General features: G+C 36.2%; 1 protein-coding gene across 7 annotated transcripts; it reads right to left on the bottom strand.

The window, feature by feature from the left end:
- Positions 1–440: 440 nt before the first annotated feature.
- On the bottom strand, positions 441–111,096 carry RBBP8 (RB binding protein 8, endonuclease). Of its 7 annotated transcripts, XM_053206271.1 has the most exons (21): positions 96,510–96,901; positions 92,764–92,848; positions 89,014–89,219; positions 74,119–74,161; positions 65,604–65,699; positions 54,841–54,953; positions 47,383–47,449; positions 35,909–36,084; positions 32,475–32,579; positions 28,193–28,290; positions 26,247–26,356; positions 23,828–24,716; positions 23,622–23,745; positions 19,267–19,355; positions 18,506–18,623; positions 15,547–15,690; positions 12,288–12,374; positions 11,393–11,462; positions 7,199–7,295; positions 3,619–3,760; positions 441–2,013 (listed from the first exon to the last, which is right to left on the bottom strand). In XM_053206271.1, the coding sequence occupies exons 3-21, from the start codon at positions 89,120–89,122 to the stop codon at positions 1,916–1,918; spliced, it is 2,775 nt and encodes a 924-aa protein (XP_053062246.1). In that variant the 5' UTR covers positions 89,123–89,219; positions 92,764–92,848; positions 96,510–96,901; the 3' UTR covers positions 441–1,915. The 7 variants fall into 7 exon arrangements, with proteins under 7 accessions (XP_053062246.1, XP_026924432.1, XP_053062245.1 ...); XM_027068631.2 differs by lacking the exons at positions 12,288–12,374; positions 96,510–96,901 and adding an exon at positions 110,882–111,096; XM_053206270.1 differs by lacking the exons at positions 92,764–92,848; positions 96,510–96,901 and adding an exon at positions 92,127–92,263.
- Positions 111,097–121,896: the final 10,800 nt, after the last annotated feature.

Raw genomic sequence — 121,896 nt, 5'->3', positions numbered from 1 at the left:
GCTCTTATTTTTCTTTAAGTTTATTTATTTTGAGAGACAGGGAGAAAGAGAGAATCCCAGGCAGGCTCTGCACTGTCAGTGCTGAGCCTGATGTGGGGCTCGAACTCACAAACCATGAGATCACAACCCGAGCTGAAACCAAGAGTTGGGCACTCAACTGACTAAGCCATTCAGGTGTCCCCTTTTATTTTCAAGTTTATTTATTGAAGTGGAAAACGTTTTAAAGAGGGACAAAAACAAATGACATATGCTTTCTTTTCCCTTCCTTCTGTCTAGAACATGGATGTGATGCTAGAGGTGGCATAACTATTTTATAGTGACAAGGATGAAAGTCACATACAAAGTATGAAAGCCACAAGAATCCAGATCCGTGAGGACATCATGGGGCTGCATTACCAGCCTTGGATTGCTGACCTCCAGACTTTTTAATGTGAGAAAAATAAAACCAGTCACTTGTTGTTTAATTTGTTTTTTGGGTCCATTTTTTTGCAGCTTAACGTTAAGCCGACACATAAATTCACAAGATTATTTGAGGATTAAAAGAGAAAAATCTATGTGAAGAGTATAACACAGCTTCTGGCATATAGCAAGTTACCAATGAATGGCTGCTATTATTTTGGAGAGATTGGTTCACTGCCAGCAGAGAACAAAAATCAAACATAGGATAAACCATTTGGGAAGGGAAGACAAGTGCTGAATAGAAGCTAGGACAGGGTTGTAAAAAAATTCACATCACATTCAGAGCCAAACCATGCACATAAGGGGTCTGACGTATAGTAGGTACTCAGTATATGTGATTTCTTTGGTGATCCTCTCTCTGAGAACACAAATTGATGTCACTTGTTCACATGAGAACCTTGACACATGAAGAAGATGAGATTAAGCAGAGATTTTTAGGAACTCTGAGTTTTATCTACACAGTTAGATTTTATTGAGGCATTCCATTCAGTGTCTCATGTACTCCTGCTTGAGCAATACTGTCAAGATATGGACTAGAGAGACACTCAAAAAAGACACTGATAAAATGCCACCAGTAACAGTGGATGACACAGATGTGGCCTGTCATTTTGATGACTCAGACACTAGGTCCTAGAGGAACAGAAATTTGCTGAATCGAGAGATCTGTTTTATTGCCAAATTGGAAGTTAATAATATTAGTCAACCCAGAGAAAAAAATACAACTGAACTAGAACACATGCGCAGAGAACTTGACACATTCAGCTTGAAAACTTTAGAAAAGTATGATGAAGAGACTGTGAAGACCTGGAATAGGATGATCAGATCAGAGGACTGTGTTAATTTATAATATATGAAAAAGGAAAAAAGGTTGATACTTGTGGTTGAGTCTCTAAAAGAATTCACAATGGAGTAGGAGCTCATTTTTAAGTCAAAAAAAGAAAGAAGCTGGAAAGTTAAAAGGACTACTAAAATTTAGCCTTTTTTTTTTTTTTTAAAGACTTAAATGTCAGATACTGGAATGACCTACAGAGGAGCAACTGATGAAGGGAAGGAAAATTTGTAATGATTAGCACAAAGCCACTGTTGAATGTAAGTATCAAGGGAAGGTTGAGTGAAAAGACCTAAAAGGCAACAAATCAGAGACTACAACTATCATATTTTCAAAACTGTAATTAGGTATTACCAAATAAAGTAAATAACTCTTAAGTTAGAGTGCAAAATGAAAACACCTTATCGTTTTAAAGATGCAAAAGCAAGAAAATATAACATAAGCGTATCCACATTTTAAATAGTTGTTTGTGTGGTGGGCAAATGCCATTTAAAAACACTTTCAATAGAAAAACGATTTATAAGTCAGTTTACAGAAGATCAAAAAAAAATTCAATGTTTAATCCCAACTTTGACTATAAATAACTAAAAAGAAACATTGTCCTCCATCCTGTTTTTGCTTCAACATCTATGTCTTCTGCTCTTTGCCTTTTGGAGAAAACATTGCATTGTAAGGTTGCCGTCTTTTGGGACGAGGACAAGGATCAAGATCTTCCTTAATGTAACCTTAAAAACAAACGACAAATTTAGAATACTGTATTTGCACCATGCTTCTCTTTCAGCATGTACTCACTAAAACTGTCTTATTTAATGCCTTCTAAGTTTACATGAGCCTGTGATTATTAGCTGTGTGATGTTAATGCATGATTTCACTACTCAGCATCAGTCTCCTCATTGATACTAACAATAACCGCAAACATTTATCAAACGTATTGTATACATTACCTCAGCTAATGCTCACATCCCTTTGAAGTAGCTTCCACTATACCTACTTCACAGATGAAGTAATGGAGACCCAAGGAAGTTAAAGAACTTGCTCAAGTTCACAAGGCTATGAGACGGGGAAGAGCTGAGACCTTGCCCAAGATTGATCTAACCCCCAGAACCAGAGTTCTTAAGTACTTTCCTAGTCTGCCTCCTACAGGTTGCAAATGGGAACAAATAGCTAAACAATCATAAAGAACAGTCTGCTATTATGATAATTCCAGGTGCTTATCAAAAAGACTTTCTGCAGCAGCTACTTCTTTAGATGATGTGCCTGTGCCCCAGTACTCTTGAACTACCTAATTCTCCTAGTGTCTTGAGTCATGCGGTATGCGCTCTGCTATACCCCCTTAGGCCATGGTAGGCACACAATAACAGGCTCTATACAGATTGTTTAATTCTATGTGAAGACCAGGCAGTGGCATCTGTCAAAAGGAACTTAACTTGGCTTGTTAATGGGGAAAGTGAAAATACGGTAATAGCTACAGGAGACTTGGCATCTTATGGAAAAACTATCTTACCACTAAATATCTGGGGCTTCAAAGCTGTATACATTCTCAAATCATATTAAATGTAAATGCTACACTTGAAGGAATTAGTTCCAACAGCTTCCAAACAAAGGTCCTTTTCACTCAGATGTGGTTTATAAAGACCCAGCATTCTGGATAAGTGAGGTTTTAAAATCTAAAATTCAGACTAGTCACTTTAAAAAGATTCTCTTTTCTTATAGGTAATTTTTAAAAATAACTTCGGACAATTCAAGTTGCCTGATTTAAAAAAAAATTTTTTTTAATGTTTATTCAGTTTTGAGAGACAGAGCACGAGTAGGGGAAGGATAGAGAGAGGGAGACACAGAATCTGAAGCAGGCTCCAGGCTCCAAGCTATCAGCACAGAGCCCAACACGGGGCTTGAACTCACGGAGCGCGATATTGTGACCTGAGCTAAAGTCGGACGTTTAACCGACTGAGCCACCCAGGCGCCCCAAGATTCTCTTTTTAACGATACCTTGCTGGCAACTTTTATAATGTTATTATTTTATTAAAAGTCATTTTGATGATAGGATAAAAGAGAAATTTACTTTCTGAAATTTGAATGATAAACCAGGATAAAGAATATACAACTATATTAAAGTGATTATACACAATCTCTGATTCCAGTGGCATTACTCAGAGTTAAAGTTAAGTTAAAGTTAAGCCTTTTATCTTAGGAATTTGTTTTTATGTTACAGAACTAGCCCCTGAGCAGAAGGTAAAGAAAACCATGGGAAAAAAGTCTAATGTTTAGACTTGGGTATATACACTATTTCAAAAAAACTAATTCCAAAATATTATAACCTGTATTCTCACCTCTTTCCATACATGTCTGAGTGGAAGGAAAACCAACTTCCCAGAAATTCTCTGGTGTGTTGGGTGGAATGTAGCGGAATCGGTGTCTTGAGCAGGAAGCCAGCTTCTTTTCTCTTTCTTCTGCTGGAATATCTGCATAATACTGATAATAAAAACTGGTAAGTTTTTCACTTAGAAATAATACATGGACTATTATGCTTATTGATTATAAACTAGAAGCTAAGAAAGCTGTCAAAGTATTCAGCATGCTAGGGAACAACACTCACTGAAGACAGTATTAGTAATTGATACTAATAGCACTAATGCTGGTCTGTGAAATGTTCGCTTCACAAATGAGAAAAGGAGCTTGGAGCTTGTATCACAATGTGAACCAATATGATGCTTTTTTCATCAATAAAGTCTTATAATACAAAACCAAAAACAAAACCCGCCAGCTTAACTTTACAGTGTGCTTCATGGCGTAGCCGATCTATATGGTGCAACGTCAACTTTGTTAGGCCAGCAACAAAACTGCACTTTGGCACTTTTCTCAGTTGTTATTTGGATATAACATGTATGTTTTGAAGTAATTTTCTTATTTAGGTTTTTACAAATACAAGTTCAGCTATGAATGCTGCAGTCTTCAGGACTTCCCCGCTTAAACTATATTTTTCAATTAGGATCAAAGACATAATTATTTCTTGCAACTGCAACCCAAACAACTTGAACTTCATGAAAACAAGGTTAAAACTTGTATGTAAAAAATGTACAGGCCTTTCAAAAACAAAGCAGTAGTGTAAAGTGTAATAGAACACAAAACAGGATCACACAATCCAGCCAATCCCACTTTGTATTTGAGAAACTGAAAACCAAATTGGTAATTCTACTGGTGATATCATCTGTTGAAAGTGGCAGACTCAGGACTAGAACTTAAGACTGAAGTAAAGATTGTAAATACATTTTTCTTTTACACAAATTAAAGGCTTCTGAGTACTTCTGAAACAACTATTTTGGGGACTACCTTTTTCATCTTTCTCCCTGACAAGCCTTTGTTACCTGAGCTTGGACACTGGGGTGGGATGACCTCAGAGAATCACGGTTATCAATCAATTTATAGAAACATTGCCACCAAATTACAAACATACACAAAAGCACCAGTAGGCTGGTGTAGCTATAACACAGCAAGCAACTGGGAGGGTGGTGACCAAAATCAGAGAGGAAGTGGGGTGCCAGAGTTTGCTGTCCTTGATAAGAATGCTGGATCTTATCTAGTTCTTTGTGAGGTGGGAAAACATTTAAGCATTTCAGGTAGAGAAATGACAAGTTTTAACTTTTATTCTAAAAAGATCACTAGGGAAAAAAAAAAAAGACCATTCAATGTTGTGTTAAAAGTACACTGGGAAGACAGAAATTAAGGAGATGCCTGTCCTATCCAAGCCACCCTGTGCTGATGCTCTCAGGCCCAGCCCTGTCCTGCCCCGACACCCTACATTCCTGATTCTCTCTCCCCTCTGGCACACAGGCCAGGAACTGAAGCACTTAGTGCTGACATAAAAAAGACCTTTAATCCCAGGCAATTTCCCCACTGGGGGCAATAAAATCATTAACATCTCAAAAATACCTTGCTTTAAAAGAAAGAAACATTGTGAAGAGACAAGAATAAAAAAGAAAAATGGGGACAGAAGTATATGGGAATTCTCTGTACTTTCTGCTCAAGTTTGCTGTGAATCTAACACTGCTTTCTAAAAACTGTTGACTAGTAAAAACAAAACAACACAAGGAAAAAGCACTTAGAAGTTATTTCAATAGTCCAGGCGAGATGAAATGGTGCCTTCGTCCATGGGGTTAGCGGTGGTGACAGTAAGTGGGTGGAAATGGAATACACTTTGAAGGTAGAATTGATAGGATTTGCTGATAGATCTGTTACTGAGAAATGCAAGAAAAGAACAGAGGGTAACTATAAGAGCTTTGGTTTAAGCAGCTAGAAGAATGGACATACAAGAGACTCAAGTGAGGTTTGGGAATCAGAGGTGGAAACGGTTTGCTTTCGGCAGGCTGAAACTTGACATGATTCTAATACCTCCACATGTGTATTACATATTCCACAGGTGGAAGACACACTGGGACACATTTAGGAACCGTATGCATATAGATAGTATTTAAATACACAGGACTGGTAATTTGACTCCTGGTCATGAGAGAGTAACAGGGAACAGACTTATCTCCTATCTTAAACAAGAAAAAAATTGGAATTAAATGTATGAGACAATAGTTTTTAGAGACTGAATAACAGCACAAGCAATGATTCCTGAAAGAAGGAAAGCAAATTAAGTGTTTCTAACACAAGAGCTTTTTTTCTAACTGGTAGTGTAAGAGTCGTGGTTATAACTAAAAATTGGGGATTTGCATAGTACAGACCATGTTCTTTAGTTAAGAAATCATGATATGTTCAGTTTGTGTTATGAAAACCCATGATATAGATTTTGCTTGCATTGCCAAACTGCCTTCCAAAATAGCGATCTCAATTTACACTCCCACTGGTAGTTAGAGCCTATTTCTCACCAAATGCTTACCTGCACTACAAGCTATCCATATATAACTTTAATCTGCTTGGTTATCAAATTTTCTAGCCCACAGCTGTTAAAAAGAAAATTTAAAGGGGGAACTAAATCGCTAGAGGCAGGCATCTAATACCTAACAGATAGCAAGGGAAGAAATTAAAGAAGCATGTTTCAAGAAAACACAGAACCTGCCTGAGAGATATCTGGTGACAGGAGGATTGGTACCACCTACTTCAATGGTCCAAGACAGACAATGTATAAGAGGAAAACATACTTGTGCTATAAGGATGAAATAGAGCCTGTTCATCACAATTTGTTTAAGAAGGAATATTTGGGGAAAAAGTTAAGAGCTTATGGCCATACCACTTATTGAGAAAAAAACATGAATATATCTCATTTCCTGAGAGTGCTGGGGTAAGTAATAAATGTTAAAGTTTCCTGCTAAAATACCAAGGGGCGCCTGAGTGGCTCAGTCAGTTGGGTGTCTGAGTTTGGCTCAGGTCATGATCTCACGGTTCGTGAGTTTGAGTCCTGCGTCGGGATCTGTGCTGACAGCTGGAGCCTGCTTCGGATTCTGTGTCTCCTTCTCTCTCTCTGCCCCTCCCCCACTAGTGCTCTGTTTCTCAAGTATAAATAAATGTAAAAAAAAATTTTTTTAAATAAAATATCAGAAATATCCCCAAATAGTTTATATGTAAGAGCCTTTGCTGTAACATAACACCAGGAGAAAAAATTAAAACAAATACAGATAAACACAGGAAAGAAAAATGGCACACATGTCTTAAGCTGGTAAAAAGAACTAGGGCTTAGGCTCCAGATTCACTTGATGAAAACTTTAGAGATGCTGAGGGCTTTCATTTTCATCTATTTATATCTTTCAGGTCACAACGAGTATGCTCTTTAATTATTTATCCTGCTATTCCTGGCTCAAACTAGGTTTCTAGATTTTTATCTATGATTTTTAAATCATGCATTTATAATCTTAAAGCCATAGTAAAGAAAAAAAAAAACCCGCCAGACAGTCTTTACTTAGTACTTACAATTTCGCATTCCTTACATGTGTGTCCAAGCAATTTTCTTCTCTCTTCTTTTTTCCGAACTACCTCAATATGAGGAAAATTTTGTAAGCTAGTCTCTCTGGGAGAAAAATGAATTAAATTTAAAAATTAATCCATTTGTTACTACAAAGATCTTTGGTTTAGATTTTTAATTGACAAAGGTGAAGGCCCAGAGGAGAAATAATCCCAAAACATTCACTCATTTTATTTGAAATGTTTATTCAGTATGTTAGAAAATGATTTTTTCATGCATTCTTCATTAAATACTTATTAGGTGCCTACTACTTGTCAGGTATTTTTATGTATATTGTTCTCTAACTGAAAAAATAGAACTATTACTTCCTATTTTTGCCTGAAAATTTGTCTGATTGGCTGAAAATAATACATAAAATAACTTAATTTAAAAAGGAATATTGTATTATTAAAGTCAGGAACTGGTATTCTATAACATAACCAAGAAAGAATAACTACCTCTGTTAACTCAGTTTTCTTAAAGAACCTGTATTTCTGGGCTAACCTACTCCCCTCAAAAAAAAGATTCATCTGTTTACATGTCATCTGTCATTTTCTCCAAAAATTTATTTTGCTGCCTACATTCACCCTGGATTCTTCAAAATGTTAGGAACAATTATTTGTCCTTGTCCTTAAATGGATCAGATCCTATTGAGAACTACTGGAAACCTAGGAAAGGTCAAAGCCACTGAGGTATTAATGAGGTATGGAGTGCTCTGGGAAGAAAAAGCACATTTTTTTTTAGCACAGAACTTTTTAATATACTTGTATCCTGCTTTAAGTTTTAAAGCCCAATACAGAAAAGTCCAAACTTCTAAAATAGGTAAATGATGCCTCAAGTGATGGTACATGTATTTGTTTATATTAAAGGCATCCCCAGTGAGCTTAAACAGTCTGACTCACAAAAACTAATTTCTAAAATGACTTGTTGGTAACATACCCACTTTGAGGTATTTTGATCCTAAGCCCCTCTACTTGGCAAGCACTTTCCGTCAAAAGAAAGCTTTAATCCCTCTATGTCAAAGTATGAGGTTATCGGTCCTTTGGGTCCTTAAACCCAAGAACTCTCAACCTTAGAGCAATCTGTAAATGAAAAGGACAGATAAAAATTGCTTTCTTTCAAACAGCTTATGGAATTTTAAAAGCTTATGTAGAGTACTTTCTGGCCATATCAGATCCTCTCCTCTGAGTATTGTCTATTCTGCTTCTATAGTGTGTTATAATGTTGCAGGGAATCTACTAGTAGACTGCATCTGTAGCAGACCTTAAAGCATCACCTAAAAGATTACTAAGCTTCTTGTCCCTCATGCAACACAACCCATCTTCCCAGGGTTTGCTAGTATTGTCTGTGGGGAAAGAAACAATGCTGACTCTGAGACTTTCACCGTACCCATGCATCACACCCACCTCCTGCATTTCCAGCTATCTAATGGTTTCAGCATAAATAAAACTACTCATATTTATTTGAAATGACAGTTCTTCCTTTGCAATCCTACTTCAAGGAGTCTATCCCAAAGACACACAAAATTATGAAAAGAGAATGTACAATGTTATTCAATGCAGCATTCTGTTAGCATAACTGTAAACACCCCAAATACCCATTACTAAGGAATCAACTATGGTACCATCAATAAAGTACTATTATACTAAAAAAAGTAACTAAAAAAAGAAATGAAGAATATCACTATATGCTATTTCTATTTATTCATTTTAATGTTTTATTTTTGAGAGACAGAGCATCAGCGGGAAGGGGCAGAGGGAGGGAGACAGAATCCGAAGCAGGCTCCAGGTTCCGAGATGTCAGCACAGAGCCTGATGCGGGGCTTGAATTCAAGAACCATGAGATCATGACCTGAGCCGAAGTTGGGCGCTTAACCGACTGAGCCACCCAGGTGCCCCCACTATATGCTATTATGAGTGATTTCTAGGATACATACTTAAATGAAAAAAGCAAAAGCAGAATAGAGAAAAGTATATATAGCATTCTACCATTTGTCTAAGGGGAAAGAGAATGATAATATATTTCTGTATAGATATTTACTTTTATTTTTTAAAATGGATTGAAAACCATAATTTTTAACAAATGGGATAGGGAGCTAACAGGTAAAGGGGACAATGTTAGAAGCTAGACTTATCTGAATATACCTTGTCTGATACTGCGTACACAGTTTACATAACTTAAAAAAAGAATTAAAAATAAAAAGAAAAATAATTCCTAAAAAATTCAAAAGCAAAATAAAACAAACCTAGACAATGAGTTGGTGGTATACCTACACAAAAAATAATTATTCCAAATGGCTTTAAAATATGGTGACTGGACATTTATAATAGACATATTTTTTTCATTTTTAGAATTTATATTGTATGAAACAATGGCAGATAACACGATACAGCTTAAGAACAAAAAAACCCACAAAGACATGTTAAGCCATTTTCATAAATCATATTATCGATGATTATTTATATTATTCTGAGACTGCTCTAAATATTAAAGAATAAAGTTAAAGAAGAAATTATGTTGGTAGCACTGAAAAGCGAAATTTTCAGGAAAGGGAAAGTAGATACAGATGTAAGAAGAGATTACATAAAAATCCTGTAGTTCTGAACCTGAAATGGAGCTATTGGTGTGAAAAAGTATAGTTATCTTAAAAAAACAAAATGAAACAAAAACCTTATTCCTAATTCTGTCCACCACCTAAAAGATCTACAAACAATGACTAACTGCAGCAATGAGCAACACTAGTGGTTAGACTAAATTTGTTTTTCACTAAAAGAAACCAGGGCTCCTGAAAAAATGGCAGATTCCAGGGTTCTCTAGAAAGAGAGCCTAGAACATGATATATCATACCAGAAGCAAGCAAGCTAGGAAAGACTGGGGTAGTGCTCATTCAAAGAGACTGGGGCCAAGATGTGGCAATACAATCTGAGTATAAATAAGTGTAAGAGACTGAAACACATGAAATATTTAAATCCATGAGTTCATAATGACACCACAAATAAAAACTCCCTAGTCATATTTGGGATGCTAGGGTACTATTTCTTTGGAGAACTGGTAAATAAAGGAAAAGAATTCAGCATTTAGCAATAAAACGACAGCTCTTATCTGTTAGAGTCTTACAGGCATCAATAAAAACTTATCTTAGCCTGTCAGATCTCTAAAATTCTCAACAGAAATCAAAATACAGGGGCGCCTGGCTGGCTCAGTCAGAGGAGCATGCAACTCTTGATCTTGGGGTCATGAGTTTGATCGAGCCCCATATTAGGTATAGAGATTACTCACAAAAAACAAACAAACAAACAAACAAACAAACAAACAAAACTTAAGAAAAAATGTATGGGGTGCCTGGGTGGCTCAGTCGGTTGAGCATCCAGCTCTTGATTTTGGCTCGGTCATAGTCTCACGGTTCAGGAGTTCAAGCCCCATGTTGGGTTATGCGCTGGCAGCGCAGATCCTGCCTGGGATTCTCTCTCTCCTTCTCTCTCTGCTCCTCCCCTGCTTGTGCTTGCTCTTGCTCTCAAAATAAATAAATAAACATTAAAAAACACCATTAAAAAATGAAAGTACAAAATATACTTTGCTTATTGAGGGATTCAATCTGCCAACATCATAACTTGAAGAAAAAAAGGCATAAAAATTCTTTTGAATTGAATTATTATGCCTAAATTCACTTCTAGAATGAATGGTACATGATTAAAAATTACAGAATTTGCCATCTTTGAATGAAAGTCACAAAGTAGCATTATGGTTCAAAATCAAGATGCTTAGTTTTTCTTTTATGGTTTAAAAATCCCCATGAAATAATTTTCAAGCACAACGTAAGGCCTGTCACCTAAAGTCCTATACTAAATAATAGTCATATAATTTAACAAATTCCTGGAGTTCAAATAAAGTCCACAATAAAACAGAATAAGAATTAAAATATTTGTTATAAAAAAGAGAGAAAATAACTATTACCATTTGTCAAAAAAATAGTGATATGAAATTTCTTTATTTGTAGTATTTGTCATTTTTATGCTTAAGTCCTTCTTTTTTATGACCATAAAATGAATAAAATGCGCTCTATTTTAACCAAACTAAGAACTTAACAGTTCAGAGGTACGCTGACCAAGATAGTACTGTTGTACTTCCCGTCACATTGCTGGTATTAATCAGGACCAACTTACCTTTCATCATCTTTAAAATATGGCTCCACAAATGCTTTCTGTTTGACTTTATCTTGCTTATCACCATGAGCTGTAAACAAACACACATAAAGGGAAAGAATCAAGCATTTAATTATAACACAAACTGAATGCAGAACTGAGAAACAGCTTTTTTGGAACAAAAATAACCTATATGAAAACTTCCATTCTAATTGAATTTCCTTCTCTAGGCTCCTGGGCAATTTGTTTAAATTTGTGTAACTAATTTTTTGTTTCTTTTTCATCTGCATAATGATGAGGTGCTGACTATCTTGTTTACCTCAGAATTACTACAGATAAAAACTCGCACCTATAAAACTATTTTAGACTTAAAAACTATATATACAAGTACCTGTACACACGTGTAGATTGTATATAAAAGTATTTTAGACTTCAAAAGAACTACTTTGATGCTCATTTTCATTTGGTGCCAAACACAATAACAAGGCAGCTTTTCATATGTTTCACTTATTAGTGCTGCTGATTTTTTTTTTTTTTTAAATAAGCTCTTTGCCCAACACGGGGCTCAAACTCATGACCCTGAGATCAAAAGCTGCATGTTCCACCAACTGAGCCAATCAGACGCCCTAGTCCTGATTTTTATAATGTGTCTTTGAGGTAGATTAAGTAGGAGACAGAGGTTAAAGAATTTTATCAGAAAATTGGAGATAAGAACTAAAGTTCATGGACCTGAATCCCAAGTTGTCTGGACCCAAACAGCCAAACTGCTATGGTCTATTCAAATAGTCCAAATTTACCAAGCATTGTTCTAAGTTCTGGACATGCAATGTCCAACAAGAGAAACCAGGTCTCTTGTCCTCATGGAGTTTATACCACAGTGCGGGAAACAGACATTAAGTAGACAGTTAAGGCTTACCTGAGGAAGGACATGGAAAGTAGTAACTGATGAATAAAAAGAAGTCAGCCACAAGAAGCAGGAGTGGAGAATATTCTAGGTAAAGGTCTTGAGATGGGAAAAAGTATGGGATGTTATAAGAACTAATAAAAGGCCAGTGTGGTTGAGATTTAGCAAAGAAAGGTAAGTGTTAGGAAAGATGAGATTGAAGAGGTGGGCAAGTACCAGATCATGATGGGCCCTGGAGGCCAAAAGGAGTTTGAATTTTGTTGTGAATGCAATAGAGTGCACTGAAGACTTTTGAAAAGAATCTACTTTATTACAGGCAACACACTGATTTTAAGTATACTAGGATTAATTCTGACAAACATACACCCCAGTGCAACTACCACCTAAATCAAGGCGTACATAGAACTTCCATCCCCCCTGGAAGTTTCCTCCTATTCCTTTGCTTCTCAAGCACAAGAATGTTCTCTGATGTTTCTCCTCCCCCACTATGGAGGGATGATTTGTACCACCACAGCTTAGTTATAACTGTTTTAGAACTCTGTATTAATGGAATTACATAGTATGTATTCTTGTCCATCTTTTGGACTTTTTTAGCTCAACAGGTTTGGGCAATTCATTGTTGAGTCTAGGACCCTCCTTTTTGTTGACAGATAGTATTCCATTATATGAGTTTACCACAATTCATAATCATCTATTGATGGACATCTGGGTTGTCTCCAGTTTCGAGCTACTACAAATAGCACTGCTATGAACATTTCTGAACACAATCTTTTGTTTTTTTTTTTTTGTTTGTTTTTGTTTTTTTTTTGAGTGTTTTTTATTTTTGGGACAGAGAGAGACAGAGCATGAATGGGGGAGGGGCAGAGAGAGAGGGAGACACAGAATCGGAAACAGGCTCCAGGCTCTGAGCCATCAGCCCAGAGCCTGACGCGGGGCTTGAACTCACGGACCGCGAGATCGTGACCTGGCTGAAGTCGGACGCTTAACCGACTGCACCACCCAGGCACCCCTGAACACAATCTTTTGTGAATGTGTTTTCATTTTTCTTGTCTATATACCTGGCAGTGGAATTGCTGGGTCATAGGGCGAGTGTATACATAACTTTATAAGAAACTGACAAACCTCAATAAAGCTGTTAAAAAAAATCTTGCTGAACTCTTTTGCACAGTACAATTTTATATCCCCACCAGCAAAGTATGAGAGTTCCAATTGTTCTTCACTTCTGCTAATGCTGGATATTATCAGACTTTAAAACCGTTTCAGTGGATGTGCAGTGGTATCTCAGTCCCTCATGTCCAATAATGTTGAGGACAAATACATGTGCTTACTGGACATCCAAATATCCTTTCAGTGAAGGTTTTTAAAAGTGAGAAGATAATGCAATCCAATTTACATTTAAAATAAATAGAGTTTTGTCAACTCTGAATTCTTTATGATACAGAGATGCTATGGGCTTCCTTCCTGTGGGGCATTCTGCAGTGATCCAAAGATTCTGATTCCTCTCATTTCAAGTGATCCTGTGGCGGTCACTTTGTGTTTTGTAAAACAAATGAACTTTCAATCTGTGAAAGAAAGACCTTTTAAGGTTGCGAACCCCAGAGGTCAGAGCTTGAAATGCTTCTTTTTTTCTTCTTTTTTCTAAAATGTTTGCTTATTTTTGAGAGACTGAATGAGACGGGGGTTGGTGGTGGTGCCTGTACAGAGGATCTGAAGTGGACTCTGAGCTGACAGCAGAGAGCCTGATGCAGGGCTCAAACTCACATGAACCATGAGATCATGACCTGAGCGAAAGGGATGCTTAAGGGACTGAGCCACCCAGGCGCCCCTAGGCTGTATTTTTTTAAAACTGATGGAACCACAAAGAAAACATCATCAAGACAGACTACATAGCAGAAGGTGTTCTCATTTATAACCTTTGCACTAGACTAAAAGTTCTTTTTTACTTACAACAAGAAAATGAGACATTTAGCAAGAATTTTAACTCTCAATTCAGATTATCTGCTTAAGAGTTTCACTTATTCTTCTTTTGATTACTATCCTACATTATAAACTGTTTCTGATGAAAAGAATTTCTTCAATTTTTTTTTTAAGAGAGAGAGCGAGAGCATGAATGGGGCAGGGGCAGAGGGAGAGAGAATCTTAAGCAGGGGCAGTGCTTATTAGCATGGAGCCCAACGCGGGGCTCTATTTCATGACCTGAAATCATGACCTGAGCTGAATTCAGGAATCAGATACTCAACCGACTAAACCACCCAGGCATCCCTAATAAGAAGAGTTTTAAGGGGCACCTGGGTGGCTCAGTCAGTTAAGCATCTGACTTCGGCTCAGGTCATGATCTCGTGGTCTGTGAGTTTGAGCCCCGCATCAGGCTCTGTGCTGACAGCTCAGAGCCTGGAGCCTGCTTCAGATTGTGTTTCCCTCCCTCTCTCTCCCTCCCTCCCTCTCTCTCTCTCTCTGCCCCTCCCCCACTCATGCTCTGTCTCTCTCTCTCTCAAAAATAAATAAACATTAAAAAAAAAAGAATTCTAAAAAGACACTGATACATGTAGCTACATTATTTTGTCTGGGAAGGTAAAGCATTCAAACAAAGTTAGTCTGAATTTTCCGCAAAACTTTCTCCTCCCACTCTATTACAATGATTAACTTATTACTTAATAAAGAACCTTTTCAAAACTTTTACAAACATTATGCGTAAGTTATATAAAGAAATTCATAGTATTCAATCAATTTCTTAGTTTTGATGAATACTTTATGGTCATATGTTAACATAAGGGGAAACTGAATGAAAGGTACAGGGAATCCTCTGAAGTATTTTTTCTAACACTTTTATTGGTCTGCAACTATCTCAAAAGAAAACTATCTAAAAGAAACTTATACAAGAAATAGGAAATTTTAGGGCCACCTGGATGGCTCAATCAGTTAAGCATCCAACTTCAGCTTAGGTCATGATCTCGTGGTTTGAGCCCCGCATTGGGCTCTGTGTTAACAGCTCAGAACCTGGAGCCTGCTTCAGATTCTGTGTCTCCCTCTCTCTCTGCCCCTCCCCTGCTTGTGTTCTTTCTCTCTCTCTCTCAAAAAATAAACATTAAAAAAAAAGAAATATAAAATTTTAATTGTTAATTTAATTGTTAATTTTAATTGTTAATACATACCTCATACATACATACATACATACCTACCTACCTACCTACCTACCTCATCAAGCTTGGTGACTTAATTTACTGAACTTAGTATAATTGAGAAGCCATAATTAGAAAGAAAATAGCCTTACTGTTTGGTTTCTTTGTGGTAGTCGACAATTCCTCTTCTTCAGCTGCTGCCTGGGGAAAGCTATCTGCCAAACAGGATTCATATTCTTCATGTGTTGTCCGATCAAACATATCTTCCAAGCTATCATTCATTTTTCTTTCTCCATCTATGTAAAAGAGCTCTGGCTTAGGGCAACAAGCAAGCTTTTTGCTTTCCACGTAGACCAATATGAAACTTATAGTAACTGCCATAAGATAAACTGGTCTCCAATGTACACGAGGCAACAATAAATCCCCAAGCCTAGGTAGTTACTGTATTTACAAAGACTTTATGTTAGGGCTTTAAATGTCCTTTGCTCATACGCAGAGAATGCTTTTTGTTGTTGTCATTACAAACATTAAAAAACTTTTTCTATTAGTCCATGTATAATTCATACTGCACTAAAATGAGTACTATCAAAAAACTGTGAGGAACAGAAAATGCATCAGAATGATGAAAAATATGAAGCTTAATAAATAAGATATGTATAAATAGTGGACATTCAAATCTATACAACCTTGCTCATCTGCTTAATTTTATGCCACCATTAACACTTGGTAATTAATAAAAGTATTAATAAAAGGAACAAGTTCCTTATTTGATATGCTAAGTGCTCAATTCATCTTCAGAGTACTAACTACATTTCTCACTATATAATCACATTTTGAAAAACAGCAGTTTACTAAAAAACAGAAATAGATCCAGTTGGCCAACAAACATGATAGAGCAGAAGCCTGCCAAGATTACTCTCTATAAAATAACTACAACTTCCCTAATCCATGGTGCTGCAGCACCCTTACCCTGTTTTATCTTTCTCCACAACTTATCATCTATCATACCCCACATTTGATTGTTTCCCCTTAAATTAGAAGGCATGTTCCATGAAGTAGGTACTTTTGTTCTGTTTATTCATTATTTCCAGTTTCTGAAACACTTCCCTTTATAGAACTGCAGCTCTGTATTTACTGAATGAGTAAACAATTTTTTTTTTACATTGAGGATCAAATTTGTAAGTAATATGCAACTTCTACGTGCCAGGCAGTGTGCTAGGTATCCCAAGTATTCTGTATATACTGCTAGTAAATCACAATGTTAAGTCACTACTTTATGGTTTTTTTTTAACGTTTAAAAATCTTGGTAAGTAATCTCCACATCCATCGTGTGGCTGAAACTCACAACCCTGAGATTAAAAGTCACATGTTCTACCGACTGAGCCAGCCAGGCACCCCCCTAGTTTATGTTGGTGGTCTGACTTTTTTTTTTTTTAAGTAGGGCTCCATGTACAACATGGGGCTTGAACTCACAACCCTAAGAGTGAAAGTCGCATGCTCTACTGACTGAACCATACCTGTTGGTCTGATTTCTGACTTGAAATACTTGAAAACATAGATTATAGATTATATCCTCATTAATTTTCCTGGACCACAGAAACTATGAAAGCTAAGAATATGACTGTTGTGTTTTAATCCCTATGTTATCAGAGTGATTTATTATACAGCAATAGTATGCACAATATCTATGTAGCCAAAACTATCTCCACTCATTAGTTCAAATTCTAAACTTACTTCCATATGATTCTTGCTTCAAACATATTTGGGAAACTATCATATTCTTTGAAGTGACCCGATACATTTGAAGCCACAGTAGTCATATTTTAGTTTTGCCTTTTTTCTTTTTTTTTTCAATAATATTAGGAGCTGGTACCAGAACAAAGTAATCTTAAAAGCAAAGTACCTTCTGAAGAAGAAAGTTACCTTAGTGTCGTTCACTATAAAAGGACAATAAATCACCGTTAAAGGATTTTTTCTGTTTATAGGTACTGTCCTCTCAATGTAGGCAGCTAGCTATTTGGTCATGTAGTTACTTATTCCTAAAGAACAAAGAATTAAGGCACAGACTACTACAATTTTTTCTCAATTACTGCAGTTAGGGCAGCAAGAGATAAAGTGTTTCAAAAAAAAAAGCAAGGACAAGACTGGCTTCAGCCCTGGGCAGGTAGACTAAAGAATATTCAGAAGAAGATAGGGAATGTACATATAGTCTGAATGTCCTCAGTTTCTAACAGCTGATCACTGGAGAATGTCCTTGCTTTTGGCACTGCATCCCCCGTGGCAGGTCCTAACCCCTTAATACATAAGGGTGTAAGTGACACTATTCCTGGTCTAGTTGCTCTCATGCCATACACATCTGTAGTTAGGAGTGTTGCTAAGGTGGTGCCAACCAAAATCCTTCCATTGTTCCCACCTCTTTTGGAAAATCAAGGCTCTAGATGAAGACTTAAGTTCTTACAAAAGGCTGTAGACCCCTAATTTGGCCAAATCCCCTTTTCTGTAGAAGCAAAATATGGCAGAGTAGCTCAGTATATACACCATTATTCTTAGTTAACTGCTAATTTGCAAATCTATACAAATACTTCTCGGTAGACTCTCCCCTTTTTACCCTATAAATTACTCTGGAAATTCATATTTCTGAAACAGGACTCTCAAGATTCCCTTTTACAAAATAGATCTAATTACCAGAGATCAGCAAATTTTTTCTTAAAGGGTGAGACAGGAAATATTTTAGGCCTGAGGGCCCAATAAGGTCTGCAGCTACTACTCTACTCTGCTATGGTACCATGCAAGCAGCCATAGGCAATACATAAACAAAATAACTGAGGCTGTGTTCCAATAAATCTTTATTTATAAAACAGGCAGCTGACTATGGTTTGCTGAACCTTGGAAACAATTTAAATTTTTTCCGGAAAAAAAAATGTTTTGGCTAAAGATTTTTTTCCCTTGAAATACTGAAAGTGAGCTTTACTAAGAAAAATCTAATATTATTAAAAGATGAAAAAAACCTGGTTTATGATGAAGAGGTCACTTGTGGTCATCAATGTAATGGTATGACTATAAACTTCCCTCCACATTTTTATTAAATTAAAAAAAAAAATCAAATCTTACTTGGACTTTTCTCTCCCTTTTGTTCTTGCTTCTTCATTTTTAGAAGCACCGTTTCACTAACCAATGTGCAGTCCGTGTCCACTGTCTCTCCTCCTGCTAATCGTGACTGACTGCCATCCTAAATATTTAAAAATTCAAAAATTTTAACAATTATCCTGCATGGCCTTATATTTATGTTTTTAAAATTTTGGTATAATATACACACCATGAAATTGACCATTTTAACCATATTTTAAGTGTATACTTCAGCATTAAGTTATATTTATTTTTACCCTTTAGGAATATACATAGATTTATACATATATGCCTGTGAAGTATTTTAGCTTCAACGTACAAGCATCTTCTCTCAAGCCTATGAAAAGAAAGCCTACTGCCAAGGGAAGGGAGAGGTACGCTCCACTGAACTCCCTGAGCCTCTCCTCCCTTCCTCTCCAGCCTGCCTCACAGTAACGAACATCAGCGTACACAAAGAACAATTTATACTGCAGCAGCAGTGAAATACTTCAGGAATATGCTACCAAGTGAAAAAGAATTTCTTTAACTACACAGAACCTAAATACAAGCCAAAAGAGTTATTATCAAAAGCATCATAAAGTTAGAAGAAAAAGTATTTTTCTTTCTTAGTTTTCTGAATGAGTAAATGCAGGTTTTAAGCAGTATGTAATCGATTATGTTACAGTCACAAAGTGAGTTAGGAGAGGAAGGTAACTAACAACTTACTAGAATAACCACATGTGCTTTGGTTTTATTTTCTAACTTACCTTTGTATCTATTACAGTAATATCCATTTTATATTGAGAAAGGTCTGCTCCTGGATCTATGCTCCACTGGTTATTTTCAAAGGATACATCTTCAATAAGGAGAAAAAAATAGAATTAAAAATGGATTTTAAAATTTCTTAAACCATTATGGGATCCACAAATGGGAGAAAGGATTTGAAAATCATATATCTGCTAAATAGACTATCTAGGACATAGAGAATATAAAGAAGTCTTACAACTCAATAATAAGAAAAATACTCCAATTGAAAATGAGCAAAGGATCTGAACAGACAATCCCTTCAAAGAAGATATACAAATGGCCAAAAAGCACACAATAAGATGTTCTACAGCATTAGCCAGCAGGGAAAGGCAAATCATAACCACTATGAGACACTACTTCACATGCAGTAGGATGGCTAGAGTAAAAAACAGATAATAACAAGCATTGGTGAGAATGTGGAGAGTGGGAACCTCATGTGCTAGTAGCCACTTTGGAAAGCAGATGGTTCCTCAAAAGGTTAAACAGAGTTAGCATATGGCCCAACAATTCTTCTCCTATGTAACTCAAGAAAAATGAAAAGATACATCTACATAAAACTGTAAGTCAACAGCTATGCTCATAGCAGCATTATTTGTAATAATGAAAAAAATGAAAGTAAAATTAAGTCACAAAAGATCATATATTATATGATTCCATTTATATGAAAACTCCAGAGTAGGCAAATCTATAGAGACAGAGGGTAGATTAGTGGTTGCCTAGGATTGGGGAAGAGGGGAGGAATGCAGAATGATTGGTAATGGGTATTGTTCTTTATTTAGAAAAAATTTTTAACTTAAGTATAATTAACATACACTGTTACATTAGTTTCAGCTGTGCAATATGATTCCGCAACTCTATACACTTCTCAGTGCTCGTAAGATAAGCATACTCTTAATCCCCTTCATCTATTTCACTCATTCCCCACCCCTCTCCTCCCCTCTGGCTACCATCAGTTTGATCTCTGTGTTTAAGAGTCTTTTGGTTTTGCCTCTTCTGTTTGTTTTACTTCTTAAATTCTACATATAAGAAATCATATGGTATTTGTCTTTCTCTGACTTATTTCACTTAGCATTATACCAAGTCCATCCATGTTGTTGCAAACAGCGAGATCTCGTTCTTTTTTATGGCTGAATAATATTCTACTGTACATACATAACCACATCTTTTTTATCTATTATTTATGGATACTTGGATTGCTTTCATATCGGCTATGGTAAATAATAATATAATAAACATAGTGGTGCATAGATCTTTTAGAATTAGTATTTTTATTCTTTTAAGTAAATAAATTTTTAAGTAAATAAATACCCAGTAGTGGAAATATTGGATCATATGGTAATTCTATTTTTAATTTTTTGAGGAACCTCCATACCATTTTCCAAAGTAGCTGTACCTGTGGAGAAAAGGGAACCCTCTTGCACTGTTGGCGGGAATGCAAACTGGTGAAGCTGCTCTGGAAAACAGCGTGGAGGTTCCTCAAAAAATTAAAAATAGATCTACCCTATGACCCAGCAATAGCACTGTTAGGAATTTACCCAAGGGATACAGGAGTGCTGATGCATAGGGGCACTTGTACCCCAATGTTTATAGCAGCACTTTCAACAATAGCCAAATTATGGAAAGAGCCTACATGTCCATCAACTGATGAATGGATAAAGAAGATGTGGTTTATATATACAATGGAATACTACTTGGCAATGAGAAAGAATGAAATATGGTCTTTTGTAGCAATGTGGATGGAACTGGAGAGTGTTATGCTAAGTGAAATAAGTCAGGCAGAAAAAAGACAGATACCATATGTTTTCACTCATATGTGGATCCTGAGAAACTTAACAGAAGACCATGGGGGAGGGGAAGGGGGGAAAAAGGATACAGAGAGGGAGGGAGGCAAACCATAAGAGACTCTTAAATACTGAGAACAAACTGAGGGTTGATGGGGGTGGGGGAGAGGGGAAAGTGGGTGATGGGCATTGAGGAGGGCACCTGTTGGGATGAGCACTGGGTATGGTATGGAAACCAATTTGACAATAAATTGTGTGTGTGTGTGTGTGTATACATATACACATATGTATACACACACACACACACACACACACACACACACATATATATGTACATATATATATAAAGAAATTCGCTAGAAAAAGTAATCTTTTGGGGCGCCTGGGTGGCTCAGTCGGTTAAGCGGCTGACTTCGCGCAGGTCATGATCTCGCGGTCCGTGAGTTCGAGCCCCGTGTCAGGCTCTGTGCTGACAGCTCAGAGCCTGGAGCCTGTTTCAGATTCTGTGTCTCCCTCTCTCTGACCCTCCCCCGTTCATGCTCTGTCTCTCTCTGTCTCAAAAATAAATAAACGTTAAAAAAAAAATTTTTTTTTTTAAAAGAAAAAGTAATCTTTTACCTTGAGCTCTTGTTTTCCTTCTGAAAAGTATGTGTAGTTAATTTTTGTGAAAGGCCCTTTCCATTTTATTTTACAAATAAAAGATGTGCTAATTAAAAAAAAAAAACAAAAAAATGAAACAAAGTAGCTGTACCAATTTGCATTCCTACCAATAGTGCAGGAGGGTTCCTTTTGCTCCATGTCTTTGCCAGTACTTGTTATTTCTTACGTTTTTTATTTTAGCCATTCCAACAGGTATAAAGTGATATCTCATTGTGGTTTTAATTTGCATTTCCCTGATGGTTAGTGATACTGAACATCTTTTCATGTGTCTGTTGGTGATCCATATGCCTTCTTGAAAAAGCTGTCTACTCAGGTCCTCTGCCCCTCACCTTTTATTTGAGAGAGAGAGAGAGAGAGAGAGAGAGAGAGAGAGAGAGACAATCTCAAGCAGGCTCCACACTTGGTGCAGAGCCTGATGTGGGGCTCGATCCCCCGACCCTGCGATCATGACCTGAGCTGAAATCAAGAGTTGGATGCTCAACCGAGTGAGCCACCCTGGCACCCCTCTCTGCCCATTTTTAAACTGAATTATTTGCTTTTTTTGGCGTTGAGCTGTGTGAGTTCTTCACACATTTTGCATATTAACTTAATGGGTAGTGTTCTTTCTGAGGTGATGAAAATGTTCTAAACTTAGACTACAATGACAGCTGCACAACTCTGTGAGGATACACAATAAATGAACTGTACACTTGAATGAGTGATTTTTGTATCAAAAATTGTTTTAAAAGTTAAAACTGTAACACTGTGTAGTTTTCAATGCATGTGGGCATACATGATAACTATATAAAGCACAGCCACGGAACACAAAGTGGCAAAATTAACTTTAAGTAGATTGAGAAAGATTACACAGGTATACTATAATCCCTAGAGCAACCATGAACAAAAAACCCAAAATCAAAAATGTAAAAGAAAATCAGAAGTGAGAGTGAAAACAGGTTTTTCATACAGAAACTGAAACTTTCTGAAAAAACAAAGCGTTTTAGTTGGAAGAACAACTAAAGAATGTGCTTCAAGAAAAAAAGAAAATAAACCCAGAATGAAGGAAACACTTTGCAAAGAAGAATAAAAGAAAAAATACTGCATGTGAAGTACAGAAAAATTTCGTAGCCAAAAAACAAAAAAAGACTCCCTTAAAAACACAGCAAAATTATGAAAAAATTAACATACATATTAATTAAAAGCAAAGAAAAGATTTTCTAACAAGAAGCTTAAAAAAACCCCACATTAATAGATATATACATATGGACAGGCTACCTATGGAGTGAGGAACAAAGTTTGGATGATGAAAATTCTACTTTATGTATTTTAAAATTCCATATAGTTTAAAATTCTTAAAGCTTTTGTAAAGAAAATAAGAAATAACATGGAAGAAGTAAATCCACGATAAAGTAAATCCACTTTATCGCATATAAAAGTAGGTATTAAAGACAATTACTCAATTCATTTTTTCAAAAAGCATGAGAGCAGGAAAATCATATGTAAAATGAAACCAATGAGAATCATCCCATAAACACAAATATGCAGGAAGAAATAACATTTTCTCCCAAACAATTCAATATATCCAAAGAATGTATATACTATAACACTCAAAGTCATTACAAAAGAATGGAAATACTTCATTTTTTTTAGTGTTTTTAAATTTATTTTTGAGACAGAGAGAGACAGAGCAGGAGCAGGGGAGGGGCACAGAGAGAGGGAGACACAGAATCTGAAGCAGGCTCCAGGCTCTGAGCTGTCAGCACAGAGCCCGATGCAGGGCTCAAACTCACAAACTGCGAGATCATGACCTGAGCCAAAGTCGGACACTTAACCGACTGAGCCACCCAGATGCCCCAATACTTTTTTTTTGAAAATACTATTTATAGTATACATACCTTGACTGTTTTGTACAGACTTTGTTTTAGCAACTCTACATGGATTTAACTGAAGAACAGATGTAAGTTCACATGCTCCATGGACTGACCTGCCTATTTTTACTGGCTCATGAGAATCAGCTCCCTAAAACAGGAAGAATTATTAGCATCTAGATAAAATCACAAACAACTCTTTTAATAAAAATACTTGAACATTTGACACTAACCTTCACATCATCAAAAAGATTGTCTGTCTCTAAACTTTCACACGGACGTAGAGGGATTTTAAAGATGGGATTTTCTTCCTTGATTTGTAATGGTGTTTTATTATCTGGAGATGATTTATCCAAGGACTGGAGGGCGCATGCCTGTAAACAGGGCTCCTCTGGGGAATCTCTGGTTAATATACAGCTCCCACTTAAGGTCTTTCGGCTTGAGGAAGAGCCCTTGGGAATGGGCTTCAGGGCCTCATAGAGAGTCACTTGCCTAAATCTGACTTTAGAGGTCTCACTTCCTTGGCTTTTCTCCTGACGCTGAATAGCTGAAAATCGATCAGACAGATCCAGAGGTTTATCCATCACATAGTCTCCATTCACGGAAGAATGACTATCCAGTAAAAAAGGAAAAGCATTTTCTTTATCAAAAGAGGCCTGAGGGTAGCTTCCTTCATCTTCACTTTCTTCCTCAATTTTCTTCCTTTTGGATGTTCTGCCTCCCAGTGATTTCAATGGCACTGCATGTTTATCAGTGACAGCATCTTTAATGTGATCAAAACTATCCTGTTCACTTTTGGGTTCATTTATATTTTTATTTATAAGCATCTGTTTATTTGAAGATGACAGGCTAATGATCTTGTTCACTTCAGACCCAAGATTATGCTGTGTGAAAAGGGCACTATCTTCAGATTTTGAAGTTGTTTTTCCTAGTCTAGAATTAGAAGTGTTGTTGAAGGGTGCTGTTTTCAAAAGGTTTTTTTTCCCAGTCTCTAAGAGAGAAGGGGACAAACTTGTATTCAAACCTAAACTGCGTTTCACATTAGAGGTAGCTCCAAATACAGGAGATGATACCCGAGTAGTTAACTCTTCCTGAGGAGTCTTTGAATTAGAATCTGAAAACCTGAAAAAATAAAGAGTGGTAAAAAGAAATAGGGTAAAAGTTAAAAGACAAGCATATGAGAAAATTTACACTAATATAGAATATTAGTAGTGAGGTCTTAGCCATGTATTAGACTCAAATAATTTATTAACCAACATTTGAAATAGGGTAGAGTTGTCAGCTTCTCTTCATTTGGCTGACAAAAAGCTGAGGAAAATTATACAGTAAATTTATCTCAATACCTTGATATTCCTCTCCATAAATATTTTTCCTAGTAATTTAAGCAATTTCACTATATACGAAAATCATAGCTTAATAAATTCAGTGGGGACCTAAATTCTTTTGTTGTTATGAAATCTTATAATAAGTAACTTCAAAAAATAAAAATCTTATACTACAGAATTGAACATAACTTAAGACCCAGCCTGCTTCTAGCAGAGGAGACAGTTATGGTAGTAGAAAGAGTATTAGGTTTCAGTTAGAAGATGTGGCATGGGTAAGAGCTCTGGCTCTAGTTATTAACAGCTATGTAGTATTAAATAAGACGTTTAACCTCTGGGGAGCTGTGTTTTTGTTGACTAAAAATGGGAGTAATCAAAAACCTACTTTCATGAGTTACTTTGATGACAAATTAAATGTGATATATGTATCTAAAACCGAAAGCACCTGTTTTTAAAGTTGTCTTTCCTTCTTTCTTCTTACTCTCTCTATATTTATTTAGGCGTGCCTGGGTGGCTTAGTCAGTTAAGCATCCAACTCGATTTCAGCTCATTACCTTGTGGTTTGGGGGTTCAAGCCCTCCATCAGGCTTGGTGCTGATAGTGTGGAGCCTGCTTAGGATTCTTTCTCTCTCCCTCTCTCTTTACCCGCTTGCTCTCTCTTCCTCACTCTCTCAAAAATAAATAAATGAGAGAGAGAGAGAATGAGAGGAAGGGGCAGAGAGAGAGTGGGGGAGAGAGAGCAGCTCCACACTGTCAGCAGGCTCCACACTGTCAGCATGGAGCCAGATGAGGGGCTTGAACTCACGAACCATGAGATCATGACCTGAGCCTAAATCAAGAGTCCGGTGCTCAACCAACTGACCTATGCAGCCCCTGTGCCCCACTGCTGAAAGCACTTTTAAAAAAGCAAAATACTACACAAATATAGACAAGATTAGTTAGTGGATGTTCTGAAATTAGTAAATATGAGACACAACACAATCTTGAAAATTCACCTAAGTTTATAAATGCATTTTATATAACATCCATATATAACATTTTTTTGGAAATACAAACACAGAAGGGATGACTGGGTCTTTATAGAGGCAGAGTAACAAGGCTGGACTCTGAACTACTGCTTGACAGAAGTATAAAAAGACCCCCAAAATAATATTCCTCTCTCTACAGTAATGCAAAAAGCCCTCAATTGACCATGAACTGGGGAACAATATTTTTAAAATAAAAATTAATACAATATGCTGATAGAGAGAAATCATTAATTATATGGAACTCAACTGTAATGAGATCTCACCAATAGTCTGCAAGTTATTATTAAAGTGCCCCAAATTACCTTAAAGTATCTTCATTGTTTCTTACAGATTCCTCAAAAGGTTGTTTCTTGTGATCTTCTAGACAATGATAGAGTTCATCACCAAGAGGGCTCGTGGGACCCTGAGATTCCTTCAAAAGTAAAATATAAAGTATATAAATACAATGGAAGATTATTCATTCTTAAAAAGGAATGAAATGTTGATACATTCTGCCATTTGGATGAACTTCAAAAACAGGCTAAGTGAAAGAAGCCAGACTCAAAACCCACATAATGCAAAATTCCATTCACATGAATTATCCAGAATAGCTAAATCCATAAGGACAAAAAGCAGCCTGGTGGTTGCCAGGGGTTGTGGGTAGTCGGAATGAGGACTGAATGTTTAACAGGTAAAGGGTTTATTTTGGGGAAGATGAGAATTTTTTGGAACCAGAGATGTAGTAGTGTGTAGTAATACTGTGTAATACTGTGTAGTACTAAATGCCACTGAATTGTTATGCACATTTCACCACAATAAAAAAAATAAGCACTTTTAAGTTTAGAGAGAGAAAAGCCCCAATATTTTACATAAGCACATTCTATTACTCATGTAAAACTCCATAAACTTCCAAAAAACGTTATTTAGATGGGGGGAAAGGAATAAAGATAATTATTTACACTGACAGAAGATGAATTTAAAAGACTCCTTCAGAGAGCAGTGCTTCTCAAACTTTAACATGCATTCAAGTCAACTCGGGATCTTGTTAAAACACAAGTTCGCTTGCAGTTAGGTCTTGGGTGGGGTCTGAGATTCTCTATATCTAATAAAACTTTAAGGTGATACAGATGCTATTGGCCTGTGGATCATACCTCAAGAAACATGTCTTTAGAGATCAGCTCCCTTAATTTATCTGGTGCTGAAACTACTTATTTGTCAGATATATGGGTAGGAAGAATTAGAAACCATTAAAACACATTTAAAGTTCAAAGGTTAAAAATTACCCATTACCACTTGAAGAGGGATTTAAAACTTAGAAAGAAAAAAAATCTAAACATAGTGAAAAAATCAACTCAATTTTTATTTATTTTATTTTTTAATGTTTATTTATTTTTAAGAGAGAAAGAGTGCCAGCAGGGAGAGGCCGAGAGGGAGGAAGACACAGAATCTAAAGCAGGCTCCAGGCTCTGAGCTGTCAGCCCAGAGTCTGACGTGGGGCTTGAACTCACAAAATGTGAAATCATGACCTGAGCTGAAGTCAGATGCTCAACTGACTGAGCCACCCAGGTGCCCCTCAATTCAATTTTTAAAACTTTAACAGCAAGACAATTTTGTAGGAGCACATATACATTTACTGACTAAAGCAAAGGAATACTATTTTAAAGTGGTATCAAAATAAAACTTAAATAAATAAAACTTGAAATTCTTCAATTTTAAGTTTTCTATTTTTAGGGACCAATTAAGAAACAAAGTGAATGTGTCTGATATAAAGAAGTACTAAAACAACAAAAATTAATTCATGGGATCAATTTCTGACCCAATCCCTAAGAATCAGGTGGCACAGAATCAGATGAATCCGAAGAATTCAGCCTCTTTTCCAAATCAAACCCTAATTTAAAGGATATTGAAAAATTCCAATAAATTCTGAAACCAACCTTAAGGTTTAAGTCTTCAGTTAGATGGAACAGGATAGGGGTAGGTAGGATAGAGTAAACAGGAAAGGGTTGGCCAAACCCTCTATGCCATCATCACTTCCCTAAAATTTTGACTCAACCCACAACCTATATGCCAAGAATTCTAAAGACTCCAGATTTCTGGGACTGCTGGAGTAGAGACTATAAATAGGCCTTTCTAACCACATCAATTTTGTTCTAGGTCTTTATCTGATGACCCTGGGCTAAAATACTTTTTCTTTTGCTTAATACTCTAAACACCAACACTAAAGGACACCAATTAATTCATATTTTCACCAAACTAAACGATTACTTACAGATTCTTCTTGAACACTAAGTCCAAGTGTTTCAGCAACAACTGTAGCCAAATTAAAAGATGACTTATCAGTAGGACAATGGTTTGTTCCATGTGTTTCTAAGTTAGGAAAAAAAAAAACCCAATTATACAACTGTAGAAATGGCATGTATTGAAAAATATAAAAAAGGAAAGTAAGAGGCTCAAAGAACCACTTTACAAGATAGCACTGAATAATTTTAAAATTCTGTGCAAAACATCTGTGCCAAAAAGTCCAAAATATCTACTACAAATGGCAATAAATTGCAGGTATCTAACATCTACATCTGCCAAACTTTTTCAACTAAGATTTCCTACTTTTCCTAAATGGACTGAATGCAATGGGCAGATTATTTTTCTCATTGTCACTCAGAAGAAAAAACAAACCCAAAAAATCATATATAATTGTGCTGGATTTCTTGTGCCCTAAGTTACAGCATGAATATAAAACCATATTTATAGTGCCTTTTATGACAATATACTTTGTAGAAGAGATTTTCAACTCTGCATTATTTTCAAGATTTAAGCTAAATACAGAAATCACCTGTGTTCAAGTATTTTACAAAGCTTTATATATGCAGAGTTTCAACCAGTCAACGGTATTTATGGAGCACATACTATGTTCTAGGCATGTGTTAGGCACTTGATCAAAGGAAAAAAGGTTCTTGTCCTCAAGGAGTTCAGGGCTTATACGGGTGAAACAGAAAGTAAAAAAGAGAATTGCAATAAAATGTGATACACATTAAAGGAACATTAAAGGTGCACATAAGTGTTGATTTAAACATAAAGAAAGGATTCCTAAATCTGCCTTGGGAATATCAAGGAAAGATACACTAAGCGATGCCTAACCTGACCCTGGAAAGAAAGAGGAACTTGATAGGTCAAACGGGCTGGGGACAGAAAGAAGGATTCTAGGTACGTGTAAGGGTTCAGATATGTCAAACAAAATTGCATGTTTAGAGGGGCGCCTGGGTGGCTTGGTCGGTTAAGCGTCCGACTTCGGCTCCGGTCATGATCTCACGGTCCGTGAGTTCAAGCCCCGCGTCGGGCTCTGTGCTGACAGCTCGGAGCCTGGAGCCTGTTTCAGATTCTGTGTCTTCCTCTCTCTCTGCTCCTCCCCTGTTCATGCTCTGTCATAAATAAACGTTAAAAAAAAATTAAAAAAAAAAATTGCATGTTTAGGGAACTATAGGTGTTTTAATTGCTGGGAATCAAAATGCAAAAGCTATAACAGTAGTACGATATGAGCCCAGACAGGTCAGTGAGGGATTTCTCTCTCTCCCACAGGGGTGTGGAGAGGTGAAGAGTGGAATCTATACTTTATTGGATTCAACTAGAGGGAATAGGAGATAATACAGAAGAGCTACTGAACACAGACTACTTTTTCAGCTTTGAAGAGAAGCTGTAGCTAAGAATGGAGACAATTAAGAGAGGCGTTATTTTTATTCATATTTAGTCATTAAAAAAATTAAGTTTATTTATTTACTTGGAAGAGAAAGAGATAGTGTGAATGGGGGAGGGGAAGAGGTAGAGGGAGAGAGAGAGAGATAGAGGGACAGAGAGAATCCCAAGCTGGATCTGCACAGTCAGCACGGAGCCCAAGGCAGGGCCCAAACTCACAAAACCATGAGATCATGACCTGAGCCAAAACCAAGGTTGGATGCTTAACCGACTGAGCCACCCAGCCGCCCCAACAGGGGTTATTTTTAAAAGATGGAAGATAACATGTGCATATTTTGAAAAGAACGAACCTGCAGAGAAGCTGAAGATTTAAGAGGGCAACAGAGGGAGCAAAATCCTGGCAGCAGCAGAGGAGAATGTGCCCCAGAGTGCAGACAAGCAAGGATCTACCACTCAGTGTTACATCCTCAGCACCCTTTGCTAGACAGTCTGTCCTTCTCTCACACACACACTAATATGAAATGATTTCTTAGCTTTTAGAGTATAAGTTTTGTACTCATACTAAATGAGTAAGTGATTAACCTTGACCAACCCTTCCAACTGGCATCTGGATCCCATCTCCCCTTACCTTTTCACAGATGTAGTAACAGTTTCCTCTTTCCTTAGAGTGACTCATTTCTTTCTCTTTACTTGATCTTTCCATCAACATAAAAATATGCTGCATATGCTGTACTATCCCATCTTCTAACATCCTCGCTTGACCCATTTTCTCTCTAGCTACTGTCCCATTTTCCCCTCCCCTTTAGCACAAAACATCTTGAAGGACTTGTTTACAAGTTCTGCTTTCTCTGATCGCTTCTCTTGAGCATGCAACAGTCTAGAGGAATAGCATTACACTTTAACAGTTCACGTTAACACTCAGAAGATCTGCATGTGACCAAATTCAATAGTGAATTTTCAGTCTTCATCTTGCCTGACCTATTAGCACAGTCTGCCAGTTGACCACTCCTTTCTCTCTCCACTTGGCTCAAAGGACACTACTTTATCTCAGTTCTTCTATCTCCCTGGAAGCTCCTTCTCTGGTTACTTACTTTGTTGGTTCCTCCTCATTTTCACAACCTCTAAATCACCATCTAGACAGCTGTAATACTGCCTCTGAAGAGGTGAAAAATGGTTATTTGAAGGCAAAATAATCTTTTTATACATAAAGCACTTACATACATACACTCATACAGTGTATCTGCAGTATTGAAATTTCATGGAAAAATAATTAGGGGAAAAAACATCTTAAAAGTTTAGTGTGGGGGTGGGAAAAATAGTTCAGAATCACTACTTAAATTTTTAAAAAATATTTATTTGAGAGAGAGAGAGAGACAGTGTGAGCGAGTGCGGAGTAGGGGCAGAGAGAGAGAGAGGAAGAGTGAGAATCCCAAGCAAGTTCCACGCTGTCAGTGTAGAGCTCGACACAGGGCTTGATCTCACCAACTGCAAGATCATGACCTGAGGCAAAATCAAGAGTTGGACGCCCAACCTACTGAGCCATCCAGGCACCCCTTATTGTATTTTTTCTAAGTAGGCTCCACACCCAGCATGGAGCCCAACATAGGGTTCAAACTCATGACCCTGAGATCAAGACCTGAGCTGAGCTCAAGAATTGGACACGTAACTGAATAAGTCACCTAGGTGCCCCTGAGAACCACTACCTTACATAATGAAGCACCCCAGAGCTTAGTACTTGAACTTCTTCTCTTCCCTATCTACATTCACTTGCTTGGTAATCTCATCCACCTACATGCTAACAATTTCCTTTCATATCTCCATCTTAGACCTTTCTAAACTCAGATCTAACTACTCATCCAAAGTCTTACCTGAATGACTCTCCAGTATCTCAGAGTATTCTCAAAACCAAACTTCTGATTTCTAACCACCCCTATCCCCACCTTTATTCTTCTTTTTTTTAATTTTTAAATATTTATTTTTTTTTGACAGAGTGAGAGACAGAGCACGAGTGGGGGAGGGGCAGAGAGAGAGGGAGACACAGAATCCGAAACAGGCTCAAGGCTCCTAGCTGTCAGCACAGAGCCCGATGCGCAATTGAACTCATGGACAGCGAGATCATGACTTGAGCCGAAGTTGGATGCTCAACCAACTGAGCCACCCAGGTACCCCTCTCCACCTCTATTCTTGAACCTGATACTCCTAGTCTCTTTCCTCTTAATAAACAGCAGCTCTAAAGAACAGAGTTGCCCAAACCAATCTCCCCTTCACTCACACTGTTCTGCCCTAGTCATGAAGGCTTCCTTACCATCCTTCATAAAGAACCAAATAGCATGCTCATCTGAAGGCCTACGAGCTGACTTCTCTACCTGGGATGCTCTTTCCCCCTATGTCCATATGACTTCTTTGCTTCCGTAAATCTCTCCTCAAGCGTCACTTTTTAAAGTGAGGCTTTCTAGTCTCTCTTCTGACCCAGCTTCAGAACACTTGCTTCTACCTAATATGTATTCATTTTCTTTCTCCCTCAACTAGATTACAACCTCTACGAAGTTAAGGGCTTTGTTTTCTTCAGTACCTGGTATACAGTAGGTACTCAAGTATTTGTTGAATGAATGAATAAACCACAGTAAAGCCTGTTTACTTAAAATTATTAGCAATCTGTATTAACATGGCTAGGGATATTAATATGACTACGGATATTAATATGAATAATGGGACATTATTTTCCAATATGAAAAAGATTACTACACAACCAACAATACAAACAAAATCATATGGAAAATATTGTGTAATTCAGACTTCTGGCCACTCTTCCTTACCAGTAACCACAAATTTTAAACTTACGAAGTAAATCTCAATATGCTTACTAGACACTGGGGATTGACTCTGATCACAAGTGTCAGCCACCAGAATTTCACTTTCATTAGGTTTATTCTGTAGATGAATTGAAGACTTTGGAAGTTTTCTGAGTTCTAAGGGGAAAAAAAGAAATTACATATAAACAAACAATTATGATACAAAATATTATTTTGATAAGCCAATACAAACCTGTCCTTAAGTGCATTAGAAGTATTATTTTATTGATTCTAATAAAAAGTTCATTCCTTTGGTATCACTAAGAAACAAAGCTGGAAGTTAGGACAGAGAGAGGGACTAGAACAGGTAAGCTTCTTCTGACCTAAGTTTCCTAGAGTTGTAATGTTTTAATGCATCTTTTCCTTATGTATTGCAAATCAGTCAGGTTCATTTAAAATGAATACTGCATCATATACCTCTGCAATCTTTTTTAGAGCTTTTATTTTCTGGAAGGAAATCCTGAAACATGCTTTTTCAGAAAGCATTCCAATATTTAAGGATTTAATTCAAAGAAAACCAAAAGAAGCACAGAGTAAAGGGAAATAGACTTATTAATTATAACTAGAAAATAATATTATAACACACTATAAACTTTAAAATAAGCAAGGGTGAGGGGCCACCTGGGTGGCTCAGTTGGTTAACGTCTGACTCTTGATTTCCATTAAGGTCATGATCTCATGGTTTGTGACTGTGAGCCTGGTATTGGGCTCTGCACCCACAGTGCAGAGTCTGCTTGAGATTCTCTTTCTCTCTCCCTCTCACTCTGTCCCTCCTCCACTCTCTCTCTCTCAAAATAAATAAATAAACTTGAAAAAAAAAAAAAGCAAGGGTGTGGGAATGCAAGCTGGTGCAGCCACTCTGCAAAAACAGTATGGAGGTTCCTCAAAAAACTAAAAAATAGAACTACCCAACGACCCAGCAATTGCACTACTAGGCATTTATCCACAGGACACAGGTGTGCTGTTTCGAAGGGACACATGCACCCTCATGTTTATAGCAGCACTATCAACAATAGCCGAAGTATGCAAAGAGCCTAAATGTCCATCGACGGATGAATGGATACAGAAGATGTGGTGTGTATACACACACACACACACACACACACACACACACAATGGAGTATTACTCAGCAATCAAAAAGAATGAAATCTTGCCATTTGCAACTACGTGAATGGAACTGGAGGGTATTATGCTAAGTGAAATTAGTCAGAGAAAGACAAATATCATATGACTTCACTCATATGAGGACTTTAAGAGACAAAACAGATGAACATAAGGGAAGGGAAACAAAAATAATAAAAAACAGGGAGGGGGACAAAACAGACAAATATGGAGAACAAACAGAGGGTTAGTGGAGGGGTTGTGGGAGGGAGGATGGGCTAAATGGGTAAGGGGCACTAAGGAATCTACTCCTGAAATCATTGTTTCACTCTATGCTAACTAATTTGGATATAAATTTTAAAAAAGAAAATATAAAATTAAAAAAAAATAAGCAAGGGTGCCAACTAGTCATTAAATCAGTTTTAAAATAATTTGCATGGCTCAAAATGGTTATATTTATACACATATATACACACACATATATTTTAATTTTACTGACTGATGTCACTTTATTTAAATAAATTAGTTTAAAATTAAATTTTAAATAAAACAATTTTTTTTTTAATTTAAAGAGAGAGGGAGAGTGCAGAAGCCAGGGAGAGGGAGAGACAGAGAGAGACAGAGGCAGAGAATCTCAAGCAAGCTCCATGCTCAGTGTGAGATCACTACCCATGATGAAATCAAGAGCTGGATTCTCAACTGAATGAGCCACCCAGGCACCCTGATCTTATATTTTAAAACCAAAATTTCAGATCCCAAGTAAAAATGATTAGAGCAAGATTAAAAAAGACAAATTAAGTTTTAAAATAGTTACAGGTTGTTCTCATATGATAAAGAAATAAACCGGAAGCAATCATACAAGATATAAAACAAGACTTTCCTAATAAAGAAAATTGTGATGATTTGTTTTTCTAGGTATTCTTACAGATGGATTTAAACATGATCTAAATTATAAATGCTTATCTACAGTGATTCTGTCTGATAGACTAAAAGGCGAATAAATGTTCATTTACTTAAATGTTTATTTTGAGAGAGAGAGAGAGAGAGAGAGAGCGCGCGAGCATGAGCAGAGGAGGGGCAGACAGACAGAGTGAATCTCAAGCAAGCTCCACGCAGTCAGTGCAGAACCTGATGGGGGTCTTGATCTCATGAGCCGTGAAATCATGACCTGAGCCGAAATCCAGAGTTAGACACTTAACCAACTCAGTCACCCAGGCACCCCTGAATGTTCATTTTAGATCCAAGACCTTCTATTTTACTTTAGTTCCTAATTACATGTAAGATTTTTAACAGTTCTTTTGTCTTCCACTAGATGGTGATGAAAGCTCATATAAAATGGGGGGGAAAAAGGTGTCAATTTTCCAATATCAAAGAATAAGATCTACTTATTATTTTAAAGGCATAGCTACGGTAAACAGTTTATTTTCAATTATGAAAACATCTCCAGAAGTACGTACACCACTTCCCTCCAAATGCTTTCCTTGTTATAAACAATTAGGGTTAAAAATAAGTCTTTGCCATTTACTCCAGATCAACATTAAAAGAAATAATCATTGCATCGTATCACATGATAAATTTCAGGGCTACATGCAAAGATAGTTCCAAAGTATTTAACAGAAATGGTAAATGGGCCTGGAATTAGAAATATGCCACTGATAAGCCATAAAGTTTATACTTTATAGAGCCGTTTCTTGGTCACCATCAATCACTACAAATTATAACAAAAATAGCCAGTTAGAACTACTGGTGGGAGTAGCTATACTTAACGCACGGGAAGTACAAAAGTTTAGAGCCAAGAGGATCTTTATTTGAATTCTAATTCATCTACTTACTTGACAGGTGATCCTGAGTGAATTATTTAACCCCTCCAAAGAGTGTAACTTTCCTCATTATAAAATGAAGATGTTGACAGCTCCCTTCCAAGCTTGTCATAAGAATTAAAATCTAGTAATAATGCATTCAAATCGCTCAGTGTATTATTACCTGGCACACAGGTGAAAATTAATGTTAAATTCCTTTCCCCTTTCCTTCTAATCCCACTCAGATATATATACCCAGGAATATTTTTTAAATAAAAGGAAAAAAGAAAAAAAAACATGTACCACATTTATAAAATGCTGGATGTTTACATATTCAGATAAGCAATGAAGGCCTGTACATAATCTAGACAGAAAAAGCCTTCCCAGTCACTTCACTAACGGAAGTTAAACTTACAGTTGTAATAGAAGCTCCCTGACTGATGACTATCTTCCTTCCACTAGACGGAGTAACAGAAAAACTCACCATACAAAAGAATACTTTTTCATATGAAACCAGATAACTAAAATGAAACTCCAGTCCTTACCGTTTGTACACACAGACTCTTCCAGCTCAGTGTGTGTGTGTTCTATGTATCGGACATGGAGGTTCTCCTTTCTTCGTAGCCGGTTAATGCCAGAAAAGGAAAAGGCTGTTATTGGTGAATCTGGAATAACGTTTTCCTCAGATTCAAGATCAGTTGCTTGATGCTGTTGATCATTCCTAGAGGAAAATAATGGCAAATGGAAAAAAAAAAAAATTAATTCAACAAATATTTACTAAAACATCCCTACCTAGTATGGAGCTACAAAAGAACATAGGTATAAAGCTATGAGAGATGCAATTCCTTGCGTTTAATGTTCCAAATCTAAATATAAGGATTAGAGAAGTACTCAAATGATTAGAGTACCAATTGGGGAATATTATTGTGAGAAGTGAAGTACAAAGTGTAGTTGGTGGTACCTTGAGGTAAAATTAAAAGAATCTCAAATGGCAGAGAAAATGAGCAGAGGATCCACACATCTGAGTAAAGGCACGCAATGCTGTGTACTTGGTGTTAGAGAAGGGCAAGCTGAAACTACATGAAAAAGAGCCTTGATTAAGTGCGTGCATAATTTAGAAAGCAAGAGGAAAAGAACTGATGAAGGTTTCACAGCATGGAAGTAACGTGACAATGTAGCAGCAAGACTGCAACACTGACTGGAACAGAAAGGAGGCAAGGAATCAATTAGGCAGTGGCTATAATGGTCCAGGCAAGAGTTTCTGGGGGTTTGAACTAGAATGTTGAGAATAGCTATGGAAAGGAAGGGACCAATATTAAACACTGGCAGAATTAACATGACTTGGCAAGTGACAAATAAGGGGCGATGAATAATACTAACACTGATAATATTATTGTTGGAGGTTTATACTGTTGGGTACTGTTCAAAGTGCTACGTGCATCAGTTTAATTATCACAATTGTAGGAGCTATTAATAGTACTCTCATTTTACAAATGAGAAAGTTAAATCACTTACTAAAATAGTAAGGAGCAGAAGCAGGATCTAAATCCCAGCAGCCAGATTCCCAGGACAGTACTGCTAAACATTCAATATGTTATTCTTAGTACAGACTATGAGACGAATGACTGATCACAAGTAGGATTCAAACTTTGAGTTTCTGCTACTTCTATCCAGGCCCCCTTAGAGTCTACTCTCAACACATCAGTCAGAAACGTCTTATTAATACTTAGTCATATCATGTCACTCCTGATTAAAACCTGCCTTATCTCCCCATTTCACTGGAAACACAAGCCAAAGCCCTATAAATGATTCACAAGGTCCTACATGATCTCATTGTCTCCCTCCCCCATTACCTGGGATCTCTTTTTATACTATACTCCAATCACCCTCACTTCCTCAAGGTTCGTCAACATACCCAACTTGAGTTCTTTCTCTAGCTCTTCCTTCTGCTTGGAATGCTCATCCCTAGACATCACTTACTTAGTGATCTCATTTCTTTCAAGTCTTTGCTGAAGTTTTACTTTCTCATCAGTGCCTATCTTAAACATGCTATTTAAAACTGTACCCGCTTGGGACTCCTGAGTGGCTCAGTCAGTTAATTTTCCGACTCTTGGTTTCAGCTCAGGAGGAGTTCATGATCTCACAGTTCTTCAGGACGAGCCCTGCGTTGGGCTCAGTGCAGAGCCTGCTTGGGAATCCTCTCTCCCCCTCCCCGACTCATGCTATCTTTCTGTGTCTCTCAAAAAAAAAAAAAGTGGGGGGTCTTAAAAAAAATTGTAACCTCCTTCCCATACCTTAGGTACTCCTGTTACTTGTTATTTTGCTATTTGCTTTATCCATGGTATTTATGGCTTTTGAATATAGTATATAATTGACTTGTCTATTGCTCACCTGCCAGAATGTAAGCTCTAAGAGGATAAAGAATCTTTGGTTCATTGTTACATCAAGTGAACATGAGTAGGCACTTGGTATGTGCTCAGTAAATATTTGTTGAATGAAGGAATATGAGAGATCCCCAGATTTCATTAGAAAAATAAATTTGTGTTGATTCAGGCATATGTTTTTGCCCAACTCAATTCAGGACCAATGGTACCTAAAGACTGGGTTTGGACTGAATTGTGGTTATTGAGTAAATAATTAATTTTTACTCAATTGAGTTTCCCATTACTGACTTTATTGACCAATTCTTACCAGTTGGTCAGGCATGTAGGCTTTATGTGACAAAACCAGTCTGTCTATTATACTCATTATCAATTTGTAGTACTATTTCCAAACAAAAAGTAATGAACATCTTATAACTATGACCAACAGAGATTTAAAAAAAATTACAAGATTAATTACTCCTAACACAGATTTGTATCTTAATTTCCTGGGTAACACCAGTATTACTTGTGGTCTGTAATCCTATATTCTATACTGAGGAAAATCTTTAGAGCTAATATCTAATTTTTAACTGTCTTATTCTGGAAAAACAAAGTAAGTTAAGGTCATATGAGAAAGACTTATAAATTAATGGCGTGTGAAACCTACCCAGCCTTGCTTTAACTAATCACGTCAGAGGCTATCCACCTATTAGTCATGAAAATTCAACCTGGAACATGAATGAGTCACAAGAAACTGATTTCCTGGAACAGTCAATCTATAAGTAGCTGGGATCACAAAAGGAAAACAAAAACAAAACCCCAAAAAACCTAGATCTAATTAGAGGTGCAAACTAAGTAAACAAGTGCTGGCTTTATCTTCTTTTGCCATAAAAGGGGGAAAAAAACCAAATAACTTCCATATATTAACAAAGTTTCTTCTTTAAAGCATTAGATCTCACTCAGATTTTCTGAGAAACGTTAAAAAGTTCATGCCACAGCTTTAGTTAATTATATACACTGGTCATCTTTCTTCTTTCACTTTTCTAACAGCCCAAGAGTAAATTTTTGATTGTCTGTTTTATTTGTTGGCCTCCCCTGCTTAAATTCCTGTTACAACAACTTTAGTTGTTCTTTTCTTCTAAAGACCTATAAAAGTGCAGAGTCTCCCTCTGTAAAGAGTCTACAAAAGTTTTTAACATTCAGCTTTTTTCCTCTGAAGAACTTACAGTGGGTTAAAATATAATTTAAACTTAATGGAATAGTTATAGCCATTAAGTTCACTTAAACATTTTGGTTTTCAAAAAAAGGAAAAAGGTCTGTACGCTATAAACTATTGAGTCCAATATCTGGATCTTTTGGAAGTAGTATAAGTTTATAATATGAATAATTCAAGTAAGACTAATTTTAGGGGCGCCTGGGTGGCTTAGTCGGTTGAGCATCCGACTTCGGCTCAGGTCATGATCTCACGGCTTGTGAGTTTGAGCCCCGTGTTGGGCTGTGTGCAGACAGCTCACAGCCTGGAGCATGCTTCGGATTCTGTTTCCCTGTCACTCTGCCCCTTCCCCACTCATTCTCTCTCTCAAGAATAAACATTAAAAAATTGAAAGACTAATTTTCAAAAGTAGAGCTATTAAACCAGTTGTACTTAGGACCTACTTAATTGAACATCTAGCTTTCTCAGGAAGGCATGTGACAGTGACTCTCTTGATACCATCTCAGGAAGAGTGATAATGAAGGAAACGCCTCAGGGCTCCATCCTCAGGCAGATTTTATTTAACATTTTTTAAATGATTTCGATGCAGGGTACTTAATGGAATATTCACATTTGTAGAAGACATAAAGCAGAGAATGAAAGCTAACCTAACAGATGGCAGGAAAAAAATCAACACATGAAAGACCCCCAAAGGTTGGAATAATGGGCCAAATCTAACAAAACAAAATAGAGCAGGAGAAATGTGAGATTATAAACTTCAATGAACTGAATCAGAAAAGAGAGAATCCAGGCTCTGCCACCTACACAGGTAGATAACGTTCTGAGGCTGTTTTAGCACAAAATTATAGAAAGAGTATACAGTCTCTGAAGTGAGGTACACCTGGGTTCAAATGCTAGGTCTGACACTTACAAATCACACTGGGTAAATCAGTTAACCTTTCTGAGCCTTAGTACCTTATCTATAAAGTATGGTACTGTACTCTCCTGCTTCCTTTTTGTAGGAAGGCTGTGAAAAGGAAGCAATATATGTAAAGTCATAATCCAATGCCCAAATAATAGTATTGAATCAATAGTGCTCTTCTATTTATTTTTTAAAGATTCCAAAAAAAGTTTATTTGTGCATTACATGCCAACAAATTGGGCAATCTGTAAAAAATGGGATAAATTCCTAGAAACATATAAACTAACAAAACTGAAACAGGAAGAAATAAGAAATTTGAACAGACCCATAACCAGTAAAGAAACTGAATCAGTTAATCAAAAATCTCCCAACAAAGAGTCCAGGGCTGGATGGCTTCCCAGGGGAATTCTACCAAACATTTAAAGAAGAGATAATACCTATTCTTTTGAAGCTATTGCAAAAAAAATAGAAATGGAAGGAAAACTTCTAAACTCATTCTATGAGGCCAGCATTACCTTGATTCCAAAACCAGACAAAGACCCCACTAAAAAGAAATACAGACCAATTTCCGTGATGAACATGGATGCAAAAATTCTCAACAAGATACTAGCAAACTGGATCCAACAATACATTAAAAGAATTATTCACCATAATCAAGTGGGATTTTTTTCCTGGGCTGCAGGGCTGGTTCAATATCTGCAAGTCTATCAACGTGATACATCACATTAATAAAAGAAAGGATAAGAACCACATGATCCTCTCAATAGATGCAGAAAAAGCATTTGACAAAACATAGCATCCTTTCTCGATAAAAACCCTCAAGAAGGTAGGGATAGAAAGGACATACCTTAACGTCATAAAACCCATATACGAAAGACCCACAGCTAATATCATCCTCAATAGGGAAAAACTTGGAGCCTTTCCCCCTGAAATCAGGAACACAACAGGGATGTCCACTCTCACCACTGTTGTTGAACATAGTGTTGGGTGTCCTAGCCGAAGCAATCAGACAACAAAAAGAAATAAAAGGCATCCAAATTGGCAAGGAAGAAGTAAAACTTTTACTCTTTGCAGATGACATGATACTCTATGGGGAATACCTGAAACACTCCATCAAAAAACTGCTAGAACTGATACATGAATTCAGCAAAGTATAAAAACCAATGTCATAAAACCAATGACAGAAATCAAATGCATTTCTATACACTAATAATGAAGCAGCCGAAAGAGAAATCAAGGAATCTATCCCATTTAAAATTGCACCAAAACCCATAAAATATCTAGGAATAAACCTAACCAAAGAGGTAAAAGATCTGTACACTGAAAACTATAGAAAGGTTATGAAAGAAACTGAAGAAGACACAAAGAAATGGAAAAACATTCCATGCTCATGGATTGGAAGAATAAATATTGTTAAAATGATGATACTACCCAAAGCAATCTATACATTCAATGTAATCTCTATCAAAGTAACACAAGCAGGGGCGCCTGGGTGGCTCAGTCATTTGGGCACCCGACTTCAGCTCAGGTCATAATCTCACAGTTCATGAGTTCCAGCTCCTCATCAGGCTCTGCAACTGCTGGTGTGGAGCCTGCTTGGGATTCTTGCTCTCTCTCCTTCTCGCTCTGCCCCTTCCCCACTTGTTCTCTCTCTCTCTCTCTCTCAAAATAAGTAAAATTTTAAAAATAATAATAAAATAAAAAAAAAAAAACCACCAGCATTCTTCACAGAGCTAGAACAAACAATTCTAACACTTGTATGGAACCTAAGAAGACTCCAAATAGCCAAAGCAATCTTGAAAAAGAAATCCAAAGCTGGAAGCATCACAATTCTGGGCTTCAAGCTATTTTACAAGGTTGTAATCATCAAGACAGTATGGTACTGGCAAGAAACAGACACACAGATCAATGCAACAGAATAGAGAACCCAGAAATGGACCCATAAATATATGGCCAACTAATCTTCAGCAAAGCAGGGACGAATATCCAATGGAAAAAAGACAGTCAGTTTAGCAAATGGTGTTGGGAAAACTGGACAGTGACATGCAAAAGAATGAACCTGGACCACTTTCTTACACCATACACAAAAATAAACTCAAAACGGATGAAAGACCTACATATAAGATAGGGAACCATAAAAATCCTAGAGGAGAAAACAGGCAACAACCTCTTCGACCTCAGCTTCAGCAACTTCTCACTGGACATTTCTGAGAAAGGGAAGGGAAGGGAGGCAAGGGAAACATGTCTGGAGGCAAGGGAAACAAAAGCAAAAAAATGAACTGCTGTGACCTCATCAAAATAATAAACTTCTGCACAGTGAAGGAAACAATAAAACTAAAAGGCAACTGATGGAATGGGAGAAGGTATTTGCAAATGACATATCAAATAAAGGGTTAGTATCCAAAATCTATAAAAACCTTATCAAACTCAACACCAAAAAACAAATAATCCAGTGAGGAAATGGGCAGAAGATGTGAACAGACACTTTTCCAAAGAAGACATCCGGATGGCCAACTGACACATGAAAAGATGCTCACCATCACTTGTCATCAGGGAAATACAAATCAAAACCACAGTGAGATACCACCTCACACCTGTCAGAATGGCTAACAGCAACAACTCAGGCAACAACAGACATTGGCGAGGATGCAGAGAGAGAGGATCTCTTTTGCACTGCTGGTGGGAATGCAGACTGGTGCAGCCACTCGAAAACAGTATGGAGGTTCCTCAAAAAATTAAAAACAGAACTTCGCTACGACCCAGCAATTGCACCACTAGGTATTTATCCAAGGCATACAGGTATGATGTTTTGAAGGGGCACATGCATCCCAATGTTTATAGCAGTGCTATCAACAATAGTGAAAGTATGGAAAGAGCCCAAACGTCCATCGATGGATGAATGGATAAAGAAGATGTGGTATATATATACAATGGAGTATCCTATGACCCAGCAATTACACTACCAGGTATTTATTCAAAGGATAGAAAAATGCTGAATTGAAAGGGCATATGCCCCCAATGTTTACATCTGCATTATCAACAATAGCTCAATTATGGAAAGAGCCCAAATGTCCATCAACTGACAAATGGATAAAGAAGATGTGGTGTGTGTGTATGTGTGCACGTGTGTGTGTGCACACACATACACACACAATGGAATATTACTTGGCAATCAAAGAGAATGAAATCTTGCCACTTGCAACAATGTCAATGAAACTGGAATGTGTTATGCTAAGCAAAGTAAGTCAGAGAAAGATAAGTATCATATGATTTCACTCATATGTGGAATTTAAGAAACATAATAGACAAACATAGGGCAGGGAAGGAAAAATAAGATAAAAACTGAGAGAGAGGAAAGTCATAAGAGACTCTTAAATGCAGAGAGCAATTGAGGGTTGCTAGAGGGGTGTTGGGTGGGGAATGGACTAAATGGGTAATGGGCATTAAGGAGGGCACTTGCTGGGATGAGCACTGGTGTTGTACGTAAGTGATGAATCACCAAATTCTATTCCTAAAACCATTATTACACTATGTGTTAACTAACCTGGATTTAAATAAAATTAAAAAATAAAAATAAAATAAAACTAAGTTTATTTATGTGACAGAGAGAGAGAGCGCGAGCGTGTGCAAGCATGAGCAGAGGAGAAGCAGAGAGATTGGGAGAGAGAGGATCCCAAGCAGGCCCCATGCTGTCAGCACAGAGCCCAATGCAGGGCTTGAACTCATAAACCATGAGATCATGACCTAAGCTGAAACCAAAAGTCGGTTAAGCATCCAACTCTTGATTCTGGTTTAGATCATGATTTCAAGGTTTGTGGGTTTGAGCCCTACAATGGACTCTGCATTGACAGTGCAGAGCCTGCTTGAGATTCTCTTTCTCTTTCCCTCTCTGCTCCTCCCCCACTCACATGTGCACACACACTCTCTCTCTCTCTCTCTCAAAATCAATAAATAAACTTAAAAAAAAAAAGGAAAGATTTAAAAAATTAAAAAATAGGGGCACCTGGATGGCTCAGTCAGTTAAGCATACAACTTCAGCTCAGGTCATGATCTCACAATTTGTGGGTTCAAGCCCTGCATCGGGCTCTATGCTGACAGCTTAGAGCCTGGAGCCTGCTTCAGACTCTGTGTCTCCTTCTCTCTCTGCCCCTCCCCTATTCGTGCTCTGTCTCTTGTCTCTATCAAAAATAAATAAACATTAAAAAAATTTTTTTTAATAAAAAAATAAAAAATAATAATAAAATGAAGGAGTAGGCTAAACCCTATTAGGTTTTCTTCAACAACCTAATATGAAGCCATGACTCTGAAGTCCTGTATGTTTATCAAAAACAACACGTCTACAATTAGATAGGGAAGACTTTGACTTAATGGTTCTAGTTGGCAGTAAACCCAATAAGGAACATCCAGGACTATTCACGTGTTTTGACCACATTAATTAATGTAACTAAAAAGACACAGAAAAATGGTGAGGGCAGTATTGCCCTATTGGTCATACAACACCTAGAATACTGAATTTTTTTTTTAATTTTTTCATTTTTTTTTTTATTTTTACGTTTATTTTTGAGACAGAGAGAGACAGGGCATGAACGGGGGAGGGTCAGAGAGAGAGAGGGAGACACAGAATCTGAAGCAGGCTCCAGGCTCTGAGCTGTCAGCACAGAGCCCGACGCGGGGCTTGAACTCACGAACTGCAAGATCATGTCCTGAGCCGAAGTCGGACGCTTAACCGACTGAGCCACCCAGGCGCCCCTAGAATACTGAATTCTTAATTAAGACATTGACAAACTAAAACATTAAAAAGAAATGGTACTTTGAAGTTGTGAAGTAATGACGCCTGAGTTAATGAACAGAGGATATTTACCTAAAGAAAAGACTCAGGAGGGCCCTGACAGTTCTCTTCATGAATGCAAAATAGAAGAGGGGGTAAAAGTTGTTGCAGATGCTCCCAGAAGGCAAAATTAGAATCAACAAATAACCTGTAAGTAGATTTATTTCTACACAAACTTAGAAAGAACTTCCTAAAACCTCACTAAAATTAAACAGGCTTGAGAGATTAAACTTATGGTAGAGGTGTTCAAACAATGGCTATTTGTTAAAGAAGTTATATAAGGAATTCAATTTAGAAAAGTGTTGAATGAAATGAATCCTACAGTCCTTTAAGTGTATAGACTCCTTTGACCTTCACTGATTCAGCATATCCATTTCTCAAAACAAAAAGAACCATGACCTCAACATTTAAGTATTTGTTGTTGGTGACTGGTAGTGTTGAATATATGCATATATATATATGTATATACGCACACAATTAACTTTGTAAACAGCAAATTTTTCCTGACTAATTTCTTACTACAGTGTCACTAAATAACTGTCCTACCATATAAGATATCTGTAACATCAAAACCAGCTTAGGTGAGTCAGGTTTTACTTCATTTAACAAGCAGAATATAAGTCAAACATTTTTTCTAAAGTTCAGATGTATTTCAGGCACTAACAGCATAATGTTACAGTGGTTTAGGTAGTCAAAGAAAATACTTGCTATTTTTTTAAGCTGTCAAGCAAAAGTAAATTTGTTTAAGGACAGCAAGCTACTTTGAAAATAAGTTGACTAATGAGAACTATCTTAAATTTCAGAACTGAAAGACACACTAGATAATAACCCCCTTCACTGATCTGATTAAGCCATGTCCGAAATAAAACATGCATACCTTGAAGTTCATCTCTATGCTTAACCTTTACTATAATTTCAAACTTTAGCTTTTATTCTTCTAAGATGCCAGTGAGCTTCAACAGACAAATTTGTGACTTTCAGAACACTAAAAATAAATTAATTCTGAGTGAATCTGAATTTGTATTTCACGAGGTAAATGACATTATCTAATTTCAATTCACTTTATACACCTTGGTTTTGGAGGCATTCACTCTTTAATTCTGTATTAACCTCTATATGTTCATTATCTTGTTTATCTTTGGTATTCATAAATATCAAGGCTGAGGTGTTCAAAATACCATAAGCTACCTGTAAATCACTTCACAGAACATTAATTAAGTCAACCATCACTTATCTGAAATCTTTGGAACCAGATGTGATCTGGAATTCAGATTTTTTTTAATCATGAAGGGTAATACAGAGCATATACAGCTTATTACATAATACCTCCAGTGGCACCTGAGGCATCATTCTGTACTCAAACACACTGATATTTTCATAGCAAAGCATAGGAATGTTCACATGAAGTGGGATAAATAAGGACTATAAATAGCATTCTGTGGATTAAGGTGAGGTTAAATTGTGAATAACATCCAAAAAAAAAACTTTTGAATTTTAGAATCTGAGTTTTAGAATCATGTATAAAAGATTGTGGATGTGTGTTCTAGCCTCAATATGCATCATGAGTAAAACTGGAAAGTGTTGACATTTTCATACATACATGTTTAATAATCTCAGTCTAACCCTATAGCCTTCTTTCCTCATCTATTATCTCCCCTCAAAATTCCATTTGCTACCAATATTTGTGAACTGATTAACATTGGAGGAATATCAAAATCCTACTGAATATCCATTACTTAAAAGTATACGGATAAGAATGTTAATTCCACCTGTGAGATGTGTTTATACATAAGACAATAACTATTCTAAGCAAATTAATACGTTATACCTGCATAGTTTACCAGTTTTTAGAGATGCTCACTCAAATACAATAGAAGATCTAAGAGCCCTATAAAAACCATTAAGACTATCCTAAATCCTAACTCTTAAAATATTTCACAAGTTTTATATAGATGGGAACTAAGAACTGGCCATATCTCAACCCTGTGACAGTCAGACCATACTCAGAAAAAGATTCTTTTTAAAGATACTGTTGAATAATGGAAAGAACAGTGAGTGGCCTTTTTTTTTTTTTTTTTAATTTTTTTTAGTGAGTGGCCTTTAAGTCAAAAGATAGGAGTCTGAGTGATAGGCTTAGTGAGACCACAGCAAGTTATTTGACTTTTGTGAACTTCAGTTTCCCTCTCTATAAAGCAGAAATAATAAAACTACCTTAAAGAATCATAGTGAGGATTATTAGATATAAAAAACATGAAACACAGAATAAAAATTATTATTTTTATTCTTTAAGAGAAATGGGAGGAGAGGAGCAGAAAAAGGAAGTTCTCCAGGCCCGAGAAATGTGTAAGAGGAAATAATTTATTCAGATTGCTTTTATGAAGCTTTTGGGTCAGGGCTTTGAAAAGGAAACAAATATTTATTTAAAATATAAATATTTCAAATAATTATAAAAATTAAAATGCTTTAAATTAAAACATTCTGATACTTTCTTTATATATACACTAACCTAAGAGATGCATACACTCTTCATATATACTCCCAAAACACAAATGAAAAGTGATTTTCTTCATATTATTGCAGAAAACTGTATAACTTTTTAAAATGAAATCTGCAACTCTTAATGCCTTTACAGTTTGTATAGCTAAGTATAATAAAGGAAGAAAAGTTGAGGGAAAATATTCAATTTGCTGCTGCAATTAAGGAAAAATACTTACTCAATTTTCTGTTGCAGCTGTTCAGAAAGCTTTTTATTTTCTTCCTGGAGAGTATTCTTTTCATTCACTTAAACATAACATGAAAAAGAAGCACACATTATAGCTATATTAACATGTATGTCAGGCTTTTTCAACAGTACCAGTAATTATGGAGAATTAGGATTTCTAATTCCAAGTCATAATGTTAGAGTTAACATTATTGTGCAAGATTATCGTTACTAGGCAGTGATTACTACATCTCATATTGTGCCAGTTCCATGTAACTGATTAACTGATAATTTTATTTTATGCTTGTGGGCAGAAAAGAAAAAGTACTTCATGTACTGGGGAATATAGGTTAATTATTCATACTAAGGTCAAGAGAGCATTCCATCTATTACTCAGTCTTACTAATTTCAAACACCATTTTAGTAAAGGACATTTATCTTGAAATAAATCTGATAACAAAAGTAAACCAACACTGAATAGCAGTGTAATTTTATAGCATAAGCAAATTTTCTTCCTTAGTTAATTATGCTATCAGTAATTTAAATATATCCATTGAAATAGTATTTGTTTCAATCTACCTTGGCTAAATTTTGTCCATGTTTATTGAATTTAGAAAGCAGAAATTCAATTTTAGACTATAATTTCTATTGTAGTCAGCACAAAATTTTTTATAAACCCTTGTGTGATGTCACTGCTTAAGCGTGTACTGCACTAGGAGGAATATCTAGAAGATCACAGTAAATAGAACTAATCTCTACAAAACAAAGCTAATCATATTCCAAAAATTTGGAGATACGAACAGTAATCTAAACATTAAGTGCAGTCCGATGAGAGACCGGATATTACATAAACATGTTCTATACAACTGAAAGTGAGAAGGGCATTACAGAAGTACAGATAAAGCACTAAAAGAAATTCCAAGGAGACTAAAAGGTTACTTTGGGCTCTTGAGTAGATGAGGAAGGGATTCATCAAGGAGAGGACAACTGAGCTGGACAGAGTGTTCTATGCAAAGAATTAATGGAACAAAGTTAGACAGAAAGAATGGGTATAATAAACGGTAGGAAACCTTCAAAAACAGGTTAAGAAATCTGAACTTCATTTAATATTTTTTTGAGTTTATTTATTTATTTTGAGAGAGACAGAGACAGTGTTAGTGGGGAGGGGCAGAGAGAGAGGGAGACAGAGAATTCCAAGCAGTCTCTGCACTGTCAGCACACAGTCTGATGCGGGGCTTGAACTCACAAAACCATGAGATCATGATCTGAGCTGAAACCAAGAGTTGGACACTTAAACAACTGGGTTACCCAGGCACCCCTGAACTTCATTTTAAAAGATTACCAGGTGTCATTTTTCATACATGAATGATGGGAAGACTGATTTGTTAGTATATACAGCACATACCAAAGCAAGGAAAAAAATGAAGTAAGAAATGAGTATCTGGACTAGAAATAGGAAGTGAGGACAGGTAGAAGAGATTTTACAGAGGCAGAATCAGTAGTTATTTGGCAACTCATCCTCTGTATGGTGAGAGTAGACAAAGATGGCCTTAAATTTCTAATTAAGATGGTTTACCTGACTCTCCCTCTCCAAATCCCAATGAAATGACAAAACAACTCTAAAAATAAGTCAACTCCAATACTGAAAAGCCAGAATGGGTGTCACTAGCAGATCAGAACTTTAAAAAAATTCATGAATGATTTAAAAATAGATAGCCTCAGACTGATGGTGAAATCCAACCAAAGAAAGGGCCTTAAAAAAAAAAAGTGAGCTTTTTCAGTAGAACCTCATGTTTATTCCAGTCTAGGCAGCAAGGCCCAGAAGTTGCTGAATGAGCAAATAAAGGGTAACTGATAGTTGCCCTTAGGCTAAAGGGGGATAGATTTCCACAACTTTTATCACTGGAGAGTCCATTGTCTCCTAAGACAAGGAGATCAGGGCAATGCTCTCAATTAACTTTTGGTAATCAGGAGAGAGAAGTACTCCCATACCTAGAAGACCAACTATTTGCATACCCCACAGAAAACCTCTCCAGTCTTGTTTCCTTCTCTCCCACCCTCTGCCATTGGAGTAGGGCTCCTGTAAATCAGAATCTGCATTTACTGTTAGCAAAGTAGGGATTCTTCCTCAAGCCAAGGAAATGAGACTGCATTTAACAAAATCACCCATTTAGAGACATCTATAATTATAGACAATCAAGAGTAAACAAACACATAAAAAAACTAACACAAAACAAAACAAAAAATCCAAAATTTTAAAAGAATTAAAAACCAGTCATGGGGCACTGGGATGGCTAAGTAGGTTGAGCGTCCAACTTTAGCTAAGATTGTGATCTGATAGTTTGTGAGTTCTAGCCCTGCATCAGGCTTGCTGCTGTCAGTGTGGAACCCACTTTGGATCCTCTGTCCCCAACTATCCCCCTTTCTCTCGGCCCCTTTCCTGCTCATGCTCTAAAACAAAACAAAACAAAACAAAACAAAACCAAACAAAACAAAAAAACAGTAATAAAAATTCTGGATAAGTAGTTTTAATATAAGAAACAAAAGATATCTGATAAAAGAAATCTTCAGATTTCAAAGGGTGATAGATAGGTTCATTAAAAACAAGCAACAGGCTGCCATGAAAGAAACAAAGGTCATAAAAGTTAAAAGCAAAATAAATGGGATGAAAGTAGAAAAAATGTGACCGAAGGCAGAATTAATATCCATCTAAATGATTCTCCCAGAATTCAGCACAAGAGAATAAAATTACAAAATATTAAGAAAAATTAGGCAGCGTGGGAAGACCCCAGCATCTTGCTAATCTGAGTTCCAGAAGAAGAAACAGAATGGAAAGGAACAAACATTAGAAATAAACAAACGAACAAACAAAACAGAAAAAAAAACTTCTTGGGCTAAGTGAACACTTTAGGGTGGGTAAGCGAATTAGATATACTGTTAGTGATCTTATCACAAAAACAAATAGATCGGGGCGCCTGGTTGGCTCAGTCCGTTGAACATCCGACTTCGGCTTCAGGTCATGATCTTGCGGTTTGCGGGTTCAAGCTCCGAGTCGGGCTCTGTGCTGACAGCTCAGAGCCTGGAGCCTGCTTCGAGTTCTGTGTCTCCCTCTCTATCTCTGCCCCTCACCCACTCATGCTGTCTGTCTCTCTCTCAAAAATGAATAAACATTAAAAAAACAAACAACTAGATCCTGAACAAAAACATAATTTTTATTAAACGCTGAACTCACAGGAAGAGAAATCCAAGGGACTCCCACATTACCTCCTTAATCATCAACAACAACAAAAAAACAAACAAAACTGTGAGCTAAAACACAAGCAGTATAGGTAAGCAGATGTTGGTACCAGCACTGGTAGGGGGACTGAAACTGAGATTTCCAGTTTAAGCCCAAACTCCTTTCCTAGCATGGAGCCAAAGTAACCCTCATTTACTTACCACTACAGTCAGCAGAAAGTAACTCATATATGGATTCCCAAGTATTTCAGATAATAGAATTATCTTACATAGTAATGAAATGTTAAAAGATTTAAATGGAATGCCTAAAACTAACACACTAGAAGTGATAACAAAAAATGAGTAGGCAGACAAGACTGAAATAATTTGAGCATCAATGAGAATAAATGAGTAAACTGAATGACACACACTGAATATATAAAATCCTATGTATTTATTTTACTCAAAAAAAACCCCCGAAAAACAAAAAGAGACCCCCCCCCACTCTCATCAAAAATAAAATGAAACATCACACATACATAAACACACACACCCTATTTGTCACCATTGCTGGTAACTATTACACAAGATCTTACTCTGAAAACTGGCAATTAAAGGGAAAAAATTAAATTATTAAAATTAAAATTAAGACCATGCCTTCCTAGTAGGAACTATATTACATTCCAAGCTAATCAGCAGTCCCAACTGATAAGGGTGAAATCTTATTTACAGAAAAATGCCAGCTAATGAATGTAGAAAGAGTAACAGAAATGAAAATTTGGCATTTTATAATCTTTAATTAAATAACTAATTCAGGCAAGGCTCACCAATGGATGCTAAAACCATTCAAGAAAGACTGAGGAAGAATTGTATTTTTGCAAGACTTCATAGTATCAAACATCCACCCCCCTATTCAGATTATTTGGTGGTACAAGGAGAAAATATAACTCTATAATAAAGAAATGTAGTCATCACCTTAACCCAGTGATCAATCTTAGAATTCCTAAGAGTGGAATAACCTGGCAATATCTTACTCCTGATAAGATGCAATAAATATGAAGTGGACAGTTTTAGCTATGAAGTACTGCTGTCAAAAATGCTTAATATAAACCTAATCAAGCCTTCAGATCCAATATCTACTTTATAGGAAATAAAGGAAAAGACAAAATGTTTTAAAAAAATCCAAAAGGTGACAAAATTTTAAGAAAATGACCCTACTTCAAGAAACTAATGTCATGAAAGAAAAAAATAGGAAAGGGAGCTATTCCAGATTAAATGGAATGTGTATGAGGGTTCTTTAGTATTTTCCCTACCTTTCTGCATTTTTTAAAACATTTCACTTAAAAAAAAAAAAAAAAGTGAGGGCAGTGCCTGGGTGGCTCATTGGGTTAGGTGTCCGACTTTAGCTCAGGTCATGATCTTGCAGTTCGTGAGTTTGAGCCCCACATCAGGCTCTGTGCTGACAGCTCAGATCCAGGAGCCTAGTTTGGATTCTGTGACTTCCTCTCTCTCTATCCCTCCCCTGCTCATACTCTGTCTCTGTCTCTCAAAAAATAAATAAATGTTAAAAAAAAAAATTAAAAAAAAAAAGAAGGGATACCTGGCTGGCTCAGTTGGTGGAACATGCAACTCCTGATCTTGTGGTCATGAGTTTGAGCACCACATTGGACACAGAGCCTACTTAAAGAAAAAAAGACAACTAGGTAGACTTGAAAAAGAACCATTAAGGATAAAGAAATTGTGGTTTATATACACAATGGAGTACCACGCGGCAATGAGAAAGAATGAAATATGGCCCTTTGTAGCAACATGGATGGAACTGGAGAGTGTTATGCTAAGTGAAATAAGCCATACAGAGAAAGACAGATACCATATGGTTTCACTCTTATGTGGATCCTGAGAAACTTAACAGAAACCCATGGGGGAGGGGAAGGAAAAAAAAAAAAAAGAGGTTAGAGTGGAAGAGAGCCAAAGCATAAGAGATTCTTAAAAACTGAGAACAAACTAAGGGTTGATGGGGGGTGGGAGGGAGGGGAGGATGGGTGATGGGTATTCAGGAGGGCACCTTTTGGGATGAGCACTGGGTGTTGTATGGAAACCAATTTGACAATAAACTTCATATATTGAAAAAAATTAAAAAAAAATAATTTAAAAAAAGAAAAAAGAAAAAGAACCATTAAATAGAATTTTTAGGAATGAAAAATTTGGTTACTGAAATAAAACAACTCAACACAAGAGAACTACTGAAGTCCTTAGTATAATGAACAAGAGAGCTGAAGAAATCACTCAGAATGTAGCAGAGAGAAATAAGAAGATGAAAAACAGGAGAGGGATCTCAAGCAATACAAAGGACAGAATGATGAGGTCTCATCAGAATACCCAAACAGAGAATGGAGAAGACACAATATTTGAAAAGCTATTTCCAGGTATAATTAAAGATGTGGTTCCAAAAGGGTGCCTGGCTCGCTCATTTGGTAGAACATGCAACTCTTGATCTTGGGTCATGAGTTCAAGCTGCACAATGGATGGTAGAGATTACTTCAAAATAAAATCTCAAAAAAAAAAAGTGGTTCCACAGATTTTACAATATATACTAAACAGAATTTTTTTGAAAAAAAAAAAAAAAAAAACCTGGTTAAAATTATACTAATATTATAGAACACCAAAAAAGAAGGAAAAAAAATCATAGCAGCCAGAGAAAAATGATTGTTACCCTGCAAAATAGGCTTACAAAAGTAAATGTAAAATAAAAACATTTTTGGATAAAACTGAGAATTTAGAACCAGCCAATACCCTCGAAAGGATGTATCTCACATAGGACAATAATCCCAGAAGGAAATGGAGGTGCAAAAAGCAATAATAAGCAAAGAAACTGATAAACAGGTAGTTGAGTCTTTTAAAACTGTCTTAGTAATTTTTAGAAAAGTTTCTAACTGGGGCACCTGGGTGGCTCAGTCAGTTAAGCATCCAGCTTCAGCTCAGGTCATGACCTCACAGTTCATGGGTTCGAGCCCCACGTCGGGCTCTGTGCTGACAGCTCAGAGCCTGGAGCCTGGAGCCCGTTTCAGATTCTGTGTCTCCCCACTCACGCTCTCTCTCAAAAATAAACAAACATTAAAAAAAAAGTTTCTAACTTATAGGCTAAAAAAAAGGAAATGAATGCTAGGCATAAGCAGCATGTAAGTGGAAAAGGAGATGAGCAGAGTTAAGGTGTTTTAAGGTCTGTACATTGTTCAGAAGATGGTCAAGACATTAACTTTACATTTTAGGAATGCATGGTAAACTTTCAAGGTTGTGGGTTGCCTGGTTGACTCAGTCAGTAGAGCATATGTCTTTCTCTTGGGGGTTCTAAGCTTGAGCCCCATGCTGGGCATAGACAGTACTTAAAAATAAAATAAAAATAAATAGAAATAAAAAAATAAAAAAGAGAGGAGGGGACAAAACAGGGGAAGAGACACAGAAAGATAAACCTGGACCTGGAAAAATACATTATCAGATTGTTAATAATAGTTACCCCCAGGAACAGAATAAAACTATGTTCTTTCTCTTTTTGAAACAATGAGGAAATATTCATTTATTCTTGCTTGAGTAACCAGAGGATAGCAATATAATTAATAGAAAGAAAATAGTCAGAAGATAGAAAAGAAGATAAATTAATTAGATTTTGTGCTCATTGTGAGCTGTTCATTGTGAGCTGTTTACAGAGAATCAAGGTAAAGGTCACTAAGAGAGTATATGAATAGTTAGAAGTGAATAAGGTTAAGAGATAATGGAAGAGAAGACATTTAAGAGAAGGCTAAAAATGTAAGGAAACCCCACATTAAATGTGTAAGGAGACTAAACTGAAAATGATATATTTGTACTAATATGTCATGAAAACCACAGAAAGTGTACACTTTTGCAGAACACTAAATTGTATTTTTGTATTTGACTTTACTAAATAGCCAAATGACATGAAATAAAGATAAAACTAAAGAAGCAAATGTAGACATAAGCAAAGGAAATTTCTTCTTATCTTATTGTTGGTGAGACTTGAGGGCCAATGTGCACAGTATTTATACTACTTTTTGTACTCTATTTCTTACTAAAATAAGTATGAAATTAAATCTACAGAAAGGGAATAAAGGACATTTGCACTTTTGCCTACACGAGGAAAGATGTATGTAAACCATCCATTTGATTGCAACCAATTTAATAATAGGTTTTAACAACAGTACATTATGCTTTAAATACTTAATGAAGAAAGGAAACTCACTAAGCTCTGTGATAAGTTTAAGATTCTGCTGCCGGATATTTTCAAACTCTTGCTGTTTTTTCCGCATATGCTCTTCAGTTACTGCACAGCGATCACATAATCCTGCTCTTAATCTAGGAAACAAAAACAAAATATTTTTAGAGAATTTAAATGTTCTCACCAAAATATATGTAAGATGATGGCTATGTTAATTAACCAGACGATGGGAATTCTTTCACAATGTATATGTTTACCAATTACCATTATGTACACTTTATTTTACAATTTTGTCAATTGTATCTCCATAAAGCTGAAATCCAATTTTTTTCAAATACTAAAATATATTTCCTTATATTTGAACTCCAAGACTTTTCTACTTTATAAGATGTAAATAACTGACTTGGCGAATATGGAGAAAATTAATAGTTCAATGATGTATTATACCTTTAACACGTTCTCAAATAGGTTGAAATCATGCCACAACATCACTTTCTACAAGACTGCAATTCCGAGTGGAATTCTGTAAATTCTGCCAATTTTAAACTCTATCCAAAGGAACTTATTTATTGAAGAATCCGACCTTGTTTTAATATATTATAGTCAGAATATGAACTTTAGTCCAGTACCAAGGGGCTGAATTATATCTTAAGCAAGCTTGCCTCTGTATTGCTCGGCATAGGATATGACACATGAGTGATCAACAACTTTTTTAGTTGAATGAATACTAAAGGTCAAAGAGTACAAAGTTAAAAAAAGGTACTCCATACTTTGCTCTTGTCAGCATTTAAAAAAACCCAACGTCAGAAAAATTCACAATTTACTATTATGCAAAAAAAAGGTTTTAAAAAAAGTTTTCACTATTTGTCAGTGAAGAAAGGGTGTCCTAATCACAGAAAAGTCTAGTAGACAGCACTGACCTAGAACCAACTTGATATACACTACAGAATTCCCAGAAGCTTAAAAAAAAAAAAAAGGGTACCCAGAATAAGTAATTTAACGTATTTCAAGAAATCATGGTGCTTGGGTGGCTCAGTCAGTTAAGCATCCAACTCTTGTTTTTGGCTCAGGTCACGATCTCACGGTTCGTGGGTTTAAGCCCTGCATTGGATTCTGTGCTGACAGTGCAGAGTCTGCTTAGGTTCCTCTCTTTCCCTCTCTGTGTCCCTCCCCAACTCACACTCTATCTCAAAATAAATAAACTTTAAAAATATTAAGTATTTCAAGAAATCATCATATCAACATATTCTCTTCTGTATTCTGAGTACTCAAGTGATCCCCCCTTCCATTCCTAGGAGAATATTGGAGATTTACCCTCTAGAGGGTCTAAAACAGACACAGATACAGCTTTGGGAAACACAAGATGTAAGTAAGGGTAGGAGTACAATAGTGAAATAAATGTATATTCATGCCAAATTCTTAGACTTTAGCCTAGGCCCTCATCATCTACTTGGCTTCCAGGACTTTAGTAGCCAGCCCTATTACACATTCCAGAAAGCAGAATAAATAAAGGAGCCTCCTCTAGGAAATCAGACCTAAAGATACCGCCATTTGGGGATTATCAGTGAAAAAGACCAGGCAGATCAACCTGCAGTGAAGCTCAGAGACCACAATTCCACTCACAGCTTCTACTCAACTTTTATCCGTTTCTCTTAAATATATCAATAGACATCTCAGAAAAGCTTATAAAGTGAAAGATACTAGAGCAAGACACTAAAAAAATATATATATACACATATATATACATATACATATATGTATAAATAAATAAATAAATAAATAAATAAATAAATAAAGTAGGGAGAAGAAAAAAAACACTACCATCACCAAACTGTAAAGAATACTCTCAGGAGAAATAAAGAAGATACCAAACCATAAATGAAAACAGGATTGCCATAAAAGGAAATATTCTGAGAACAACAACAACAAAAATCTTGGAAATTAAAAATATAACAGCAGGGCAGGGAAACCCCACGTGGCTGAGTCAGTGGAGTACACAACTCTTGATCTCGGGGTTTTGAGTTCAAGCCCCACGTTGGGTATAGAGATTACTCAAAAATAAAATCTTAAAAAAAAAAAAGCCAGCAGGAAAAAACCCAAGCTCAATAGAAGGTAAGAAAATTGAGTTGAGAAAATCTCCTCAAAAAGCGAAGAGCAAATAGAAAAGATTAAAAAACTAGAGAATTATTTTAAAAGGTTTATCCTTTCAATAATAAGAGTTCTAGAAAAAGCAAGTTTTGGGGTGGCAGCAAGGGGCAGAAAAGGAGGAACAAAAAAGACATGAGACCTACAGAAAGCAAAATGGCCTAAATCCAACTATATCAATAATTACATTGTTAATTGATAAAACACTCTGATCTAGAGAGAGATCTTATAACTAACTCTGATCTAAAGGCAGATCTAACTGTCAGGACAAAAAAATTAAGATTCAATATGCTACCTACAATAGACAAATTTTACATTCCAAGATACGTATAGGCTGAAGGCAAAGAATGGAAAAAGACCATGCAAACAAAAACCAAAATAAAGCTGGAGCATCTATGATAAGATCAGACTATAAAATAGACTGTAAGACAGGAAGTGTTACTAGTACAGTGAATTTTATAATAAAAGGGTCAATTCACTACAAAAATAAAACAATTATACACATATATGCACCTGACACTAGTGACCCAAAATACAGAGAGCAAAAACTGAGAACTGAAGGGAAAAACAAATTCAACAGTAACAGCTATAGACGTCCACTCTCAATAACGGATAGATGAAGTGAGACAAGAAATCAGCATTGATACAGCAGGCCTGAACAAACCAACGACCACCCAGACCTGACTGACCTCTGCATAACATGCCACCAACAACTGCAGAATGCACAGTTGGAACATTTGCCAGGACAGACCTCTTCCTAGGTCACAAAACAAGTCTCAGTAAGTTTAAAAGCACTGAAATCATAAAAAGCATGTTTTCTCACCACAATGGAATCAAATTAGAAATCAAAAAGAAGGAAATTTGGAAAATCTGTGAATCTTAAGCAATGAACTCCTAAATAAAGAACGAGTTCAAGAAGAATCACAAGGGAAATTATAAAATGGGCCATAGCACACATGTATATAAAAGCAATGTTCAATAAATAAATAGTTACTGAATACTAAACAGTGATTATCAAAATAACCTCAGCAGTAGGGCTAGAGAATAAAATAGAAGAAATCCTCCAGAACATAAGGAAAAAAAAATATGTAACAGAAATCAGAGAAAAGATTATAAAGAATCAGTTTATGACCAAGAAGTACTCCAGAAATAGAGAACATATAAAAATGGAGAGAGGAAATAACAGAAAAGAATTGCCAGACCTTAAGAGATACTAGTCTTTAGACTGAGTGTCCAACAGGTTAAAGGAAACACATACAAACACACACACACCCATCACAAAATTTCAGAACAACAATAAAAAGATCTTAAATTCCAGTAAGGAAAAAATATCTATTACCTATAAAGGAATAACATTAGAATGGTATCAGTCTTATCAACATCGGATGCTAACAGATAATGAGAAAATGTCTTTTTTTTTTAAAATTTTTTTTTAACATTTATTTATTTTTGAGACAGACAGAGAGCCTGAACAGGGGAGGGTCAGAGAAAGAGGGAGACACAGAATCCGAAACAGGCTCCAGGCTCTGAGCTGTCAGCACAGAGCCCGACGCGAGCTCGAACCCACGGACCGCGAGATCATGACCTGAGCCGAACTCGGACGCTTAACCGACTGAGCCACCCAGGCGCCCCTGAGAAAATGTCTTTAAAATTTGGAGCAAAAACTATTTCGAACCTAGAATTTTATATCCATTCAAAATATCATCTAAATCAACAGTAAAATGACATTTTTAGACATGCAAGGACTCTTTGAAAATTTACTTCCTGTGCACTTGTGGACTAACATGAGTTGAAAGAAATAATGGAATTAATGTAGGGAGATCCAGTGAAGAGAAATTCCAGAATGGCAGCTATAGAAAAACCTAGAAAGTAAATGGTCCAAATTGGTACAGGAAGGTTTTCAGCCCAAGAAATATACCTCCAAGAATAAGAAAAAAGAAGATGATAGTCAATAAATAGAATGACACATTACATAGTATTAATGGCATAGTAAGGAAAACATGTCTCTTATCTCAGTATGAAAAAAAGTAGTTAGAACTTCTGGGAAAAACCAGCAAACACATAGAAGTATGTCCTTGTCATAATATAATTATGGGCTGATTTGACCAACTGATTTGAAACAGAGTAGGAAAGAATCTATGTGGCCTGGACAGGAGAAACAGTCTACTGGGGCACCTGGTGGTTCAGTCAGTTAAGTGCCCAACTCTTGACTTTGGCTCAGGTCATGATCTTATGGTTCCTGGGTTCACGCCCTGTGTTGGGCTCCATGCTGACAGCGGAATGCCTGCTTGGGATTCTCTCTCCCTCTCTCTTTGCCCCTCCCTCGCTCTCTCTCAAAATAAATAAATAAACTTAAAAAAAAAAAAAGTCTCCTGGAGTGGCACAGAGGTCATGACATCAGATCTGCAGAGAAGGAAATGCTATCTTGCCTTAGCAGAGAATACTTAGAGTCAATAAATAAATAGTTTACTATACTCCAGCAATACAGTGGTGAGCTCAGGGAGACTGTTCAGACATTTCTCTAAAATATACTCCTGTAAAGACATATTTTTATAAAAATGTATGTATTAAGGTTTAAGATAAAATAGAAGAACTAAAATATAACTATTCAAAAATATGTGAGGGAGAAGAGCCTGGGTGGCTCAGTTGCTTGAGCGGCTGACTCTTGATTTTGGCTTAGGTAACGATCATGGGATTGAGCACTGTCAAGTCTCCACGCTCAGTGTGGAGGCCCTCTCCCCTGCTCGTGCTCCCTCTACAGTAAAAAATAAAATAAAATAAAAAATAAAAACAAAAATATGCAAAGGAAAATGGTATCTTCATAGTAAGAAATAAGATGGTCTCAAATTGATAAATCAAGGGTTAAAGTGAAAATGTATCATTCAGAATCTGGAGCACCAAAAACTGGGACTGGTAGGGGTGGAAAAGAGGAATATATAGTAACTATGCACTTTATAATGCATATGCATTACTTTAATAAAAACTGAAAAGGAAAAATGATAAAATAAGCTAACAAGTATTTAATTTCATAATATTATATTCTCATAAACTTTGTGTAACATCTTTTTGAGAATTTAAGGTACTAGAAAGGACATACACCTTCTTGTCTTTCTGCTATAACATAATGTTTTCGGATTCCCAAGCATTTCTAAAGCTAATAGTAAGGTCTATTTATGCCTTTAAAATTCCAAAAGAAATAAATCTCTGTAAACTATTCCAAGGGGCGCCTGGGTGGCTCAGTTGGCTAAGCATCTGACTCTTGATTTCAGCTCAGGTCATGATCTTACGGTTCATGAGATCCAGCTGTGCAGTAGGTTCCACACTGGCAGTGTGGAGCCTGCTTGGGAGAATCCTCTCTCTCTCTGCTCCTCCCCTGCTCATGCGTGTGCTCTCTCTCTCTCAAATACTAAATAAATTTAAAAAAACAAAAACAAAACAACCCCAACTATTCCAAAACCAAGAGACTATTAAACTGTTATAAGAGAAAACTCAATTTTAACTATTTGCTTAAAGTACCTGACATTTCATATTTACAGTTCTAAGATTTGTTCAAATTAATAGCTTAGGGTCCATGCAATAAACACTCAAACAGCTGACCTGATTGTGGTAAATTTATACACAGAATTATTAAGCTACAGAGGCCAAAGAGCACATGACATAGAAAAGTCATCGAAGGGGCGCCTGGCTGGCTTAGTTGGTAGGACATGTGACTCTTGATCTCAGTGTTGTGAGTTCAAGCCCCACTTTGGGCATCGATCTTACATTAAAAATAAATAAATAAAAATTAAAATAAAAAAAAGAAAAAGAAAAGTCACTGGAAAACTCTGAAAGAGGTAAATGGCATGGAACAATTCTAATGGATTAGTTAGAAGTCTTCTGCTAGTCAGTTTTTCAGTAAAAATTGAACACTTCATTGTTTCTAAGAAATAAAATCTGGTATGTTAAAATGTCATGACATATGATTGAAAACAACCCCTTGGAACACCTAGTTTCCAACTTTAAAAATGCCACTGACATAGACAGTTATAAAATGAAACATTTTCTAGCTTGTTTATTACTTCCAGTTTTCTCCAGTCAACTGCCACTCTTGATAACAGTATTTGTGAAAAAGAGTCAACTCTTGATTGCTCACTGACCCTAGTTTAAATTTAAACTGTTAGGAGAAAATATACTAGGTTCCTATTTCCATCAAGGTTCCACTGCTGCTGTCAGAGAAAGAAAAAAACCTCAATTTCACAGGAGAATGAATGCAATTTTAGTAGCTATATACAAGTAACAGGGAAAGAAGAATAATTCCACTAGTAAGAGCAGAAAGCAGCATGCTTTCTGAGTTATATTCCAGTTTCTTCATAGATGAAGAAATAAAAGCTTTCATTTTGCAATTAAAACTTACCAGATTAACAAGTATGCTCAACTGTTTGTTATACCCCAAAAAGATTTCCTCAAATTTATTCATTTTCAGGGCGCCTGGGTGGCTCAGTCCGTGTCCGACTCTCGATTTTAGCTCAGGTCATGATCTCATGATTCGTGAGATCAAATCCCGCATTGAGCTCCATGTGACAGCTTGGAGACTACTTGGGATTCTCGTGCTCTCTCTCCTGACCCTCCCCAGCTCATTCTCTTTCTTTCTCTCTCTAAATAAACAGTAAATAAACTTCAAAAAAATTATTCATTTTCATTCAAAAGGTGATCATATTCATGATCACCTACAATGAGTACTGTAAGTGCTGAAATACAACAGTGGCCAAGATAATGTAATTTCTTTTAAAGAGTTTAGAGTGTACTAAAAAAAGACAGGGAGTAAAAGAGTAATTAAGCAAAGCATGATTCACATCATGACAGCGGAAATACAGGGTACAATTAAAGCACACAGCAAAACTAAACCTAGTCTAGAAAGTCAGAGATCTCCTGAAAAATATTTAAATTAAAACCTATGAGTAACACAAAAAGGACATTTGGTCTAGTATTTGAAAAATAGTTGCACAACCACAAATCCCCTGATTATGAACACAAATTTTCCCTTTCAATGACAGATGAAATATGAGTTTACTACAACTGCCAAAAATGCTTTTAAAAATATTAAAATCTACTAGACAACCATGTTTTAACTGCTTTGTTCAGATTTTTTTTAATGCATTCTATCCACATCACAGTGACTATTCCTTAGATTTAGTGAAATACTTTGTTTCCTTCAAGGAAAGTCTCTTATAATACTAGTGTAGTAAAACATAAAAGCCACCTAAAATTATCAAATTTATTATCAAATCTTTTTGATAATCAAACATAAACAAGCCACCTAAAATTATCAAATTTATTATCAAATCTTTTATCTTTTTATTATCAAATTTACCTTTACCAGGTAATTCTTTTCATCTAAACATCTCACAATGTTTTCACAACATTAGCATAAAAAATAAAAATTGCTTCATCCTATAAAGAGTAAGTAGCAAGTTTCAGAATTACTGTTTAGAAATTTTAATGAAACACAGGGTGCCTGGGTGGCTCAGTCGGTTAAGTGTTCGACTCTTGGCCTGAGCCCAGGTCTTGATCTCATGGTCGTGAGTTCAAGCCCCGCATTGGGCTCTGCTCTGGGCGTGAAGCCTACTTAAAAAAAAAAAAAAAAAAAAAAGACATTTTAACAAAACACATTTTGCTTTTTAAAGGTCTTAGCAAAACGTTAATTTTTATAGATTTTTAAAGCTTGCTCTGGGTATCATTCTTACATGACATAAAACTTAAAATGAAATTTTAAATAAAGCAGAACTTTACCAAATGTTACCTAGACATTTAAAGGTAGTATATAGTTAACAGCAATTAAAAACAAAAACAACCGAAACAAAAACTTCCAAAAAACCAGACTAGAAAATAGATAATATTGGGGAATTAATATTGCAAAGTACCTGTTTTGTTAACTTTAGGTCAAGCACAAATACTCTGAGATGATCAGTTAAGGTATAATTCATTTACACAACATTTATAAAATTAAGACAACATACAGACAAGGCTTCAGGAAAACAGAAACTGGGGGGTTTGTAGGGTCAAATTTAACCTAATTATCCATTAACTGTGATCTTGGTATGGCTTCTTACCTCTTTGCCAGTTCAGTTTCCTCCTATGTAAAACGGATTTACCACACCAGCATTAATGTGAAGATTAAGCACTAGATGCCCGGGTACAGGTACAAAGTAAGCCCTCAATACATATCAATCACTGAGGAGTTAAAGCCTGAGAAAAATATGACCCCCCCCCCACCATTCCTCCCAAACGCTTTACTACATATCCAGAGAAAACAAGGAAATGCCTCACCACACTAACAGAAAAGTAGCTGATGATTTCCTTTTTGATCCTGGACTGGGAAAAAAAAGGGGTCAAATGGCTTTCTAGAGACTGGATCCGACTAGAGTGCTAAAGGCTGAAATCATCATCACCAATTAGAAGGGACACTGTAAGTTTTTAAAAAGTTCTATTATGTACTTAACTTGCATTAATCTCATTTAATCTTTAAAATAGCCCTGTGGAGAAAGTGTGGTTGGTGTCATGCCATATGTTCTTGGCTTTTCTTCTACCTGATAATTTTTCTTTCTCATTTTTGTTTGTTGGCTTGATCCTTATTCTTCATTAAACCTTAATCAGTATGTCCGAGCTCGATGCCTCTTCTATTCTCTTCCCACACTCTTTAAGATGTCCCTAGATCTCTTATCCAGTCTAAGTTTTAAATGCCATTTATATGCAGGTGATGACTTTCAAATTCTTTTCTCTAGCTCTAATCTCTGTAGTTAGTTTCAAATTCACATATACAATTATCTACCTGACAGATACTGTCAATACCTGCTCCTATTCCTTTGTGATTTCCCTGCTTAAAACCTCCAATTACTTCTGATTACAACAAAATCCAAACTTTTTGCCCATGATCCTACATAATGTAGTTACTCCCACCTTTCCAATCCTATCTCCTATCATTCATCCTCCTACTCAAGTTAGAACCACTGCAGACTTTCTATTCTTCAAATATTTCAAAACTTATTTCCACCTAAAGCTTTTGTATTTGTCTGTTCTCTTTTTATCTTCAGTTCTTCGAGTAGCTCTTATCTATATTATACGTCTCGGTTAAAATGGTACCTCCTCAGAGAGGCCATTCCTGATACCTATCCCTTCACTTTCCAATGTCTGTGGTCACTTAATTACACCACTCAATTTTATTTCTTCACAGCACTTATAATCTGAAAGCCTCTTACTTGTATGACTCACTCCAAACCTTTAAAAATTAAATATAAGCTACATGACACTAGGGATAGTGTTATCCCTAGCACCTACAGCTATACCTAGATCATAGCAAGGACTCAATATTTATTTATGAATCTGAATTAAGGGCACAGTATAAACCTGAAATTCAAATTTGCATCTATGATTCCAGCGTGCATGTAACTTCATTCCACAATAGACTGCCTATTCCAGTAAATGTGCATTTCTCTGGGACAGCAGTTGTAGAAGAAAAGTGTACAACTGCGGTTTGCACAGATGGAGTGTTAAATTATTCCACCACTAAAGGTACAGTGGCAAACTCAAGCCACCAGCCCTCCTGTGACATATACACAATAATAACAAAGGGAAATTATTAACTATAAATGCAAGAAACATTGTTTGTTACAGGTAGTTCAAGGTCTTACATAGCAATTGCAGTTCAGACAAAGGAATACAGCAAAATCTGAAAGTCTCTTCTAACCTAGGGTGGTAATCTCATAGGAGTGAGAAATAAAGATGTATGTGGAAATTAAGTGACAGGCATTATCTTGGAAATATTCAGAAAGAAGAATCCTAGACTGCCTACAGAAATATGTAGGAGAAAAAAAGAATGGCAGAAACACGAAGACAAACAGAATTGTGAAGCAGTTTCCACCTACTTAGACATAAAAATGGAATTAAAGCATCAAATGAATTAACACATTACTACTCTTTCTTTTTTTAATGTTTATTTATTTATTTCAGAGAGAGAGTGGGTGTGAGCACGTGTGGGAAACGGGCAGAGAGAGAGAAGGAGAAAGAATCCCAAGCAGGCTCTGCACTGACAGCACGGAGTCTGATGTGGGGTTGATCTCTTGAACGGAGAGATCATGACCTAAGCTAAAATCAAGAATCAGATATCTAACCAACTGAACCACCCAGGCACCCCAGAACATTACTACTCTTAAGCTCATCTTATATCAATACCAGATAAATATTATTTAGGGGAACCTGGGTGGCTTACTTGGTTAAGCATCTGACTACAACTCAGGTCATGATCTCATGGTTCGTGAGTTTGAGCCCCACATCAGGCTCTCTGCTGTCAGCACACAGCCCACTTCGGATCCTCTGTCTCCCTCTCTCTTTACACCTCCCCTGCTCATGCTCACTCTCTCTCACAAATAAACATTAAAAAAAAAAAAAACCCAAAAAACAAGAAATATTAAAAGGTAAATTGATGAGATTCCTGTAATTAATAAAAAAAAAAAAAACAAATCTGTAAGAGTATATATTTATCCAAAGTTGACATCAGTTTGGGAAAAGAGCACATCAGTCCCAGAACTGTTTTATAAATTAAAACCAATGTTCTATTAAAGGAGGAAATCACCACTTACTCAAGAATACCCAAGAACCCGACTCACCGATCTTCTAAAACTTTAATGGTTTCATGAAGGACTTTTTGTTGTTCTCTCAGCAGTTGATTTTTGGTGAAGAATTCTTCTAGTCTCTGTGCATCTCTAAAAATCAAGAAATACATTTTTAAAAAGAAAATCCTAGCAGGATAATTATCCTAATGGGATAATTCTATCGTAACAATTCCAAAGTATGGTCTTACACTTATATAACATGTATTTCTTATATCAAAACAAACTTCAAGGGCAAAGTTTAAATATCTTGTTGGGGTGCCTGAATGGCTCAGTAGGTTAAGTGCCCAACTCTTGATTTTGGCTCAGATCATGATCTCACAGTTGTGAGACTGAGCCTTGTGTCAGGCTCCATGCTGGGCGTGGAGCCTGCTTAAGATGCTCTCTACCTTTGCCTGCTCCCCTCCCCAACCCATGTGTGCTCTTTCTCAAAAAAAAAATCTTATTAATCAGACTTCACACTATACTAGAATGTGCTCTGTAGTATTTTTGTGTACTATAAAAGTATTGTCTTAAGTACCAGACATTCATTATACAGTGTTGGAACACAGAGGAAGGAGTGGATTCTGATGTCATCGTTGACTCAATGTTGTCAAAAATGCTATTAAAATGTACACTTACTTTTTTTTTTTATTATTTTGTCTGTATTTGTTAATGTAAGTAACAGATATCTCCACTCATCTCTATTCCAATTATGGGAGATTTATACTTTCTTATTAATTTCTGTGTTGCCTAAACTTCTTACTTGGTATTACTTTTAAGTCAGGGCTTATAGTAGAGTGGAAGCATGCAAACCCTAGATCCTAAAGCCTAGGTTTGAATCTCAGGTCTCATTTATCAGCTGTGTGACCTAGTGGAAGTAAAAATGATACATTAGTATATATCCAATAAGGCACTCGCAAGGACTAAGTAAGCATTAATATAAGTATAGCATCCAGAAAAGTACAATCACATACTAGGTTCTATTTAAGTGTTTACCATTGTGATTTTATAGTAGGAAAAAACAAAAAATTTTTAAATTATTTTATTATTTTAAACGTATTTTAGAGAGAGAGAGAGAACGAGTTTGTGGGGGAGAGGGACAGAGGGAGGGAGAGAGAAAGAGAATCTCAAACAGGCTTCATGCTGAGCGTGGAGTCCAACATGGGGACTCCCCACCCTGGGATCATGACCTGAGCCAAAATCAAGAGTTGGGACACTCAACCGACTGAGCCGCTCAGGCGCCCCTAAAATTTTCTTCTAGTAGATTACCTGATTACTTTCCAAGATAGTGTCATATTCTACCCTTCCATTATCATATTTTTAAAAATCACATTATTATATAAATTATGCATATAAATTAATTCTAAGAAAACCCATTAGAAATTTGATTGGGATTTTCTGTACGGTCTTGAAGCTGAAAAAAATACTGTGGTTGAAACATCTTCCCCAGTCCCCTCAAGGGTTTAAAATATCAAATTATGACAAACCAGTCTACTACAAAAAGTAGATGTCAAAACGACTACCAAAATGGCTAGAATGTAGTATCACTGGCAGCAAAACAGATAAGTCAGACAACTAAGTAAAAATGTCAGATACCCAATATAGGGGGTACTTCGTATATACTGGTTGAGTAATTGATATTGAATAAAAAATGAAAAATCAATACACCTAAAAGTAATAGACTACTGCATATAGTTCTGGTAGCATTTGTAGCCATCTGAAATTTTGGAAATAATAACAGTGATAGCTGAAACTCATTAATTTGGCTGTTGCTTAATTAAAAAAATGCTTTTCTAATATTTCTAGAAAATATATTTTAATTCAGAAGCAGTACCAACCTTTCATTAATCCTGCTTTTAAAATATTCAACAAATATAACCAAATTAAAAACTTTTCAAAGTTTGGGGGAACAATTAAAGACATTTTCTAAGTTAACAGATAAGCTGCCAATATCTATTTAACATTAGCATTTAATCTAAATAATCTAGATCATAAAAATATAACCAAATATTATATTCCAGATTCACATATTGAAGAACTACACACACACACACACACACACACACACACACACACACGGAATGAAAAGTTCATAGGAAAAGTTTTTTTCTTAAATTATGAACAAGAGAAAAGATGCTTTTATTAAAAAAATTTTTTTAATGTTCAATTTTTTTTGAGAGAGAGACAGAGCACTAGCAGGGGAAGGCACAGACAGAGGGAGATGCAGAATCCAAAATAGGCTCCAGGCTCTGAGCTGTCCACACAGCCCAATGCGGGGCTCAAACTCACGAACCACGAGATCATGACCCGAGACGAAGTCATATGCTTAACTGACTGAGCCTCCCAGGCTCCCCACAAGAGAAAATTTGTAACAGTAATGTAATGTCTGATTTTCCTACATCCACATATTCTACTCCTGTCTATTTAGAATGATTCAGAACATAGTAGCATTTGTTTTAAAACCAAATAGACTGATGACCTACGTTAACATTAAAACTAACCTCAATTACTTAATAAAATATTCATGTCAACTCAGTGGTAAACATAACAGGGTTCTATGAATTGCAGGAACAATTTAACAAATTCCTTAAGAAAGCAAATTGATGAGTTCTAAATGGTACAAAAAAGAGTCATGCAATTCCAAAAAAAATTAGGAGTGAAATGCATTGCAAGCTACATCTACCTTGGACCTCATCTAAAGGAAGTTAGTTATTAGGAGACAAATAACCAACCTCACTCATCTAAGGTAAACTCAATGTATCTATCCCATAGGCAGCATCTTACTGGATACTCAGTATCATTTTCCTGGTAGATGGCATTGTGTCCTTCTGAGACAAATGAACATTTTAGATAAACGGCATGTAAATATAACTGGTGTGTAAAAGTGGATAAATCTTGTATATGAAAATGTGACTATAAAATGACAGATAACAAACCCTCCCATATACTACATACACCAGTCTTCTCATTAGTTTAAAATCAATGTCATAACTGGAGGGGTAGAGAAGCACTATAGGGATCAAAACTGGTACTACTGTGAATAAAGAAAATGGGGAAACTATATGTGTTCAAGTTATATTCTCTATAACCTTTGTTATAAGAAATGAAAAGTATGACAACAGTCCTGCACAACTGCAGGACTTTTTTTCCTTTGTAATTTTTTAAATTTGTGAATTTAAATATCTTGATTGCTATAAAGCTGGATGGCTGAATATGGCAAATGTTATCTTTAAATAAATAAAATTTAAAAAAGAAACCCAAACAATTCTAAAAAAAATAAAGAATGGCAAATAAATAGGATGATGACAAAATTCACTGACCATTAAAACAGTCCATTAGTTGGTAAGTAATGGATATACACTGGCAAAAACAGATGTAGTCATGTCCACAAGTAGGTTAAAAGAATCAGGTGGAACTTCTCAAAAGTTCTTAAGTTCTTTAAGTAGAACTTTTCAAAAAATCCCATAATATTCACCTGTCAACATTTTTACATGTTTAATTTGATAAACGAATTTGTGTAAGAGAAAAGCATTAACCATGTGCAGAGACAACTATCATCAAAACACAGATCTCAAACAATCAAGTGATAGAAAAAATATGGTAAAATTATTGATTTCTCTTCTTCTTCTTCCAGGTGGGAATCCCTAAGGGTTGGGACTCTCTACCTTATTAATATAGCTATCCTAACAATATGGAGCTAAGACATCCTGGTTATTCCTGTATCCTAACTGTATACTGTAAAATGTACTGAGATATAGGGATTATGCTAATATAAGAAAGCCCAAGTTCCTGGTCCCACAGTGCAAATATCTAACTTACTATAAAATAAAGCATCCCTTTAATTCTCTGATTACTCAGGGAATTTACTTACCTGTGCTTCCAAAATGTACAACCCCAAACTACCTGAGGTACACAGGTACAAAGTAGTTACAATATATATTAGAAGGTTGCTAAGAGGATCAAATGACTCTAAACTACAGGTGAAGTAAGGCATTATTACTAGCTACTGAAAAACCAGTGCTTTTAAAATGTTTTCCATTCTTTAAAATTCAAAAGTGTTATAGATGATTTTTGAGAAAGTAAAATTCAGCAGTCATTTACAAATTTAAGAAGTTTTTCATGTGGCTGATTGGTTACAGGTATGGAGAAATGCATTTTGTGTAGAAAGTCAGTAATAAAGTGCGTTGGTCATAAGCAAATCTAGATCACTTCTAATTATGTATCATCATTCATTTGATGATTCTGATTCAAGCTAAGAGGAAATACTGCTTTGTAGCTGTAAATCATTTAAAATAGCAATATTTTAGAAAATAAAATTACTAAGGCTACATGAAGAATACATTTAAATAAAACAAAATCCTTTAACAACATTTAGTGAATGTAGCTTAAAATGTATAATCAAATACCAGACAATACTTTCTGAGTTTCAATACTGCAACTGACCAACATTTTGGGGCATGTGGGTGGCTCAGTTGGTTGAGCATCTGACTTCGGCTCAGGTCATGATCTCATCATAGTTGGTGAGTTCAAGACCCACATGGGGCTCTGTGCGGACAGCTCAGAGCCCTCTTCAGATCCTCTGTCCCCACCCCCTGCCCCTCCCTTGCTTGTACTCTCTCTCAAAAAAAAAAAAAAGTGATCAACATTTTGATTAAAGGATGTCATTCTAATCAAAGGTTGTTAATACAGCATTAACATGACCATTAACCAACACCAAACCAAGGTACAATATAAAAGCTCCTTGTCTAACTAATAATCGACTCTAAAACATTGCATTTTTGGTTTTAGAAAAGGCCAGAGGTAACAAGAATTCCTATATAGTGTTACTGTACATAAAAGAGGATACTTGCAGGGGCACCTGGGTGGCTCAGCTGGTTAAGTGTCTGACTTCAGGTCACATTATGATCTCACAGTTCATGAATTTGAGCTCTATGTCGGACTCTGTGCTAACAGTGAGGAGCCTGGGTGGGATTCTCTCTCTCTCCCTCCCTCTCTCTCTACCCCTCTCTGACTCGCGCACTTTCTCTCTCTCTTGAAAACTTAAAAAAAAAAAAAGAAGAGGACACTTGTAGAATAACTTCAGTGATCGGTAATTAACTATTTAAATTTGGTATGTAGCTTATCTTCTGATTGGCAATATCTGTAGCAACCAACACTAGCTGGGCTATATATAAAAATGAAGATGAAAACAACAGAATAAGTACACTTTGTGATTTTAATTTTTTTTTTTTTACATTTATTTATTTTTGAGAGACAGAGAGAGAGACGGAGCACAAGTGGGGGAGGAGCAGAGAGAGAGGGAGACACAAAATCCAAAGCAGGCTCTAGGTTCTGAGCAGTCAACACAGAGCCCAACACGGGGCTTGAACTCACAAACTGTGAGATCATGACCTGAGCTGAAGTCAGACGCTTAACTGACTGAACCACCCAGGCGCCCTACACTTCATAATTTGAAATCTCAAAGGACTCAAAATATTTTCACCACTGAAGAAAAGAGTATTTATTCCTAAGTAAAACAAAGATGTTTCCCTTTTGATTTTGAGTGGATAAAAGATAAATTTTACTTATTAACCAAGAAAACGATCCTGTTTTATCCAACTAACACAATTTCAATATATTTATTTTTGTAATAACTCATTATGGGAAGAATTTACATATAAAGTGTTCTTCAGCAAGTATTCAGATATTCGGACATACGTAAACATAAGGTAATACCACCAACACTATTTAAAATGCATTAAAAGGCTAGAGAGTTTGTGAAATACCTACTGGCTACAGAAATAAAAGGTGGGGCAGCTGGGTGGGTCAGTCAGTTGAGCGCCCGACTTCAGCTCAGGTCACGATCTCACGGTTCATGAGTTCGAGCCCTACTTCAGGCTCTGTGCTGACAGCTCAGAGCCTGAAGCCTGCTTTGGATTCTGTGCCTCCCTCTCTCTCTGCCACCCCCCCCCCCCCCCCCCCAGCTCATGCTCTGTCTCTCTCTCAAAAATAAACAAACATTTAAAAAAAAATTAAAAAAACAAAAAAGGTCATTTGTGCCATGAAAGGAGATCATGCCCCAAGAGCTGCACTGGCTGCTACTCTCTGAACCACAGTAGTAGGATTAGTCTAACTGTAGTTACATTTTTGGTTGCCTATCCAACAGCCATTTCCTTCCTATTCCTTGCTAAAAGAATACTGAATTTTTTCAATATCCAACAGATGAAGAAAAGTTGATCTCTTCAGACTCAAGGAATGAATGTTAATTTTTTTCATTAAAAAAAAAATATTTTAGGTAATCTCTATACCCAACGTGGGGCTCAAGATCCTGAGGTCAAAGGTCACATGTTCTACCAACTGAGCCAGCCAGCTGCCCCGTTTTTTCATTTTTTCGTTTCATCTTAAAATAACTTCAGGTCTATTATAAATAAATTATAAATACACAACAGAGTACCTGTGTATCTGTTACTCAACTTCTCAAAATATTAACATCTTGTGTGACCAGAATACATTTGTGAACATCAAGAAATTGATACAATACTATTAACTAATCTATAGACCTTATGCAAATTTTGCCAACTGTTCCTCTAACATTATTTTTCTGGTCCAGGATCTAATCCTGGATCCTACATTGTACTTAATGTCATGTCTCCTTCAATCTGGAACAGTTTCTCCATCATTTTTGTCTTTCACAATCTTGACCTTTGAAAAGTACTGGCCAGTTATTTTGATGGTTCTTCAATGTGGGTTTTTCTGATGTTTCCCCACGATAAAATCTGGGCTATGCATTTTTGGTAAGAATACTACAGGAATAACATTGTGCTCTTCTTAGTGCATCAAATCAAGAGGTACATGGGGCTGACATATCTGATTTCTAGTAATATTAACTTTGATAGTTTGAGATGAATTCTGTCCGGTTTCTCTGCTATAATATTATAATTTTGCCCTATGTAATTAAGAAGTATCTTGTGGGGAAATACTTTGAGTACTTTGCAAAATCCTAACTAACAAGATATATACCCTAAATTTACTACTCAGAAAAGGCTTAATTTCCTCTGTAGGAACATCTCGCAATGGTGGGAACTAATCATAAGAAACAGAGAAATGAATTATTCTACGCCTGAGATACTTAAAATGACATCTGTGAGGCAGGAATATGTACATTCTCAATAATGCAAAGCATTATGTATCACTAATTAAATAGGATCATAAAATCATTCTTTAAAAAAAAAAAACCTGTTTATAAACTTATGGTTTTATATTTCTGAATCAAAGTCATCTCCCAAACATGATTTTCTAGGTGTAAAAGGAACTTTCCAATTTTTATTTTCATATCATATTGGAGAAAACAAATGGGTGTGTTTTGATGGGTGACTGTTAACTCCAGCTTTTGGTTGGAGCCTTGGAAGCTTGAGGAATATGATGTAACTAAGGCCCATTGGTATATATCATAGAGTAAATGCAGTATTAGTCACAATGACATAGGGGTGGCCTGAGTGGCTCAGTCAGTTAAGCATCCGACTCTTGATTTTGGCTCAGATCATGATCACGGTTGTGGGATTGAGCCCCATGTCAGGCTCCTAGCTGAGCATGGAGCTTGCTTAGGATTCTCTCTCCCTTTCTTTCTGCCCTGCCCCTATTTGTATAACTACACACACTCTCGCTTTCAAAATAAATAAATATTAAAAACAACATGGTATTAATTTTTGTTATAAGCAATAACATTCTATGATGCATCTGTTTCAGATTCCTGAATGTGGAAGCCCTAAAGAACCATGAGTAAAATTTGCTTCGGACTTAGAAAATCAGACCTGATTCTAGGCTTAATAACCAAAACAGGGAGGGGAAAGTGGGTGATGGGCATTGAGGAGGGCACCTGTTGGGATGAGCACTGGGTGTTGCATGGAAACCAATTTGACAATAAATTTCATATTAAAAAAAATAACCAAAAAAATTCAGGGGAACTTTTGGTAATTTCAAACTAGTTAAAAGGGGTCTCATTTGCTCCTATTCCTTTTTTTTTTTTTAAGGATTTTTTTTTTAAGTAATCTCTACACCCAATGTGGGGCTCGAACTTACAACCCCTAGATCAAGAGTCACAGGTCCACCGAATGAGCCTGCCAGGAGCCCCTTGTCTCATTTCTTGTATCAGTTCAGAAATCCCAGATTTTGCTCCCTTCTTGCAGTATCTTAAATTCCAGGTGTTAATCACAGATAAGAAAAGAATAACACTGACAGATCAAAATGAATTTATACAACAGTTATTTTATTAATAAATACTTTATGGAAAAAGATTATATGTATACATACCCATATGTATGTATGTATATATAAAAATTACATTAATGTATAAATATAAGCAAATATTAACTAAGAATATACTCAAAATTAAGTTATTCTTTTTACCTTAGAATTTTGAAAAACTCATGGTCAACTATCCAAGGTCCATGCTGTAAACTAACTTTCTCATAAATAAACCATTGAGGTCAAATAGGACGTCAGTATCAATTAATTTAAAAATAAGAAATCAGTATTATATACTGGTACTTACAAAATTCGTTCCTTTTTCAGTTTTGTTACTTTTACTTGTAAACCTGAAAAAGAAAAAAAACCCACAGTATTTTATTTATACATTTACCATTTCTAAAGCAGTTGATCTGAGTTTCTTTATGAGTCTAATGCTACACTATTAAGTTACTTGACTCTGGGCTCTGAATAATAAGCCAGGTCCCATTAGCTTGGAGAGTGTATTTCCCTTATTTGTACCCCAAGGTCACAAAAGTATATCTGCAACATTACTGCCTTTAGTCTATTATATGACAGCTAAGTAGAGTGAAATTTTCTCCACCTAAAGTGAGTTACTTCCTTCATAATAGCAGGGGCAAGCATATAATTAGAGGCTCACTATAAATGAAGGTCTATGTTCTGACATAGCCTATGTATTTGCTAACAGCAACCATGCTTATGTAGACTCAAGTCTTCTGGGATTAAAATAGATTATTGCAGGAAGTCCTGGATGAGGAGCAAAATTGCTTACGCTAAAATACTTAACGAAGAACACTCAAGATAGCTGTTACATATATTTCTTATTTTAATTGAGTCTGACACAACACATAAGAGAAGACTCCTGCCTATGGCACTCAAGCAGTTATCATGAAGAAAGCAGGCTGAAGGGCACTGAAACTGCAAGGAAGGATATGGACAAAATAGAGTGACATTTCTAATTTTTGTAAATGATAATTAACAAAAGGAGAAAAATGGTCATTAAAGAAATACAAAATTCTATCCAACATTACTAGCAACTAAATATAAATTCAAACCAAAACAATTACTTAGCAAAATTATAAAGACTGTAATACCCAATATGTTGATAAAAGTGCTGTAAAACTATACTCCCATACTTGCTGGAGATATTATAAATGGATAGAATTCTTTTGGAAAGCAATTTAGCAATACGTAATAGGACTCCTTCATCAGTATCTCATTTCCTGGATTCTAACCCAAGAATATAATCCAAACCATAGAGAAACTCATAGTCACAAAGGACACTGAACAATTTATAGCAATATAAACTGCTTAAAATAGGGATGTTTAAATAAAATATGATATAATCACTTGATGGAATGTTATTAAAATAAGTGAAAAAAACTGTCTGTTTAGCAACGCTAAACTATTTGGTTTTCTATTTTCTCTATGACCTCTATTTTCTACAGTATGATTATCATAAAAGGAGGAAAAAGTTTCTCTGTTTGATTTTTCTGAGTCCTAAATCAATCTTTTTACTATTCTACACTTTTTCTAATTGTGGATATTTTATTTACTTTTTAAAATAATGCTTAGCAAGTTTAGAAGTTCTGTATCCACTCAAGAATTTCTTTCATTTGGGGTAGGATTAGTCCCCAATAAATAGGTATTAGTTGACTAATTATTGAAAAATCAAAGATTTACTATTTGCCTTTGATAGTTTATCTATGGATTCTAATAAGTTATACATTTAGAAAAACTTTCCATATACTGTACATAGAAACATTAATAAATTTGTTATTTCTAAGAACAGGACTTTTCACTATCGGTATAATTTAGGACAAGCATTGAAAAACAGAATTTAGACAAATAAGAGTTTTAAAAAAATTATACATTTCTCCACCAATCCCCCTCCATGATGCTGACTAGGGATAAAGTTGATAGGATGGTATAAATACTGACGGGAAAGCCACCTCTTCTTATCATCCCAAGTAGTAAGGATCTGCTTCCAGGAATATAGAAAAAGGCAGGCACTGGACAACTGTTTCGTGTTAGACTTTTGCCCTGTTTCTCAAATTTCACCTCTAGGAAATGTCCAACTGATAGGATACACTTTACCCTTATTTTTACAGCCTAAAATGTGAATAAACAAATATTATGAATTGTGAGAAAAAAGTTATGAATAATCAAATATTCACAGCAGCTTTATTCATAACAGCCCCAAACTAGAAACAACCCAAATGTCCTTTAACAAGTGAACTGTTAAAAAACAAAACAAACAAAAAAAACTGGTACATACTTGTACCACATGTACTCTTCAGCAATAAAAAGGAATGAAATGTTGATACATGTAACAACTTGGATGGTTCCCAAGGAAATTACGCTGACTGAAAAAAAAGCCAATCTCAAAGGGTACATCCGATGTGATTCTACTTACATAACTAACACTCTTGACAGGAAAAAATTATAAAAAACATATTATTGGTAGCCACAAACTGGAGGGGTTGGGATGGGAAAAAGGGGGCTGAGGGCTTAAATAAGTGGTGTGAGGGATCTCTGGTGGTAGTCACAGGCATATAAAATCAACACCGTGGAAGTGAGTGCATATAAAATTGGGGGTATCTGAATAAGGTTGGTAAATTGTATCAATGCCAATTTCTTGGTCCTGCTGTTGTACTATAATTGTAAAAGATGCTCCCATTGTGGGAAATTGGCTGAAGAGTATAGGACAGTTCTTTGTATTACTTCTTAAAATTTCATGTCAATTTACAATAAGCTCAAAATAAAAACTTAAAAAAAATTATGGAAAAAGATCTGCCCTAATAGTTGGAAAATCGTTAAAATATAAAACATAATAAAGGAAAATATTTCTTTCAATATTAAGAATAAAAACTGGTATGCTGTTTAAAAAAAATCTTTTCCATCTGTCAAATTCCCAGGCTGAGAAGCTTCCTTCTTTTTCAGATAATGACATACTCATGAAAACTTCAAAGTACTTAGTAAAGCATCAAATCATTCTTCTTAACGTTTATTTATTTTTGAGACAGAGAGAGACAGAGCATGAACGGGGGAGGGGCAGAGAGAGAGGGAGACACAGAATCGGAAGCATGCTCCAGGCTCCGAGCCATCAGCCCAGAGCCCGACGCGGGGATCGAACTCACCGACCGTGAGATCGTGACCTGAGCCGTGGTCGGCCGTGTAACCGACTGAGCCACTCAGGCGCCCCAAGCATCAAATCATTCTTAAAGAATTAAGAAAAAAACTTATGACCTGACTAGGCCAAAGACTAGAGTCAGCAGTTTTTCACTCTCTTCTTTCCAAAGTGTGTGAAATTTACTTTTTTTTTTTTATTTAAAAAATTTTTTAATGTTTATTTTTGAGACAGAGGGAGACAGAATGCAAGTGAGGGAGGGGCAGAGAAAGAGGGAGAGACAGAATCTGAAACAGGCTCCAGGCTCTGAGCTATCAGCACAGAGCCCGATGTGGGGCTCGAACCCATGAACCGTGAGGTCATGACCTGAGCCGAAGTCGGATGCTTAACTGACTGAGCCACCTAGGTGCCCCGAAAATTTACTTATTGATAGATTTTATTTTTAATTTTACCCAACTTCTAAAACTCAGTGCAGCCAAAGATGAAAAGGATTATTGCCATGACCATTTTAAGAAAAGAAACAATGAGATAGAAAATCCATATAAACATCAAAAGAAAATTCTTGGGAAATATGGAAGAGTACTCTTTTATCTTGTAAGCATTCAACACCTGTGAGGCATTTGTTCTGTCACGCAGATCAGCCCTGAAACAGGTTTATGTGTGTGTCTATGTGTGTGTGTTTAAATTTTAGCATTTGCTATTCATCAAGTCAATTAGGCATCTACAATTAGAACCCCTATAAAGTGTGCTTTAATCCTGTTCCACACCCATCGGAAGGAATGAGGCTATACAATGTAGCTCCTGTATGAACAGGTAGTCTGTTCAACAAAGTATTTGGGATTGTAACACTGGCAACCTGAGATACCTATTGAGGAAACAGCATTCACAAGACCAAGTGCTGTACTACAAATTAACCCTACTCTGGCTAACATATGGATATTGGAGGAAATGAAAAAATTAAGGGCCCATATGTGTAGTTATAACACAGGAAACAAGTTTATTTTATTTTTTTAATATTAATTTATTTCTTAATGTCTTTTATTTTTGCGAGAGACAGAGACAGAGACAGACAGAGTACTAGCAGAAAAGGGAGAAAGAGGGAGACACAGAATCTGAAGAAGGCTCCAGGCTCTGAGCTGTCAGCACAGAGCCCAGAGCCTGACGCAGGGCTCGAACTCGCAAACCAAAGATCATGACCTGAGCCATAAGTCGGATGCTCAATTGACTGAACCACCCAAGGGCCACCACAAGAAACAAGTTTAAATAAGAATTCAGAAATGAGACAAGAATTTGTTATAAGCAAAATAAAAATCACTATGTTAACTTTTACTTATTTTAGTTCTCTACCCAGAACAGACCATATATGCAGTGTATGTACTGTCACTTTAAAACAAGTTATCTATGGTTTTGAATAAGCCTAATAACTTTGTTGACAAATAGTGGCTTTATGTATACAACTCAAGTAATTTAGCCTCTACCAAAATATTACCACTAGTTTTTCTGCAAGGGCCTAATAAATTATTTTAATTCTAAAGTGAAAACTCTTGTCTTTATAAGATGCTTAGTTTAAGTCTTAAATTTTAATTATCTCAAAATAGGTAAATTAATTTTTATGGACTCAATTGAACTTATAGATGTTAATACAAATGGAAAAATATTAGATGGGAGAGTTACTTATAGTATTAACAATGAGTATGACACTGATGTTATGGACCAAAATTACACGCAATTCCTTTCACTGTTAATTTATGTAGCCTTAATATGAATGTCATCTTTTAGGAATTTTGATGAAACATCTGAGAAAATAAATGAAACAATCCTAAACCGAATCAAGAAGTATTTATCCTGTTGTATTAGAACCTCTATAGTTTTGTGTGCCTTCAAAGGGGTTCTAATTTTGTCTAGAAAAATCTGCCTAGTTTTCTAAAAGAACTGATTACTGTATTTACCAGATACAGAAAACATTATTAGATGAGATGCTGATAATAGAACCTGGCATGAACAAGAGACCATTTATTAAAATGGTGGCATTCCGGGGAGCGTAGCTGGCTCAGTTGGTACAGGGTATGACTCTTGATCTTGGGGTTGTGAGTTCAAGTCACACATTGGGCACAGAGATTACTTAAAAATAAAAGTCTTTAAAAAATAAATGGTGTTTTGAAAAATAAACATTCTAAATTCTATTTTATTATTCTATTTATTAGTGCTTTTAAGTAATAAACCTGATACTGACAGAGATTTAAAAAGGCAAAAAAATATTGTACCCAATGCTTTGAATTGTTCAAACTTCTGAAATTTAAAGAACTCTGAAATTTCTATTAAATTCTATTAAAACATAAAACATGCTCTAATAAGTTATCAGTAACATTTATCAATAACAATTTGTTTTTGACCCTGATACTAGCAGCATTTGTCACAAAAGGAACATAAGACACTAAAGTGAACAATCGTGAAGGGATACAATTTTACTAAAGATAAAAAATATAAAAACTCAGTCACAAATGTCTCCAGACTTTTCCAACAAAAATGGTCTTTGCACACTGCTGTTCAATAGAAGTTGGGAGACTTTATCTATTCTTTCCCCCCCAGCTTTAAAAGAATGCATATAGCTTAATATATTCTTGTGATCAGTGTACAAACTGTCCTGCATATGACATGTTTATCTATCATTTTATTATGTTTTGGTCAAATGAAGCAAAAAAAAAAAATCTCAAGATACAGTGGGTGTATTCAGATGTATGTAAGTTCTCATGTAAAAGGGAAGAGTTTCTTGGACATCTAAGTAAAAATTATATATTTCAAGTACTACCATTCAAAACATTTCTTCTCTGTTTTTTAAACTGACATAAAAGTTTAAAAGTAATGAGTCAATTTTGATTTCTATATATACTTCAAAACCTGCAAAGTCCAGACAAGTCCATGTTTGATGTCTTTCAAATAGCCTCTTATACGGGTTTCTCCAAGTGGATCCCCCACTTTCAAAAAAATTAAGTACCCTTCAGGCATGTCTTTGATGTTATCACACAGTTGGAAGATCTAATTTTATATGGAACTGTGTAGAATACATAAAAAGTCTGCTTTCAGCAAATTAGCCTCATCTGAACCCAAGTGTTTTTAAATAACATTATTTTTTTAAAAACAATAGTGCTCATTTAATACCTTTAAGAATCCATAAGGGATTTTGAAATTGGAAAAAGAACTCTGATCAATCTCATATTATAATGAACCAGAAATTATCTTCTCTCATCAGTTCACACGTATATCCAATACCTACCATTCATAAAGCACTTGGGTATTAGCTAAATATACTGAAACCTGCTGTATTCCTCTTTTAACATTTTCAGTGTATATAAACTGACTCTCCTGAGAGTGTGATGAGTACTAGAGAATAGCTATGAGGAGTCCACAAGTTAGAAGAATTATCCACCATATAATATTTGTGAGTTTTATATGTTGTATAATCTGATGAATTTGGCATGTTGTTTCTTATTAAAAAGTGTGTATTAGGGCACCTGGGTGGCTCGGTTAGTTAAGCATCCGACTGCTGATTCTGGGTCAAGTCATGATCTCATGGTTTGGGAGGTCAAGCCCCACATCAGGCTTAGCACTGGCAGCATGGAGCCTTCTTGGGATTCTCTCTTCTCTCTCTGCTCCTACTTTCACTCATGCACACATGTGCTCACACTCTCTCTCTCTCAAAATAAATAAACATTAAAAAAAAGTATATTATTTTCTTGACTCTTCCTCATCATAAAGTAAGGGTTTCCTGAAGACCCTGAAACACTAAGGAACATGAAGAAATCTGCCAAATATTTTATCCCTCTTAAATTAAGAGCCTAAAAATAAAACTGACCCAATTTTATTTATTTTATTTTTTAAAAATGTTTCTTTATTTTTGAGTGAGAGACCACACAAGCAGGGGAAGAGCAGAGACAGAGGGGGACAGAGGATCTGAGGCAGGCTTTGCATGGACAGCAAGCAGTTAGCCCGACACAGGGCTCAAATCCACAAACCACGAGATCATGATCCCAGTTGAAGTCCAATGCTCAACCGACTGAGCCACCCAGGCACCCCTGACCCAATTTTAAATGGGCATATATAAAAATTCTAAAATGGTAATGTGCAACATGGAAAAGTAAGCACAGTTTAAATAACGAAATAATACTTAAAAATAAGCCATATATGGGGCGCCTGGGTGGCTCAGTCAGTTGAGCTTCTGACTTGGGCTGAGATCATGATCTCGCGGTCCACGAGTTGCGGCCCTGTGTCAGGCTCTGTGCTAACAGCTCAGAGCCTGGAGCCTGCTTCAGATTCTGTGCCTCCCTCTCTCTGTTGCTCCCTCAACCTGTGCTGTCTCTTTCTTGCTCTCAAAAATAAACATTAAAAAAAAAAAAAGCCACGTGTAAAACACTATGAATATTGATCACAACAATGCATAAAGCTACACACATTTCTTTTAAAAGTAGGAAAGAATAAACAAAAAAGCACAGATGCCATTCTTGTAGAATGGGGACTTATTTTTCCTTTCCCAGCTTTCTATAGTATTGTCTAAAAACAGAAATTTTAAAGTAAATGGGTAGTAAAATATTTCAAGATTTTAAACAGATATAAAATATTGATATTTTCAGGGCGCCTGGGTGGCTCAGTCTGTTAAGTGTCCGACTTCAGCTCAGATCATGATCTCACAATTTGTGGGTTCAAGCCCTGCGTTGGGTTCTGTGCAGGCAACCCAGAACCTGGACCCTGCTTCAGAGTCTGTCTCCCTCTGTCACTCTGCCCCTCCTCCACTAGTGCTCTCTTTCTGTCTTTCAACAACAGATAAATGTCAAAAAATTTTTAAAGTTGATACTTTCATATATAATGGGATTTAAAATACTGATGTTCAAGAAAATATCACATTGACCAAGCTATAAACTATGCAATTCATTCATATACCACTTATTAATTTTTTAGTATGTGCCAAGTACTTTTACCTACAGGGATGTAAAGATGAGTAAGATAGGGACTCTGCCTAATAAAAACTTAATGATCTTCTTAAAACCAGTTATAAAACAACATAATCATTTGAAGAATAAAGAACCTAACCTTATGCTTGAAGATGGCAGAATACTAGTTTCCTATCAAATGTTTATTAACAACTCAAGTATGTCTGGTTCTATTTAAAAATATTTCAAGATATTATATTTGCTTCACTACCAGATCACCTAGGATAAGTTTTATAATATGTAGCAGTGACACTCCCATAATAGTTTAAAGTTGAAGCTGTTCTTATTGGTAAACCTATGTGATACAGTCACAGCATGATAAACCAAAAAGAAGATACTGCTGCTCTTCAACATAAATTGCCAGACTGTTTATTCCTTCCCAGTTTTATAAGTAGTGCATGTAGCTGATTACAATGTTGTTATTGGGTTACCAACGCAGACTCTCTCGTATGTGGCTTATTTTTGCTACCATTTCACTGTACAATTATATATTTTCCTAAAAAAATGAATTCATAGCCCCCAAAACTCACTGTGTCGTCTTCACTGTTGTATCCTCAGCAACTGCTATCATTCTTAGCATATAATCTAACGACCCTCACTGAATGAATAGCAAGTCAGTACTAAAACTCAGAATTGTTCCTCAAAGTTTTACAATAGATTTTCTGGGGAAAACAGTATAGTCAATGAGCACAATTAATGTAAAATATTCATATTTATCCTCAGACATATGACCATGAGCATAGTTTACTTTAAAATAAGATCTTTATCACTAACAACAAATTTGAATTCCCAATTTTTCAAATATTTGAACTAAACAGGTCCTAGAAATTTAGAGGAGAAAGGCCAACAATCCTAGAAAATAAGCAACAATTGGGCACCTGGGTGGTTCAATCAGTTAAGCATCTGACTCTTGACTTCAGCTCTGGTCACGAACTCAGTGTTTGTGAGTTCAAGCCTGGTGTCAGGTTCCACGTTGACAGTGTGGAGCCTGCTTGGGATTCTCTCTCTCCCCTCACTCTTTCTGTCCCTCCCTGCTTATTCTCTCTCAAAATAAATAAACTTAAAAAAGAAAAGAAAAGAAAAGAAAAGAAAAGAAGTGAAGCAATAAAGTATGTAACAGTTCATAAAAAATATAAATCACTCTTAAACATTAGCAAAGATACTTAATTTCATAAGAAAAATACAAAAATTACATTGAAAAAATTAACATAGTAATCACACATCATAGAGATGTCTTTTAGATACAGATTTGAACTATAAAGATATTTTTGACAATTGTGGAAAATTGAACACTATCATCTAATAGGTACTAGATGTTAATTATTTGTTTTGTTAGCGTGATAATGGTTCTTTCTAGTTAAAAAGCCTACTACAAACACATACTAAATATTTATAGATAAATTATGTCAGAGACTCCAAAGTAACTGAGTGAAAGAGGGATAGAGAAGTACATGGAATACAAGTAAAATAAGACTGGCCATTTATTGATGATAGTTCAAGCTGAGTGATGACTATATAGGAGTTCATTTTATGATTTTCTTTACTTTTGTATATATGTAATAATTCCTAAAAAAAAAAAATGAAAAAAAAAAAACACCTAAACTTTAAATTAGAAATGAACACTGAATATAAACACAAAAGATTATAAAAGTGGTTACCAGTTTGTGTTGGGGGAGTGGGAAACTTTTTTTTACTTTGTGTTTTGACAATTTAGAAAAAAGCTTAAGTTAAAAAAATAGATTAAACAATAACAGATACCTTGATTTCTAAATGAACACAACCGTACCTCAATTACATCAGCACTCCTATACGCTGAAAGAGGGCTTTAATGAAAACATGAAACAGAATGATTGGTCAACGAATGAGCACAACAGAGCATAAAGGATGCACGTATAGTAGAGGTAGCTGAACTCCAACTTTTCATAATGAAAAAAAGTAAAGAGTTTCTAATGTTTACTTCAGCTAGGAATTTAAAAAACCACAATTAGGGGCACCTGGGTGGCTCAGTCGGTCAAGCGTCCGACTTCAGCTCAGGTCATGATCTCACAGTCCGTGAGTTCGAGCCCCGCGTCGGGCTCTGCGCTGACAGCTCAGAGCCTGGAGCCTGCTTCAGATTCTGTGTCTCCCTCTCTCTCTGACTCTCCCCCATTCATGCTCTGTCTCTCTCTGTCTCAAAAATTAAAAAAAAAAAAACAACAAAACAACCCACAATAAGTAAAGACTTCTAGGAAAGTTGCAGGATACAAAATCAATACACAGACACCAATTTTGTTTCTGCACGCTAACAACAAATAATCAGAAAAGGAAATGAGGGATGCCTGGCTGGCTCAGTCGGAAGAGCATGCAACTCTTGATGTCAGGGTCTTGAGTTCAAGCTGACACTGGGTGTACAGATTACTAAAAAAAAAATAAACTTCAAGAAAAAAAAAGGAAATGAAAACAATTCGATTTATAGCATCAAAAAGAATACTTAGGGGGCACCTGGGTGGCTCAGTCGATTAAGCGTTCGACTTCGGCTCAGGTCATGATCTCATGGTTTGTGGGTTGGAGCCCCGCATAGGGCTCTGTACTGCCAGCTCAGAGCCTGGAGCCTGCTTCAAATTCTGTGTCTCCCTCTCTCTCTGCCCCAACCCTGCTTGCACTCTGTCTCTGTCTCTCAAAAATGAATAAACATTAAAAAAAAAAAAATACTTAGGAATAAGCTTACCCAAAGAGATGAAGGATTTGTACACTGAAAATTATCAAGTATTCATTCCTTAAAGAAATTAAAAACTACATAAATAAATAGAAAGACTTGGCATATTCATGGACTGGAAAGCTTAACATGGTTAAGATGTCAATACTACTCAAAGAAATCTACAGATTCAATGCAATCTGTATCAAAAGTCCAATGATGATTTTTGCAGAAATAGAAAAAGCTGTCCTAAATTCATATGGAATCTCATGGGACTCTACATAGACAAAACAAACCTGAAGAAGAACAAAACTAGAGATCCCACTTCCTGATTTCAAAACTTACTAAAAGTTACAATAATCAAAACAGTATAGTACTGACAGAAAGACAGATGTGTAGACCAACAGAAGAGGAAGTCCAGAAGTATACTCATATTTGTATATACGATCAAATGGTTGACAATGGTGCCCAGAAACTTTATGGGGAAACAGTCTTTTCAACAAATGGTGCTGGGAATATTAGATATCCACACACAAAAGAATGAAATTTGGCCCTTGTATCATTACAAAATGTAACTCAAAGTGGATGAATGATCCGAACATAAGAGCTAAAACTATAAAACAGGGTAAAAGCTAAATAATATTAGATCTGGCAATGATTTCTCGGGTAAGACACCAAAAACACAGGCAACAAAAGAAAAATATAAAGTGGATTATATCAAAATTTAAAACTTCTGAATGTCAAAGAACACAATGAACAGAATGAAAAAGCAACCCAGAGAATGGGAGAAAATGTTTGCAAATTATGTATCTGATAAAAGAGTAATATCCAGAATATATAAAGAACTTCTACCACTCAACAACAAAAAACCAAAGCTGATTAAAAATTGGACAAAGGAGGGGCGCCTGGGTGGCTCAGGTGGTTAAGGATCCAACTTCAGCTCAGGTCATGATCTTGCGGTTTGTGAGTTCAAGCCCCATGTCGGGCTCTGTGCTGACAGCTCAGAACCTGGAGCCTGCTTCATATTCTGTGTCTATCCCCCCTCTTTCTGCCCCTCCCCTGCTCACACTCTGTGTCTCTCAATAATAAACATTGAAAAAAAAATAGACAAAGGACTTGAATAAACATTTCTCCAATGATACACAAATGGCCAGTAAGTACATGAAAAAATGTTCAACATCACTAATCTTTAGGTAAATGCAAATCAAAATCACAGTATCACCTTACATCCACTAGGATGGCTACGACTATCAAAAGAAAAAAAAAGAAAACAGAAGATACCAAGTGTGGAGAAACTGTAACACTTGTGCGTTGCTGGTGGGAATGTAAAAATGGAAAAGAGTATGGTAATTCCTCAAAAAATTAAAAATATAATTATCATATAATTCAGCAATCCCACTTCTAGATACACTTCCAAAGGAGTTGAAAGTAGGGTCTTAAAGATTACTTGTACACTCCTGTTCAGAGCAACATTATTCTCAACAGCCAAAAGATGTAAGCAACTCAAATGTCCAACAATGGATGAATGAATGGATAAGCAAAATGTGGTATATACAATGGAATATTATTCAGCCTTAAAAGAGAAAAAATTCTGTAATATGTTACAATATGGATGAAACTTGAAGACCTTATGCTAAGTGAAATGAGCCAGTCACAAAAAGACTGTTATGAGATATTTAGAATGGTCACAATCACAGAGATAGAAAGTGGAATAGTGGCTGCCAGGGGCTGGAGGCAGGGATAAATGGGGAGTTATTGTTTAATAGGTATGAAATTTCAGTTTTACAAGATGAAGAGCTCTGGAGATGGATGGTGGTGATAGTCGCACAACATCATGAATGTATTTAACGCCACTGAAGTGTACACTTAAAAACAGTTAAGATGAAAAATTTTATGTATATTTCATGGAAATTTTTAAAAAGTAAGTATCCCCACTTCTCCCCCTCGCCAAGAAGAGATAAAAGTAAGAATTTTCCAAGATTTCTTAACCATTTAAATTTTCTCATGTTTATTTTTTTGGCCATTCTTTTTCTGTTTCTTTCTAGAAATTAGCAGTTTCAAAAATCATAAAGAGGAACGTAAAAGTAATCAGTATGTGAAATCTCTGTTATAACTTTTTTATAGTATCTCACTGTATCTGGCTGGGATAGTACACAGCAGGCACAAATAATTATAATGGTGCTGCTTCAGAAAGGACAGCATTCTAATATCTAAACACATAGAGCTAGTACATATATTGCTTACTATGTGCCATAAACTCTTCAAAATGTTTTACATATATTAAAATATTTAATATAATGTGAAGTAACTATTATTAGTATCTTTATTTTATAGATAAGGAATCTGGTGCACCGTAAAGTTAAATAGCTTGCACAAGGTCACCACCTTCAAGGGTGAGATGGCTTTCAAATATTGGCAGCCTAGATCCAGTAACAAGTACATCACATAACCTCTTTCTCAACACAGCACTACCTATACAAGTAATAGAAGTAAGCACTGAAAATGAAAATTTTAGACTTAATCCTAAAGATAAAGCATGGTAACAATCTCTTTAGCATAGTACATAATGTTTTACATAATTTGAACCTATCTACCTTTCTAGCACCATCCTCTTTCCACCTGACCAATAAATTCCCATCACTTACCTCATTTTCTCTGTGAGCTGTACCAACTTATCTACAGTTCTTTGATTAAAATCAAGCTGTTACTGCCAAACTTGTGCTTAAGCTATTCTCTTAAAACGTTCCCCTCCTACAATCTTCTTTGTCTGGCTAATTAGACTCATTTCAATGGTAAAGCCTGATTTGACAGTAAATCAATCAATCAATCAATCAATCTCTCTCAAGGGCACGCGCACACACACCCGGTTCTTCCTTTATGTTCCCAGATAACTATATATGATTCATTCTTATTCATAAGGTATGGCATATGGTAAGTGTACCCCAAAACTTTTCTTGAACAAGAGTCTGCCAGTACACTGGGGTATGCAAGAATACTTCTGGGGTCCATGCTTCATTAATTCATGATGAGTCCATTATCATGAGGTTCTGCCAAGAACTACATTTATCACAGAAAAGTTCTAACACAGACCCACATACTAGGTGGATCATGGTGGTTGTTTTTTTTTTTTTTTATGAGAAAATTGCCATTTATTGCTTTGGTTTTACCCAACAGGAAGAAACAAATTTTATTGCCATTTATATATTTTCTCAAATTGACCATATACAGTCCTTGTCTGCCCATTCCAGAAAACTGGGGCAAAGGTAATTATAACTAAGTACAAAAAAGCAACACATGGACAGAAAAAAAACATTCTCAGCATTAGGAACACTCATGACCCCAGGATCCATTAGTGCTCATCTCTGATGAATGATGCATTCTTTTGAACCAATCTGATTTGGTTAAAATATAAAGAGAATACCTGAAAAGTTTTTGATCGATCTAGACATTCAAAAGATGGAGAATATAGTCTAATTTAGAGGTTTGGGTTTTTTTTTTTATTCTTTATATTTTCTTTCAGATGAAATATTTTTTTCTTTGAAAATGTAAGTAAGATTAGGTGGATTATATTTTAATGGCATTCCAGTGTAATGTGAAGGCTGTCAAGCACTATAGTATTAAACCTATGGTTGCAGCAAGAAACAAACATAATACCAAGCAATTTCCGCCCATGGGAAAAACGTATTATGTTATAGTAACAGAATTAGACAGATATTAATACCAAACGTTGAGTCTACCTTTAAGAGAAAATTCTTTTATCTGGAGTACGTTTTAACACAATCACAAATAATAATTATATATTCATCTCAACCACAATTGCTCAATTCTCCTCACACTCATTGCACTTCACATAAACCTTTTAGCATTTATTTCATTATACGGTAATTATCTGTTTACATGGCTCTATCTCTATTAGACTCCAGGCTCTTTGAAAGCAAACTGCCATTCACTTTCATATCTCAGTGCTTGGTAGCAAATAGATTCCCAAAAGCTTGAAGAATAACTTTAGTATTTTAATGGCTGTAAAGAATCCTGCACATAATTTTATAGGAAAAAAAGTTTAGAGATTATATATCTTGGCTGAGATTACAGATCAAGTAGATAAATGAATTCGGAATTCACATCCAGGTCATCAATCAACAATTTCTATGCCGTTTCCACCACACCACACATATTACCATAGTAAATAACTTAAGATGTGCAAAAACTACATCCCATAGTAGGTGTCTATAGTTATAGAGCAACAACTCAATCATAAATGACTCACAAAAAGTTACCTGTATTAGGTACCTTAAAAATGAGATCCCTGAACTGTCACACAAAGTTATAACTATTTAGTCTCAATAGAATACTGGTGTACTATTAAAAAAAAAAAAAAAAAAAGATTCTTACCTTGTACTTCTTTATCATGATACTCTTTTAGTTTTGTCCAAAGTTCCTTGAAGTCATTAGATATATCTATAGAACTAGGGCTTCCACAATTGCTTCCAGAGATGTTCATCTTTCTTAATATGCTCCACACTTCTATTTGCCTAATGTTTTCTGACTTTTTCTGTTACATTATATAGGTATGAAGTTGTCTTGGGCAGTTGAAATACCTGAAACAACAGATTGCAACACAAATGAATTTTACATTTATCTCTATGTAATTTTAAGTTAGAATATCTTCAAGCTTAGCCAGCTATTCTCAAGTTTTCCTTATTTACCTACACTCAATCATTTTGAGAATCTGGGGAATGGGAAGTAAAGACAATTATGCTGAGAACCCTGATTTCAGTTATTTGGTCTTTAGTTAAGCTAAATTTTAAGGCAAACTTTCTCTTATTCCTCCTAGAAAGGAATAATTACTCAAATTGAGATGTTTCTGATATTGAGAGGTTTATAGTCATTCATGATCAGCATTGAATAATGCAACGTTCTAAAAAGAATTTATTTTTTGTTAAACTTTTCAGTTGATATGAAGTGCAACAATATACTGAACCAATAACTGGAAAACATTCTGAATATCCTTGACTTAAACAGTATTCACATATATACATCTACATATGCATAGAAGCACATGCCTTATAAAAGAGCAAGAAAGATGTTTGTGATTAATACACACGAACATCTGAATACCTTTCTTATTACAAGAGAAATCAGTGAGCAAGATACAGGCACAGCAAAGAACTATGAATACAGAAACGTCTAGTAACAAGACAAAAAGGGTAAGGCTATTTTGTGTCCCTCTTAGGGTAGAGGTGAATGATAATTACTTGTGTAAGCCCCTGAAGGAAGCAACAGGATACTGAGAAGTTCAAGTGGATTCATAAATATTTTAATGTGTCCTTAAGTTGAAACCATTAACTAGCTACCACTAAAAAAAGAAAACGATTAGTAAGTTTACTAAACCTCACGTATGGCTCCTTAGCCAATGATTTACCATTACTAACATGCCCAAACTGATTTAAGTGTTTCTTACTAATCATTTCTCAAGGTCTCTAATGAAGAAGCTAAAATAAGCAATGACACTTCTAAAGGAGAAGACTGGAAAAATACACTCTTAAGTTTTATAAACGTTGTGATTGGGGGCACCCAGCTGGTTCACTATGTAGAGCTATTGATCTCAGGGTCATGAGTTCAAGCCCCACGTTTGGCATGAAGCCTACTTAATTTAAAAACAAAAAACAACTGTGATTAGGCTTTGTTGAGACAGTGAAAACTGAACATGTACTGGATTTTAGAGAATATTAGCACATTATTTTTAATTATCTTGGGTATAATTTGCTCATATTTAAAAAAAAAAAAGTCCTTAGCTGTTAAAGAGATATATACTGATACGTTTACAGGTAAACTCACCTGTTCTGGATTTGCTTTCAAATGCTCCAGCTAAAACAAAACATGAATGCCGGGTAGGGAGATGAAACCAGTAGGCCTGCTTTGACAATTATTGAAACTGTAATGGAGGGGTCTCTCTCTTGTGTATATTATTTCCACAACAGAGTTTTTAAAAGAGGGATTGGGTGAATTAACACAGCTTCATTTCCAGAAAGGCCTGAATTCTATTTCTTAACCTTAAAAGATAAACAGGCTTACACTACTGTCAGTAAAAGCCACCATTTGTTTACTATATGCCAGATACCGTGCTGCTTTATAGTCATTTTTAAACTTAATCTTGAGAACTCTATAAAACAGCTACTGTTACTAATTTCACTTTAGAGTTGGAAAAACAGGTTTAAGAAATTAAGTGACTTTCCCAAGGTCATTCTGTTAGGACCAACACAGCTAAATGGGGGTGGGGGTGGCCCTCATACTCTAGCGATGTTAATCAACTGCAAAATACTTTCCAGTAGCCTAAGATGGGGCACCTGGGTGTCTCAGTCAACTGAGGGTCAGACTTCGGCTCAGGTCATGATCATATACATGGTTTACGAATTCAAGCCCAGCACTGGGCTCACTGTTGTCAGCCAACAGCAGCTTCCCATCCTCTGCCCCCTCTCTCTGACCGCCCCCATCCCCTCTTGTGCTCTCCCAAAAATAAATAAATATTTTATAAAATAAAGGAGGCCCCCCCAACAGTAATTAGTTCTATTAATAGTTTAAAACAAAATTTTAATGACTTCAATGAATATTTTAAAATTGCATAATATTCAATTGCTTAAAACAGTGTAAATAAAATAAGCATTCGTTAACGTACCCTGAGAGGTAGCAAAAAAAAAAAAAGTGTTTTTTCACCACATAAAAACAGTTTACCCACACTGAACTTGCAAATTCTGGCTCGAAAAACCATCTCAAGCCTATCCTGCACGGCCAGCACTTTTGTCAGAATTTCTTTTGGTTTGAACCGTTATGGTTACACGAGGATGCGCCTTAATTTCGCAGAAATGTGCACCTTGTGCCTCAAAGTGCATTCCGGGCTCAAAGGTCTGTAATAATTGAATACATTTCTATGCATCCTGTAGCACTGTAAACCACCAACCACAGTGAAGGTGCTCAGTAAACTCTTTCCAGTAGCACCCACCGCACGTATTCTCACACAGGGCAAGGGCCGCGCCTGGAGTCACACACGTGCCCGAGACAAACGCACAGGGACTGGACAGGTCCTCTTACGGGCAAAGCAGAGGTCCAGAGGCTCCCATGCCCATCCCAGCACCCGTAGCCACCAACCTCTCCCCCCGCACCGCGGCCACCCAAACGCTCCAAAAACCAGCAGCGCGACTGACGCTGGAAGCGAGCACCGCGCACCGCCCCCCGCCGCCGGCGGCGCATGCGCGGGGGCGGGCTCGTAGTGGGTAAGCGAATCCTCAGCCAGCGCGGGAGACCAAAGAACCGCAGGGAGCGCGGGCTCGTCCTCCTTTCCCGCCCACCTCCAGCGGAGTTTATCCGGGCTCCAGCCTTATTCCTTAGGCAACCCCGAAGCCGTACGCCACCCCCACCCCAGGGGCCAAACGCCTACGTTCGGCCGGCAGCTCCTGACCGGAAGTAGCCACTAAGACCCAGCACTCCGGGTCTGGGGAAGGAGATACCTTTTTATTCACGGCTTACAAGTCTTCCTCAAGATTCTCGAAAGCCCCAGCACGGAAGCAGACACGACTCCGGGGCTGTGAAGGAACGGCCACTCGCTTTTCTTCTCTTTCCCTCACTAATCCGCCAACCCCCCTCTGGGAAAGCCGGCCCGTCCGGACGGCCCGCGCTTTCCGGGGGTGGGGAAGGGCCCGAGGGCCGCCGGCCGGGCTTGTAGGCGCCCGGGCCCGCCCCCCTCGGAGCCCGCTCGACGTCACGGAGGAGTTCCCTTCACGTCACGCCCCTCCTCCGGCCGCCGAGCTAGGCGGTGCACCGCACGCCTCTGGCGGAAGAGCCGGGTGGCCCGTGTGTTCCAAAATTAAGGGTGGTGACTGGAGAGTCGAGCGCCAGCCCCTGCTGTTTACGCGACGGCTCCGGGAGCTGGCGGCCGCTACAGCGTTTTTGAGATGCGCTGGAGAAAACTCAGGCATTTCCGTCTGGGAAATTCAAGACCGTGGTGTTACCAGTGTGTCTGACGTTAGCATATTTCAGGAAAGCCTGTGTAAGTGGCCACTACCACAGGGACAGTTAACACTAACTGATAAAGGAATGGACACGGATCAGTCTAAGGTAGCGTTCTGCCTTGTAGCTATCTATTACCTGCAGATTAGTGACGTGACCTGACAGGACTGGGTGGTGAGGCCACGTAGCAAAGCGATGTGTAAGTGGAAAGTTCCTGAGGACCCTGAAATGAGACGGAATCAGAAGTGCCCAGCATTATTTGTTGGGATAATTTAGGTAATTTAATTTTTTTTTAAATCAACGCTTTCTGTGGCTGTGTGTTTGTAATGGTCAACCTGTTAGTCTGTTTTCCTACTTGATTTCTAAAAGAAGCATTTTAGCATTAGCAGTTCTACAAATGAAGTTGAAAATAAACAATAGGCTACAATCACAGTATCTTTTAAACCAGTCCAATACTGTTCTTTACTAGTTATGAGACCTGGGAGGGAGATAAAGCATAGTATTATAAACTTTAAAACTTAAGTAGTGTTTAGGAAATCATAAATACAAGCTATAAAGTTAATTTTTTCCACTCACTCATGTTAAGGGATGAATATCAGAGCTTACTCCTCGGGATTTCACCCAATAGGATGTTTCTGTACCATTGGAGCAATGCTATAGGAACGTTGGTATTTTTAGGGAAGAGGGTTGCTAAATCTTCATTACCCTGTTAGAGTAACTATCATTTGCTTCCAAAGTTTACAAGACTTCATAACACTTTTAAAGAAAATGGGTGAAAAATTGACTGCCATTTCTAATACAACACAGGAGGCATAGTTGTTTGTATAAATGTTTATAGTGGAAAGTTTTGTTATAAATGGGAAGAACCTGTAGTCAGTTTGTCATTTAACCGTACACTGAAAGAACAGTGTACTTGTGGTCTGAAGAAAAACCATCAGAACAAAATGATGTAACTTGTTCCTCTGGCCTCTGCCAATGGCTTCACTACCCAATGCATTTATATAAGTCAGAATCCAAATAATCATCCTTGACACCTTTCCCCCCGTTAACCCGCTTATCCAAACTACCACCAAATTCTGTCAGTTTTACTTACCAAATATATCCCAAATCAATCCCCTTCTTTTCATCACTTCCACAGTATTCCAAAAATACCATTGTGTCTTAACCTAGTCTGCTAGTCTGCTTTCCATATGCATCCAACCAACAACCCCATCTAAACCTTTCTCTTCACTGGTGTTCAGAAAAAAAAAAAAATGAGTATCTGTTCTCAATTCATGTATATATTTAAATTTTAAATTGCATGCATGTAAAAGAACAACAACAAAAAAATAGGGGTACCTGGCTAGCTCAGTCGTAGAGCAAGCGACTCGATCTCAAGGTGTGAGTTGAAGCCCCATGCTGGGTGTAGAGCTTACTTTTTTAAAAAAAGATAAATTGTATATATGTATTGCTGAAAAATGGTAATAGTCTAATGGGTAAGTCACAGGCTCTGGAGACAGACTTCTGGGTTCGAATACTGCTCTAATACTTCCTTACCAAGTGACCTTGGATGGATTTCTTAACCTCTGTCTCATTTTTCTTACCTGTAAACTGAGGATAATAATAGTACCAACCATATAGGATTATGAAGAGTAAATGAATTAGTACATGTAAATTGCTTAGTACAGTGTTCATAGACACAGTATGTGCTTGGAAAAAAGCTAGCCCTTATTGGTACTTCTGAGTTATGACTATCAAACATATTTTTAAAGACATTTTTTAAAAGGGTGAGAAAAAAGTAGAAATCTATGTTTTCCTCCTCCCACCTTAAATTTTACCCACTTTGAGACTACTTCTTTACATTGTAGCTACTATGATCTTCCTGAAAAATAAATCTGAAAATGGCTGCTTAAACCATTCAGTGGCCTACTGTTACTCCTCGAAGAAAGCCACTTTGAACTGCCTCTACTACCTCTGCAGGTGTTCATTTCCAATCATTTTCTGCCATCTGGCCTTGACCTTTTAGTGTCTCCTAGGTCTTTGCGTGCTGTTGCCTCTGGAATTAACCAAACCTACCCCTGCCCTTTGCCCAGCTATTTACTAATCGTTTTATCTTGTTTTAATAGTCTTTTCTATTAAATCCTCTTATAGCACTGTGTATGTTCCCATCTTACACTTATTACAGTTTTAAATATTTGAATAATTTTCTTTTCCCACTAGACTAAGTTTCTTGAGGTCAAAACCATGTCTTGTTCACCTTTTTACCTCCAGAAACTAACCCAGTGCCTGCCATAAAGTCAGTACTGTGTGGATAAATGAATAAAGTTTAAGGGATTAACTATTTTTAAATTTTTTTTTTCAACATTTATTTATTTATTTGGGACAGAGAGAGACAGAGCATGAACGGGGGAGGGGCAGAGAGAGAGGGAGACACAGAATCGGAAACAGGCTCCAGGCTCTGAGCCATCAGCCCAGAGCCTGACGCGGGGCTCGAACTCACGGACCGCGAGATCGTGACCTGGCTGAAGTCGGACGCTTAACCGACTGCACCACCCAGGCGCCCCGGGATTAACTATTTTTTATGTAAGTAGGGAAAATCTTTGAATCCATTCAAAATTCTTAGATTATCCATGTGAGATTTTATGGCGATCACTTTAACAGTGGAAATAGTGGGCATACTCATAGTCTCTCCCAATAGGAGCTTTAAACCCCACGTGGTGGAATAAATTATGAGGTTCTAAAGATATGTGGGAAAACTTTATGGCTTTGAACAGTGGTTCCCAAACATTTTTAATGCTTAGAAAAGCAATAATTGTATTACATATTGTGATAAAAAGATGAGGCTGCTACCATCCAGAGGCAGCAGAAGTTGGAACTTCAGCCACCAGGGCCAGCGATGCTCCCTTGAGGGCTGGGATTTTAATGTCCTAGCACACCTATAATCCGTTCGAGGCCCCTGATTAGGATGCTCGACTTAAAAATTGTGTGATGAAATGATTCAAATGGTAAATTTTATAGTATGTACATCTGTACATTTAACCACAATAAGAAAAAAAATGTGTGGTAGCAATAAAAACTCTAGGATTCTTAGAACTGTAGAATTTTGGAAATATGTAGAGTTTAAAATCATCTAACTCAAATCATTTTAAACCTGAAACCTTTTGTTGGTACTACAGTCTGCTTAACTCCTATAGTTGAATGGCTGAGGGTTGCAAAGGAAAAATCACACAACAGGTTATACTGATATCACTAAAATTATGTGGTTTCAAACCTCATATAGGGCATTAATTAATTCTTAAAACAGACTTTGTTCAGCTGCTCTTGTTTCCTTTGCTGTCTTCCAAACCTTCACTATTTTCCTCAAGCCTCTGTACAGTATTCTCACTCTCAGCAGACACCCTAGTCTCCAGGTTAATCAGAACAATTGGGGTCAAAAGGTGTGGTCTCCTTGAACTTCACTTTTCCTTTCTCAACCCTGTGAATTAGGCAATACCATTTTGCAGTCACAAAGTAACTCAAATCCACTTGCTTCTCCCCACCTCTTCTGCATCCACCTTAGGGTGGAGTCATCAGCATCTTAAACCTCTTCTGCAGCAATAGACTCCTTTTTTTTTTTTTTTTTTTAAGATCAACTATCTTTCTACTTCTGTTTCCCCCTTATTGTGGTGTACAGCACTCAGAGTAGTCCTTTAAACAGATAACAGATTTAATCAGAACAAAATGCTGTCCTGCTAAAAACATTCCAGGGTCTTCCCATCACCTTAGAATAAAATCAAACCCTTTTCCACGGAGTCAGGACAAGTGAATCACAATATTACATTGGTGTTATTCCTAAATAATAGTTTTGAATTAGTGCTTTCCTTTCCATTCCCTTTTACCCTCGTTTAGGCCGTGTTATTTCTTACCTAGACTATACAGTCTCCTTGCTTCCAGTCTTCCTCACCTTAATACAGTGTCCACACAGCTGCCAGAGATCTAAACCATTATTTCTGATCCTGGCATTTCCTTCCTTAAAATCCTTAAGTGGCTCTCCATTGCTTAAATATAATCAATACAAAAATTTATTAATGAGACTTTATAGCACAGCTGGATTTGGATAGCTGCATTTCAGTGCTCAAAACCACATGTGGCTAGTGGCTACTATATTGGACAGCACAGGCCTAGATGTATAATGAACAAGTGAGGTTACATGGTTTACCTGAAGAACCAGGCTGGAGCAAGGACTGAGGCACAGATAATTGATTCCTAGTCTTAGGCTATTTCTGCTGTTTGTGCTGGGCATTTCTCATCTCTTTCCCACTCCCCACATCACCCCATTCCCCTCCCCTGACCCAACATTGAGGGCCTATATCCCCAAGCAAAAAATTTAAAAGTGATTAAACCCATTATGATTATTTACATAATACTGTCAGCACCTCTAATATGGACACACAATACTTAATAAACTAGGGTGAGCTGTCTACCTACAGCCAGAATTATTTTAAAACTATTTAGAATTAGTAAGAACTATTTAGAATTATTAAAAACAAGACAAAAGGCTGTTTGAGAGAGAAGTGGGAAAGGAACTTTTGAGACAAAAGAAAATTATGTTCACTGTCAGCATTTGTGTCAATTTGAACACTTGATTTAATTGTTGTTTACAGTAATTTCTAAGTGTTGTTTAGGGATAAGAGTTTATGTCAGTTGATGATCTTGCCCTAAGTGACAAAATGTTTTGTTTATGATTTGAATTGAGGGTGGCAAGATTCCAGTTGGGTTGAACAGTTTTATAATTGTTTTAAAAGATATATCTAACACTCTCAGAAGATGTCAGTATTACAGTTTTTATTTTAACAGTCTTAAGTGGTTATTAATGTGCTTATAACAAACATTAAAAATTATACATTGCTTTCCAATTAGAAAAATTAGCCTTATGTAGTCTGGCCAACTTCTAACTTAGATATAAGAAACTTTATTTTGACTTTTACTATGGCTATATATACCTTCTTCATTTCTTTTTATAAACTAGTTGGTAGTTTATAAAATGATATTTGTGTTCTTAAATATCATTCACTTAGCTACTTCATTTCACATCAGTAATGGGCAAAGTTTTATTAGATATATAATTTGCCCAATTTAGGAACCCTTTATACTTGATAAAGATTCCGATACACTATATGATAAACTGTATACTTGCTTAGTTGCCTAGTTTAAATAATGCCAGGCTGATCAAGAATGTTAATGATCTATTACTGCAAAATCATTCATTATGAATGGAAAGGAGTTTCTTTTTCTTACAGGTCAGCCATTTTATAATACAGTGATTGCTTGGCAGTATTTCATACCTATGCATATGGGTTTATAGAGCCCAGGAATTTTGTTATTTAGCCCTTAGATCTTAACACTGACATTTATCTGCTGTGGAGATGGTAAAAGAATTTAAGATTGATCACTAAGAAAGTAGAATAGAAAAGTAGATTTTATTTTGAGAATCTTGTGAAACTAATATGTACCTTTTTATCCAGTAAATACAGTATTATACTTGCATTCTATATACATATGTATAATGCTACCATGATGGAAGCTGTGGGAACAGTATTTATTTACAGTAATGTAAATGGAAAATATTATGGGGGTGCCAGGGTGGCTCAGTCAATTGAGTGTCCAAATCTTTTTTTTTTTAATTTTTTAAATGTTTTATTACTTATTTTTGAGAGAGAGAGAGAGAGGGGGAGAGAAAGAGAGTGGGGGAGGGGCAGAGAGAGAGAGGGAGACACAGAATCGGAAGTAGGTTCCAGGCTCTGAGCTCTCAGCACAGAGTCTGACGTGGGGCTCGAACTCGCAAGCTGTGAGATCATGACCTAAGCTGAAGTCAGATGCCCAACCTACTAAGCCCCCCAACTCTTGCTTTTGGCTCAGGTTGTGATCCCCAGATCATATCATGGGATGCAGACACGGGTCAGGTTCTGTGCTGAGCATGGAGCCTGCTTAAGATTTTCTCTCTCTCTCTCTCTCTCTCTCTCTCTCTCTCTCTCTTTCTTGGGTGCCTGGGTGGCTCAGTCGGTTGAGCGTCTGACTCTTGGTTTCAGCTCAGGTCATGATCTCATGGTTTGTGAGTTTGAGTCCCACCCTGGACTGTGCACTGACAGTACAGAGCCTGCTTGGAATTCTCTCTCCCTTTCTCTCTGCCCTCCTGTACACTGTCTCTCCCTCTCTCTCTGAAAATAAACAAATGAATTTAAAAAAAAGATTCTCTCTCTCTCTTCCTCTGCCCCCCTCCCCCCTCTTGAAATAAGTAAATAATTAATTAAAAATTTTAAAAAAATATGAAGGGGTAACTGTAGGAATAAGTCCCTGGCAGTTGGACTCTATTAGTTAAAGCAGTCCTTAATAGGCTTACAGGAGCAAACATGTTTAATATTCATTGCTTTGTCCACTTAAAAAAATTAATGATTCACCTCTTATATGGTATTTTTTCCATTTTTGATGAATTTCTTCAATACTGACAAATAGTTGTGATCTTTAATGCACTCATGCCTCACAAATTACACGTCTTCAAACACAATGGCAGACCTTTTTTGCCCCAATTTTTTCTATTCTATGAGAAAAATAGACTGTTTAAAATATCGGCTTTTCGCTTTTCCTAATCCATATGTTAGTCTGAGGTTAAGGAAGCTTTGATAGTCACCTTTCCAAAAATGTTTTACATTCAGAATTTAGTTCTTAAAGGAGACCTTCAGTTTTAGCCAATACTTTTTCAATTTTACTTCTTATAATCAGAAGTATTAGAAATGTTTAGTGAAATTAAATTATGTTTGAATTTACCTCACACCTTTGGTGACTCTTTTTGAGGATTATTTAGGATACTAAGACAAATCTAATGTGCTTCTTATCTAAAGTGACCATATCCCTAGGCTTACCAGCAATAGTTCTGGTAAATGTCTATTGTTCTGGTTCAATTATTAATAAGGCTCCTGTTTACTCTCAAAAATGTCCTGGGTTGGGTGATAAATCATATGGTCAGAGCTTTAAGGTATTTGAAATATAAACTAATAAAAAAAGGGAAGATTTAGGAGTGCCTGGTTAAGCATCCTATTCTTGATTAAGCATCCTACTCTTGATTTCTGCTCAGGTCATGATCTCAGGGTCCTGGAATCAAGCCCCACCTCAGGCTTCAAGCTGAGTGAGGAGCCTGCTTAAGATTCTCTCTCCCTCCCTCTCTTTCTGTGCCTTCCTAGCTCATACTCATGGGTGGTCTCTCAAAAATTTTTTTAAAAAAGAAAGAAAAAAAAAGAAAAAGGGAAGATTTAAATTACCCTTTATAGTCAAGAATATTTCCTTTGCAACTATGTACAGACCTAACTGAATTATTTTTTTTAAATATTTATTTATGGGCATCTGGGTGGCTCAGTTGGTTAAGCATGCAACTTCAGCTCAGGTCATAATCTTGGAGTTCATGAGTTCAAGCCCCATGTCAGGCTCTGTGCTGACAGCTTGGAGCCTGGAGCCTGCTTTGGATTCTGTGTCTCCATGTCTCTCTGCCCTTCCCCTGCTCACTCTCTGTCTGTCTCTCTCTCTCAAAAATAAATACATATTAAAAAAAAAAAAAAAACTTCTTGTAAAAAAATAAATATTTATTTATTTTGAGGGAGAGAGAATGAGTGGGATGGGGGCAGAGAGACAGAACCCCAAGGAGGCCCCACACTGTGCAGTGCCCAAAGCAGGGCTCAATCTCATGAGCCATGAGATCATGATGTGAACTGAAATCAAGAGTTGAACACTTAAATGACTGAGCTGCCCAGGGGCCACACCATGCTATTTTTGAATAATAAAATCTGTTTAAAGTTTATTCTGTGCTTTTCTATTTTTTTTAATTTAGAAACTACTTTTGAGAAAATAACCAAATAAAGTTTCTGAATTTTGATAATTATTACCTAAAGGCTAATTTTGCAGTCCCAGTACATTTTTCTGTTTATTTCAGAAAACTTTTACAAGGTTACTAAAAGGTCTTTAAAATATGATAGCAATTTGAGTCTCATAATTTAGAAAAGGAAAATAAATTGGGCTCTCTCATTCAGAGTTGGAGTGAAGCACTTATTATATGGACAAATCTCAGTTCATTTTTTAGACTTTTTTGCATTAATAGTTGTACTTACTAGAAATCATGGCATACATGTTCCTTTACATGGCTTATAATAGTGAACATTTGAGGGGCGCCTGAGTGGCTCAGTCAGTTAAATGTCTGGCTCTTGATTTTGGCTCAGGTCATGATCTCATGGTTCGTGGATTCAAGCTTTGCATTGGGCTCTATGCTGACAAGCACGGAGCCTGCTTGGGATTCTCTTTCTCCCTCTCTCTCTCTCTGCCCCTCCCTGCCTGCACGCTATCTCTTTCTCAAAAATAAATAAACAGTTTTTAAAAATAGTGGACCTTTGAGAGGTGAATATAAATTGACTTCTAATGGAGTTAGCAAGTGTTCATTCTTAGCTTTCCCAGCCCTGAGTTTTAGATTCTCCCATGTAGTAAGCTTAAAGCTAAATAGATTGAAGGACCTTGAATTATGTTATTATCTCCAAAGGGAGCAGAGCAGAAAATGCTCCAAAAAACTCACCAGGTTCTATAATCAATGACGACTTATAGCCATATTCCTGGCCTATGGGACTATGCAAGTCCTGAGCTGGAGATAGGACCTAGGAGTTAAGATTTAAACTCTATCCCTGTCTCTGATAATCTGCATGTTGCCTAGACAAGTCTTACTTCCCCAACCAAAAAATGAGAATACTCATACTTACCTGTGTCCAAAGGGATTATTATAGGAATGAAATAATGTATCTGTAATTTCTTAAGGAAGACTTCTAGAAGTTGGAAGCAACTTGCCTATTGGGAGCAGAGTGGTAGAAGGCTTTCTAGGCCGAAGGCATGTGCAAAGTTTCTGCTATGGGAAATCATTGTGAATTCTGGAAACTGTAAGTATATAGTAATGTATTTGTATAGGTTGACAGTGGGAAATGAGCAGCAGCTCCACCTAATTTGTTGAATGAATTCTAATTTTTAATAATCCTACTGAGCAAGTAATCTAACATCTCTGTGCCTCAGTTTTTTATCAGTGATAAGAAGATAATATATACCTTGGGTATTTTACATACAGGATTGTTAACAGGATTAAATGATTATAAATGTACCCAAACAGTGTAAGAAACTGTTGTTAGTACTAGATAGATTTAAGAACTACGGCTAATCAGAGAGATCTCTTCAATTGCTGAGTTATGTAATTGTAGTGAAACTGTTGAATTGCTATGCAAATTGTGACAGATTTATAATTATAGAAAGGATTACATTACAACTGAAGTGCTTTTACATATCTTATTTGATTCACATAGTTAAGTTTAAATAAGTCAGGTAGAGTTATTATATTGTTGTTATTTCCATTATATTCCAAGGGACTTTAAAAATCATCTAGCCCAACTGCAAAATCGTATAGAAAGGAGAAACTAATTTATTCATGTATTTCAGAAATTTGTGGTTGTAAGAAATTATTTACTTAATAGAAATTTATGATCTACTGAGCTTCAGGTGCAAGAAAGGGGGAGTTGGTATCAAGTTGATTGTGATCTGAGCTAATTTAGTGAAGATCTGAGTGTATTTGATAACTCCTTCTGACAATAGTTATTTCTTCTTAATGGCCTTTGTTCAGTAGTGTGTGTCCTCACTTTTATTTCTATTCCCTTCAGTCTAATTTCTGTATTTTACCCATATCAATTCATTAGCTAATTTAACCACAGTCTAAGAGAGTTATTTTTAAAAACTCAGACACTCCATTTGAACATAATTGAAGTTAAATGAAAAGATGATATGTTTTTAATCAGATTTATTTTTAATTTAAACCTATTTCTTCCTCATTTTCACTAAACTAAGTTTTTATAATTATGCAATAATTAATATATTTACACAATTAAAGCACATAACTGGCTACTTCAGTTTCCTGTTTTTAATCTACTTGACTACAGCTTTCCTCTAATGTATTCTTCAGACCCATGCTCCAGGATCACATAAAGGTTATAATGAATTAGTTCTTGTAACCAGACCCTCTTGGACATAGTCCAACACAAACTTGTACTATTCAAACTTCTGTGTTTCACTGTAATGAGAAGTGTTACTTGAGAGTCCAATGTAGTCAATCTGTTTTTACTATAATTTTACCAATGTAAACTAAATGATAAAGCCTTTGGATCAATACTGGACGTAAAAGTATTTACAGAGTACCTATTAATTGTTCATTTGGTGCTGTTTGGCCCTTTAAAAATTGGCGGCCAAATTCAGGAAATGAAATGTAGTTTATTAGAAAATACCTTTCTCACAAAAGATCAAGTTTCAATGTATCTCAGGTTTTGTGGGAATGGATCAAATACATCAGACAAAAATAGGCTAAAGTTCCTCACTTGCCATTTGAAATTGCTATACTCATTTTTCAGCAAATCTATTTTACTTGCATAGTATATTAAAATTGTATTGGTAAATTAAGGAAAAATCAGTTTGGTCATATTTGTCCTATAATAGTGATGTGCCGGACTCCTCTTGGGCCCTGCTTGCTTTAGCCAGTCCAATAACATTCCAATGGCAATCAGATTCGTAAGGTGAAACCTGACAGCCCTTCACCTGACTTTCTGCTTGGGGGGCTTCTCTGAAGCCTTCGGAAATAGAAGCATAGCCAGAAAGTGTGAAGAAATGAACAACCTATGAGGCAACCCGTAACTAACCTAAATCAGAACTGGTGGATAGATGCTTCTCTCCAGTCTTCTGGCAGGATAAATGCTTCTCTCCAGTCTTCTAAGACTTCATGGCTCCTAACAGGGGCCTGGGATTGAGTCCCATTTTGCCTGTACTGAAGGAAGCACTCCAAATGCTCTCTCCCCATTTTCTTCTAATCCCCAGCTCTTATTCCCTGGGATGGCTTCTCACATAGACAATTTGCACATAATCTGGAAGATTCAGGCTCTGTTTTCCATGAAGAACCCAAACTAAGAGATAAAGGTTAAACATATGATTTCCATTTCCAGGGTGCCTGCCTGGCTGAGTCAGTAAAACATGTTACTCTCGATCTCAGGGTTGTGAGTTCAAGCCCCGTGTTGGGTGTAGAGATTACTTAAAAAAAAAAAATTGGGGCGCCTGGGTGGCTCAGTCGGTTGAGCGTTCAACTTTGGCTCGGGTCATGATCTCATGGTCCGTGAGTTTGAGCCCCGCGTCGGGCTCTGTGCTGACAGCTCGGAGCCTGGAGCCTGCTTCGGATTCTGTGTCTCCTTCGCTCTCTGTCCCTAACCCACTCGCATCTGTCTCTCTCTCAAAAATAAATAAGCATTAAAAAACTTAAAAAAAAATTAACTTTTGAAAGTTTGCATGTGTGGATGGGACAGTCAAATTAATTGTATGTAGTAATTTGAGAGGATGTTAATATTGACCCAAGACTGGTGGAACTTGTACAGTCAAGGCTATTTTTCTGATAGTAATAACGATTTGATTTAAAGGAAATTATACAGCCTTGCTCAGTCTTTTATAGGCAAGAGAATATTTTCTTGCCACTTTTCAAACTTTATTGGACGTTAGAATAATCTGGAAAATCAGTAAATATGTAGATTCATGGGATCTACCCACTAGAGATTCTAATGTGATATGTCTAGAATGGAGCTTAGCAATCTGCATTTTTAATAGGTATCCTCCAGGTGAGTCAGATGGTCTACAGACTACACTTTGAGAAGCATTGATACATTATTACAGTAATAATACTGCTGAGGATAATCTGTGACCAAGAAATAAATGAAAAGCAATTTACTCCACAGGGACTGAATTAGTATCATGATATCATTAATCACATGTTCTAATAAACTGAGCTAATAAACTACACACTGGGCAGTCAGATTAAAAAGAACCTAATTTTAATTTCAGGGTCCTCTGTAAAAATTTGACTTGATATTACTTGATTGGCTTTAACATTAGTACAAACATGTGGTTTGTTATGGTACCAATGAACTGCTGAGAATTTCATTTATGCTAGATGTGTTTAATTTACACTTACTGGTGGAACTAGAACAACATGTCACTCATTTCAAAGTATAAACGCTCACATCTTAACAAGTCAAGCTGTGGGAAAAGAGGCTGATATTGCGCTGGAATGGACTAAACAACCTTTGTTGCTGAATGGCCTGTAGCCAGGTTCCAGTGGCCTGTGGCCAGGTTCCAGTGGTTAGTCTGATATTATAGTTAAAAAATCATATACTTATTTCTGAGCAACATGTTTGTTTTAAATTTTGTCAAACAATTCCTTGGAAAGTGACTAGAAAAGAATTTAACCACTCTCTAAAATGCTATGTAGATGGTATTTACCATTTGGTAATTATCACATTATTGAAAATTGGTTATGATATTAATATTTTTAGAAATGTGACTGATTCTACCATCTACTTTCAGTGAGGAGACCCTACCCTCCAAATTTAGACCTGTATATGTTAAATGTAAATTTTTTATAAAGAACTTTATCACAGAATTCTATAATACTGTTTCTTGTCCATTAATAATACTGTGAGCTACATAAAATTACTGATTACATCAAATATCTTAATGTCTCAAGAGGGAAGTGTTTCTTAATCCTAATCTAAGTCATTGTAGTAATGATTTAGCAAAGCACCTTCAGGAGAATAGGCTTAAGATAGAACTTTGAAACTAAAAATTTGCCACGCAAGTTATATTTTCACTTTGTCAGTAATACAGAATTTCTAAGGCAGTAGTTTTCTGATTACTTTTAAGGCTGTATGTCTTTTTGTTTTAAGTTTATTTGTTTATTTTGAGAGAGAGAGAGAGAGAGCAAGGATGTGCACACAAGCAGGGGAGGGCAAGAGAGAGAGGGAGAGAGAGAATCCAAAGCAGGCTCCATGCTCTCAGTGCAGAAGCCTGTATGTCTTTAACGATGGGCTATAACATTTTCTGTTTCCCAGTTAGTCTTTGATGTATAGCAAGTTTGGTTGTTAGTGCTAATTTATCCAAATTAGCTATTTTATACAGAAATTTTTTAAATTTAATTTTTTAATTTTTTTAATTTTGAGAGAGGAGACAGGATGTGAGCAGGGTAGGGGCAGAGAGAGAGGGAGACACAGAATCTGAAGCAGGCTCCTGGCTCTGAGTTGTCAGTCCAGAGCCTGATGTGGAGCTCAAACCCACGAGCTGCGAGATCATGACCTGAGCTGAAGTTGGACACTTAACCGACTGAGATACCCAGGTGCCCCCCACAAAATAATTCTTTTTTTTTTTTTTTAAGTAAGCTCTATGTCCAATGTGGGGCTTGAACTCATGACCTCAAGATCAAGAGTTGCATGCTCTACCAACTGAATCAGCCAGGCGATCCCATATAGATCGCCTGTATTTATTTTGAGAGAGAAAAAGTGTGTGTGCATGTGAGGGAGGGGCATATAGAGAGGGAGAGAGAGAATCCCAAGGAGGCTCCCGCTGTCAGTGCAGTCTGATGAGGGTCTCAGTCCCATGAACCATGAGATCATGACCTGACCTAAGATCAAGAATCCAGTGCTCAACTGGCTGAGCCACCCAGGTGCCCCTAAAATATATTTTAGATTTATAGTACTCCCTGCCTTCTTTTCAGTTGTTTACAGTCCACTCTCAGTACATGAAAATAAATATGCAAATTAAACAATAATTTAATGAGTAGTCAAATAAAGCTAATTTTTTAAATCTAATAAAATAGTTTTAATAAGAATATTATATACTTAGTGGGTTAAATTGGTGAAGTGATATTTTTGTCTTTAGGTATACCATCTACATACAAGCTTTTCATTTTAAGAGAAAAAATTCATTTACCATGGATATAAATTCAAATTATGTACAGCTTATTAAAGCTTATTTGTATAGCAATTAAACATCTTTCAGGAAATTAAAATTGATTGTAAGAGCTTACTAAGATCAGTTTGTGTTATAAGTGGATCTATTTGTTGGTTCTAAGATCAAGTCCTAACCTATTTCCTGCTCTTTATTTACACACTGGAATATGTGTCAATCCACCCAACTTTAGTTAGGCCAGCTCTTACAATGTTTTGTCACACTATTCTGAACTCCCTTCTGACCCATGATATTGACTTCAGAAATATCTCATGTGTGAACGTTGCTCATTGGCTTCACCTTCTAATCAATTTGTCATTAATTTAATATTACTTTTAGAAATTGTTAAATCCTATTCCTTCTTATGTCTTATACCCAACACATTTTACACTCAATCTCTGTATCATTATTTACTATCAAGAGAATGAAATGTAATTTAATATTGACTTACAATAAATTTAATTTGGAAGAGACTCTTTTGGAAGAACAAACATATTCTATAGCCCTGAAGAAATAATTTAATTGGTATAGAAACAACACAATCCTAGAGCATATAGAAATCTTTGACCAACTAATTTGATGTCATATAAAATAATAGATATAAATAGATATGAAATGTCTTTGAAAAACCTAGATATGAGGCACAAGTAAGGTATAGTTTGTACTATCCCTGCCACAGTTCCTTCCTTTGGTATAGATGATCGAAATTTGAAATTTTAGGGCTGCCTAGCTGGCTCAGTCTGTAGAGCATGCAACTTTTGATCTCTTAACCGAGACTCTCCTTTACCTAAGGGACCTATCTACATAATAAGGCAACCTTTGTTTTTCTAAACATCTCCTTAACTTCTTGTTATTGGCCTTCCTCCCCTTTGTATCCTCAAACCCTACTCATCTTGTTGCTCTTATAAGCTTTTTGTTGACTCATTTCCCTCGGAACTTCAAGTCTGTGTGGATTTCTCAAATGCCTATTAAATTTTATTTTCTCCTATTGATCTGTCTTATGTCAATTGATTCTAAGTCCAGCTAGAAGGAGCATAGGGCAGAGGAAGGTCTTCCTCCCTGACACTTTCCACAGTTGCTAATTTAGTGTTTATGTCTCTGACAAAAATAAATTGTATATTCCAAGCTAAGCTTTGACTTCTTTTACATAAGCTGTTTGTTGAAGTTTATTATATATTTTATTAAAGAGGTAGGAAGGGTATTGACATTTGTTGCATCTGCTGTGTTCTAGGGACTATGCTAGGTGTTTTACGTACAATATCTCATTTAATTCTCCCAACAACTGAGAGAATGGTATTACTTCCTTAACTTACAGACGGAGAAAAGAGAAGTCAGAGTTAAATAATCCCCAAGGATAAACTTGTTTGTAGCAGCCAGTATTCAAATCCATCTTACTTTGGCTCAAAAGCCCATGTATTTTTTAGTATACTACCTTTTCTCTTGATTGTGAAAATGAGAAACAAGTGGAAGTGATTATTTTTCAGAGTCCACTTGGACTAAACTAAGTTTACCAAAGTTGAGTAGCATCCCTCAGGTAGGATTTTACCTGTGAAAAAATAAGGGGATTAGGAGAATTAATATTTAGTTCTAGGAATCAGAATTGGAATTTTTGAGCCTTTGGTTCTAAAGCTTTCTCTGGTCCCATTTCCTTGGAATTGCTCAAGTTAAAAACATTTAAAACATTTTTTGAGCACTTTGCATACAAAGCACTGTCTTAAGAACTCACCCCCTAAAAAAGCAGGTTCTGTCACCTCTAAAATGGATTTTGAATCCTGCAATTCTGATCTTTATAACTTCATGGAAATTTTCCCATCAATTCGAATCAAATTTTAGATGTACTAACTTCTTAGGTAAATCCTAAATTATACCTATATGAGAGTTCTTAAAACAACACAAAATATATATGTATATACACATATGTACTAATAAACATTTTTATTGTTTATAGAATGAATCAGCAAAGACTCGTTAGCATAACTATACAACACAATTTTACCTTTTTACAATTCTTTTACAAAACAGATTAGATTTCATGTAGTATTCAGATGAGTCATTGTGGGATGGTGAAAAATATTAGTCTGGGCTGGTATTCAGAAAACTGGGATGTTCTGGTCCCAGCTCTACCTTTAGATTTTATAGTAGTGATTTAGCTCCATTTTTGGGCTTTTCATTCAACTGAAAACTGAGGAGTTGGATGCATTGGTTATTCTTTAAGACTTTTTCAAGCTTTAAAATGTCATGATTCTAAGTGGTTTTGGTAGGAAACATATGAAGATATTCAAGAAGGAAAGAGTTTGCAGTTGTTAAGAATAGCTAGCATTGTTGACAAAAAGAGTCATTGTGTGAAACGAAGCAGCTAGGAATAAGGACAAAGGAATGCATCCCTGACTAAATTTAAAGAATAAAGATTTTTAAAGAACACTTTTTGACCTGGGCCCTGAAATAACGTAGGGCTGTATAAAATACACACACACACACACACACACACACACACACACACAGGTGCCTAATTTGATTTATAAATCCATATGTCCTTAATTTTAACCAAAACATCACACTGTATCATTATTTTAAAGGAATCAATTTACAGGAATACATAAAGGTCATATTCAATAGGACTTTCATATATTTGAAACTGGGAATTCTGTTATATGAAAGCTGTAGAATCCTTTTCCAAAGTGTAGTTAGGCTTGAAATTTTGCCCCTAGATTTTATATGAAATATATACCTGGTTTCTGAATAGCTTTCCTCAAAACCATAAACATAAAAAATGCTCACTAAATAAATCCACTTAAGTGGAATCCCCACATAAGTTTATCTTTAAACAGTAAGCCCTGGGGGCACCTGGCTGGCTCAATCGGAAGAGCATGTGACTCTTAATCTCAGGGTCCTGAGTTCCAGCCCCAAATTGGGCACAGAGATTACTTAAATAAATAAACTTGAAAAATAAAAACAAAAAAAAGAGTAAGCCCTGTATTTTAAACACAGCATAGTTTAAGAATTGTAAATTACTATATAGAATATACTTACCAGAAACTCTAAAAGTATACTCTATTGACATATATGTATATCTTGCTTGAAAACTGATTGCAAAGAGAAACATTCAACCAACTAAAAATTTTGATCCATATCCTCCCCCCAAAATTGTCAGAATACAGTTTATACTGAATAAAATTAATTTGGGTTTGCTGAATCAGCATATTCCTTATGCAGATTCAACACTGCATAACTTTTTTGAAGTTCAGCTGAATTTGCAGAAGTATTGTGCAGAATTGCCTTGGAATAGGACTGAAAAGCATCCAAGACCTTCCCTGCAAAAAAATGATATCTCATCTGAACATATTTCTCACCTTAAAATTCTTTATTAACATCCTAAAGAAACACTTAGAGTCTTTGAGTTTGAATATAATGACACAGTGAGGACTCTAGGGACAATGAAAAAAAAAGATGCATGAGTCTTGCTCATTTTAAGACAAAGTCATATTAAATTGACCTACTGATAGCTCTTGACAGGAAAGTATCCAGTATAATTCTGTTTAAAAAGTCGTTTTAATTCCCAGATAAATTCATGTGTCAGCTGCTACGTTAACTGAATGCCCAGAAGATATGTGCATTCAATTCAATCCAATATTAATAACTAAGGGGGTAGTCTGGTATGCCAAAATAAATATAAAGGGATTGGTAACTTTGATTTTAGATGGCACAACAACTTAAATTAATTACATCAGGGAAAGAGAGGGGTAAAGAATTATTTTAAAATATAAATTAAAGGAAGATCCAAATATTCTTTAACTTAAGTTTTTCAGACCTAATAGGCATGACAAAACCTGTCTTCATTCCTTTCTATTCAGCTCAGCAAGTGCCTTTGAGCTCCAATAGTTAATCAGTTACCAGATTCCACAATCTTTGTTTTTCACACTCCTCAATTCCTACTGTGTATTGTTCCTCTAATGTACTTAAGGTCACCAAGCAGGCCAACTTTTTTTTTTATGCCTTAAAAAGGCAATTATTATTGTATCCACAATTAGATTTATCATATAAAATTGTTACCATATAGCAACAGCCTATAAAACATGATAGTATATTATCAAAGAAGTAGATGGCTTAAGATGAATCATTAATAGGTGAATTAGATTTAGCAAAATTATTCAACCCAGTTTTCTTCATGACTATAGCCATGCCTAACTTACAAAAAAGTATAGTGAAAGTATAGTATATTATATACTAAATAACTTTTATTTAAACAAATCAATGAATATACATAAGTACTATAAAAAAATATCTAACCAACTTGACATGAAGGGTATAATCTAGGTATTACCATGTTAAAAATAGATATCTGTTTAAACATCATTTCTTAATTTAACCTTAAATTAAGGTGCACAGACAATTGAGAAATAGAAAAAATATATTAACTTACCCTTCAATTTTTTTAGAAAACCTCTGCTCTGGGTCAAAAGCACAAGGTGTTTCACTTCTGACTTCTGAAGCTATGAACTTAAACAGTAGATGAGAGGAAGCCCCTCTCTGGACCACGCTAGAGTTTGCTAGACACCACTGCAATGTGGAAGACTCCTGCTGCATCTAAGCTATATACAGTGTGCAATGGATAACCTAATATGCCTTTCATTTAACTGGCTGGGCAGGTTTCTACCGTCTGTGGAACATGGACTCAAACCAGAATATGTTGGCATAACAGGCCAGTCAAACCGGTTCTTCTGTAGATCCAGAACCTGTCCAACCAGTCTGCATCAAAGGCTAGCCCAACAAGCTGCAGCGGCTCAGCTCTGCTAAGCTTGTATGGGTGAGTTATCCCCACCTCCCATCCACTCCCAACAAACTGCTCAGAATGTTGTAGCCTCCAGCAAAATAATTCAGAGTTCTAGTGGGAGGGATAGATCTATGTCAGGCATAGCAAGAGTCCATTGTTATAAACCTCTCATTGTAGATACTTGAGTATCTATCATCCTCTAGGTAGGTAATCCTTTTAAAAATGTATTCCAGGGTTTTCTGCAGATTAAAGCCTCTAGGAAGAGATTATCTACAATGAAGAAGAATCCATAATGCCTGACCTTTTCCACTAGTCCACTTGGCTCTGCTTGGTTTAGTTTAGCCTTGAGAGGGAGGTTGATATTCCCTACAAGGGTAGTGGCCCTGAAAGCTAGAAGGAAGCATTCTTAGAGGGACGAAAACGATGTATAGGTTGACCGAACTTTTGCCTGGATATGTGATCTTCCTTGTACTCAAATGATCCTCATACCATTCCATTATAAAGTTGGAAAAACTCCTATTTGCTACATATTTGGACAACATGAAGGGTTTTGCTTTGGATATTCAACAGTTGAATACAAATTATTGGCACCTACTATGTGCCAGGATCTGTGCCAGGTCCAGGGTTGCAATGGTATAAAAGAGAAGTTTAGTAAGAGATGGGAGCAATGTCCAAGTTCCCAGTTAAGTATGTCTAGTAATGTTTTGGAAGGAAGAAGTAAACACAGAAGATCATATTTTGACAGAAATTGGTTGTATTAAGAGAGATCATATCTTACCATAATATTTGTACATTTAGAAACAGCCCTTCCTATCTGCTGATGCAGTGATTCTCAAACTTTACTGCTTAAGTATCATCTGAAGTGCTGATTATGAACAAATTACTAGGCCTCACCTCCAGAGATTCTGATTCAGTAAATCTGGAGGTACCCCAGCACTTCTGGTGATTCTGTTGCAGCTGTTGCAAGGGACCTTAGCCCCAGACTTCACACTCAGTTCCTTTTCTATATTTGTACCTAATTATATAGAATACATATTAATTAAAAGTTGCCATATTCGCTTTTATAGCTCCAGTGTCTAGAACACTGACACTTAGAAAGTATTTAGTAAATGCTTATTAAGTAAATATCTACTCAGGCCTAGCACTTGCTAGATCCTAGGGGAATCACAACTAGTAACTATTATGGGAATCAAGCTGCAATAAGTACTATAATTATAGTAATTGAGGTAGGAGCACAGAAAAGGGAGTAAGTATGATTGAGTATGGGAAAGACTTCACAAAGGAGATTGGTTTAAAGACTTTTTTTTTTAACCATGACCAAAGATTGCTATCTGCAGTATAACAAAAGTTTGAAGGAACAATAAAAAGAATGTTTTTGATTTGACTCAGTAATAAAAGCTTTAAAAGTATCTGAGTATACCATGACCTCAAAACTTAGTAATAAGGTTATTTTCTTGAGCAGGGGTCAGCAAAATTTTCCACAAATGATCAAAGAGTAAATATTTTAGGGTGTGTGGGCCGGATTGTCTCTGTTTCAACTATTTACCTCGAACATTATAGCTCAAAAGCAGATATAAGCCATAGGCAAAGCATGGGTGTGGTTATATTACAATAAGACTTTATAAAAACAGGTGACAGGCCGGATTTGATGAATGGGCTATAGTTTCCTAACCCATGCTCTAGAGTGAAAAGTAGAAATTAACAAGATTGCATAATTGGTTAGGAAAATAGGCTTTGGCAGTCCAAAACACTTGGGTTCCATCCCAGTTTTATTCCATATTAGCTTTGTCACCTGAATTAAGCATTTGTTTTATTTCTAAAATATGGATGAAAATAATAGAACCTAACACCTAAAGTTATTGTAAACTTCAAATGCTGTAATTCACATGAGGTTTTATCCAAAAATCAGTAAGGGCCCCATAAAATGTCAGCTAAAAATAAAACTCATTAAATATGATAGCTAAACATATGGGTGTTCATTTACATAATTTTCATTTTTTAAAGTTCTACTCAAGGCACCCTTCAGTGGCTCAGTCAGTTAAGTGTCTGAATCTTGATTTCAGCTCAGGTCATGATCTTGCAGTTTGTGAGATCTGCTAATAGCGCAGAGCCTGCTTGGGAGTCTGTCTCCGTCTCTCATTGCCCCTCCCTGCTCATGCTCTCTCTCAAAATAAACATTAATAAAATAAAATCCTGCTCAAATGGCAGTAAAGAATCAATAGCATGAACTCTTAAGGACCAAAAAGAACGAGAGAGGTAGCAGGCAAGAGATGTCCATACATTTTGGAAGAAGGAATGAAAATGAGTGATGATTGATTTAGTGGAGTAGAGAAAGAGGAAATGTACTTGCAATAATAAAAGCAAGTATATCTCTGCTGCAAAATTCTAGGAAACATTGGAAATTGGAATCAGGAGATACCTGTAAATGGGGAGTGGGAGGGGGGGCTTGAAATGGGACGATTAGTTAAAAATCTGCTTAAAGAGGGTATCTGGGTGGCTCAGTCAGGTGAGTGTCTGATTGTTGATTTCAGCATAGGTCATGATCCCAGGGTCATGGGATCAAGCCTTGTGTGGGTCATTCCCTGCCGAGAATGGAGCCTGTTTGAGATTCTCTCTTTTTGCCTCTCCCCTACTCATGCTCTGCTTCTCTCTAAAACAATAACAAAAACGACAACAACAACAAACCACTTTAAAATCTGCTTAAGGAGCAGTTTGCTCCCTAGATCCCTCCCCCAATCTAGATGCCTGGAGACTGCCCCTTCTTCAACCTTGAGAGAAAATTGGGGTAGGAGTTACTGATTCATGCTGGAAAGATTATCCTAGGCTGGTTCTGGTCTCAAGAATATCAAGCAGAGGTGAGGGTGACTGGTAAGCAATGAGATTATATTAGTTTCCTGTGGCTGCTATAATAAATTACCACAAAGTTAGTGGTTTAAAAGGACATAAATTTATTATCTTATGGTTCTGAAGATGGGAAGTACAAAATGGGTCTCAATGGTCTAATGTCAGTCTCCTTTTTGGAGGCTGTAGGGGAGAATCTGCTTCAGGAGGCTGCTTGCATTTCTTGGCTTATGGCCCCTTCCATCTTTAAAGCCAGCAAATGGCCAGTCACTCATGTTGCATCATTCTGACACTGACTCTGCTGCCTCCCTCTTTTACCTTTAAATCCAACTATATAATCCAGGGTTATCTCCCCATTTTAAGGTCAGCTGATTATCAACTTTAATCTCATCTGCAACTTTAATTCTCTTCTGCTGTGTAACGTAAAATAGTCACAGGTTCCTGGGATTAGGATGTGGATGTCTTTGAGACACCATTATTCTGCCTGTGGCAGAGATTAAGTCAAGGTCTCTATGTTGATGGTGAGATATTGAGGTCCATTCCTTTGCTAGGCTTCTGAATGCTAGTAACCAGGTTTATACTCCTCACTCAGAAAGCAGAAAACTGGAGAGTTTATCTCAAGAAACTCTCAAAAATTCCATTACTATAACACAGTGGTTATTAACTAGGGATGATTTTGCCCCCAAGGGACATTTGGCAATGTCTGGAGAAATTTTCCGTTGTAAACAACTGGGTGAAGTGGGGAAGAGGTGTGCTACTGGCATCTAGTGAGTAGGGGCCACGGATGCTATGGATGCTATCTTACAGTTCACTGCAATGCATCCTTCCTTGTCCCTAGCCCCCCAAATAATGATCTGATCCAAAATGTCAATAGTGCCAAAGATGAGAAACCAGTCAACATCACCCTAATAGAAATAAATAAACCCCACCTAGGCACACAGAGTTGCAAATCAGCAATAGATAGAGAGCAACAGATATATCAGCAACAGATATAGAGAGCATGTAGCATGAAAGAGACAAAAAGAAACCAATAGTAAAATGAACTTACAGAAAATAGTTAATGTAGGGAGCAGAATGATAATTTTTTGAAAACTATATTAATATCTTCAAAGAAGATACTGATTACATAAAGTAAGAACAGAAGGCCAGCTAAAAGTAGAACTTTGGGAGAATAAAAAAGAGATATTGGAAGTAAAAATATGAGAGCAGAAATAAAGTCTACAGGAGATAGAAGGTGAAGTGAGGCAATCTACCAGAAAGGATAATTAAGATGCTACTGAGGGATGTTCTACAAAATAAGAGTAAATTAAGAAAGATGAAACCACTAATCCAGAAGTATGGAAATGGAGATACCAGTCCCAAGACCACAGCACCATGTAGAGTTGCTGCACACTAATAAGGTATTGAAGACTCTGGTTTTTACTTCAAATTTGAATTGCCTATGACTGAGAGAAGGAAGAGGGAGGATGAGAGTGGGGAGAGAGAGAGAGAGAGGATAGGAAGGAGGGAGGGAGGCAGGAGATACGGGAATATGACTGATTTTTGGTATGAGATTTAAATTTAAAAGATTTTTTTAAATGTACATGTTCACTTGCCTCACAATTAACCAAGGGTTAATGTTCAAAGATCATAAAATGAGGAAGGTAATTAAACTGTACAAGTACAAACTTGCACCTGCAGAAAAAGTTTGCACAAACATTTATATCTGGCAGTGTTCATAAGTAAGCGTTTGCAACATACTATCCAAGACCTAGTAAAACCTGATCACTGTAAAATTAAAAGCATGTTTTACCTGAATAAGCCCAAATTAGGAAACCTGATTTGAAGCTTGCCTCGGTTACTCTGTTACTGTTAGTTACTCTTATGTAAACATGGATTAGTTTTTTTTTTTTTTTACCATTGCTTCATTTATTAAATAAGGACGTTTGATTGGATATATTCTAAATATCTATTCAGCTCAACACTTTTATTCTAAAGTTCTTTTGAGCAAATGGAACAATTCAAAAAATGTGGGAGCAAAAAGCAAAATAAACTAATCAAGGAGACATTTTTACAGAAAAGCAATTTTAAAATGCAAGCTAATTTTAGGTTGTGTTCTCCAAAGGCTGGCACTGAGATATGGATTCAGGTGCAAGTAATTAATTAGAAATGTGCTCTAATATGAAATCAGTAAGGTAGTCAGGGAGGCAAGACAAGAAAAGAGAATAAAAAAGCAAGGATATGATTTCAGCATCAGCCTGGTCTCAGGGAGCTCCAAAGCATAAAGTGTAAAGTCAGAGTTTATCCCACTTGGAGGCAAAAGAACTAGACTTTCATACCCCGAACAAGTTACCAGCTGCTGGCTACCCCAGGGATTTGTAAACTCTCAGGTACTTCCACCTCTCCACGAGAAGTGGCTCTAGTAACCCAAGAACATTCCTTTGAAGAAGGTTGCAGGTACTATAACATTAAGAGTGAAACATTAAGACTGCTGCTTCCATCCAAGATGGTACTTATAGGGGTCAGATTTATCCTATCACCTGAAAAAACAAGGACAAAATGTATAAAACAAAGGTTTTCAAGACATTGTATCAATCAACAAAAAATAGTTATCTCTAAGAGAGAGTAAACGAACAAGTTGAGTTCTGTCAAGTTGGATAAAAAATGCAAAGCCCAGCTTCATACTGCCCTCAGTAAAGATACTTTAGATCTGGAAACCCAGATAGGTTAAAAATAAAATGATTGAAAAAGATATACCGTGCTAATACTAGTCAAAAGACATCTGGAGTAAATTAGTATCAGACAAAATAAGTTTTAGATTAGAGAGTATTACTGGGTGCCTGGCTGGCTCAGTCAGTAGAGTGTGCAACCCTTGATCTTGGGGTTTTGTAAGTTCGAGCTCCCCATTAGGTGTAGAGATTACTTAAAAACAGATCAGAGAATATTACCAAGGATAAAAAAGGATCATTTCAAAATAAAGGGGGTAATTCATCAAGGACACCTAATCTACATAGATCACAAATCCATAATTATATTTAAAAATTGCATCTGGAGATCACATTTCATTCCATCTTTCAGTAATTGATAGAATAAGAAAGGAAATCACACTTAACACTATCAACCTATTTGATATAATTAATATATAGAGATCACTCATCCTAAAAGCAACTGAATACACATTCTCTTCAAGGGTATATGGAACATTTACCAAGTTACCATATTCTGTGTCCTAAAATAAGTCTTAAATTTAAACAGATTAGAATCATACAAAGTATGTTTTCTGTCCACAGTGGAACTAAATTAGAAGTCAATAAAAGAGGGGCGTCCGGATGGCAACTGGTTAAGTGGCCGACTCTTGGTTTTGGCTCAAGTCATGATCTCACAAGTTAGTGAGATTGAGCTCTGCATTGGGCTCTGCTTTGGCAGTGGAGCCTACTTGAGATTCTCTCCTTCTCTCTCTCTCTCTGCCCCTCCCCTGCTCATGGTCATGCATGCTCTCTCTCTCTCAAAAAATAAGTAAACTTAAAAAGTCAATAAAAGAATGTTGTGTGGAAAATCCCCAAATATTTGTAAACTAAATAACACACTCCTAAATAACCATGGGTCAATGATGAAATAAAATAAGAAATTAAGAAGTATTTTTAAATAAATGATACTAAGAATACAAAATATTAAGGTTTGTGAGGTAAATACTTATTTAAATTCGGATGCTCTAATATTGTAATGGTGGTAGGTATATCACTTTACATCTATGAAAAAGATTAAAATACAAAAGTATTAAAATAACTATAATTATAGTAATCTGTAAATGGATACACAAGGTGAAAAGCTGTAAATTGTGACATCAAAAACAATGTTGGGTTAGAGAGTAAAAATGTAGAGCTTTAGTATGTGTTTGAAGTCAGGTTGTTACCAAGTTAATATAGACTGTTATATCTATAACATGTATTTTTTTAACTTTTAAAAAATGTTTATTTTTGAAGAGAGAGAGAGCATAAGCGGGGGCAGGAGAGGAGCAGAGAGAGAGGGAGACACAGAACTTGAAGCAGGCTCCAGGCTCTGAGCTATCAGCACAGAGCCTGACGTGGGGCTCAAATTCACAAAGTGTGAGATCGTGACCTGGGCCAAAGTCTGACGCTTAACTGACTGAGGCACCCAGGTGCCCCTATAACACGTTTTATGTAAGCCTTGTGGTAACCACAAAGCAAAATACCTATGATAGATACACACACAAAAGATACAGGAATCTAAGCATAGTGTTACAGATACTCACCAAATCACAAAGGAAAAGAGCAAGAAAAGAAGAAAGGAACAAAGGAATTACAAGACAGCCAGGAAACAATTAACAAAATGGCAAAGTGAGTTCACTTTTATGAGTAATTACTTTATTTGTTTAATGTCTATTTATAAGCTGTATACTGTACTATTTAAAGTTTAAAAATGTTAGAGAGTAAATCTTAAAAGTTCTCATCTCATCTTGGGGCACCTGGATGGCTCAGTTGGTTAAGCACTCAACTTCGGCTCAGGTCATGGTCTTGGGTCTGGGAGTTTGAGCCCCTCATCGGGCTCTGTGCTGACAGCTCAGAACCTGGAACCTGCTTTGGATTCTGTGTTTCCATCTCTCTCTGTCCCCCTCCCCCTGCTCATGCTCTATCTCTCTCTCTCAAAAATAAACAAACATTAAAAAAAAAAAAGAACTGCCATTCTTTAAAAAAACTGTTCTCATCTCAAGAAAATTGTAACTGTGTGATGATGGATGTTAACTAGACTTACTGTGATGATCATTTTGCAATATATACATATATCAGGGTTTTTTTTTACCTGAAACTCATAAAATATAATATGTCACTTATATTTCAATTTAAGCAACCTCAAGGAATCAGAGGCTATGTTTCCCTTGTTTTACATTGTATCTCCAATACCTAACATAGGGTCTGCCTGACATAGAGTGAGCATTCAATAAATACATGTTACAGGAATTTGAACCAAACCCTTTTTGACTTGGTGATCTGAAAAATTTTCTTCTTTTCTCTCAGCATTGTTTATTCTGTCTCTAAAATGAGAACTATGGGTTAGACTGTCTAAGGTTCTTTTCAGATTTGTCACTTTATGGTTTACTTTCCTTAAACCTCAATCCCACTCCTAGTAACATTTTTCATTGATGAAAAAAAAATAGTAGGGGGCTTTGATGCCTTGCTTTTAACAATGGTCATCTGGACAGAAAATTAATAAGGAACATTGGGCTAAAGCTACACATTTGATCAGATGGAACTAACAGACATATACAGAACATTCAATCCACAGTAGACTAGATGGACCTAACAGACATACACAGGACATTCCATTCAGCAGCAGACTACACATTATTCTCAAGTGCACATAGAACATTCTATAAGAAGCCTTAGCAAAATGTAAGACTGATTTCATAACAAGTATCTTTTCTGACTACAGTGGTGTGAAATTAGTTATCAATAACAAGAGGAAAACTAAAAAATTCACAAATGTGTGGAAATTTAATAACACACTCCTGAACAATCAGTGTGTCAAAGAGGAAATCAAAAGGGAAATTGAAAAATCATGAAACAAATGAAAATGGAAGCACAGAATATTAAACTTATGGGATGCAGCAAAAGCAGTTCTAAGGGGAAAGTTTACAATGATAAATGCCTACATTAAGAAAAAAGAAAGATTTTTTTTTTTAAGTAGGTTCCACACTCAAAGAGGGGCTTGAACCTGCCCCTGAGATCAAGAGTCAGATGCTGTACTGACTGAGCCAGCCAGGTGTCCCAAGAAAAAGAAAGATGTTGAATAAACAACATAACTTTACATCTTAAGCAGCTAGAAAAAGAACAAACTATGTCCAAATTAACAGAAGAAAGAAAATAATAATTGGAGCAGAAATAAATGAAACAGAAACTAAAAAGACAGTAGAAAATATCAAACTATGAGCCAGTTTTTTTGAAAAATAAAAAAAATTGACAAACCTTTAGTTAGACAAAGGAAAAAAAAGAAGACTCACATAAAAAAATTGGAAATGAAAGAGACATTAAAATTGATAACACAAATACTAAGGATCATAAGAAACTAATGTGAACAATTATAATCTAACACAACAGATAACTTAGAAAAAATGGATAGGTTTTTACAAATATATGACCTATCAATATTGAGGCACAAAGAGAAAACTGTAACAGACTAATCACTAGAAAGGAAATTGAATCTGTAAAACTCTCAACAAAGAAAAGTCCATGATCAAATTATTTCACCAAACATTGAAAGAAAATTAATACCAATTCTTCTTCAACTCTTCTAAAAGATTGAAGAGGAGGGAATACTTCCAAACTCATTTTATGAGGCCAGAATTACCTTGATACTAAAACCAGAAAAGACACTACAAGAAAAGATTATAAGTCAATATCTTTGATGAACACAGATGCAAAAATTCTCAATAAAATATTAGCAAACCAAATTCAAAAGTACATTAAAAGTAACATACACCTTGATCAAGTGGGATTTATTTCTGGGATGTAAGGATGGCTCAACATATGCAAATCAATAAATATACCATATGAACAAAATGAAGGCTAAAAATCATTCGATCATCTAAATAGATGCAGAAAAAGCATTTGACAAAATTCAACATCCTTTTATGATAAAAAATTTCATCAAGTTGGGTAAAGAAGGAATGTAAAGGCCATATGTGACAAACCCACAGTTAACAATACTTTGTGGTGAAGAGCTAAAAGGTTGTCTTCTAAGATCAGGAGCCAAAGATACCCACTCTCAACTACCTTTATGCAACATAGTACTGGAAGTCCTAGCCAGAGCAATTAAGCAAGAAAAAAGAAAAAGCATCAAAATAAAAAAGGAAGAAGTAAAATTGTCTCAGTTTGCAGATGACATATTACATATAGAAAACCCTAAAGACTCCACCAAAAAACTGTTAGGACTAATGAATGAATTCAGTAAAGTTTCAGAATACAAAATCAATATAAAAAATCAGTTGCATTTCTATACACTAACAGCTAACTAACAGAGAAAGTAAGAAAACAATCCCATTTACAGTCACATCAAAAAGAATAAAATATTCAGGAATAAATTTACCCAAGTAGGTCAAAGATCCATATGCTGAAAACTAGGAAACATTGGTGAAGGAAATTGAAGAAGACACAAGTAAATGGAAAGATATTCTGTACTCATAGATTGGAATGTTATTAAAATGTTTAAATGTTACCCAAAGCAATCTACAGATCCAGTGCAATTCCTATCAAAATTCCAATGATGTTTTTCATAGAAATAGAACAATTGTAAAATTTGTAGGAAACTACAAAAGACCCTGAATAGACAAAGCAATTGTGAAAAAGAGGAACTAAGCTGGAGGCATCATGCTCCCTGATTTCAAACTATATTACAAAGAATAGCAATCAAAACAGTATGGTGGTGGCATAAAAACAGTCACATAGATCAATAGAACAGAATGGAGAGCTCAGAAATAAATCTACACATATATGGTCAATTAATTTGTGACATAGGAGCCAAGAACATACAATGGGTAAAGGACAGTCTTTTCAATAAAAAGTGTTGGGAAATCTGGACAGTCCCATGCTGTATATATTGTATATGTTGTTTATGTATATATGTATTATTAAGCCATGAGAAAGAAGAAAATTCTGCCATTTGTGAAAATGGACCATTATCTTACACCATAAAGAAAAATTAACTCAAAATGGATTGGAGAATGTAAGGCCTGAAACTGTAAAGCTCCTGGAAATAAAAATAGGCAGTAAGCTCATTGACATTGGTCTTGACAATGATTTTTCTGGATTTGACAACAAAAGCAAATG

This window comes from Acinonyx jubatus, chromosome D3, assembly GCF_027475565.1.
Source record: "Acinonyx jubatus isolate Ajub_Pintada_27869175 chromosome D3, VMU_Ajub_asm_v1.0, whole genome shotgun sequence".
Classification (NCBI taxonomy): domain Eukaryota; kingdom Metazoa; phylum Chordata; class Mammalia; order Carnivora; family Felidae; genus Acinonyx; species Acinonyx jubatus.
The sequence above is the reverse complement of the archived record's forward strand: the minus strand, read 5'-3'. Positions and strand labels throughout refer to the sequence as shown.

Bases quoted from the DNA above. Each gene is read 5' to 3' on its own strand.
- RBBP8 (XM_053206271.1), bottom strand. From the start codon at position 89,122: ATGAACATCTCTGGAAGCAATTGTGGAAGCCCTAGTTCTATAGATATA. The intron at 47,450-54,840 runs GTGAGTTTCCTT...GTTATGTTTAAG, and splicing joins TAAACTTATCACAGAGCTTA to TGAATGAAAAGAATACTCTC. The intron at 7,296-11,392 runs GTAAGTTGGTCC...TTTTTCTCCCAG, and splicing joins TATTTTAAAGATGATGAAAG to AGAGACTAGCTTACAAAATT.